Source organism: Miscanthus floridulus, chromosome 2 (assembly GCF_019320115.1).
Source record: "Miscanthus floridulus cultivar M001 chromosome 2, ASM1932011v1, whole genome shotgun sequence".
Taxonomy (NCBI): Eukaryota; Viridiplantae; Streptophyta; class Magnoliopsida; order Poales; family Poaceae; genus Miscanthus; species Miscanthus floridulus.
Window position 1 is genome coordinate 162,936,004 of NC_089581.1, and position 143,192 is coordinate 163,079,195.

Below are 143,192 nucleotides of genomic sequence, written 5' to 3' on the forward strand. Positions count from 1 at the left end.
TGCGATATCTGAACGTATAAAAAGTCCAGTGTATGTATGCTGGCAATTTCATTGTATGGACGCGATGTTTGCCGTTTAAGTAATTTGATTAAGTGCTGTTGTTTTAATGGAGATGCGATTGTTGTGCCTCTATTTTATTGTATGAATTTATTCTCTCCAGTAAATTCAGTACGGCATAATTTTTCCTTCACTCGCAATTATTACAGCTTCACTCAATCGTTACTTGTTGCTGAAATATGCAGATGACAAACACTCGTCGAACCACGTATGAGGCCGCTGAGCCCGGTGCTAACGGTGCGGGGACTGGTGGTGGTGGTGGTGGTGGAAGCCACGGCAACAACAATGAACCTCCCCATGAACCACATTTGCCACCTCCTCCCCCGTTTACCCCTGAGATGTTCCTCGCACAGCTGCTCGGGAGTCAGCGCAATGCGGAACAATCTCAGAAGAACATGGAAGATTTTCTGCGCACCATCGCCAACAACGTGCAACGTGGTAACAATCAAGGTGGTGGAATGGGAGTGAACCAATATAGCAGCTTCAAAGATTTCATGGACACCAGGTCGCCAGTATTCAAGGAAGCAACAGAGCCACTCGATGCTGAGGAATGGATCAACATGATGGAAGATAAATTCCGTGTGTTGAGGATGACTGAGGTGCTGAAAACGGAATATGCTGCACTTCAATTGCAAGGACCGGCGGGAATGTGGTGGAAGCACCATCGCACCACCTTCCCTCCAAATGCTCAGATTTCTTGGAGAGAGTTTGCTGAGGCCTTCCGCGGAGTCTATATTCCACCCGGGCTGACCGAAATGAAGTTGGGAGAGTTTCTGGCATTGAACCAGGGTACCAAAACCGTGACGCAATACCTACATGCCTTCAACAACTTGTGTCGCTATGCTCCCGACATGGTTGACACAGATGCCAAAAGGATAGCTAGTTTTAAGAGGGGTCTCAATCCAAAAATGATGAAGCATGTTGGTACCAACAACCGCGTCAGATTCAATGACTTCATCAGCGACTGTCTGAAGCAGGAGAAGAATAACAACTGCCAGCACCGCAGCCAAGACACGCAAGAGAGCCTTTGAAGGTGGGCCATCTCAAGCTAGAGCACCTATGGGAGGTCGTCCTCCATATCGCCCATCGACACCTGGTGCTAGGTTTAGGCCACCTCAGCCAAGAAGTCAGAATTTCCGTGGACCTCAGAAGCCGTACAAGATGGCAGTATAGCCCAACAAAGCAGCCACAACTGCGGTACAAGGCAGTTCCAAGGGAACTGTGGGATCTGTCAGGACAGTAAGAGGACCTTGCTATAACTATGATCAACTCGGCCATTTCTCGAGGTTTTGCCCTTATCCGCCCAAGAAGAAGCAACAGACCTATAATGCTCGAGTGCATAGCACAACTGTGGATGAGATTCCTGAGGGAGAGCCCGTCACTTGCTGGTAAGTTTCCTGTCAACGAAAACCCTGCAGTTGTTCTATTTGATTCTGGATCATCGCATTCTTTTATGAGTCAAGCATTTGCACAGAAACATGGACAACTATGCATAGAATTGGGTTATGGGTACCGTATAAGTTCAGCAGGGGCTGATGTTTTGACCAACCGGATGGTTCGAGGGGCAACCCTTGAATTAGGTAGCAGGAAGTTCCAAGTGAACTTGATAGTTATGCCTGGGTTAGTCTTGGATGTCATTATAGGGATGAATTGGATGAAGGATTGGGGAGCAGTCATAGATACGGGAAGTTGAGTACTTACCCTTAAGGATCCCCTGGGTGAGGGTACTTTTCAAGTACTATTGCCTCGAAGAACAGACCTTATAAGTGTTACATGTGCTATGGCAGTCATCCCTATTCATCAGATTCTGGTAGTGTGTGAATTCCCAGACGTATTCCCGGATGAGCTACCTGGTCTTCCGCCAGATAGGGAGATTGAGTTTGGAATTGAGCTAGTCCCCGGAACAGCTCCGATTTCAAGGAGACCCTATCGGATGCCTCCAGATGAGTTAGCTGAGCTGAAGAAGCAATTAGAAGATTTGTCAAAAAAGGGGTTTATTCGACCAAGCAAGTCTGAATGGGGATGTCCCACCTTATTTGTGAAAAAGAAGAAAGAGGGCACGTTGAGAATGTGCGTAGATTATAGGCCACTCAACGCTGTGACCATCAAGAATAAATATCCCTTGCCTTATATTAATGTTCTATTTGACCAATTATCCAAGGCCAAGGTGTTCTCAAAAATAGATTTGAGATCCGGTTATCATCAGATTAAGATTAGGCCACAGGATATACCAAAAACTGCATTTTCCACCAGATACGGGTTGTATGAGTATCTTGTCATGTCTTTTGGCTTGACAAATGCTCCTGCACACTTTATGTTTTTGATGAATACAGTTTTCATGCCAGAATTGGATAAGTTTGTGGTAGTGTTCATCGATGACATTCTGGTGTACTCCGAGAATGAGAAGGACCATGAAGAGTATCTGAGAACTATCTTGACCAGACTTAGAGATCATCAATTGTATGCTAAGTTTAGCAAATGCGAATTCTGGTTGAAGGAAGTTCCTTTCCTTGGTCACATTTTGTCAGAGAATGGAGTTTCAGTCGATCCAAGTAAGGTGCAAGAAGTTATGAATTGGAAAGCACCGACCACAGTTCCTGAGATTAGAAGTTTCTTAGGACTAGCGGGTTATTACCGTCGCTTTATACCAGATTTCTTGAAGATCGCCAAACCGATGACAAGCCTCCTTCAGAAGGATCATAAGTTTGTGTGGACAGAAGGGTGTGAAGCAGCTTTCCACACTTTGCGGAAACTGTTGACCACTGCTCCTGTTCTAGCACAACCAGATATTGAGAAACCATTTGATATGTTTTGCGACGCATCGAAGACTGGATTGGGTTGTGTTCTTATGCAAGAAAGGAGAGTCATAGCTTATGCATCACGTCAATTGAGAAAGCACGAGGTCAACTATCCAACACATGATCTTGAACTTGCTGCAGTTGTGCATGCCCTAAAAATTTGGAGACATTATCTACTTGGTAATGTGTGCAATATTTTCATGGATCACAAGAGTCTTAAGTATATCTTTACCCAACCAGAGCTAAACATGAGACAGCGCAGATAGTTGGAATTGATAAAGGATTACAACTTAAATGTGCAATATCATCCTGGTAAAGCCAATGTAGTGGCAGATGCTTTGAGCAGAAAGTCACATTACTTGAATGTGCAGGCATTACTTGAAGATGGGTTCGATCTAATGCATCCTGCTGTGTTACATAGTATTCAGATTAGTTGCTCTTTGGAGAATAAGGTAATAGAAGGTCAGAAAACCGACAAGGGGATATTCCACATCAAAGAGAAAATAAAAGAAAAGAAGTCTCAACACTTCAAAGTGGATGAACAGGGCATGTTGTGGTTTGACGACCGTCTTGTGGTTCCCAAGGATCAAGAGCTTAGGAATAAACTCATGGATGAAGCTCACCTTTCTAAGCTATCTATCCATCCCGAAAGTAGTAAGATGTATCAAGAACTAAGATCTCGTTATTGGTGGACCAAAATGAAGAAAGAAATTACAGCATATGTTGTCAGATGTGACACATGTTGTCGAGTGAAAGCAATTCACATGAAACCTGCCGGTATGTTGCAACCCTTATCAGTCCCTAGTTGGAAGTGGGATGATATCAGTATGGATTTTATCATGGGTTTGCCCACTACTCAAAAAGGACATGATTCGATTTGGGTAATTGTGGACCGTCTTACCAAGACCGCTCATTTTTTGCCTGTCAAAATAGATTATCGACCACCTCAATATGCCGAGAGATATATCGCAGAAATTGTGAAGTTGCATGGTATACCAAAGACCATAGTATCTGATAGAGGCTCACAGTTCACGGCTCACTTTTGGGAACATTTACACAAAGGCTTAGGAACTAGTTTGATTCGCAGTACCGCTTATCATCCTCAGACAGATGGTCAGACTGAACGAGTGAATGCTGTTTTGGAGGATATGTTAAGAGCCTGTGTATTATCTTCTAAGGGATCATGGGAGTCATGGTTACCATTAGCCGAGTTTTCTTATAATAATAGTTATCAAGAAAGCATCAAGATGGCCCCATTCGAAGCTTTATATGGCAGAAAATGTAGAACACCAATGAATTGGGTCGAGCCTGGTGATTGAAGGTATTATGGCATTGACTTTGTAGAAGAAGCCGAGAAGAAAGTTCATATTATTCAGCAGAATATGAAAGCTGCCCAATCACATCAGAAAAACTATGCAGACAGAAGAAGGAGACCCCTTGTGTTTGAAGTTGGTGACTATGTTTATCTGAAAGTCACGCCAATGAAGAAGAAAAGGTTTGGAATCCGAAGAAAGCTTGCCGCGAGATTCATAGGACCATACAAGATCTTGGAACAAAGAGGTCCGATAGCCTACAAGTTAGAGTTACCTGAAACAATGAGTACCGTTTTCCCTAGTTTTCCATGTATCCCATCTCAAGAAATGTTTGCGTGTTCTAGAGGAAAGAATAGAACCTCGAGGTATTCAACTCAAATCAGATTTGGTGTATCGTGAACAGCCAGTCCGGGTGTTAGGCACGAAGGAATGTGCTACTCAGAATAGTGTGGTGAAAACATACAAGATACAGTGGGATCATCATGATGAGGGAGATGCAACTTGGGAAACAGGAGAGTATCTACAAAAATCTTATGAATGAATTTTATAACAAATGGTTCGTAACCCAAATCTCGGGACGAGATTTTTATAAGGGGGGAGGGCTGTAACACCCCTGGTGTTAGTCTTGCCTAATTGCACTTGCATTTCCTGATCACAGCGCATCATTCATCCATTCATGAGCATATATCACTTGAAACATGGGAAACGTGACTTTGAAACAAAAGTATCATTTCAATTGTTTTTCATCGTTTCAGTACCTTTAGTGCTTGATTTTTGTATGACCAATGTGTGGTATGGCTAAATATATTTCCAAACATCTTAGCTATGCTTAGAAAGTCATTAGGAACAATGTTCATGTTGATCATTTTGCCTAATTAAGATTTCCAAATCATGGTTTGACTTGTTTTGACCCTAGGACTTTTTGGTTTGACTGTTCAAAAAGTACCACTTAGAATGTTTACATGTCTGAGCAACCTAAAACAAAGTTGTAGAAAAGTATATGAGGGACAAAAAGTATTTTATGACCAAGTCATGAAAATGTGCACAACATGCTCAAAATGGTCCCACAAGTCAGAAATTGTGTTGAGTTCAACACTTAGAATATTTCTAAGTCAAAAGTCAGATTCCAGTTTCATGTACTCAACTTTGGCTCGATATAACTTGTGATCCAGTGAGATTTAGGTCTTGGTCCTGTAACATGATTTGTAGCTGGTACTTAGAGCTATAACTTTCATTTCTACTATTTTCGCTAAGGACCAACGGATTAGGAGTTAGAGCCTCACCAAATGGCGCTGTCAGTCAGTTCATTGTTCGCTGAATCATAGCTACAGTACCCTGACCGTTTCAGAACCTCACCGCCGCGTGGAGGGACACTCGTCGCCAGGCCTTCTGCTCTGAGCTGGCCACTGTGCCACAGGCTTCCTGACGCTGCTGGCCGAGTCTTGAGCACCCCGCGCGCCTGCCAGACCAACTCGCCCGCCCATTTTCATTTCCTTCGCCGCAGCGCTCTCTCGCAGCAACAGCGCGCCGGCTCCTCCATCGATGCCGAGCAAGCGCCGTCGCCCAGCGCGCTCACCGCCGTGAAATCGCCACCTCCAGTTAGCGCTCAGCTCCGCCTTCACCTCCCCTAGCTATTCCATCTCGCCGTCGAGCCGGAGAACCCAAGGTAGTGGCCCCATTTGAGTTTCCGCCGCCGCCACAACTCGCCGGAGTTGGAGCTCACCGTGGCTAGCACAGCACAGCTCCTCTCTTCCTTCCCTAGCTCCCACCTTGTCTTCTCCGTCGCGCACTGTTACTCGGGTGATGATGCCACCGTCCCCGCCGGCCCAGTCTGGCCGGAACGCGGCCGCGCACCGCAGTGCGCCATGGCCGAGCCACCGAGCTCCGTGGCTGGGGTGCTTAGGGGTCAGTAGGGAGCGAGGTTAGAGTACCAATAGACGCGGTTCATCACGTAGGGCACGCCGGTGCCATCGGTTTCGTCGGGGAGATCACAGTCGGCGAGCTCGACCATCGCCGCGCTGTCGTGTGCCGTCTCCCCTATTCTGTGTCAATGACACGCGGGTCCCGCGCGTCAGTCGCCGAGCCAAAGGCGGGAGCCAGGCTTGGGCTGCGCTGTGTCGTGGGCCGTCGGATCCCTTCGGGCCGGCCCAGTATTGCTTAAATGATTTGTTTTCATTTATTCTTTATTATTTGAAATCTGAAATGGTTTGAAAAATGTTTGGGTGCTCAAATTTGCTCCAAATTTGTTAAAACAAATTTTGCTAGGTTCCTTATTATCAGATCTACTTGAGAAAATTATTGCATGTCATTTTTGGGATACTTTTCTGTAGGATTCTATTTAATCATGTATATTGCTGATAACTTGAAAAATATGTAGAAAAATCTATAGGCTTCAGAAAAATATGATTCCAAGTTTGTTAATTTTCTTGTGTCATGTACTTCTTAGGAAAAATATGTTTCATGCATGTGCTGTGAGAAAATTTTGAGGTGTAGTTCAAGTACCTTTAATGGCTGATTTTTATTATTTTTGCTAGAGAGCAAACTTTGTATAAAACATGCATGTGATAATTTTTGGACAGTCATTATATGCTATGAAGAACCTAGGAAAAATATTAATTCTATTGTTTGACACTTTTCATAGTACAAAGTAATTTCATGCTCATTTTTATGCTATAGCTTGTCATTTTTGTGTAGGATAGTTTACTTATCCAAATGCCATGAAATTTCTATGGTAGTCTGTTTAGGATAGTATTATGCTACTGTAATTTTCTCAGATTTTTAGTAGCATCAAAAATATATGTTGCTATTCAAGCCTATTATTAATTAGGGTTTAAGTAAGTGTTGCTTTAAGTGTGATTAAGAAATTAGTAAAACTTTGGTGTATCTTTGAAGCATTTAATAAAATATGTTGACTTAACATATTAGTAGTAGAAGAGAATGCAGTAGATGACATGTGCTTATAGTATAGTTTCTTGGATGATGTTGACTACCTTGCATTTCAACATATCCATTGCATTCATCTCCTTCGATGCACCGTTTGCATAATCACTTACACGCATTGCATCATACAGGATCGCAAACCAAGAACCCAGTCGTCATACCCGAGGAGCCAGAGGAGCAGCTCGAGGTGCAGCAGCAGGAAGTGCCAGAAGCCGACGAGGAGGACGTTGAGGAACTTTCGGAGTGCCCCGATCACCGTCCAAGCTCCTTCGAGAGAGGCAAGCCCCAGAGCATTTTTCTCCCAGTTTGCGATTATTTAATTAAATGCTTTACTTTAATTGATGCATTACGTTCAGGAGTTGTTTGCAACCGTTGCTGCATTATACCTTGTCTACCTTTGTTATACTATATCCTTGTTACCCTGGTATCCGCAGTCAAGTCAATGCTTAGCTGGCTTAGACCGGTAGAAGTCAGGTGATTTCCTGTCACCTGCGAGCTATAGGTGGTTACCTGGATCTGCTTGGATGACTATGAAGTCATGGTATAACTAAGTGTTAAATGAAGTTGAGACCGGACGGAGACTTACAGAGTTTTGGACTGTAGTGTTTCCGTCTGTGTCGATTAAGGACCGACCGTTGTTGGGCCTCGAGTCATGTTGAACGTATGCCTTACATTTAGCTGGCCGGATAAAGTACCTTCCGACCGTGAAGCTGGGAGATTTTTCGGGCCGAGTAGATTGCCCGCAACGCACTGTGCCGGAGCAGGTGTGGTAGGACACGGGGGCGGGATGATAAGACCAAAGTACAGTCGGTCGGCCCCCGGGTACATGTGGTTCCTGGCAAACTCGAGATTCCTAGAAAGTTGACTCGGTGATCAATATCTCACTTTAGCGGGTGAGTGAGGTTTGTGTAAGGAATAAATCACCAGCTGGTTAGGAATCGATTCGAATCGCCATCGCTCCTGGACAGTGAGCACTTGACTTGAGTTACTTCATCGTAGTAAATGTTATGGAACACTTGGACAGTTATAATGAATATGACAGTATGGAAGTTGTTTAATGATCATTGGTTATCATTATCTGCTTAATCACGTGTTTACTCTAGTATAGGTGCAAATCTAGTTGATAGGTTAATAATAATTAACTTGGCAATAATGCTTTTAGAAAGGTTCTTGAAATGCTAAAAATGCTTCTTTTTGCAAATGAGTCAGCTACCCTACTATAAAGCCCTTCATAATCCTTGGTGTCATTTATTTTCGGTTATGTCGGGTAAGTCTAGCTGAGTACCTTCTCGTACTCAGGGTTTTATTCCCACTTGTTGCAGATAGGTAGATGTATTACGGCTACTGTATCAACTGCCTTTATCCTGCGATGGGTGATGCTTAGGACCATGGGCATGGTCATTCCTTACGTCTCGTCTGATGCTTTTGTTTGGAGATGATCATTCGCTGCCACTCTATTTAAACTCCGTGTGTGTGTGTGTGTGGTTTGAACAAATGACTTCCGCTACTTTCATTCGAACTGGTTTGTAATAACTATGTTAAAACTCTGATGTATTTGAGATTGTGAACTTTTATGTAATATGTGATGGTGACCGATAAACTTATTATGATCATGGCTGGGACACGAGTTGGTTTGAAATCCTTCGTGATTTCACGGACTACCGGGTTATACGGGCTTAAGTTTGTTCAATCGTCTGCTCTGGTGGATGATTTGCTTACTTAATTTCATATAATTGGTCGGTTCTGTTACAAGTGGGACTGAGCGGATGGACACATGTGAGGAGTTTTTTTAGAGAGAACGTGCGTGTCCGGATGGGGCGGACATGCATGGCCAAGGATTATCAAAACACAAAAGATCAGTGCCAATCCCAGGGTCCCCCGTGCATGAGCGCATCCTCTATGTCCATTCCAACTGAAGTGGAGTGGAGAATGCTGTGTTGTCCATCTGAAGTGGAGAATACCCAGCAAACAGATACCTGAAGTTAAATTGCTTGCGTAATTTTACCTTAGCTTACAAACATTTCATTGCATCGGAGTTACAAGTTTATTCTTGTACAGTGAACAAAGATTTTTAATGATTAACATTTCATGGAACACAGGTTTTTCAACCAGAACCAGAAAACAAGCAAACATAGAACCACAAATAAAAGCATTGCTGAGTATTTTTTTTATAAATAGATAGTAACAATAGAAATAGGTGCTAGAAGGACAGAGGACATGAAATCAGAAGAAACTATATAGGGCCCACGAGGGCAGGTGGCATATATGATGTGTCACAGGGGTACGAACTTCGCTGACATTTCAGATAACACGAATTAAGCGAAGATCTCTCTGACAAGCCAATCCAAGCTGGGATAAGCAAAGTAGAGGATAAAAAATGAGGGCAGTGTAAACAAAAACAGTGATAAGGGCATATAGGACCAGAACAGCAGCACTTGCAGGGACAACATAAAGGACTATCAGCAGGAAGATTATCACAAGCGGAAACTTGGCTGTCAGCTGCATGAAGCACACCATAAGCTTTTGCAGAGAAGCATTAATGTTGTCAGTGTGGAAAATGTTATGGACGATGCTTGTATCTCTGGCAGAAGAGCTCTCTGATCATACAGTAGCATTTCTTTGGTGTTGATGACTAGAACTTGTGCCAGCACTTGAATGCCATGAGGAATGATGCCCGTCGTGATTAGTGGAATGGAATTTTGCTCTCTCACCAGTTCATGCTCTCGACCATCCAGAGTAGAAAGTAGTTCTTGCGTGGGAACCTGAGGTTGCCCTTGTAATCCAGACGGAAAGACAACAGGTTGCACCAGGGGCATGAGATGAACAAAGGTAGCTGGATAGGAAGGGACGGAAACTTGACAACTGCCTAGTGAAGACCAAGGATGCAGTTTTTGCACATTGTGTGGCCACACCACAAGACATAGGGAACATTCTCCACAAGGTTGAAGGATTCCCAGCATATTGGACAATCAAGGCCTTCCTCTCTAGCTTGTACATGAAGAAACTTCATCATCAGAACAATCTGGATTGGATATGCTGCATTTTGAGGGTTGTGCCTTTTTCTTTAAGCTTCCAACTATGGCATTTGATGCAAAGCTCCACATGATGTCCTCACCAAACAAATCTGAGAAAACAATCTTCAGTATTTGATAGAATGCAATCAATACTTGGGGTAAAGATATGACTGGCTCCTGTATGGTTGACCACAAAATCCACTATATATATGCATAAGACAAATATTAGACACAAAATCCAAGTTCTAAAGACAAAGAAAGCTTATACGCAGAAAACATTCTGAAACTTAATAGGTTGAAAATCGTAAACTATACATCAACCAGATGTCTACACAATGAATCACCACAATCAGAGAGTTACGTCTGGTTCTTAAAGGATTCAGAAAAAATTCTGATGAAAAATACAAAACTGGCCTAGGTCACGCAGAGAAACAGCAATACAACATCCTGATGCATTGATAATTATTCAAATCGCACATGAATCGGGAAAAACATTCGTCTGTGGTCGGTAGCCTTTTCTTCTTCAAAAGAAGGCAACGATATCCCATGCCCCAATGGCCAATTAAAAAAATCGAGCGGTGGGGGAAGAACCAACCCTAGGGCATTATAATTAAGAAGGGACCATATGACCTGGGATGAGACCCCCCTCCCCCCCCCCAACACACACACCCTGGCCCATGGCCATTTATAGGGCCAAACCAAACTTGGGGCGGCTAACACTGTTACCCAGGCCAGCGCAGTGTACCATTACCGGGGCCAGCGATGCACCACAGACATAAGCCAGCGAGCACAGAGAGGGGGGTTTTTTTGGGTGCAATACCGGGTTCGAACCCCGGTTGGTAGGCACGACCACGATGAACCACACCACTGAACTATCGCTCAATTTGCAACCCCAATGGCCAATAATATGAAAAGGAAAACAGCTTCTTCTGCTACTCTTGTTACTTTTTGAATTTAGAAGGGATACATAGATGGAGCATCAGATTCTAGTCCTACATGAGAATTTATGTTTAAAATCAACAGCAGTTGATTATATTCTGTAACACATAAACTAAAAGAAACTGATTAACAGCTCCAAAGTCACATTAAAGAACAGGGGACAGTCAGCATTGGGTTCTGTGAGAGCAAATGAGCTTAAGACATGTCAATACAAAATGTATTTACAAGTTACAAGAGCGCATTGGATACATAGGCGTATGAATTGGAAGAAGTAACAGATCCTAGAAGGCTACAACTGGAAGAGTGTACTGCGCCCAACTTTGAAATATAGAATAACAAAATTCAGGATTGTGAATTTACTTGTAGATGCACAGAAACCAAAATTGGGCTGTTTTTAATTCATCCAAGTCAGAACAAAAACAACAATCCTAAAAATAGGATGTGATTTGTCATTCAATGGACTTGCAAAAGTGCAACATTGCAACAGAAGAGATGTTCATCATCATATAGCATCCAGAGCATATCCTTTCAATAGGTTTGTTTAAGACAGCTTCAACAAAGAGATAGGCTAGCTAACAGGTAATGAGGATGCACCAATTCCCAGATAAAACCTCATAATCAACCTTGCAGCCTAGCTAGACGATTGGGACTATTCTATGCTCTATCCTCTTGCAACTTTCAGTTACCGTGGTGTATTTGTAAACGACCCCTGGCCTGTTTTGGTGCATAGTGCACCCCGTGAACATGAGATCCCAACATATGTATGTATCACACGAAATTACTGTGTCTACCGGTTGCCCCCAAAATGACAATTATCAGCAGTTCATATCAGTGTTAACGCTCCCACCAAAACATGAACCAACCCTAACCTAACCAATATTTTGATATTTTCACATCCATTCCCCTCCCTTTCGTATGCACAAGGCGCCCACTCCCTCGAGACGAACGTTTCAGGATACAAATACAGCCATCGGATATTCGAATGCCATTAATCCATGATTGACAATTCAACTTGAGCACGAGCCATGCGTCCCATCCCAGTAAGCAGAAATTGTCAACAAGTATGTAAGCGCAGGCAGGAATTGGGACGCGAATCAGGCAGGCCACAAGAGTATTAGGGGAAGGAGGCGGCGACGGCTTACCAAGGAAGGACTCGGATCTCTCTGTCTAGCAGAGCACAGGGTGGGGGGAGTGTCGCGGGAGATAGCCTACGGTGATCACGATGGTGGTCATCTCAGCGAAGGCCGCCGCCCCCTAATTGCCGCGTCGCGAGGTCGAACGATGGAGGTCAAGAGGCGAGAGAAAGGAGCAGTGGACGGGCGGAAGAGGGGGAAGAAGGCCCACGCGGCCACGCCCCTGCGGCAGAAGATACACAGTGCTACCGTGCGGCCCGTGCCGTGTGCAAGATCTGGGTCGCTCGCTCCCTCCTTTGGACGGCTTGGACGAAGCGCCTCCTGTTGTACTTGTAGATCGATGAAGGGAACAAAGTGGTGGGTGACGTGCTCACGTCACATCATATTCTGCCATTAGAAAATGCCGTCCCCGGAATCATGTGAAGGATCAAACGAGAAGAGCGCGTGGTAGCGACCTCAAACGAGATCTCTGCCCTGACAGGCGGCCCACAACTGCAAGAGGCAAGAGGGCCGTTGTGACGACGATACAACGAAACGGAGACGAGAGCAACGGCAAACGCTCCGCCTCTGTCGCGGCAAACGCTGCAATCCCGTGGTGCTTCCTGACTCAGGATCCATGCATGCTAGGATCAGGAGATTCCTATCAAAGAAACTACTCGCGGATCAAGCAGCGGTTACTTGCGCCGTCGCAGGCACGCATGGTTGATCCTTTCTCCTGTCAAGCACGAAACGTCGCCCATGCGCCATGACTGAAAAAATGCCGCAGGCAATGAGACAATTGGCCTCGTTCCCTTAGCTAAAAAACAAATCAAAACAATGTTCTATCTGATTTATTGTAAAAGAAAAATACTAGTTTGACTGAAAAACAACTGAAAAATATAGATTGACGAACATCGCATACAGAGATACCTCGGGTGCTACTACTATGATGTCTGAACACACCTCGGTCCGATCCCAGACAAACCGGACAGCAAATGACAATGATACTGAGGTTCCGATTCGTTTTTTATCTTCAGAAAAAGAAACTAGTAAACCTGACTTGTATTACATCGATGTAGCTGCACATCCGGAACACGAAAAACGATCCAACACTCTTCGCTCTTCTACTAAGAATGCAATTCGCTTTCTCGAATCCTAAGATTTACAGTCGCTGTCTTCGGATAACGAAAATACGAGGGCCAGAGAGAGCGGCACGACGACGAAGGCGCCCAGCTTGAGCAGCTCCTCGGTGTCCTTGGAGATGGCGCCGATGCGAGACCAGTCGCCGCTGTACCTGCGGAGCACCAGCAGCAGCTACCCACTGTAAGGTCCGAGCAGCAGGCATGGCAATGCCGGGATAGCGCGGCGCAACCACTGGAGGCGTGCGCGTGGAAGCTCACCCGGCGTCGACGAAGCCGAGGGCGAAGAGCGCGATGCCGGCCCGCAGCAGCACGGTCCGGGAGAGCACGCCGCCTCTCCGCCCGCCGGTCGTCCTCGTCCTCGTTCGCTGCCTTCTTCTTCGCGCTGCACGGCCAGAGGCGGCGGCCCCGCGCTGCCCGCCGGGGCGTGAGCTGGTGCGGCAGCGGCGGGACGGGAGCGCAAGCAACGGTGCTGGCGCCGGCGTGCAGACGCAGCATGCCGTTCAGCTGGTGCCGGGCGGCGTGCGCTGTTTGAGCGGCTGTGCCTGGCTTTTTTTATCGCTCGTTGGTTCTCGGCCACACGTGTGTTAGCAGCAAAGCCAGCAAGCTGCAAGGGGCTTGCACACACTTTTGTAGCTCTGCCGAAAGCGCCGTGCGGGCAAACTATGGCTGTCCAATGTCCTTCGACATTGTCGCTGACCACCGAAGACTTCGAGTAAATTTGTGGAATGGTAGAGTAGAGTAGTAGACACTACGGCTGCGTTGATTTCTCCTCGCACCGTGAGTTTGAAGCTCCACCGCAAGTCGCATTCTCCAATTCGACCGATTCGGGGTTTTTTCCCCAGAAATTTAACGAAGACTCGCGTCCAAAAATTCGGAGAACATGCTTGGTTTTAGGTGGTCGGTCACCGGAACAGACTACTAGCGTGCGTTTGGTTGTGGACTCCTGGGATGGGTTGGATGTATCATAGTTGACCTTTGTTTTGGTTAGGGCTAGCTTATCCCATGTTTTATGTTTGGTCGGCGATAAATCGAACAGGTAGATCCTGACATGTGAGTCCTGCACGTCATTCTCTTAGCCCTTCTTCTTCCCTAGGTCATCGTGCGGCTAGCCCATGCTCGTCCCCGTCTGGCCAGCCCAGACCCTACTCCCCTACGCCCCCACGGCCATGGCACATCTCCTCCGCTGCGCTCCCACGGTCATGGCTCTGTTGTGCATCTCCTCCTGTTGTGCGTCCCCACGGCCATGGCGCATCTCCTCCGCTACATGGTGAGCGCCGTTGCGCCCCCACGACCGTCGCCTGGGAGTCAGTTGGTCGTAGAGAGGAGCGAGCGGCGGCCGTGCTTGGCCTGCTGTCGTGCTCCCTTGCATCACTAGGGAGACGAACTCGAGGGAGATGCGTGCGTTCGACGTGGGTCAACCTCGTCCACCCGATTTTGCGGTACTGAGGAAACCCGCATGCTCTCCTGGGTTCGACCCTAACCCCATGAACTCCGATCCAAACACCCAAAAAACTAGGTCCAACCCAATTGATCCCCCATCCAAACACATGCTTAATTTCCTCGAGTTTGGAACACGATATGAAATCTATAACAACATCATGGAAACACGAGTTGATAGTGCTTGGTTTCGAATTGGACGGTTACAGATTCAACGACAGTACGTTTCAAGCCTGTTGGAACTGACAATAAAAGTTGTTTTAGCACCAACAACAAGTGTGGTTTAGTAGCAATCTACTTTGTAACATGGCTATATAACGTTAGTTCTTAAAACACGTGTGGGACAAATAAGACTTTGGTTTAGCTTCTCTTTGAAACACGTGATATGAAAATATACTGGAATAGGAAAAATACAAGAATCGATGTGCCATTTGTTTATCAAATATAGAAACTAAAAACACAAGAAAAGAGATGAGGGGGCCTTTGGTAGCATATGAGGGAAAACAAAGGTTTCTTATGCTCCCAATTTTGAATTTACCGCCAAACACACGAATCACACCTCGGATGGGATCGAGCGACGCGCGCGAGAAGTTTATTTTCATGCTAAGAATTTTTCCAAGAGGCCTCTTGTTTTCATGTGGAATCAAAGCCATAGGAGTGCAATCCCGTGAAATGCTTCCTATTCTTTCACGTGAACAAAAGGTGTGTAAAGAAAAAAATCAAAAAAGGAAGATGAATCATTCAAAAATCCTTTGTCATTTCTTTATTCCAAATGGCCCATTAGATTTAGAAGGTGATAGATAGATGGCATGTACATCCTTAAGATGTGGTTCTATACAAATGGCAAGCGGCTGTATAAAGTGTGTGTTCGTTGTCCTTGTCTAAAAATAATGTGCTTCTCATGGCAAAGTCTCGTGCATGACACTAGTCAATCTTGTCGTTTTGTGGTACGAAACCTATGATGGCATTGTGAAAACATGAGTTGATATAATAATACATGAATAATAGTGTCATGGTGTATACAAAATAGTGCTTGGTTTAGGTTCAGTTATAGATTCAATGATAATACGTTTCAAGCCTAACAAAACCAACAATAAGTGTCGTTTAATAGCAACCCATTTTATGACGTGGCTACGTAATACTAATACTTAAAACACACGTGAGACAAATAAATGCTTTGGTTTAGATTTAGAAGGTGATAGATAAATGGTGCATATATCATGAAGACGTGGCTACGTAGCACTAGGTTTTAGAACACATGTGAGACAAATAAATTTTTTTTGGTTTCGATTTAGAGGGTAACATATAGATGACGTATACATCCTCAAGATGAATGGCCGTTAAGGCAGGAACATGCTGTTTTAAGTTTGTCTCCACGTCTATGAGTGTTGTTTCCGTTGCCACTCGGTAACCTCCAACATCCAGTTAGGAATTTGGATTTAGGACTGTGATTCTGATTCTGATTTCAATTTCTACTAGGACGGACTATACTCATGACTCATGCACCTCAGTTTACAAATTACAATCTACACGCAAGTTTCCGAAAAATCCAATCCAAACCCCCCCATTCCACGCGCATCTAGCAAGTCCCTACAGCGTAGCACGGCGGATGCTCCCGCTCGAACCCAAAAAGGCCCCACGCGGCCACGCCGCATCGAAGTGTTTGAGACGTTTGCCCCCGGTGCATCCCCACGGCGGCACGGCCCAAACCAAACACCGACCCGAACCGCACGTCTCCTCGCCCTCCCCAACACAACCCTCCCCTTGTCTTCCCCTCCTCTCCTCACGCCGACCACTCCCTTCCTCATCGCCGCCGCCGCCGCCGCCGCTTACTCATCCCCACAACCGCATCGATCCATAGCTCGCGCTAGGTTTTCCGCCCGACCCCCTCCTGGGGATCCACCGGCCTGGCTCGATTCGTGCCGAGGGCGGCTGCTCCGAGCTCTTAGCCACCCGTCGCCGCTCTTCTACTAAGAATGCAATTCGCTTTCTCGAATCCTAAGATTTACGGTCGCTGTCTTCGGATAACGAAAATACGAGGGCCAGAGAGAGCGGCACGACGACGAAGGCGCCCAGCTTGAGCAGCTCCTCGGTGTCCTTGGAGATGGCGCCGATGCGAGACCAGTCGCCGCTGTACCTGCGGAGCACCAGCAGCAGCTACCCACTGTAAGGTCCGAGCAGCAGGCATGGCAATGCCGGGATAGCGCGGCGCAACCACTGGAGGCGTGCGCGTGGAAGCTCACCCGGCGTCGACGAAGCCGAGGGCGAAGAGCGCGACGCCGGCCCGCAGCAGCACGGTCCTGGAGAGCACGCCGCCTCCCGCCCGCCGGTCGTCCTCGTCCTCGTTCGCTGCCTTCTTCTTCGCGCTGCACGGCCAGAGGCGGCGGCCCCGCGCTGCCCGCCGGGGCGTGAGCTGGCGCGGCAGCGGCGGGACGGGAGCGCAAGCAACGGTGCTGGCGCCGGCGTGCAGACGCAGCATGCCGTTCAGCTGGCGCCGGGCGGCGTGCGCTGTTTGAGCGGCTGTGCCTGGCTTTTTTTATCGCTCGTTGGTTCTCGGCCACACGTGTGTTAGCAGCAAAGCCAGCAAGCTGCAAGGGGCTTGCACACACTTTTGTAGCTCTGCCGAAAGCGCCGTGCGGGCAAACTATGGCTGTCCAATGTCCTTCGACATTGTCGCTGACCACCGAAGACTTCGAGTAAATTTGTGGAATGGTAGAGTAGAGTAGTAGACACTATGGCTGCGTTGATTTCTCCTCGCACCGTGAGTTTGAAGCTCCACCGCAAGTCGCATTCTCCAATTCGACCGATTCGGGGTTTTTTTCCCAGAAATTTAACGAAGACTCGCGTCCAAAAATTCGGAGAACATGCTTGGTTTTAGGTGGTCGGTCACCGGAACAGACTACTAGCGTGCGTTTGGTTGTGGACTCCTGGGATGGGTTGGATGTATCATAGTACTTTGGTCTAGCTTATCCCATGTTTTATGTTTGGTCGGCGATAAATCGAACAGGTAGATCCTGACATGTGAGTCCTGCACGTCATTCTCTTAGCCCTTCTTCTTCCCTAGGTCATCGTGCGGCTAGCCCATGCTCGTCCCCGTCTGGCCAGCCCGACCCTACTCCCCTACGCCCCCACGGCCATGGCACATCTCCTCCGCTGCGCTCCCACGGTCATGGCTCTGTTGTGCATCTCCTCTGTTGTGCGTCCCCACGGCCATGGCGCATCTCCTCCGCTACATGGTGAGCGCCGTTGCGCCCCCACGACCGTCGCCTGGGAGTCAGTTGGTCGTAGAGAGGAGCGAGCGGCGGCCGTGCTTGGCCTGCTGTCGTGCTCCCTTGCATCACTAGGGAGACGAACTCGAGGGAGATGCGTGCGTTCGACGTGGGTCAACCTCGTCCACCCGATTTTGCGGTACTGAGGAAACCCGCATGCTCTCCTGGGTTCGACCCTAACCCCATGAACTCCGATCCAAACACCCAAAAAACTAGGTCCAACCCAATTGATCCCCCATCCAAACACATGCTTAATTTCCTCGAGTTTGGAACACGATATGAAATCTATAACAACATCATGGAAACACGAGTTGATAGTGCTTGGTTTCGAATTGGACGGTTACAGATTCAACGACAGTACGTTTCAAGCCTGTTGGAACTGACAATAAAAGTTGTTTTAGCACCAACAACAAGTGTGGTTTAGTAGCAATCTACTTTGTAACATGGCTATGTAACGTTAGTTCTTAAAACACGTGTGGGACAAATAAGACTTTGGTTTAGCTTCTCTTTGAAACACGTGATATGAAAATATACTGGAATAGGAAAAATACAAGAATCGATGTGCCATTTGTTTATCAAATATAGAAACTAAAAACACAAGAAAAGAGATGAGGGGGCCTTTGGTAGCATATGAGGGAAAACAAAGGTTTCTTATGCTCCCAATTTTGAATTTACCGCCAAACACACGAATCACACCTCGGATGGGATCGAGCGACGCGCGCGAGAAGTTTATTTTCATGCTAAGAATTTTTCCAAGAGGCCTCTTGTTTTCATGTGGAATCAAAGCCATAGGAGTGCAATCCCGTGAAATGCTTCCTATTCTTTCACGTGAACAAAAGGTGTGTAAAGAAAAAAATCAAAAAAGGAAGATGAATCATTCAAAAATCCTTTGTCATTTCTTTATTCCAAATGGCCCATTAGATTTAGAAGGTGATAGATAGATGGCATGTACATCCTTAAGATGTGGTTCTATATAAATGGCAAGCGGCTGTATAAAGTGTGTGTTCGTTGTCCTTGTCTAAAAATAATGTGCTTCTCATGGCAAAGTCTCGTGCATGACACTAGTCAATCTTGTCGTTTTGTGGTACGAAACCTATGATGGCATTGTGAAAACATTAGTTGATATAATAATACATGAATAATAGTGTCATGGTGTATACAAAATAGTGCTTGGTTTAGGTTCAGTTATAGATTCAATGATAATACGTTTCAAGCCTAACAAAACCAACAATAAGTGTCGTTTAATAGCAACCCATTTTATGACGTGGCTACGTAATACTAATACTTAAAACACACGTGAGACAAATAAATGCTTTGGTTTAGATTTAGAAGGTGATAGATAAATGGTGCATATATCATGAAGACGTGGCTACGTAGCACTAGGTTTTAGAACACATGTGAGACAAATAAATTTTTTTTGGTTTCGATTTAGAGGGTAACATATAGATGACGTATACATCCTCAAGATGAATGGCCGTTAAGGCAGGAACATGCTGTTTTAAGTTTGTCTCCACGTCTATGAGTGTTGTTTCCGTTGCCACTCGGTAACCTCCAACATCCAGCTAGGAATTTGGATTTAGGACTGTGATTCTGATTCTGATTTCAATTTCTACTAGGACGGACTATACTCATGACTCATGCACCTCAGTTTACAAATTACAATCTACACGCAAGTTTCCGAAAAATCCAATCCAAACCCCCCCATTCCACGCGCATCTAGCAAGTCCCTACAGCGTAGCACGGCGGATGCTCCCGCTCGAACCCAAAAAGGCCCCACGCGGCCACGCCGCATCGAAGTGTTTGAGACGTTTGCCCCCGGTGCATCCCCACGGCGGCACGGCCCAAACCAAACACCGACCCGAACCGCACGTCTCCTCGCCCTCCCCAACACAACCCTCCCCTTGTCTTCCCCTCCTCTCCTCACGCCGACCACTCCCTTCCTCATCGCCGCCGCCGCCGCCGCCGCTTACTCATCCCCACAACCGCATCGATCCATAGCTCGCGCTAGGTTTTCCGCCCGACCCCCTCCTGGGGATCCACCGGCCTGGCTCGATTCGTGCCGAGGGCGGCTGCTCCGAGCTCTTAGCCACCCGTCGCCGCTGTAGCCCGCTGCTGCGGGGGTGCTCTACCGTCGGCTGCCGCTGGTGTCGGGAACTAGGGTTTTGGGTCCGCCAGGCGGAGGAGGGTGCATTGGTTGGCGCGCGCATGGGGATGGTGCCCAACGGGCTCCTGCCCAGTGCGTCCGCTGGGGTGACGCGGCGGCTCGACCCCGAGCGCTGGGCGGTCGCGGAGGACCGCACGGCGGAGTTGATCGCGCGCATCCAGCCCAACGCGTACTCCGAGGGGCGGAGGCTGGCCGTGTACCACTACGTGCAGCGGCTCATCATGAACTGCCTCTCCTGCCAGGTAGGGTACCTGCTTACCAAGTGGTCCGATTGCCCACCACAGGTAGCAGTGGAGATTAGCATCTGTCTGAAGTAGAACGCTCTTAGATGGCAGCGAGGACTGCTGTGTGGATGCTTAGATGAGACTGCTACTTTAGAACTGGCTAGCGTAATAATCGATGTTTTACTTTCTGTTTGTTATTCAAATGTTTGTCTGAGCAACCGAAGCTTATTCTGGACAGAGTGCTCGCTGGAAATGGCGGCTTATGGTTCCAGAGGGCCTCTGGTCACTTGACACCAATGCTTCGGATCTGATGCTTGTTTAGAAGCATGAAGCTTTCATACAACGGGGATGACTGGGAAAAAGTAATCTGTGCATTGGGGAAGAGCATGAAGAAAGATCCGGGATATAGTGTATAGTTGAACTGTAATTCCCCTCTTTATACACATTCCTGTGACATGAGGTGTATGAAAAATCCTGTTTAATAGTTATAAATCAATAGCCATATGTGGCTGTATGAAAATCCTGGCTTGTCTGTTGGGATGAGCATTTGCTGTGCAGCCTAGGAGTAGGAGGTGCGTCGGGATACCACTTTTACCTTACTTCATGCTTCTTTGATGATTGAAATAGACCTGTTTGTTTGTCTTATGCATGTCAGGGGGGATTTTTTTCACTAGCATTTTGGACGTTCCTGCTCTTATCTTCAGCATCCAGTTATCCAGTTGACTTTATATGCTTCACAGAGAATTGGTCTCTTCCTCTCTGCAGGTTTTTACCTTTGGGTCGGTCCCTCTCAAGACTTACTTACCCGATGGTGACATTGATGTCACTGCTTTTAGTAATAGTGAAGAATTAAAGGAGATTTGGGCAAATCTTGTCCGGGATGCATTGGAACGTGAAGAGAAGAACGAAAATGCTGAATTTCATGTAAAAGAAGTGCAGTATATTCAGGCAGAGGTATTTTTCCCTGTGATATCTCTTTTAGTTGCTGTATAAGCTTCAGAGAAGCTCAATACGAGGTTACGCCTCTGCCAAATGTGTACCTATAATAGAGTTTAAATTAACATCATGGGCTCATGGCTTACGACTTTATGATCGTGTTGAAGTTATTACCAGAAGTTGCCTATTGCATGCTGTGCCATATGAATCTGTACAGAACCGAAAGTAACAAAATATCTAAGTTAAACTTCAGTTTAGTATGTGGCCATCGCTCCTTTAATACAGTTCTTTGCAGAATGTAGTGTGGGCAAAATCGCTATGCTAATATACTATTAAATTTTAGGAGGATTATGTTTTTGAAGACACTTCTAGCATCAGCCTTAGTTCTTAGTACAAAAAAAATGCATCTGATTCCTTTTTTCTTGCTCCCTTCCCTTGTCTTCCTTCGGGGAATATACCATGTTTAAGGATTTGCCACTTGTATACATATTTTTTCATACATTTGTGTCGTTCTCTCATGTTCCATGTATCATGTACAGGTCAAGATTATAAAGTGTCTTGTGGAAAACATTGTTGTTGACATCTCATTTAATCAAGTCGGTGGACTATGCACACTATGTTTTCTTGAAGAGGTGTGTTCTTACTCCAAATCCAGCTTAATTTGTATATACAGAGCATGTGCTTGAAACTTTACCATTTATATCTTATAATCCTGTAAAAAAATTATGTTGGCTTGGTTCGGCTGTTCAAATATGATTGATTTTCTGCCTATATTTGCTTCTAATGATTCTGCATTTTAATAGATTGACAACTTGATCAGCCGAAACCATTTATTCAAGAGGAGTATCATATTGATAAAGGCATGGTGTTTCTACGAGAGTCGTATTCTCGGAGCTCACCATGGCCTTATATCTACTTACGCATTGGAGACACTTGTTCTGTACATATTTCATATATTCAACAACTCTTTCACCGGACCTCTTGAGGTGACTTTACTTTCTCGTCTTTTATACGTATATCCTGACATTAAGCCAGTGCTTATTTTCTATTTGTGCATGTGCAGGTGTTGTACCGCTTCTTAGAATTTTTCAGCAACTTTGATTGGGAGAAATTTTGTTTGAGCTTGTGGGGCCCAGTTCCTATTAGTTCACTTCCAGATATGACTGGTAATCCATATGTATAGCTTTGTTTTGATAGAGCAATGCTTGATTGAGACATGGACGTTTTGATCATTCATGTTACATCATGCAGCGGAACCCCCACGGATGGACAGTGGTGAATTGTTGCTGAACAAGTCCTTCCTGGATACTTGTAGTTCTGCATATGGAGTTGTGCCTCGCACCCAGGAGAACCAGGGTCAACCATTTGTTTCAAAACATTTTAATGTTATTGATCCTTTACGTGCAAACAACAATCTTGGAAGAAGTGTCAGTAAAGGTAACTATGAAGTAGGAACATGCTTTAAGATTTATGTTACTGGTGAATTGAACGGAGTACATGTTCTTTGGTAGTTTGGCTTCAATTATTTCCATACAATTGATGGTGTGCTGCTTTTGATTTAATGATTTTTACTGTGATTCTGTGGTATTTGTAATGCTAGACGACTATGTCATGCACTGTATACATGATAATTGATTGCTAGTTTGCTATCTCAATGTTTGGCTGTTCCAGTTTTTTTTTTGCTTCTTTTGTATGGGGAATTTTCCAAAGGAAGTGGAGGCGAGGCTAAAGATACTTGGTGGTGGAACGAGGAAGTCCAAAGAGCTATTAAGGAGAAGAAAGAATGCTATAGACGCTTATACTATGACAAGAGTGTGGACAACATAGAGAAGTACAAGGTGGCAAAGAAGACTGCAAAGCAAGCTGTAAGTGTGGCAAAGGGTAGAGCGTACGAGGATCTTTACCAACATTTGAGTACGAAGGAAGGAGATAGGACATTTATAGGATGGCTAGGGTTCGTGAGAGAAAGACAAGGGACTTCAACCAAGTTAAGTGCATCAAGGATGAAAGGGAGCATCTCTTGGTGAAGGAGGATGAGAACCGACATCGATGGCAAGAGTATTTTGACAAATTGTTCAATGGTGAGAATACGGACACAACCTTTCCGTTGGATGACTCTTTTGATGACACCAATAGGCGCTTTGTGCGGAGAATCCAAGAATCTGAGGTCAGAGAGGCGTTGAAAAGGATGAAAGGAGGTAAGGCGATGGGACCAGATGGTATCCCAATCGAGGTGTAGAGGTGCCTCGGGGACATAGCTATAGTATGGCTAACCAAGCTGTTCAACCATATTTTTCGATCGAACAAGATGCCTGACGAGTGGTGAAGTATATTGGTACCGATCTACAAGAATAAAGGGATATTCAAAGTTGTACTAATTACTAGGGAATTAAGTTGATGAGCCATACTATGAAGCTATGTGAGAGAGTTATCAAGCATCGCTTGAGAGCAATAACGCGGGTTTCTATGAACTAATTTGGTTTCATGCCCGGAAGGTCAACCATGGAAGCCATTTTCTTAATAAGATAAGTTATGGAGCGGTATAGGGAGGAGAAGAAGGACCTACACATGGTTTTTTATTGACTTGGAGAAGGCTTATGATAAAATACTAAGGAATGTTATGTGGTGGGCTTTGGACAAACATAAAGTCCCAACGAAGTACGTCGGGCTCATTAAGGACATGTACAACAATGTTGTGACTAGTGTTCGAACAAGTGATGGAGACACGGATGACTTCCCGATTAGGATAGGATTACATCAAGGGTCAACTTTGAGCCCTTATCTGTTTGCCTTAGTAATGGATGAGGTCACAAGGGACATACAAGGGGACATCCCTTGGTGTATGCTTTTCGCGGACGATGTAGTGCTAGTTGATGAAAGCCGGACAGGAGTGAATCAGAAACTGGAGTTATGGCGGGAGACTTTGGAGTTCAAAGGTTTTAGACTCAGTAGAACTAAAACTGAGTATATGAGATGTGACTTCGGTACTACTACTCGGGAGGAGGAAGATATTAGTTTGAAAGATCAAGTAGTGCCTAGGAAGGATACCTTTTGATATTTAGGATCAATGCTACAGAGAGACGGGGATATTGATAAAGATGTTAGCCATAGAATCAAAGCAGGGTGGATGAAGTGGCGCCAAGCATCTGGTGTCCTATGTGACAAAAGGGTACCACATAACTTAAAAGGTAAGTTTTAAGGCAAGTTTTATAGGACGACGATTAGACCTGCTATGTTGTATGGCGCAGAATGTTGGCCTACGAAAAGACGACATGTTCAACAGAAAGTGTCGTGGAAATGCGTATGTTGCGTTGGATTTGCGGTCATACAAGAAGGGATTGAGTTCGGAACTGATGATATACGTGATAGATTAGCGGTAGCACCAATTGAAGAAAAGCTTGTCCAACACCAGTTGAGATGGTTTGGACATGTCCAACGGAGATCTCTAGAGGCACCGATGCGTAGTGGAATCCTAAGCCAGGATAGTAACGTGAAGAGAGGCAGAGGAAGACCGAAGCTGACTTGGGTAGAGGCAATAAAAGGAGACTTGAAAGGATGGAATATACCCAAAGACTTAGCCTTAGATAGAAGTGCTTAGGAAAACAACTATTCACGTGCTTGAACCTTGATTGCATCTGCTGGGTTTCAACTCTAGCCTACCTCAACTTGTTTGGGACTTAAAGGCTTTGCTGTTGTTGTTGTTGTTGTTGTTGTTGTTTTGTATGGGGAATTTTGTGGCAGACACCCGGGAGCTCTCTGCACTGGGTACGCCCTTTTTTTTTAATTCTTTTGCTGTCACAGTAGCTGTTTGATTGTTTGCATAAGTAAGAAACTATATTTTGAGATTTAATCAGTTTAACTCGTTATGGCGCATTTTCTAGTTTGTGTCCTGGTGGAATGTCACTGTTCTCCAGATATATGCATATAAATTTTCTAGCAAATCAACCTAATACTGGCAATAAGAATTTCATTATTTTCTTATGCTGTAACAGGTCCTCTGTAGCTATAGTTTACTTTTTTGTCTGGTCTATTCTGGTCTATCTAGCCATGCTAAGATGTCTGGTACTTCAACAAAATAGCAGCCTCATGTCGAAGCTATATGTTCTCACCAGTCCTCTGTTGCATGTTAATCATTATGTGAGTATAATTTGAATGTTGTGATTCAATCTTGTTAGGGCCAACTTGACAAATCTTTTGGCCTAAATAATCTCTGCTGAGCCAGCAATTTTAAGCTCCATGCATCCCTCCCTGGTAGATTTCATTAACTAGAAATTTCTTGTCTAATTGGTAAGAGATCCAAACGGGCCTTAAGCAGCAACTAGGTGCACTTACTTTATTTTGGGTTTGTTACAATTTATGTCAATACTGACAGCATTTTGTAAGAATGTGACCCGTAATAGATTCTCCTTGAGCAGTTTTGTGATGTCACACATATTCACTCTTACATGTATTGACCTTTCAAGTATGCTAAATAAGGGCAGCATACTTTGATTGTTTAATACTTAAATAAATATGACAATTTTTCCTTGTGCTCTTTACTCGGAAAAGAACTCTTGTCATTACTTTGTCTTCTTATCTCTTTGTTGCTAATTATGTCCAGTCTCGTAAGAAGATGTGTTCAGTGAAAAGTTTTGGTTTTGCAGGAAATTTCTTTAGAATACGCAGTGCTTTTGCGTACGGGGCGAAAAGGCTTGGAAAATTACTTGAATGTCCAAAAGAAGATTTAATTGCTGAGTTAAACCAGTTCTTCACAAATACATGGATAAGACATGGGAGTGGCAGTCGTCCTGATGTGCCTACCCCAAGTCTAGTTGATGTGCGGCCTCTGAAGGTTGTTCCTTCTGTAGTGTCAGGCAGCCAAAGAAGTGTAACAGCATTCAAGAAAAAGGTTGAAAATCCTAAGCTTCATGCTAATCAGGATAGTCTTCGTCCGAATCAAGATAATCTCACTGAAGTTGGTCACATTTATATTGACCCTTCTCAACCAATTCACAAAAGTGACATACATTATCGTAATCTGCCAAGAGCGGTTAATCCTTCAGTTACTCATGTTCAGCACCAAAAAAACTATACACCACAAGGCAATGCTAAGGTCTCTGAACAGCTTGAAAGAAATAACTCAGCTGGATTGATGCAAAGTGAAAGGGATAAGAGAGTGCCAAATGGTCTCTTTGTCAATGACAGAAATGGGCAGAACAGGTCTAGATTTGCAAGAACCCGATCAAGTCCTGAACTCACAGACTCTTCTGCTGAAGGGTTTCGTGGAAGGCGGACTAATGCAGTTGGTATGGAAAAATCTTTGGGTGTTGATTACAGCAGCAGAAGAAACATATTGGTTCCAGAAGTGTCTAACAACCACAGCACTAAGTCTTCACAGGATGAATCAGTATCTTCCTTGAACAGTTCATCTCACCCTAGTGCAATGGCAGCTTCTGACTCAAATAGTGTTTCAAGCAGCTATCGTGATGATAATGGTTTTGTGATGAATGAAGAACTCCCTTCTGTTTCTGAATCATCGGATATGCACCATGACGAACAAGTTCTGGTTAATTTAATGGAATCCGTGAAGTTGCATGGATTCAATGGACAGATTCAATTACCAATGCAAATACCTTCTCATATGTCCGTAGCACATCCCCCTTTATTGGCTCCAACAACTTTTTCACAAAAGCATTTGGCTGGGGTTCCACCAGCTAACTTAATTGGGACACCATGGTTGCCCAATATGCAGTTCCTGCATGGATTTGTTCCACCTCCTATGGCCCATTACATACACAATCCAAATTTTGCACCAAACATTGAGGATGGTACTGAGACTGAAAAGCCTAATACATCAGATGTGAATCATGATGCTGGCAAAACTTGGCAAGAGTATGGTGTTGGGTTTTCTAGACAGTTTGATCCTGAAGCAAGAGATCCTCACATCTATGGTATTGATGGCAAAGAACATTCCTCTTTGCCTAATGGTGTACCAGGTGCTCCCTTGGAAAGGCAGATGAAATTTACAGTTGAGAATAATGGTGTAGATGATGAAACTTATACTGGCATGTTCCAAAACCATACAAGTAGAGAAGCTGCTGTAGATTACTCTAAGAGGAGTGGTTATGTGAATGTTCTTTCTTCACATGCCAGTTCATCCAAAGGCAAAACTCTGGATTCGAATTCATGGGATGAAATGACTGTAAATACAACAAGACCATCAAGAGAAAAATGGGGAAAAAGATCTGCCTTTGCGGCACCTGCCACGACCACACATGGCAAGACTGGGTGGCAGATGGGAAATACCGCTGAGCATCTCCCAGCTGAAGTTAATGATGGCCCCAGAAATGGGACAGTTGTACCAATCATCACTGAAGCTTCTGAGATAGTAACAGGGTCTGATTCTTTTTCAGCACAATCAAGAACTAGTCAAGTACCAAATGATTTTGATCCATCACAAGTTGGCATGCCAAATCCAGTGTTTGCACCTTTTCTTATTGGATCACCACAGCATAGGCAAGGTGATAGCTCTGGACTTACTTTTGTTCAAACAGGTCCACCAGTTCCTTTTGTTGTGCTCCCGTTTGTTCCAGGGAATAGCGATGGTTCTGGTCCCCAGTTTGAGAGAAGTGAAGGAATTGATCAGCTTCCTGCCAATACTGTAGGTCAATTTTTTGGTTCACTTAATGATGTTCACCAACAAGATTCCAGTGCTACCTCAACAGTATCATCCAGTTCTATGATTGAGTCATCTGGTGAACACAAGCCTGACATCTTGAATAGTGATTTTGTCAGCCATTGGCATAATTTACAGTATGGGCGACTCTGCCAGAATCCTCGTCCCATGGGTCCTGTTCTATACCCTGTTCCGGTGCCGCCAATGTATTTACAGGGCCATGCTCCATGGGATGGGCCTGGAAGACCAGCTTCACCAAATGTTAACTGGCCACAAATGGTGGGCGGTCCAAGAGTATTTCCTGTGATGCCTGTACAACCGTCTACAGAAAGAACTGGTGTTCTTCAGCGCTATGGTGAAGATGCACCTAGATACCGTGGAGGCACAGGAACCTACTTGCCAAATCCTGTAAGAACCTAATATTTCTTTGAGTATCTTGTATCATGCATAGAGAGCCTGTTAGTAATAATATATCATGTAAAAAAACTGAACAAGCTTGATCCTTTATTGTATTATTACAGTATTGCAATTTTAATACGTGGTTAGCTGAGACCATCAACGCTATCAATGTACTTATATCGAACTTTTCTAAACTTCATACTCATTCCAGCTTGTTCCACAGCTGTTATGGGCTTGAGATTGCTGGCCATCCATGCCCTGTTGTTCTTTAACAATCTAGTTCAAAAAGGTTACACCATCAGAAATAAATTTGTCGTATATCTTATTACAGAGAACAAGAGGACTGTAAGGTCCATGTTTATCTAGAGTCTGGGAAATAATTGACTCATTGAATATGTGATTGGATGGGTCTTTATCATCCCATCCATTTCAAATTTGTTTCCACCCTTCTCTATTTTCTTTTCCTCTCTTTTTACTGAATTTTAGGATTTGTCCCATCAATCCAAACCTGCAAATGCCCCTTTAGATGATTCAATTGCTCAACCAGAGATTGTAACTATTCATAGTTCTGTTGGATTCTGTCAGTTTGGTAAAATTCAAAGTGTCAACTTGCTAATAACTAATAAGATTTATGAGTCTACCTGCCAAATTGATGTGAAGATTCCCTTTATCTCGGCATGAGTATCTTAGAGCTTGAGGCCCAGAGTCTAGACACAAGCAGTGGTTGTTTTGTATCAGCTTGCTAGCTTTGAGTTGCTTATTGGTGAAATTGGTCTTTGCTAGTGCTAGCTTGTTTTAATAACATTATCCAAAATCATCATGCTGAAGTTCGTGTGCTAGGAGCAGTTTTGTCGGAACCAGCTATGTCATTATCCTGTAACCATGCACTGGTAGTTTTGGTGCTTCTGATCACTAAAGAAGGATGCGCCCTGGATGAATTTTACTAGAATTACTCTAAGATCCACCAAAAACACCCTTTCTTTCCAACTAAGCCTTCTTTCTTTAAATGGTCTTTAATCAACTTGAAAGCCATATGTTACCCATCAACAGCATGAAATCATAGCATAGTAACTTTGCGGCATTTAGGTTGGAGCTTCTTTAAGGCCAACCTAGGTCTACATTCTGTTCATCTTGGGTCATGGCACTTTGATTTCCATGTTTTGCAAGAGATAGATTTATTAAGCAATGATTTTATGAAATTGATAGTCTGGACTGTGGAATACTAAGCTGTCAATTTTATGGCTTCTGTTCAGAAGGTTCCTTATAGGGACCGGCACTCAAATTCAAGAAACTACAGAGGAGGTTATAATGGTGACAGGGGTGACTATAGTGATAAGGAGGGAAGCTGGATAAACTCAAAACAACGAAATCCAAACCGCGGCTATGGACGTATCCAGTCAGAGAGGTCTGGCATGAGGTCTGATAGACAGGTCACTGATGAGAGCCAGTCTGATAGGCAACGGCGAACTTATAGAAATGACTCGTACCGGCATGAGGCAAGCTCTCAGTATCTTGTGCAGGGCCAACCTTTTGGATCCACAAGCTCTATGCGCAAACCAGGAAACACAGCGCATGGGGTTTATGCACAACCATCTACGTCTTCAAATGGTGCCGGTGCTTTATCTGGCCCTCCAGGACCACCATTTTTTATGGTATACTCCTATGAACAAGGCTCAAATCATGGTGCTTCCTCATCTGAACCAATTGAATTTGGATCTCTTGGGCCACTTCCTGCAGCAGATGGTGATGACATACCAAGGTCGACACGCCAAGTAATGCCTAATGGGCTTTATGGGCAAAGACGTGGTCCATATAGGGGTGGTTCCTCTCATTCATCTCCTGATCAACCATCCTCACCTCAGCATCGTCGGTAATACTTGTTATAATATTTTTTGTTTATCACTGTTTTTTTTCAATGTTTCCGTATGAGCAGTCTGAAAAAATTACATCATGAATATGTAACAAAAGTTTATGTTATCTGTAAAAAAACAACTCATCATGCTTTCATCTATATTAGCAGAATAAATGCATTACAGCAGTTGTCAATAGTAAGTTGACTTCTTTTTTTTATAAGAATAATAGTAAGTTAGTTGACCTATAGTTAAAATTGACAGACAATGATGGATTGCTGAAAATTCAAATTTGTTAAATTCTCACGCGTTGAAGAATCTGGCACATGAACATGCAGCCATGTGCAAATTAGGTACGGCAAGCAGGGATTGAAGAGATAAGCTGCTTCATATTTCATGTTGATATATAAAAAAAGGGATAAAATAGTATATTCAAGCCACAGAACAAAAGTTCCAACTCATTTTATTTTCATTCCTCAGTGGGTGTTTCAGAGTTTAATGAGAATAGTCATTCTCTCATGCCTCATGGTTACTTTGTCACGTTGGTGATAATGGCCAGTAACCTCATTTGCATACATTATCAATGTGTGCTCATTTTTGGTTGCCTGTGGCCTACATAGTCTAAAGTATGCACAAAACAAAGTGTGTTGAACCAACACCCATAGCTGTTTGCAGTAATTAGTAAATTGGCTCCTGGTATCTAGTTCCAAAGGTATAAATTAGTGCATAACCACATCGAACTAGTACCAGATCAGGGATTATGGTCGCCATCATTTATGCAGCTTGCTTCTGTGAATTGATTTATGTATTTACCTGCAAGTATTTAGCACCATTTGTAGCCTACCCCATTCGAGTCGCGGTCTCCTCGCATTGCACAAGCGAGGGTAAGACTTGCCACTGACACCCTTCCCCAGACCCCGCACAGAGCGGGAGCTCTCTGCACTGGGTACGCCCTTTTGTAGCCTACCCCAACTTGTTTGGGACTTAAAGGCTTTGTTGTTGTTGTTGTGCTGAAATCTGTGTTTCTGTTTGCTTTGAAGGTAGTTGAGTCTTCATATGATGGCTTGATCACTTGGTTTCTGGCATTGAAACCTTGCGATAGCAATATTTCGGTCCACCCCTTGTGATCATATCCTGCATGGATGCAGATGGTTGGGCCATCAGCAGCCACAAAAAAAAAAACAAGTATATGCCCTAGCTGGCTTCTTGGTGCTTTGTGATCTCAGAAGCACTGAATTGTGAATACCGTCAAAAGAGGCATCAATTACCGACAGGTTATTTTACCAGTCACAATGGTGCTTCCTGGAATTAAAACAACTATCTTCAGAACAAATCATGGAACCGTCAAAACCCAGAATATCTTCACACAGAAATCAGAATTGAACTGAAGATTATGAACAAGGATGAACTGGTTCCGGCCGTCTCATTATATGAATCGTGTCAAGGATAATAACAATATTAGTTTGGATGGAGCAGGAACAAGCATTGCTGCATCGGAAACAATCTGGAATGCTTTGGGTTTTAATGTGTCTGGGCGTGTGTAAGTGAAAGCTAATAATGAAATCCTCGTACCATTCTTAGGTAGGATTAAGCTCATGTAACACAGCAAACTATTCACTTAGATGCACACTGAGTTAAGTCAATCGTAGGAAACAAATTCACGTGCTGAAGCGAGGGATGACTCCAGAATACTCAAGGCACGAGTAAAAAGTTATCCATGTCAATCTTCCTCGGTTCCATTCCATGTGTACTGTGTGTTGGATGTCCGCATGTTTCTCTGCTTGGGCATTGTGATGCATGAAATGTTTTCAGGGCTGTTTCATCTATGATTGTTATTCCCAGAGCTGCAGTTTTACGTTACAGCATTACACTTCCAGTTCTTGAAGAACAGGGGGAATTTAGGGATCTTGAGAATTAGTGTAGATGGCAATTTACTGGTGCTATATGCATTTTACAGTGGGTACATATGCATTGCAAATTCTGAGCTCCCATTATTTTGGTGAACATTCTCGTACTCCTAGTGGCCTATGGACTGGTCTAGATCCCCTGGTAATCAGGGTATTTCGCCTGCTGAAACTGAATGATGTGCTCAGCTCGCTATTCTGCTCCGGTTCTCTTCTTGAGCTCCGAAATGAAGTCCTCCCTCTCCTGGTCGGTCATGCCCTCCGTGGAGCAGTCCCCGACGCCCCACTCGGCGCCGCGCAGGCAATACTTGTCCTGGATCATCCTCTCGTTCCTGCAAAAATCATAGCTTCAGCGTTGAACATGTATCACCAGAGAGAGCGTAAGCAAATATGTTTTTACTTCTCTTTGTTCTTCTTGGACTTCTCGAGCAGCTCCTGCAGCACCTTGGACTTCTTGAACCTGTTATCGAATTCGGTGTACTTCTGGTTCTCCGCTTGCGAGCGCAACAGGAAGGCAGGGTTTCCATCAGTCAAGAAGGCCTGAATTGTTTAAGTTTGCCGCAAGAACAAGTCCCTGGCCTTCACAAGAACTCAACAGGAAACTGAGGCAAGCAACTAACCATTCCATTTCTCCAGGAACTCGAGCCGGGGGACGTCGGGGCCTGGAGTCGACTCCAGTCCCGAGAAACCGGACAGGATGCCGGCGTTCACTGCAGTCAAAATGTGCCGGGCATTACACCGGCGAATCTGTGAATGCTTTATGTTCGGTCTGCATGCGACACCCAACTCATCCGCAACTCTAGCTACTGTTCACACGAGCAGTTTCTAGCGTGACTGCTGCTGTGTCGCACCGGTGTCACTAGGAGGGCGAAAGTGGCGGTGAGCAAGACTGCAAGAGTAGCCGTACCTGGACTGGACCAGAGGACGAACGAGAGCGAGACAGCCGCCGGGACAGCCAGCGACACCCGGGTTATCATCGCTGGTGGCGGGGTGGCGCTGCCGCTGCATTGCCCCTTCGGCGGTGCGGCCGCGGCCGGGGTCGCGGCGGTGAGGCCGCGGAGGCCGAGCATGGCTAGCTACTTCGCTTGCTGGTAGCCTGACAGTATGCTAAGGCCCAGCGATGCGAAGGAGGATGGATGGATTGCATGGAGTTGTAGGCGTGTAGCACTAGTGGATTGGTGGGGGCAATGTCGCCGGTGGGAAAGGATGGGGCCGACTTGTTCTCTTGTGAGCCACTAACTAAAAGCTAAAACACGATCTGGGGATTACACCCCTTGATCTTTTTTTGCGTGCACTTGTCTTGGTAGTTTGTCTACGCTGCTCAAGTTTATATGTATAGGTCTTACCATGTATGTATAGGTGGTGAATCTTAAATCTGAGGATTAGTTATGGTGCGTTTGGGAGGTATCTAGATTCTCGTAGACGTTCAGGATTCAAATTCTCTCTCAAAAAAATGTTTCAGATGATGAATCAACATCATTTTATGAAATCGTTTGGCTGATAGGCTAGATTTCGATTAAAAACAAAAAAAAACATATAAATGAAAACAATCTTAAAAAAATTCAGAATTTGTTGTGGGTGAAGAACAAATAGAACCCATTTTTAATTTGCTGCAATAAAAAAATTAAACTAAAAGGCACCATCACTGTTGTATTGAGGGCGTAAGGAATAGACCACGTTCGCTTGTCTTATGAACCGTACTATTTCAGCGAACGAACAGTGTTTTTCTCTCACACCAAGTCGGCGAACAGTACTTTCAGCCATGACTTTTCAGCAAAGCGAGCAGGGCCATAGAATCGGTAGAAACCATCCATTGATCGTTTCAAGAGTCTAGGCAAATAACTGAGAAACAGTTATGGTGCTTCTAGCCAGAAACGTTTCATCTCCTCCCCGTTTGACATGGATCTTAAAGATTCTGGCGAGAATCGAAACCGTTCCTACTTGCCAAACGGGGAGTAGAACAAGTCTTTTTCGAATTGGCGCGGAGAATTATGTACAGTTGTATGACTAGACTAGGATGCCATCCGCTAGTTCCCGGCCGTGTGGACTTAGGACCGCGGAGTACTTGTTGTATATAAAAAAGATTTTAGATAAACTTTCTTAAAAAAGAAAAATAAATATATAGTTAAGAAAGAACATCTAGAATATATAAAACTCAATATTAATATAAAATATAATCTTTTTTTAATCTCTTTTTTATTCTTATTGAATCAGGGTAATGTATCCTAATCCAATAATAATTTCGCGAGCGAATATTTACTCTTTCCTATCTTATTTGATAATTTAGAACCTTATCAAATAAAGTATTTTTTTGTTCGTTTGTTCTGTCATTTTTAATATGATTAAAGTTTTTTTAAATCCAACATTTATGTCTCCTATTATGTTTATTATAAAAATATATTTTATAATTAATGCAATTATATTTAGTCGGTGTCCTACATTTTTAATTTTATATAGATTTAATTAAACTTAAAATTATTTAATTTATTGGAAAATGGGGATTGTATTTTTGCTTAGACGGAGGGACGGGAGTAGTCTAAGACTATCTCCAACGAGATGACCCAAAATACACTATCTTTGGGTCATTGTCGATGTTTTATCACCGATAACCTGCCATGGGGGTACCCGGGGCAGTATGTTCGGGCTTCGGTGTATGCTGAACTCGATGGTTAACGCAAGAGACAATCGATTTATCCTGGTTCAGACTCTCGATCGCAGATCGAGTAACAACCCTACGTCCAGTCGATGTTAGCCTTTGCGTTGGATTGATTAAGAAGTGTTGTGTCGTACAATTGCTCTGTTGAACTCCCGATCCAAGGTGCCCTGCCCTCCTTTATATAGTCAGGAGGCTAGAATCCTAGTCAGTTTATAATGAGAGTTTCTAGTAGGATTACAGAGTAATACTACTACTAAGATTTATAGGAGAAGAGTCCTAATTGAACTAGGTCTTCTTCCTTCCTTGCGGGGTATCCTGTGGGTCCCGTACCGACAAGCCCCCGAGCACTTCATGGTTGAGTTTTAGAAGCCTCGTCTTGTTCCTTCAGGTCTTGTCGAGTAGGAACAAGCGTCGTCCGAGTGCTTTCTTGAGTGAAACCATGTAGCGCTTCTTGAGATCTTCGAGTGGTGTGTGCTTTTTGAAGAAAAAGTACATCCATCTAGGTGTAGCCCCCGAGCCTCTTGCTATTTGGCACAAGGAGCTGTAGGGTCTTGTGTTGAAGAAGTCTTCTTGGTGACGTGCGCTTTTTCGAAAAAAGTGCACTCATCGAGTGTAGCCTCCGAGCCTCTTGCTATTTAGAACAAAAAGTTGGAGGGTCTTGAGTCTGAGTTGTTTGATAGAAATGTATACCTCTCCTTTTGCAGCCCCCGAGCATATATCCGGATTGTTTTATTCAGGAAGAACTCGGAAGTAGGGTTTTGGCATATTCTCTGGTAGTCTGCTGTTGTCAGATGTAGTTGTATGGTGGTGGTTGAGTTTGAATGCCTTTTGTTCATGGGTTGTACTGTATCGGTATATTCTTCCGAATATGCTTGTCTTCGAGTATTGTTCTCTCTCGCCTAAGTCTTCCATTATTGAGTCCTGTCTTTTCACTGTGTCTTTTGTTAGTCTTATTTTGTTGGTACTCCTAGTCCATGTGCACCACTCCTTTGGTCTATAAATACCCTTCCGGAGTGCTTGCTTTCATCCATTGAACATTGTGTTGAAACCTTTGTGATTACTAACATGGTAGTTTATGAAGTAGAGCAGCCCCTAGGCAGGTTCTGTAGTTCCTGTGTGCCTTGTTGTAGTTGGAGGAGGTCTTGTGATAGGGATTAGAGGTAGGCTAATCCTGCGTTAGCAATGTACCAGGATGTACGTGGTAGTAGTTGGAGGAAGTCTTGTGGTGTGGACTTCGTTCCTTCATCTGGCAGTTCTAGGTTGATCTTCGTCGCCTGTCTTGAGACTGTCCGGTGCAGATCAACACTATATCCAGCATCACATCGGTCTTAGGTAGATAGATGCTTGCCGGCCTTCTCTGCTCCATGTTGTCCTGCCGTGCTGCTGATTTCTGCCTTAGATGTACTGCGTCCGTCCTTTGAAGAAAACAGTGTAGCCAATGGTGGTTTGTCCTTCCGAGTAGCAATTTGGGACACGTAGTCGTTCCAGAGCCCAGCCGTGTCCGTGTTCTTCTTTGCTACTTTGCTTTTCATGGTACCGAGTACGTTGGGTCTTGTAAGATTTGTAATCTTCTATTTTTAAAGTCGCTTGTAATGGAAAGAATCTTTGTCTTTTGAGTTGTTATTTACTTTTTTGCTGTAGTTCCGGTTGCTCATGATATTCCTGAGTTCTTCTCGTAAGAACCGGGTTCTTATGTTCCTTGTGAAGTTGCCCTTCTTTTCTTCTTTATTGTCGGGTTGTTCTTGCAGTTATCTGATAGCTCCACAGTAGTGCTGGATGGATAAGTCTAAAATCTGCCCGTTGAATTATACCGTTGTGTGGATTTGTGCCCTCCGTCATTTTAGCTGTGTCGGTAAATGGACCATTGCGTTCTCACATGGTGCTTTGACGGGCCTAGTGGGCCGTTTTTAACGCTGTAAAATCTATTTAAAGACCCTTTATCTTCTTTTTCTTTACTGCCTTTCTCTTGCCTTCAAACCCTAGCCTTCAGTCCTCCACCGTCGCCATTGCCGCCGCCGTCTTTAGCGCCGCCATCTAGGCTTTCTTTTCCCCTAATTGCTTTTCGCCTCTATTAGTACATGGGTAAGAAGAAAACTGCAAGCAAGTCCCAATCTTCCTTCGTGGACAAGGAATCTTCACTCCCCGTGATTGAAAATCAGGAGTTTGTTGCCATGAGGGCCGCTCAGAAGTCTTGGCCGACTCCGACGACCACCGAGGAGCAGCTCCGTGAGCTTGTCAGTGACGGTTTGATCTAGAGCAAGGCCATTGCTGAATGGAGAGTTCCAGGTGAGCATCGGGTCCCTACCTCATGTCCTGGTGAAATTGTCCTTTTTGTCTCTTTCATTCGTGCTGGACTCTGCCTTCCCGCCTCTGCTTTTCTTCATCAGTTTCTCAGCTATTTTGGGATTTGCTTGAACCATCTTGCTCCTAATGTAGTCCTTCACCTTTCTATCTTTGTTTATCTTTGCGAAGCTTTCCTTGGAATTCCCCCTTCTCTTTCTCTGTTTCGTTACTTCTTTCGTCTGAAACCCCAACCCCATCGTGAAGAAACCAACGTTCTTGGTGGTTGTGGGATTCAATTTCGCCAGGGTCTTAAGAGCAAGTTCTTTGACTATGACCTGGTTGATTCTGTAAGAGATTGGCGTGCCGACTGGTTTTATGTCACCAATCTGATCCCTTCTCTTGCTTTCCACTCTGGATCTGGTCCCGTGGTTAATGACCGCTGGGATAAGAATCCTGTTTCGTCTGCTGAGGTTTAGGCAATCCAGCCATTCCTTGATAGGATTAGTATGCTAAAACAGCAGGGTTTAATTGGCTTCGGTATTGTTTTGAGTTTTCTTCTTCGTCGAGTTCAGCCTTTGAAGGAGCGAGAGCACCTTGGCTTCGAGTACTCGGGGGCTGAGGATCCTTCACGCATGGTCCCAGCTCTTGAGCTGACCAATGAGGAGGTACTTGAGCGTCTCCAGAAGATGCTGAAAGGAGCAAGCGTTGTCCCGCCTACCGTCTCCTGAGTTCTCTGCCAACAACCCGCCTCCAGCTGTAAGTTATTTTCTCCTCGTTCGGGTACTTTATGTATTCTTACTGTATCTTTCTTTGTTTAACTTTTCCTTGTCTTGTTGTCTTATTCTTTTTCGTAGGAATTTGGGTGCAACTTTGTTGACCCGATCCCTTCTCTTGCTGTTCCCCCTATCGTGGTGAAAACTGGGAAGGAACTCATCGTAGCTTCTGCAACCAGTAAGTCTCCAATCTCCACAGCGTTTCCTGGAGTTTCTTCTGGATTTGTTGATGTATATGAAGAATATGTTCCTCATCTAGTCCCCCGCGATCCTCATAGTGTCTCGAAGAGGGGGCGAATGGATGGGTCTTCATCTGGCCTGCCTGCTTCCAAGAAGTCTCGCAAGCCAAGTACTCCTCTAGGTACTCCAGTTGTAGCTAGCATGCTCTTAGGTGAGCATATTTATACTCTTTGTCCCTTTGTTTTCTTGTTTTTGTCTTGAACTGAGTGCTTTTATTCTTTTTTTAGCGGGTGCCTTGGTGGCCTTGGTTGAGACCGAGGGGGAAGAGGATGATGAAGTACCCCTCATCATGCGGCGGTGAGTTGTTTTCATATTCCCCTTCCATTGAATTTCTCCTCTTTGTCTTGACTTTTAGTCTTGATCTTTTTGAAGTAACCGGACGTCGGGTATGAGTTCTTCTGAGGCTCCCACGCCGGCTTCTTCTGAAGCTCCGGTGTTGAGTTCCTTGGTACCGAGCTCTTCCACACCTCTGGTGCTGAGTTCTTCTATGGCTCCAGCCCCGACTTCTTCTGGGGGTTCGGATATCGGCTATACCGCTCGTGTCGCCAAGTGGCGGGGATGTTTTTGCCGCCGTGGTCCCCCCCTGCGAGGTCTTCTTTTGGCTTTGCGAGGAAGAAGGTGGTCGGGTGAGTAGATTCTGGCTTTATCCTTTTGCTTCTGTTCTCCTTTTTCCTGGTTCTCATCGGTGATTTCTATTATCAATTTTAGTCCTTCGTCTTCTCTCGCTTCTTCGTCGACTTCTTCTCAGCCCTCTGTCGTGCCACCGAGTATTGAGCCTTAGGACTCGCAATGTACTATTGGTGAAGTGGCTATGGGGGCTACAAAGCTCTCTAGCGATGGCGCTGCTGTAGACTTGGCCGCCCCGGAGGTGACTGTGGCCATTGCGTCGGGTCCTTCTAAGGGATTGGCCTCGGCTTCCTAGGAGGTCGCTCTAGTCGTTCCTTCTTCACCTTGGCCGGGCTCTCCTTCTCCTTCTCTTGCTTTCGGCGGTCCTCCTTTTGCCGATGATGTGGTGCAGCAGTTCGATGCCACTCATCGGCTTTCGGAATTAACTGCTGCCTGGGGAGACTTGTCATCCATTGCGACTTCTTTTGGAGAAAAGCTCCAGGTAAGCTTTTTCATCTTTCCTTCTTTGGATGTTTGCTTTTCTTTGGTCCTTATTCTTTGTTTTTCTTTGTATCTTTTTGCTTAGTCCTTCTCTCATGATCACACCGGCTTCTTTTTCTCGTCTAAAAACGAGAAAAAGTTGTCTTCAGAAGTGAGCACCCTGAAAGCTGATCTTGATCTCCTCTGGGCTGAGCTGGAGGCTGAGCATCGAACACATCAGGACAAAGAAAAATCTCTTCGTGCCCGGGCTATTGAAATCGAGAAGCAGAGGGATGCCGCTCTTTAGGAGGCCCGAAAGAACTTGGCGGCCATGAAGGACTTGGAGGCCATGAAGGAGTGCAACGGTATTGAGAGTTATTTTTGTTTCTTTTTGTAATGAAGCTTTCCTTTCCGCTGACTTGTTGTCTGCTGCTTCATCCAGCTCTCCGGGTTGAAAAGCAGAAACTCTCGGAGGGCGTTGAAGAAATGAAGACTCTTGTTCGTACAAGTCATAACAAGGCTGAGGAGGTAATTACTCATGCTGGAGAGGAACTTGTGCTTGCTAAGTTGATTAGGCGTGGAGCTGATAGAGATTTTGTGTAGGCCCAGAAAACCATTGAAGACTTGTCTGGCAGGTTGGCAACGGCTACTGAAAACTGGAAGGCTTTGTGGAGATCCTTTCGTTCAGTAGCCGACGTTCTTCGAACTCTAGCTGATGACGAGCAATCTTGGGCTCAGTTGATTCCTCGAATTCTGACTCGTTTCCAAGAGTTTGTGAAGAGGTGCGCTCAACTGTGTACCAAGAATGTTCTGGCCCAAGTCTGAGTTCTTGCTCCAGCGGTTCCTTTGTCTAAGATAGCAGAGGAATCTAATAGTCAAGAATACATCGATGCTGTTGAGAGGACAGAGCCCAAAGTTGAAGACTTAGCTAGTAGGATAGTAGATAATCTTAATATCGTCCTCCCTTCTCCTGATGATGAGGCTTGATGTATTTGACTTTTATGCCCGTGCCTTGTAATATGACATTATACTTCTTTTTTGAATGAAAGTCCTTTTTGTTGATGTCTTCTTTGCCTAGATGCCCTACTTATTCCTTGGACGATTTATCGAGTACTTTTCTATTTAAGTAAACAACTCGTGTTGATGACCTCTCTTGATCTGTCGAGTGCTTGTCTGGCCTTCTCTTGTGCCCTGTAAATAACTCATTCTATGTAGATCTTTTGTGTTGACGACCTTTCTTGACCCGTCGAGTTATAAACAACTTGTTATATGTAGATCTTTGCATTCTTGGTTATCTCTAGTGTAGCCCCGAGCCTCTTGGTATTTGGTACAAGTAGCTAGAGGGTCTTGCTTTTGATATTGCTCTGGTCTTATGCCCAGGCTTTTTGATTTTATTTCGGGTGTTAGCTTGTTAGCTACCCTTATCGGCGGGCTCAAGTGTCTTTTCAACTATTTTGCCTTTGGCCAGGATGCTTAGGCATCTTTTCAGCCATTTTGTATTTTATTTCGGGTGTTAGCTTGTTGGCTACCCTCATCGGTGGGCTCAAGTGTCTTTTCAACTATTTTGCTCTCGACTGGGATGCTCAGACGTCTTTTTAGCCATTTTGCATTTTATTTCGGATGTTAGCTTGTTAGCTACCCTCATCGGTGGGCTCAAGCATTTTTAGCTATTTTGCTCTCGGCCGGGATGCTCAGGCGTATTTTCAACCATTTTGCATTTAAGAGACAACTCGGATAGAGCCATGAGATATATGTTTGTCGAGAAATAATCAACTTTATTCATGAATATTGATGTGTTACAATGGTACACTGCGGTATCTTTGTTGATCATGCACGTTGGTCTCTTGTGTCTTGTATACATATTCTCCCTTGAGTTGTTTTTATGCGTAGAATCTTCGTAGCTGACTAATGTGCCATGTATTGTTGACTTCTTTTCCATCTTTAGTTATGAGCTTGTATGTACCTGGTTCGATGACTTTTGCGATAATAAAAGGACCTTCCCATGGACTGAGTAGTTTGTGGTGTCCGTCAGTTTTTTGTATTCTTCTTAGTGCTAGGTCTCCAATTTGTAATGATCGAGACTGTGTATTCTTGTTGTAATGGCATCTTAGTCCTTGGAGGTATTTCGCTGATTTCAGGGTAGTGTTTACTCTGACTTCTTCTGTGCTGTCGAGTTCTAATCTTTGGGTGTGTTCTGCTTCTCCTTCGTTGTATTGTTCTATCCTTGGTGACATCAAGATCAGGTCTGCGGGTAGTACGGCTTCTGATCCGTATACCAAGAAGAAAGGTGAGTATCCGGTGGCTCTGCTTATTTGAGTCCGTAGCCCTCATACAACTTTGGGTAATTCTTCGATCCATTTTGCCCCATAGTCTACTAGTTCTTCATATAATCTTGGTTTTAATCTGGCTAGTATGAGTCCATTGGCCCTTTCCACCTATCCGTTGGCTTCTGGATGTGCGACTGATGCGTAATCTATACTGAAGCCACAATCCTATGCCTAACTTTTGAATTCTGTAGCTATGAAGGGAGAACCCAAATCTATGATGATTCGATTGGGCATGCTGAAGCGGTGCATAATATCTTAGATGAACTCGACTGCTTTGGCTACGCTGTATTTTGTGAGTGGTTTGTATTCGATCCACTTGGTGAACTTGTCAATTGCTACAAAGATGTACTCGAAACTGCCCTTTGCTTTCTTGAGAGGTCCCACTTGATCCAGCCCCCAGCAGGAGAAAGGCCAAGCGGGTGGAATGCAGATGAGGTTGTGGGCTGGCACATGAGCTTGTCTTGCGAACATCTGACAACTTTTGCATCTTCTAACGAGTTCTTCTATGTCTTTTAAAGCAGGTTGGCCAGTAGAAACCAGTGCGGAATGCTTTGCCGACTAGTGTTCTTGAAACGACGTTATTTCCACAAGTAGCCTGAGTGTATTTCGTCTAGGATTTGTTTGCCTTCTTCGAATGAGACGCATTTTAGGAGTACTCCTGATGATGCGGCTCTTCTGTATAGCTTGTCTCCTACTAGGATGTAATTCTTGCTTCTGCGGATGACTTGTGTGGCTTACTGTTTTTCTGCTGGCAACTTATTCTCTTTGATGTAATCAATAAAAATCTGTGTCCATGATGTGTTGATTACAAGAATCTGGTTGCCTTTGGCTATGAGTTCTGTGGTTGTCTCACCGGGTTGTTTGATAGAAGGAGCTGATAACTCCTCTATGAATATGCCGGGTGGGACTTCTGCCCTGTCGGATCCAAGCTTGGCAAGAACATCTACAGCAATGTTGGAGTCCCATAGGACATGTAGAATTTCTAGTCCTTGGAAGTGTTTTTCGAGTTTTCAGATTTCAGCATAGTAGACACCCATGTTCTCTTTGGTGCAATCCCAATCTTTGTTGACTTGGTTGATGACTACTGCCGAATCACCGTATACGAGTAGTCGCTTGATTCCGAGTGTAATAGCCACTCTTAGCCCGTGTATGAGAGCTTCGTATTCTGCTTCATTGTTGGTGGCTTGCCATAATATCTGAAGGACATACTTTAGTTGTCTTCCGTCTGGTGAAATTAGGAGGACGCCTGCGCCCGCTCCGCCTAGCTTAAGTGATCCGTCAAAGTACATCTTCCAATGGTCAAGGATGACGCTTGATATGGGTTGTTGAATTTCTGTCCATTCAGCAACTAAAATCAGTAAGGGCTTGAGATTTAATTGCTTTCCACAGGGTGAAATCGATGTTGAGAGCACCGAGTTCAACCGCCCACTTGAATATGCGTCCTATTGCGTCTTTGTTGCGTAAGATGTCTCCTAGTGGGAAATCTGTCACCATGGTAATCTTGTGGCTCTCAAAGTAGTGATGAAGCTTGCGTGAAGTAATCAGTAGGGTGTAGAGTAGTTTTTGCACATGCGGATATCGGATTTTTGATTCTAATAGCACTTTGCTGATATAGTATACTGGGTATTGTACTTTATATAAGTGCCCTTCTTCTTCTCTTTCCACTACTATTGTCGTGCTGACTATAGTAGTAGTTGCTGTAATGTATAGCATCATGTCTTCATCTTTCTTTGGAGGTGTGAGGATTGGTGAGGAGGTGAGGTATGCCTTAAGTTTCTTGAAAGCTTCATTGGCTTTTTTTGTCCACTCGAACTTGTCTGTCTTCTTTAGTAGTTTGAAGAAAGGCAACCCTTTTTTGCCGAGTCTTGATATGAAATGGTTGAGTGCCGCTATGCAGCCTGTTAGTTTTCATACTTCTTTGATGTTTCGAGGAGGGCCCATCTCTATTATTGCTGGAATCTGCTTGGTGCTTGCTTTGATTCTGTGATGACTTGACCAAGAATCCGGGTAGTTGTCCTGAGGGAACTCTGAATACGCACTTGTTTGGGTTTAATTTCTACCTCCACCTCTTTAGGTTCTCGAAGGTTTGTTTTAAGTCTTCAATTAGTGTATCCGGGTTCTTTGTTTTTACAACCACGTCGTCCACGTATGCTTCTATGTTTTTGCCGATCTGATCACCGAGGCATGTTTGGATGGCTCTTTGGTAAGTGGCTCCAATATTCTTTAGCCCAAATGACATTGTCCTATAGCAGTAGGCACCGAACGGAGTGATGAAAGATGTCTTGCTTTGGTCTTTTTATTTTAATGCGATCTGGTGATACCCAGAATAGCAATCGAGGAAAGATAATAGGGCAGATCCTGCTGTTGAATTAACTATCTGATCAATGCATGGTAGCCCGAACGGATCTTTTGGGACAGTGTTTGTTGAGATCTGTCTAGTCAACACACATGCGCCACTCGTTTGTGTTCTTTTTCTGTACCAGAACTGGATTTGCTAGCCAATCCGGATGGAGAATTTCCCTGATGAATCCAGCTGCCATTAGTTTTGTAATTTCCTTTTTAATTGCTGCCTTCTTGTCTGGAGAGAATCGTCGTAGTCGTTGCTTTACAGGCTTGGAGCCTTCATTGATATCAATTCCGTGCTCAGCCAACTCTCTCGGGACTCCTGGCATATCGGCCGGCTTCCAAGCGAAAATGTCCTTGTTGTCCCGAAGAAAGTTGGTGAGCACGAGTTCCTATTTTGCCGATAGGTGGGCACTGATGGTTGCTAGTTTTTGTAGGATCACCGGTGCCTAGGTCGATTTGTTTCACGTTGGCTTCTTTTGGTGGTGCTACGATGCTTGGTCTCTTAGCTGGTATCTCTAGTTCCTCTTGACTTGTTTCTGCGGCGATAGTGGCTATTTCTTTTCTCCCATCGTTTGTCTATGCCTTTGCCGCAATTTGGATCGCCTGTACGTCGTAGTCAAATGCGCGCTTTAAATCGCTCCGAAGAGAAAGAACTCCGTTAGGCCCTGGCATTTTAAGCAACAGGTACGGATAATGCGGTATTGACATGAATTTTGCTAGTGCTGGGCGCCCAAGAATTGCATGATATGAGGAATCTAAATCTGTGACTTAAAATTTGATGAACTCTGTGCGGTAATTTGAGGTAGTCCCAAAGGTAATTGGTAGAGTGATTTGTCCAAGTGGCATTGCTGCTTTGCCAGGTACTATGCCATAAAAAAGTGTGCTTGTTGGTAGTGATTATCCCGGCGAGTTGTAGTCCCATCTTCCTTAGAGTTTCTGAAAAGATGATGTTGAGTTCTGCTCCTCCATCAATTAGTACTTTTGTGACAGTCATGCCGGCAATGGTCGGATCTAGAACCAATGGGTAATGGCCTGTGTTTCCTACGCTGGTTCACTGGTCTTCTCTTGAGAATTGGATTAAGTACTCTGACCAGATGAGATATCTTGGTGTAGCGGGATTCTGCGGCCATAATTGTTCATAGCGCTAACTTTTCTTGATATTTGCTTCTGGAGTCTGGAATCCTCGTAAAGATTACTGCTACTGTCCCTCTGGATTTTTGAAATCCCTTGTCATCATGGTTGTCTCCTTCTTTTTTCTGATTGTCTTCTTTATTGTTTCCCTTGCTATCTTTTCTAGTGTACCTTTCGTTGAAGGTGTAGCAATTTCCGATGGTGTGCCTCCCGTTGGGGTGCAAAGGGCAACGCGTGTTCTTAATGTCGTCATATCTTCTGGGCTTGGTGAATTTCTTTGATTTGTCAGCTATTGCTACCAGTGTTGTCTAGACCTCGCTGTCTCTCATGATGTCTGTTGTTTCAAGAATTTTGCCTATCCGGGTTGTCTCTATTGTTCCTTTCTGGGAATCTTTCTTTCGTTTTTTCTTCCGCCGTAATCATCTTTTCTACTGTTCTTCTGAATTCTTCATTATTTCTTGGGTTTTCTTTGCAGAAGTCTTGGAATTACCACCTAGCCATGATTCCGTGAGAGAAAGCTTCGATTACTTCTCGTTGTGTGATGTCATGTACTTGAGCTCGTAGTTCGCCAAATCATCGATAGTAATTTCTGAGACTTTCACCTTCTTTCTGCTTGAGTCCTTTTAACTCTGCGTGGGTGATTGGATATGTAATAATTCTCACAAAATTTTCACATAAAGCTCTTTGTAAGTCTTCCCGATTTCTGATTGATCCGGGATTTAATTTGTCAAACCATTGAAGCGGCATGATTTTTAGAGCCATGGGAAAGAATAAGGCTTTGATGTCATCGTCTCCTCCGGCTAGTTCGATCAATTGTGTGTAAATCCTGAGCCATTGCTTTGGTTTGGTCTTGCCGTCGTATTTGGTTTGGTTGGACGGACTTGAATTTGTGAGGTAGTCGAATCAATGCAAGTCTATTTACAAAACAGGGAAATCTATCGTGTGTTCTGGCTTCTATATATTCGGATTCTGCACTGCCTTCTTGACAGCTGTCGTCTTGGTAAGAGTAGTTTTGTGTGGCTGTCCGAGTAGGTGCTCTGCTCCTGTCCTTTCTTGGTTGCTCGACTCAGTTATTTTGACTGTGATTCCTACGGCTTCCTCCGTTGTGACTTCCACTTGGTCCTAGTCTTTCGAAAGCAGACTTCCTTTGATTTTGGTCTTCCTGTTCATGAGATGTTGCCTTTTCAGTCGTTCGTTTTAAAGATTGTTGATCAGAGGAAATCTCGAAGCTGTTCTTGTTTCTCATTGGGGTGTGCGGTTGCCCTGAGTTCTTCTAGTGCCTCCTAAATCTTATCGTAGGGAGTACTCACTGCTCGTCCTTCTTCGATTTCTCGTTCTGATTTTCTTCTATTGTACTCGGCTAGGTCTGATTCGTATTTGATCCAAATGTCTTTCCGCTGTTTCGCACGGCGTTGTCAGTCCTTGTTTCAATTTGTTCTTCCTTTCTCTTGCTTGCCTCTAGCTCTCAGTCTCACCATCGTATCCCTGGATAAATGGTGATATATTGGACTCGAATTCATCTGAAGACCTTACATCGGGTGCTTCTGGGGGGATCAATGGTGATTGAGGACGGCGAATTATGAGTACTTCTCTAGCGTGAGTTGTTCTGTCATCGTCATTGATTTCCGTACTGGCAGAGTTGTTGATGACTTCAGTAGAGGTCTCAAAGTTATAGATGGAATCTCCTTCTTGGTAGGGTAGAATTGTTGTTGTCGTGTCATCGACTAGTTGGGCGTCGCCATCCTCAGGAACAGTATCTGGTCAGTGAATGATGCAGTCTTGAGATGTTATGGTTAAAACGAGACCTTTCTGGGCTCCCTTCAGTGGCATTCTAAGCATGAGATAAGTGGATCCTTCGTGCCACGTCTGATAGGATGTCGCCATGTTGTGGAGTCCGAACGGAAAAAGACTTGACTTCTTTGAAGTATTCCGGGTGTGTTTCGAGTAGTATTCTCGACAAGTTGACGTCATGTCCCGAAGATTTGTCAGAAAAGAACTCAGTTTTTCGAAAGAACTCGGATAAGACTTCGTTTCGAAAGCGGAACTTGAGTTTGAATCAGATATGTGAACTTGCGAGAACTGAGTCGGATTGAGCTGTGCGAATCTTCCGGCAAGCTGATCTGTCGTTATTGTCGAAATAGGATAATCCTGATGATGATCTGATTCTTCAATGAGACGGCCTTGGAGCTTGCCATCGTCGTCTGCCTTGCAGATCCATAAACCGAAGATGAAGATCGATCCCTTTGAGAAGATCATGCTGTCGAGGTCTATCAAGCTCTCGGATGCAAAGTCGTCGAAAGCCCCTACCTGGCGCACCAGCTATCGATGTTTTATCACCGATAGCCTACCACGGGGGTACCCGAGGACAGTATGTTCGGGCTTCGGCGTATGCTGAACTCGATGGTTAATGCAAGAGACAGTCGATTTATCCTGGTTCAGGCCCTCGATCGCAGATCGAGTAACAACACTATGTCCAGTCGGTGTTAGCCTTTACGTTGGATTGATTATGAAGTGTTGTGTCGTACAATTGCTCTGTTGAACTCCCGATCCAAGGTGCCCTGCCCTCCTTTATATAGTCAGGAGGCCAGAATTCTAGTCGGTTTACAATGAGAGTTCCTAGTAGGATTACAGAGTAATACTACTACTAAGATTTACAGGAAGAGAGTCCTAATTGGACTAGGTCTTCTTCCTTCCTTGCGGGGTATCCTGTGGGTCCCATACCGATAGTCATGCACAGTGAAAGCATTCCCACCCAAAACCTACCTTTCTCCAATGGTGAGAACGCAAATCCCCTCCCCGTAGACCTCGGCGAACCGGTGCACGGCGCCATGCATGCGGAAGGAGCCCGCGTTGGCCATGGGAAGAGCTCGCACCGGGCAAGGGGAAGGAGCTCGCGCGCCGCCGGACATGGGGAAGGAGCTCGCGCCGCCGCTGGGAAGGACCTCGCGAGGAGCCGTACCTACGCGCGCCGCCGGGAAGAAGCAGCGGCTGGTGAGGGGCAGAGGCCCACACGTCGCCGGGGAGGGGAGGAGCCGGACCTTGCGCAGCCGGATCTGGGACCTCGCGCAGGCCAGTGAGGGAGCAGCGGCCGGTGATGGGGCGCGGAGCTCGGCCTCCCGCCTGCGAACCCGTGCGACCTCCACGCCGGCTGGAGATGCGTCGCGGAGAGAGAACGACCTTTTTTTTGGGTTCCCTCTCTTTTCGAAGGCAAAATAGGTAGCTGATTTGCGTACTCGATTGGAGGCATGTTTTCTAGTCTATCAGATTCAGGCCCCGTTTAGATCTAAAAAATTTTGGATTTTGACTCACTATAGCATTTCGTTTGTATTTGGTAATTAGTGTCTAATTATGGACTAATTAGGTTCAAAAATTTCGTCTCGCGATTTCTCGATCAACTGTGTAATTAGTTTTTTTTTCGTCTATATTTAGTACTCTATGCATGTATCGCAAGATTCGATGTGACAGGTACTGTGCAAAAATTTTTGGCAACTGAACGAGGCCTCCGGATTCCACACGTCTCCAGTCGCCGCCGTCGCTTTCCATTCATCGCAGTCGCCGCGTCGCCCGTCGGCCGTGCTTTGGGACGCGGCTTCCCATCCCATGCTTTGCCGAGACGGAAGCTCCGCGTGAAAGCCGTTAGCAGTAGTGCCCTCCCACGACGGCCGCCGACGGGCGGGGCAAGAACATATACCCGCCCCGACACGGCATCGCACGCACCACCCAAAGCAAAACCCCTTGTTCGCTTGTCTTTCTCTTCTCTAGATCCACCCCCAACCCGAAATGGCCTCCTACGACGGCGACGAGGATTCCGGCCGCCGCCGCCCTTCGCAGCACCGCCCGTCCGGCGGGGGCAGCGGCGACCTTGCCTCGAGCGCGAAGCTCGTGGCGGAGGCGGCCAAGCTGTCGCTCCAGGACCACAGCCTGGAGAAGGTGGACAAGGGCCGCGTCGCCGGCGCGGCGGCCGACCTGCTCCACGCCGCCTCCCAGTACGGCAAGCTCGAGGGCAAGCCCGTCGGCGGGTACCTCGAGAAGGCCGAGGAGTACCTCCACCAGTACGGCCGCAAGGACGGGGGTGGCGGTAAGCATCAGGGGGAGGGGGAAGGCAACTACGGTAAGAAGCCCGGCGGTGGCCATGGAGGGGGAAGGTATGAGAACGAAGAGGAGGAGGAGGAGGGGTACAAGAAGAAGCCTAGTGGCGGGAGGTATGAGGAGGATGAGTACAAGAAGAAGCCTGGTGGTGGTAGTGGCTATGGAGGTGGAGGGTATGAGGAAGAAGATGGCTATAAGAAGAATCCAGGCAGTGGTGGCTATGGAGGAGGAAAGTACGAGGATGAAGGTGACTACAGCAAGAAGCCAAGCAGTGGTGGCTATGGTGGGGGAAGGTACGAGGATGAAGACGATTACAAGAAGAAGCCCATAAGTGGTGGCTATGGTGGGGGGCGGTATGAGCAAGAAGATGATTACAAGAAGAAGCCTTCAAGTGGAGGCTTTGGTGGTGGGAGGTATGAGCAGGAAGATGAATATAAGAGGCCTCCGAGTGGTGGTGGCAGTAGCTATGGGGGAAGCAGGTATGAAGAAGATGATGAGTATAGGAAGAAGCCGAGTGGTGGTAGATATGGTGGAGGAAGGTATGAGGACGAAGATGATTATAGGAAGAAACCTAGTGCTGGTGGATATGGAGGTGGAGGAAGATATGAGGATGAGTACAGCAAGAAGCCGGTTGGTGGTCATGGCGGAGGGAGGTATGACAAAGATGATGAGTACAAGAAGCCCAGTGGTGGTGGATATGGTTATGAGGCTTCCAGTGGTGGAGGCCATGGAGGAAGGTACGAAGAAGAAGACTACAAGAAGAAGCCTAGTGGGCACTCAGGGGGACGCTATGAGGAGGAGGAGGGGTACAAGAAGACTAGTGGCCATAGTGGAGGGAAGTATGGCAAGGAGGAAGAGGACAAGAAGAAGAAGCATGGCGAGGATGAGTCAGAGGGTGGCGGTATTGGAGATTACCTGAAGTTGGCACAGGGTTTCATGAACAAACAGGATGGGGAAGGGGGGAGTGGGGGCGGCATGGGAGACTACTTAAAGCTTGCAGAAGGTTTCTTGAAGAAGCGCTGATTGATCTTCCATGTCATGTTTCAGGAAGGACTTGTTGTGTTTGGCTAGTCCCTTGTCCTGTTTATTGTCTCCAAGTAGTGAAATTTTCAAGGTTTCCATCATAGGATGTAATACAAGTGCATTGCTCATGTTGTCTGTGTGTAGTGACATGAATGCTTAATGTGCTGCTTAGGCTGCTGGGGTAATAAAAGCTTGGATGCTCTGCTATTCATGTTGTATATTAGTTCTGACTAAAATAATATGTATCCTATATTATTATGCTTACAATAAAGTGAAACTCTTGGAATACGTTTTCATTCATTATGTATTGTTGTTATGGTCCTACCGTTTGAAAATTATGTGATGTGTTGGTTCTTGATCTTATCATACTGAGTACTGATGCATGGATGTGCATCTTTTCCTGAACTTGATTTTAGTTTTGCTAAACCTGAGACAGAGAAACTAACCAGCCATGTTTATTTCAACTTTGTTGGTGGTTGTTCTAGGCGTATCCTTGCAAAATAGCCTCTGAATGGATAGTTTGAACTTATTATGGTGCTTGGCTACTAACCATCGAGGCATCTTGCCTAAACTAACAATAGCCTCTGAATGGATAGTTTGAACTTATTATGGTGCTTGGCTACTAACCATCGAGGCATCTTGCCTAAACTAACTTCTCCTTTGTTGGGCCAGTTCTTATCTCTAAGTAGTTGATGTCTCTTCTCACTTGGCCCTTGTGCAGTGCCTGCCAGTTTATGTCACATGATGATAGTTTTTCGTATCTGTGTACTGTTATTGGTGAAGAATTTGACACAAATAATTTAGTATCTAAATCAAACTAATGTCTTGGAAGTAAACAATAGGTCATAGAGAGGAGAGGCTAAGAGGATTGTTGAATTTGAACCACAGGCAGTTTTATGTCATCGGTTTCAAGCAGTGTCAGAATTATTAGTATTTCGCCTTTCCTGATTTAGGCCCCGTTTAGATCCAAAATTTTTTGGATTTTGGCCATTGTTGCACTTTCGTTTGTATTTAGCAATTAGTGTCTAATTATGGACTAATTAGGTTCAAAAGTTTCGTCTCGCGATTTCTCACCCAACTGTGTAATTAGTTTTTTTTTCGTCTACATTTAGTACTCTATACATGTGCCGCAAAATTCGATGTGACGAGTACTGCGCAAAATTTTTTGGAATCTAAACAGGCCCTTAGTAATCACATAAAGAACCTGTGCGCTCAAATTCTAAAATTCAAGCCTGATTTAGTAATCACAGAGAAAGGGCTCAGTGATCTCGCTATCCATTATTTGAGCAAGGCTGGTGTTAGTGCAATCCGTAGACTTAGGAAAACTGACAACAACAGGATTGCTAAAGCTTGTGGAGCAGTCATAGTGAACAGGCCTGAGGAGCTCCAAGAATCTGATGTGGGAACAGGAGCCGGCCTGTTTGAGGTCAAGAAGATAGGTGATGAATTCTTTGCCTTTATTGTTGACTGTAAAGATCCCAAGGCATGTACTGTTCTGTTGAGGGGAGCAAGCAAGGATGTATAGAATGAAGTTGAGAGAAACCTGCAGGTATTTCTTCCTCCCCATTTCCATGTATCTGTACTCCTTGCAAAAATAATTCTAGAAACCTTTCTTTTATTAGTTGGCAGGCACAGTATGATCTCAGCCAGCCATTCCTTGCAAATCCGTATTCGAGCATTTTGTTTCATTGATGGCCAGTAGAATCCTTTTGGCCATCTAAGCAACATGTATGTCAGATTAGCATTGGATCTTTGGCCCCCCTGTTTTAATTTCCCTTATTAACTCTTTAACTGTAACTGCATATACAAATATTCTAATTTTATTAGGAACCCGACTACCTGTAATGAACACTCATTTCCCTCAAAGCATGTCCAAGTTTAGGCTAATATAACGGTCCGTGTCATTTTCAATGCAGGATGCCATGTCCATTGCAAGAAAACATTTTGAAAAATCCAAAACTCCTTCCTGGAGGTGGTGCTACAGAGCTGACTGTGTCAGCAACACTGAAGCAAAAGAGTTCTTCAGTTGAAGGCGTGGAAAAGGTATTGTTCTGTTACTGTTGATTACCTGTATTGGATATTAACAGTCGTTTAAGCTATATTTATGTGGATGCTTAGTGCAACAGTGCTTAATTCTGTAAGCTTGTGACCACATATGCTTTGTAAATGTGATGTTATTGTGCTGAGTGGATTATTGCACCATTATTTGTTGTGCAATTCCTGATTGATTTTTTTTATGTCAGTGGCCCTATGAAGCTGCTGCTCTAGCATTTAGGCAATTCCAAGGACTTTGGCCCAAAATTGCGGTTTGAATGTTATTAGGATAATGACACAACTTCAGGGAAAGGTAATAATCCCAAAACTCTTTATGTTTCTGTGAACTTGTCCCTCTATAACTCCGCCTATGTTGTCTCAACATAGCAGGTACCAAGCCCTAGTAAAGGATGAGGGCTGTGATAGGCGTGACGAGCCAACGTTAAATCTAGCCATTCCAATGTTTTCTGATCGTCCGATTAATCACGATTAATTGCGATTAATCGTCCTGATCGGTACTTAGCACTTGATTAGGCCCTTCGATTCGATCAGAGCGATCAGAAAGCTGATCGTCCGATTAATCGTCGATTAATCGCGATTAATCGTCCGATTAGGCCTCTTTGCCGATCAGCTCTAAATAGCCAGATGGGCTACTTCAGTTTAGTGGGCTATATTTATTTGGGCCAGGCCCATTAGGGTTTCTCTTATATACCTCACCCCCACTCTTTCTCTCCTTAGTTCTCAGTCCTCACTCCCGTGTGTGTGCAGCTCAGTAGCTGAGCTCCATCTCTTCCGTGCTGCCTGCGTGCATCTCACTCCCTCCTTCCTCCCTTCCAGTTCCAATCCAAGCAGCCCATCCGTGGATCTTTCTTGCTACTTGCTGCTTCCTCCTCCCTTTTGCTGCAGGGTCGCCTATTCTCTTCCCCACCTGCAGGCTGTAGGTCCAGGGAGCTCGAAGATGAGCTCCTCCTCTGAAGGTGAGTCATTAAATTGGCTTTGTTCTGTCATTTCTATCATCTCCTTTCCTCTGCACTATGCTCAAATCTTGATGCTTTATTTCTTTGGCTCTTTGCTGAACTTGCATAGATGAAAATCGAAGGCGGCAGCTTGCAGTGGAAGCTATATGCTAGACGATTATATGGACGATTAGACCGATCAGAGGTCGATTAATCGTCCTGATCGTCCTAATCGGTACCAGACCGATTAGGAACGATAAGCCGATCAGAAAACATTGAGCCATTCTAATGGAGATGAAACCAAAGAAAACCGTTGGGGCGTTACCCTCTTAGCGACGCGCCATATCGGAACCCGGGTATAGGTGTTAAATGAGCAAGGATCGGGCCGTCACCCCCGTGACGCGCCGTGTCGCAATCTGGGCACGGTGTCAAGTGAGCAAGGATCGGGTCATCGCATCCTTAGTGGCGCGCTACATCGGTGCCCAGGTGTAGTAAAAAATGAGCAAGGGTCTTCACATCTGAGTCGACGGGTGTGAAGGGTAAGGAAGCTAGTCGAACCAACTAGGATCCGTTTAGGTAGTTGGAATGCAGGGTCGCTTACAGGTAAGTTAAGAGAATTAGTTGATACCGTGACTAGGAGACGTGTAAATATATTATACGTTTAAGAGACTAAATGGAAGGGTCAGAAGGCGAAGGAGGTGGACAATACAGGTTTCAAGCTTTGGTACACAGGGACAGTTGCGAATAGAAATGGAGTAGGAGTTTTGATTGATAAGAGCCTCAAAAATAGTGTGGTGGGAGTGAGAAGGCAAGGAGATAGGATTATCTTAGTCAAGCTTGTCATTGGTGATATGGTCTTGAACGTAATTAGTACGTATGCCCCTCAAGTAGGCCTCGACGAGATGCTAAGAGACAGTCCTGGGAAGACTTAGATGGCCTGATTAGAGCTATACCTAGTAGTGAGAAGCTTTTTATAGGAGGAGATCTTAATGGGCATGTAGGTACTATAAGCGCTGGTTTTGAGGTAGTTCATGGTGGTTTTGGGTATGGTAGTAGGAATCAAGAGGGGGAGAAAGTTCTGGACTTCACGGTAGCTTTTGACCTGCTGATAGCCAACACTTTCTTTAGAAAGAGATAATCTCATCTAGTGACCTTCAGTAGCGGATAACACTCTAGCCAGATTGACTTTGTCCTCACAAGAAGAAAGGACAAACGAGCATACTTGGGTTGTAAGGTGATACCTACGGAGTGTGTTGTTTCTCAACATAAGCTTTTGATGGCAGACTTTCATTTTCAGGTGCGTGCCCATAGGGATAAACAAGCTAAGATTGAAAGAACAAAGTGGTGGAAACTGAAAGGAGAGACATCAGAGGTATTCATAAAAAGGGTCATCAAAGAGGGCTCTTGGAATGAATAAGAGGACATAAACAACATGTGGGAGAAGATGACTACCAACATTCGGAAGGTGGCCTTAGAGGTGTGTGGAGTAACCAAAGGAAGTGGAGGCGAGGCTAAATATACTTGGTGGTGGAACGAGGAAATCCAAAGGGCTATTAAGGAGAAGAAAGAATGTTATAGACGCTTGTATCATGACAGCAGTGTGAACAACATAGAGAAGTACAGGTGGCAAAGAAGACTGCAAAGCGAGCTGTAAGTATGGCAAAGGGTAGAGCGTACGAGGATCTTTACCAATATTTGAGTACGAAGGAAGGAGAGAATGGCATTTATAGGATGGTTAGGATTCGTGAGAGAAAGACAAGGGACTTCAACCAAGTTAAGTGCATTAAGGATGAAAGGGAGCATCTCTTGGTGAAGGAGGATGAGTCCGACATCGATGGCAAGAGTATTTTGACAAATTGTTCAATGGTGAGAATACAGATACAATCTTTTAGTTGGATGACTCTTTTGATGACACCAATAGACGCTTTGTGTGGAGAATCCAAGAATCTGAGGTCAGAGAGGCATTGAAAAGGATGAAAGGAGGTAAAGCGATGGGACCGGATGGTATCCCAATCGAGGTGTGGAGATGCCTCGGGGACATAGCTATAGTATGGCTAACCAAGCTGTTCAACCATATTTTTCGATCGAACAAGATGCCTGATGAGTGGAGGAGAAATATATTGGTACCGATCTACAAGAATAAAGGGGATATTCAAAGTTGTACTAATTACCAGGGAATTAAGTTGATGAGCCACACTATGAAGCTATGGGAGAGAGTTATCGAGCATCGCTTGAGAGCAATAACGCGGGTCTCTATGAACCAATTTGGTTTCATACCTGAAAGGTCAACCATGGAAGCCATTTTCTTAATAAGACAAGTGATGGAGCGGTATAGGGAGAAGAAGAAGGACCTACACATGGTTTTTATTGACTTAGAGAAGGCTTATGATAGAATACCAATGAATGTTATGTGGTAGGCTTTGGACAAACATAAAGTCCCAACGAAGTACGTCGGACTCATTAAGGACATGTACAACAATGTTGTGACTAGAGTTCGAACAAGTGATGGAGACACGGATGAGTTCCCGATTAGGATAGGACTACATCAAGGGTCAGTTTTGAACCCTTATTTGTTTGCCTTAGTGATGGATGAGGTCACAAGGGACATATAAGGGGACATACCTTGGCGTATGCTTTTCGCGGATGATATAGTGCTAGTTGATAAAAGCCGGACATAAGTGAATCAGAAACTGAAGTTATGACGGGAGACTTTAGAGTCCAAAGGTTTTAGACTCAGTAGAACTAAAACCGAGTATGTGAGATGTGACTTCGGCACTACTACTTGGGAGGAGAAATATATTAGTTTGGAAGGTCAAATAGTGCCTAGAAAGGATATCTTTTGATATTTAGGATCAGTGCTATAGAGAGACGAGGATATTGATGAAGATGTTAGCCATAGAATCAAAGCAGGGTGGATAAAGTGGCACCAAGCATCTGGTGTCCTATATGACAAAAGGGTACCACAGAAGCTAAAAGGCAAGTTTTATAGGACGACGATTAGACCTGCTATGTTGTATGGTGCAGAATGTTGGCCTATGAAAAGACGACATGTTCAACAGATAAGTGTCGAGAAAATGCGTATGTTGCGTTGGATTTGCGGTCATACAAGAAGGGATCGAGTTCGGAACGATGATATACGTAATAGATTAGGGGTAACACCAATTGAAGAAAAGCTTGTCCAACACCGGTTGAGATGGTTTGGACATGTCCAACGGAGTCCTTCAGAGGCACCGGTGCGTAGTGGAATCCTAAGCCAGGATAGTAACGTGAAGAGTGGCAGAGGAAGACCGAAGTTGACTTGGGTAGATGCAATAAAAGGAGACTTGAAAGGATGGAATATACCCAAAGACTTAGTCTTAGATAGGAGTGCTTGGAAGACAACTAATCACATGCCTGAACCTTGATTGCTTCTGCTGGATTTCAACTCTAGCCTACCTCAACTTGTTTGAGACTTAAATGCTTTGTTGTTGTTGTTGAACTTGTCCCTCTGTGGAAATGGTCTTCTATCAGAAGCATCATAAACTTGCCATTTAGGGAAGGTTGGGAATTTGGATAAGAGGGTGTTGTGGATTCTCCTAGCGTAGAAATTCAATTAAAACTGCACCTTGAAAATGCTTGATAACTTATTGAAGCATCTACATGCGAATTTATCTTGAAATCTGCAGAGAGGCTGCTTCGAACCCACGACCTGATGACTCAGTGAGACAACTCTCACCGCTACACCAGGCCTGCCCTTCAATACCTTGATTCCAATGCGCTCATTTATTTATTTAATAAAACCCTAGGACTCTCCGTTCGCTTCGCTGAAAAAATAAGCCGAAACACTGTTCCTGCTGATTTGGTGTGAGAGAAAAACACTGTTTCGGCTAAAAAATAAGCTGAAAAGTACAGATTATAAGACAAGCGAACATAGCCTCGTGATAAAAAAGTTTCTCTTATTACTGATGATGAGAAGGTTCATGGGATTGAAATAGCCAAACAACCAAGATATTAGCACATACAACTGTGCATCAGTCAATCAAGTTTCTGAGAAAGATGATTGGCATAATTGTGTTTTTTTTTGGTAATTGATCTGGAAAGCAGTCGCACTTCAATGTGAAAGGAAAGCTGGAACAGCCGTTCTTGAAGCAAGGTCAACATGCTGGCAAAAGGGAACAATATGAATTCCGTGGACCTAGCCCAAGGATTGGCGAAAAAATGCTCAGCTTATTTCATCAATCGATGGGGTACCGAGATTTGATTCTTGTATATCTGCAAATACTGTATTCGTATTAACTCAGCTAAAGTGGTTGCTTGGTTATGTATCTTCTTTGGTTAATAAAAATATAAAATTGATGTGGCGGATGGAATTCAGTATATTGAGTATTACAATGTAACTCCCAGAAGATATTCTTCTTCTCTAATGTAAATCAGTAAGTGCTATAGAAGATGATCTTCTGATGTAATCTTTTTGTTTGAAGATGATTTTCCTCTATATTCTGTTTACTAGAAGGTGGTCTGCCAGAAGTATAATATATAATATCATTAATAATCCATATATTTTTCATTGGCATTCTGTACTGAATCTCATCATCAAGAAGTTTTATGCTTCGCTCAGATTTTGTTTGATTCTCTTCAAATTGGCCATGGTTCATTGATATCGTGTGTTGGGGGATGCAAGTGCTGTTTTTTAGGATCGATCCATCACTCAAACAGTTGAACTAGTACACGCATGCATGTAAGATGAGATGAATTACTAAATTTTTTGCTTAATGGAAAAATCATTGCTCTTGGCTATATGTATCTTGCCCAGTTCTCTTTGGCAGTAAAGGTGCCATTTTGGCCTACATTATTCTTTACAAATAACGTACTGATGCTTGGCTCCTGTTCGCTGATGCTTATGCTGAAATGTTGTGAGAGAAAAATATTGTTCCATGACTGAAAAGTAGTTCTGAATAAGCTCAAGCGAACAGGGCGTAATAGGTTACAATATCGACATAATCCATCCATATATTAGATTTTGAAAGAAGTCTATTTTTAGCCATCCAACTATTACACAAATTTGTTTTTAGCTGTGCAACTATAAAGTCAGAATTCTTTCACCACTGAACTATTAGTGCCGGACAGATTTGGCCTAGACAAGTTTCAAAGATGGGTTTTGTATTTCTGAAAATAATAACTAGTTTATTTTCTGAAAGAATCATAGCTAGTTATTTATTCAGAAAAAAATGAAATCAATACCATTTTTTCCAAAAAATAATATACATTAGTGCTATATTCTGATCTAATTGGATCTTATCTGTAATTATTTCTAGTTTTATTTTTTGTAGTCACACTCATTATTATTTAAATCATCAATTTATGCTACATTAAACCTAGAGTTCGACCACCAAATCCCATACTCTAAAAGTGTAAATAAAGCACCAAATATTTTGGACTCAAATTAACCCAATTACTTTTCGAGGACTAGCAAAGCCATACTAGGTACGACGCCTAAACATGGTGGAGCATCACACCTTCAATGCTAGCTCTGTCTTCCAAATATTCTACGATGGATTTTTCTGATTAAAAAAAGCTATGAATTTAAGAAATAAATTATTTTTACTATTTTTTTCTAATTTAGATAATCTATCCAGTATTGATATAGTCAAATATTTTCATTTTTATAGTTCCATGGCCGAAAACAAACTCAGAGAATAACTGGATAGCCAAAATTAAGCCCAATGCACATTATGTAGACGCAAATATGTTCGTGCGTTGTAACGGGAGAAAAAACTACACGTTCATACGAAATGACAATGTAAACAATATATATCTATGTATGTTTTATTCTTCTTAGAAAATTTCAAATCTACATTGAAAGCATCTAGGCCTCTAGTTGGGTTTCGGTAATTAATGACAATACGTAATTACTATGACTAACGTATGTTTTGCAGAGGCAATTTAATTAGGTCATGGTAATGGAGATCGATTGGGCAATCATGATGGTCATGCCCCTACGATGGAAATCATTTTGGTTTTCAAAGGATGGATGACAAGGTTAAGGATGGACTAGTTCTAAGTGTCGTTTGGAGTTGAAGAGACACTTAGAGTAGTTTAGGACTTTATTTTCCTTTGGCCGTACTATTAAGGGGGTATGGACGGGTAGCTTGACCTAGGTGAGTCTAGTGAGTTAGGTGTGGTGCATACTTGCTAAATCTAGCACTAGATAGCTCCAAAATAGCCCTTAGATCCAATGGAGCAAACTTCATTCACGTATGATCGAGAGTTGAAAATGAATGGAGGGTCAAATACTGACCTGGCTCCGGTTTGACCGACGCTGGCTCAGGGTCCGGTCAGTTCATTTGACCGAGGCGTTTTCATCTAGGTGCGACCGAACGCTTGAGAGATCAAGTGGCCGGATGCTGAGGGCCAGTGTCCGGTCGACTCCAGTAAGGTTCCAGAGAGGGAAAATCTCGATCGGACGCGTCCGGTCAGTGCTGACCGGACGCTGGCCAACGTCCGGTCACACTGTAAACACTGGAGTTCGGGGTGAACTGACCGACATGTCCGGTCAACATGACCGGAGCGTCCGGTCACCTTGCAGAGGCACATAACGGTTCGTTTTTCAGTCCATGTTATAAATACTTCCTCCACTCGTGTGTGGGGGTACTTTTGCTCATTCCAACAGCTGAGAAACATCTTTGAGAGTGCCAAGAAGAGCCAGGTCCTAGTGAGGTGATTGAGATTTGAGAATCCCAAAGAGAGCCCTCATTAGTGAGATCAAGAGTAGCAAAGCATGCATCCACCCTTCTCATTAGGCTTGTCGTGGTCAAGTGAGAGTTCGTGCTTGTTACTCTTGGTGATCGCCATCACCTAGACGACTTGGTGGTGATTGGAGAGCTTGGTGATCATCCGACGGAGCTTGTGGATGACCCAACTCAAGTTATGAGCGGTTGTGGGTGATTCACCGCGACGGAGTGTCGAAGAATGAACCCGTAGAGAGCACTTGATCGGGAGCTTGCGCGGATCAAGGGGGAGCTACACCCTTGCGCGGGTGCTCCAACGAGGGCTAGTGGGGAGTGGCGACTCTCCGATACCTCGGCAAAACATCGCCGTGTTCCTCCTTCCCCCTTTACTTTGAGCATTTACTTTGAGCAATTCAATTCTTGTCTTTTACATTTCTAGAATTGCCATGCTAGAGTAGGATTGGAACCTAGGGTGCTAAAATTTTGTTCGTTAGATCAATAGAAACACTTTCTAGGCACAAGGGGTTAATTGGGCTAACCGTAGAGTTTAATTATTGCAAAGAAATTTAGAATTAGCCCAATTCACCTCCCCTCTTGGGTATCTTAATCCTTTCAATTGGTATCGAAGCCTCGTGCTCACATATTTAGGCTTAATAGCCTAGAGAAAGATGTCTCACGGGGATGGATCTCCTCCTATCTTTGAGGGGGGTGATTTTCCATATTGGAAAATTTGCATGGAGGCGTACTTAGAAGCTCTAGATGTTGGAATACTTAGAGCCACCTCACAAGGCTTTCCAAGACCTCAGGATGCTACTAACCTACAAGGCGATGAGTTGAATTATGAAAAATAGAATGCAAAGGCTAAAAACACTATATTTAGAGGCCTTTGTAAAGATGTGTTCAATCGGGTAAGGGACCACAAAGACGTCCATGCACTATGGTCGGACGTTTGTGCGCTCCATGAGAGAGCCAAGAGTGAGCGTGAGAAACGCTATCATCTTGTCATGAAAAAGCTTAATTCTTTTGAGATGCTTCCTAAAGAATATGCTAATGAAATGTATTCACGTTTGAATGTTCTTGTAGAGGAAGTCAATGGGCTTGGACTAACTCAAATGCAATCATCCGATGTTGTAAGAAAGATCTTGAGTGTCCTCTCTATTGACAAATATGGGCATATTGTGACCATGCTTCATCAAGGTGATCTTTCCACCGCTACACCGACACAAATCTTGGGAAAGATCAATGCTCATGAGATGTATATACACATCATGCCACAAGATGGCTCATCCTCTACCAAGAAGAAAGATAAGGACTTAGCATTCAAAGCTAGCCAAGAGAAGGGTAAAGCATGACTTGAGTATGAGAGCTCAAGTGATGATGAATTTGATAATGCAAGCCTTGCTCTCATGGTGAAGAAAACCACCACGATGCTAAAGAAGCTCAACAAGAGTGGCATTAAGTTCGATGGCAAGAAGAAGAAGTTCTTCACAAGCTCTAGAAGGAAGCCAATCTTCAAAATGGATTGCTACAATTATGGAAAACTTGGTCATCTAGCTCACTAATGCACAAAGCCCAAGAAAGACAAGTTCAAGAACAAGAACAAGGTCAAGAAAGATGACTCAAGTGATAAAGATGAGAAGAAGAAAGATAAGCCATACAAGAAGAGAGATGGCAAGAAGGACTTCACAAAAAAGAAGAAGAGTGGAAAGGCATACATCGTCGGTGATTAGCTCACGGACATTGATTCGTCTAGTGGCTCATCCAATGATGATAGCGACAACGAGAAGGTGGCCGCCATTGTTATTGACTCATCATCTTCACCGCCACCACCGCCATTATCCTCTACACACCTATGCTTTATGGCCAAGGGTGAACGCAAGGTATCAAATGATGATGATAGTAGTGGTGATGAACATGCTAGTAATGATGATAGCGATAGTGATGATGATGAATATGAATCACCTTCCTATAATGATCTTACTAGATTGCTAAAATAATACACTAAGATAATTATAAAAACTAGAGCTAAGAATGAAAAGCTAGAGGCTAAAAATGATGCACTTTTAGCAAAATATGATATAGCCAAAAAGGCTAGTGTTGAGCTTAGAGAAGCAAATGATGCTATATCATCCAAACTCAAGGAGCTCAAATCTTCTAAGAAAGAGCTTAAAGATAAACATAATAAACTTGAGTGGGTGCACAAAGAGCTCATCACTAGCCACAACAAGCTAAAAGAAGAATACACCACTCTTAAGATTAATCATGATAATCTTGTTATTGCTCAAGAATTTTTATCCAATGAGCCATATGATGCTACTAACAATGTTGTTAAGATCGATATAGCTACATCATGTGATGATTTGATTATTGAGAGCATTGAGCAAAGTTCTAATAGCAAGGGCAAGCAAGTGGTTGAGGCCGATGATTATGATGAGTTTGTCAAGCTCAAGAATGACAATGAAAAGCTCAAGAAAGATCTTGAAGAACTCAAGACCACCAAGTCCGTTGTGCTAGAAACTCTTGATAATGATGATGGGTTGATACTTGAGAATGAGAAGCTCAAAGAAGAAAACAAGAAGCTCAAGGAAGAGAAAAACAATGATGCTCTTAAGAAAGAAAACTAGAAGCTCAAGTTAGAGAAAGAGCATCTCAAGATTGGATTGAGCAAGTTCACTAGAGGCAAGTATCTTCAAAGTAAGCTACTAATAAACACCATCATGAAGATGGATAGAAGTGGCATTAGATACATTGCAAACAAAGAGAAGAAGGCTCAAGCTCAACAACAATAAAAGCCAAAGCCAAAGAAGTATTTTGAGCGTGGAAAAGAAGGCCACTTTGCTCATGAGTGCCAAACTCCACCACCACAACCCTTGCCCAAGCATGCTAGACCTTTTGCCTTTAATGCTCACTACATGCTTAGAAAGGACTCTAGTGGAAAGATGAAAGTCATGTTCTTGGACCCCCAACAAGAATAGGCCTAAGAAAATTTGGGTTGCTAAGTCACTTGTTGAGAAGGTGAAGGGCCCTCAACAAGTTTGGGTTCCTAAAGTTTGATCTCTTGTGTGTAGGTAAACTATAAGACCAGTGGAAGTCATTGGGTTATTGAAAGTGGTTGCACACAACATATGACCGGTGATCCTCGTATGTTCACCTCACTAGATGAAGAAGTAGATGGATAAGAAAGAATCCTCAAAGGGCAAGGTCAAAGGATTGGACAAAGTGGCTATATTAAATGATCATTCCATCTCAAATGTGCTATATGTTGCTTCATTGAGTTTCAACTTGCTATCCATTGGACAATTGTGTGATCTTAGCTTCCAATGCTTGTTTATCAAGAAGAAGGTTGTTGTATCCAAAAAGGATGATGATCATGTGATATTCAAAGGATTTAGATACAACAACTTATATTTAGTGAACTTCACCTCTGAAGATGTAAACTTGAAGATATGCCTATTCACCAAAACAACTACTTGGGTGGCTATGGCATAGAAGACTTGCTTATGTTGGGATGAGCTCACTCAAGAAGCTACTTGAAGAATGATTTGGTGAGAGGGTTGAAGGATGTAAAGTTTGAAAAGGACAAGCTTTGTAGTGCATGTTAAGCCAACAAGCAAGTTGCAAATACCCATCCAACAAAAGCTTTCATGTCAATCGCAAGAGTGCTAGAACTCCTTCATATGGATCTATTTGGACCAACAACATACAAGAGTTTGGGAGGAAATCTTTATTGTCTTGTGATTGTTGATGACTATTCAAGGTATACATGGGTATTCTTCCTTCATGATAAATCCGAAGTTGCATCTTGCTTCAAGAAGTTTGCCAAGAGAGTACAAAATGAATTTGAAGTGAAGCTTAAGAAGATAAGAAGTGACAATAGGAAGGAATTTGACAACATAAACATAGAAGCCTATTGTGATGAAGTTAGGATCAAGCATGAGGTCTCCGTAATATATACTCCTCAACAAAATAGTGTAGTTGAAAGGAAGAACCAGACATTGATCACTCTTGCAAGAACAATACTTGATGAGTACAACACCCCCGAAGCTCTATGGGCGAAAGCCATCAACACCACATGCTATGCATCCAACCGCCTATTCCTTCAAAAGTTTCTTGGTAAGACACCTTATGAGTTGCTTAATAGGAAGAAGCCAGACGTCTCCTTCTTTAAGGTGTTTGATTGCAAATGCTACATCTACAAGAAGCGACAACACCTAGGGAAGTTTCAAAGACATTGTGATATTGGTTTTCTTGTTGGTTACTCATCAAAGTCCAAAGCATATAGAGTATTTAATCATGCCACCGGCTTGGTTGAAGAAATATATGATGTGGAATTTAATGAATCTAACGGCTTCCAAGGAGCACATAAGAATCTTGATGATGCAGGTGATGAACCATTGAGGGAGGCTATGAAGAACATTCCAGGTTGGAGACATCAAGCCTAAAGATGATAAAGATGTTGTATAAGTGATTGATCCACCTTCTTCATCAAGTGTGCCACAAGATGATGATAAAGATAGAAGAGTAGAAAATGAAGACACTCATGTCTCCCGTGATCAAATGGTGGCATAGGCACAAGATGTTGATGCTCCACAATCTCCTTCTCAAGTGGTCAATAGAAAAAATACACCTCTACTACAAGATCATCCACAATATCTCATCATAGGGAGTTCATCAAAGGGTGTAATGACTTGCTCATAAAAACTTGCTTTCATTTATTGCTCATCACTATTTTGTCTCTTGCTATGAGCCTACCAAGGTAGAAGAAGCTCTTCAAGATCCGGATTGTATAAATGCCATGCATAAAGAGTTGAACAACTTCACCCGCAATGAAGTTTGGACTCTTGAAGAGCGGCCAAAAGGAGCAAGAGTCATTAGAACAAAGTGGGTGTTCCGTAACAAGCAAGATGATCAAGGCGTAGTTATGAGGAACAAGGCAAGACTAGTTGCAAAGGGGTTCTCTCAAGTTGAAGGATTGGATTTTGGAGAGACCTTTGCACCGGTTGCAAGACTAGAAGCCATTCGTATCCTCCTTGCATATGCATCACATCATGAAATGAAACTATATCAAATGGATGTGAAAAGTGTATTTTTAAATGGCTTTATTGATAAACTAGTCTATGTTGATCAACCTCCCGGGTTTAAAGACCCTAGATATCCTAATCATGTTTATAGGTTGTCCAAGGCATTATATGTGCTTAAGCAAGCTCCAAGAGCTTGGTATGAGCGGCTTTGGGACTTCCTTATTGAGAAGGGCTTCACCATCGGGAAGGTCAACACCACACTATTCACCAAGAAACTTGATGGGCATATCTTCATTTATCAAGTGTATGTTGATGATATCATCTTTGGATCATTAAATGAAGATTCTTGCAAAGAGTTTGGTGAATTGATGTCGAAGAAGTTTGAGATGTCAATGATTGGAGAGCTTACATTCTTTCTTGGTTTTAAAATTAAACAAATGAGAGAAGGGATTTTCATCTCTCAAAAGAAATATACAAATGATCTTCTCAAAAGATTCAAGATGGATGAATGTAAGCCAATCAAGACACCAATGCCAACTAATGGACATCTCGACCTAGATGAGGGAGGTAACACAGTTGATCAAACTCTCTACCGCTTTATGATTGGTAGCTTGCTATATTTAACCGCATCTAGGCCCGACATCATAGTTTAGTGTGTGTATGTGTGCTAGATTTCAAGCTAATCCTAAGGAAACTCACTTAATTGCCGTAAAAAGAATCCTTAGGTATCTTAAGCTCACACTAAGCATTGGCCTTTGGTATCCCAAAGGAGCTATATTTGAGTTAGTTGGCTATTCCAATTCAGATTATGCCGGTTGCAAAGTTGATAGAAAAAACACATCCAGAGGGTGCCATTTGCTTGGTAGATCACTTGTGTCTTGGTCCTCCAAGAAGCAAAATAGTGTGGCCTTATCCACCGCCAAAGCGGAATACATTGCCGCAGGTGCTTGTTGTGCACAAATACTTTACATGAAACAAACTTTGCTAGACTATGGTGTAGTTCTAGATAAAGTACCTCTTTTGTGCGACAATGAAAGTGCGGTAAAACTTGCAAATAATCCGGTTCAACACTCTCGCACCAAGCACATAGATATCCATCATCACTTTCTTAGAGATTATGTTGCTAAAAATGATATATCATTAGAAGGTGTAAGGACCGAGGATCAATTAGCGGATATCTTCACTAAACCGCTAGATGAGGCAACATTTTGTAGATTGCGGAATGAGCTCAATGTTCTTGATTTTAGGAACTTTACAAAAAAATGAGCTTGTGTTGTCCCTTGTATTGCATTGTAATATACAACATATTTAGTTTTTGGTAATACATATAGGGCTTGTCTAACATGGTTAAGATAACCACTGTAAAGCGTGTGAAGAAGCTTAACCTTGGATCAAACTTGACAAGCAACTAGATTTACTTTCAAGTATTGCATTGCATATGCATGAATGTTGTTTTGTCGTTTATCTTCAATTACCCTCTTATTGCCTATTTTTTTTAAAAGAATTATAGCCTAAGGCAAAATATTTTAAAAAAATTAAGGGTTTGAGAGAGGTCACTCACATCAGTCCCAATTGGTGTTTATTTGGATCTTATTGGAGTTGGGACTTGATTGGGAACAGACAGCACGGAGGACTTTGAAGTTTTGCTAGAAAAGGAGTGACCGGACGCTGCACCGGACTCTGATGTCCAGCATCTGGTCAGTTCACAGGAGGTAAACTTGCTACGAAGGAGTGACCGGATGCTGGAACTAGTGTTCTCCCAGCATCCAATCAGATGGTGGCTCTACGTCCGATCGATCGAAGATGATGAAGACTGCTTGCACCGGACTCTGGCTGTGTCCGGTCGGTGTCCACCGGACGCGTCCGGTCATGATTCTAGGGGTTTTGGACCTTACTAGAATTGACCGGACGCTGGGTGGCAGTGTCCGATCGCTGCCACCAGAGCATTCGGTCAGTAGAAAATATGCGGGACCCAGATTCTTTCTCCGTTTCCTTTTCCACTCCATAGGGGACCCCCCATATAATCCAAGCACGCGTTGACCTAACTCATCCGCCGCGCACCTATCGTTCTCGAGCCGCCGACTTCTCCACATCTGCTCCCATGCGCCACCGCTCACCGTCGCATCTAGCGCAGCATGTCCATAGAGCAGCCGAGCCACGCACCGCTTGCATGCCCCTCGTGCCACCACATCCTGCGCCACCCTGCTCGCCCTGCTCCCACGCCAGCGCTGCCGCGCATCCACCACGTGCTCATGCCCTAGCTTTGCTGGTGCCACCTGCTGCACTACCGTCCATGCTTGTGCCTACAGCACTCTAGCACTGTCGTGTCCACCAAGTCCTTGCCCTAAGCTTGCCTATGCCCTGGCTCTAGCGCTTCGTGAACCCTAACCATTCGATTCATCACATTGCATTGCCGATCCACACCAAACAGTGCTTTGCGAACCCTTACCCTAGGATTCTCGGTGGTTTCCCCGCGTATCGTTCCTCTGCTTCTTAGGTCACCAGTTCGTCAGGTAGCATGCCCCCAATTCAATTTCATACATATTGCTTGCTTTCTTAGGGTTTCGCATCTCTAGATTTATTGTTATTATTTACAAATCCGATCTACTCTAACGTGCAGCGAGTCGATGCCGTTGAGGTCATATTTGCAGTTGTTAGTCAACTCGAGGCCAAGCTCACGAGTATGGATCGAGGCCAAGCCTCGGAAGTGACAATTGGCAGTTGTTTCTTTTTAGTGGCAGTTGTTCTTTTCAGATCCAACCGATGGTTCATGTCAAGAATGTTGGAGGCGGTCCAGGTGATGAGGATCCGAGGCATCCGCCTCGCTTGCCTACATATCCAAAAGGTAAGGCAACAAAGAAGCACAAGTATCCATATGCAGATATAGCTAGAGCAGCCGCAGTTGCAGAGGCTGCAGAGCGTGCCGAGAGAGGAGGTGCTCGCAGTGGAGTCTGGATCGCAGATCAGCTTTCACCTGAAGTGAGGGCTACACTTGAGTAGGTTAAGCGCCTTCATGGTGGTCCACCTGGGACTCTCATGACTGGAGGATGGTGTGTTGCCATTGATGAGGGTCAGCCTCAGGGGGAGTCATAGCAGCAGGAGTCACAGGCAGCAGAGTAGACTCTAGAGGGACAGCAGGCACAAGAGACAGATCAGGCACCTCAGCCATAGCTTCGCTGCTCTAGTCATACCCATGTTCTAGTCACACCGAGGGCAGATACACAGCAGAGGGGTTCTCGTCCACCGCCTAGACCATAGGGTCCATCTCCAGTGACTCATCTAGATTTGAGGGCTACCACAGCCAAGCAGGTGCAGCAGCTTAGATTTGTGGAGTTTGAGCAGTGGTTTCTGCTGAGGCGAGATGAGCATGCATCAGAGGGCTTCTACACACCATCGCAGGAGGATTTCTACAATGCATATCTTAATAGTGGAGCTGTTTTCAGATCTCAGAGGGTGTGCAACATAGAGTCTATTGTTGCAGCAGCTGGAGAGCACATTCACCCCTACCTTACTTATCTACCAAGGTTGACAGACTTACTTGGATAGACAGGATTGTATGTTCCATCTTGGGTCCATCAGTTCTATGCTTCTCTCTGGATTGACCCGCAGCACAGATTCATACACTTTGCATTCAGTGGCAGAGATTATAGGCTGATAAGCACCAGGGTCAGAGAGATACTCTGGCTTTAGGAGCAGTCCATCTGGCTACATGAGGTTTGCTATGGACAGAAAATGCCCCCTAGACGTCCTCATGGTGGGATGGTGCCCCCTATAGATCTAGTCCGCTACTACTTCACAGAGCCATTCGGCAAGGGGTCTAGCAGGACATCTAGTGATCTTACTCCTACTGCTAGAGTGCTTGATGCCATTATGAGGAGGACACTGCTTCCAAGGATGGGCTATCATGAGGGCTTGACTCGCATCTAGTTGTGGCTACTAAACTATCTGATGCAGCAGACAATATTTGATATTTGAGATCTCCTTCTATCAGAGATGGAGGACACTATTACTGAGGGGTTCAGAGGTCACCGACAGTTGCCCTATGCCCACTAGATCATGTTTCTTATTCACAGGGTAGTTACTGTGAGGTCGCATAAGATGCTAGCTGAGTACAGTGGTGCTACGATAGAGTTCCCTACATATAACCTAACTTAGATGATCTGCCATAGTACACCGACTGCACCTAGCTAGCCGCGCCGTCGTCTAGAGGTGCCAGAGACTATAGCCTAGTAGGATGATACTATTAGGGGCATAGCAGCTATAGAGGAGGAGTTGTTGGATGCTCAGTAGGAGGGGATGGTCGAGAGCAACCCCTAGTGATAGCTCAGATGAGGACTACCGCGAGATACCTTAGATGCCTCCTCGATGACATGATCATAAGGCCGGTAGCTCCAGTTCAGCTCCATCCGCATCGTAGACTGACCCCGCTCTACTTACCATACTTGAGCGGATGAGGTAGGATCAGGCTCGCTAGGCTCAGGAGACCACCACCATGTTTGCACAATTTTAGGCTCGATAGGATGAGTTTTAGCGGTAGCAGCATGCCATGCATCAGCAGCAGGCTCCTCATGCAATAGCAGCTCCTTGGATTTATGCAGCATATAGTGATAGCTATTGGGGTTCCACCGCCACAGCCTTCACCCCAGCTTGGTCAGCCTACCACCACTTCTATGACTCTAGTGTTACAGCCTAGTGGGCTTTAGAGTCAGGGACAACCACCAGCACAGTTTGCTTCACCTACAGAGCAGGTGTCCCTAGTGGTTTGCTTCACCCATGATAGCCCTATAGTTTACACCTCTCCAGATGGGCTTTACACCGGCTCAGACTTCTTCACAACTAATGCCAGAGACTACAGTGTTCAGGAGCCTTGGTGCATCCTTCAGTGAGTTGATAGGGTAGCCTACTCCTCTATATCTACATGTCCCAAGTCCTTCTATAGTTGCACCTATTACCGAGACTACAGAGACGCTCCTTTTGTCAGTGGCATCATCAGAGCTAGCTGCTTTCAGTCATACCTGCACAGTCTACAGCAGCTCCAATTGTTGATCCGACCCAGACTAGCTTCAGCATCACTTCCAGCTACAGAGGGTCAGATAGCTCAGAGCTCAGGTTCAGATGATGATGGCACTTAGTTCTAGCTTGCTCCTCATACCTCAAGCACCTGACTCGTTCGCTACAGCCCCACCTGACTGACCCTTAGGTTTTAGTGTTTGACGCCTAAAGGGGGAGAGGGTTCGAGTATGCTAGACTTAGGGGGAGCGACTTAGGGGGAACTTAGTTTACTTAGACTATAGACTATCTATTATATTTGGTTTTTATGTGTGATACACTGTTATGCATTCGTCGTGTGTTTACTTTTATGCATTAAACTTCTTATGTGATAGTGATATCTATGTGATTATGATATATGACATGTGTGCTCTCTACTTTGTATTATTTACATGTCATATCAGTTGTGCTAAGCTCATTTGCTCTTGCTTCCGCATTTTACTCCGATGCGAATGGGCTTTGTTACTTGTACTCATGCTTATTTCATATTCTTTGAGTACATCATGTTGGCTTAGGTCATATAAGCATGCCTAACACTTTTGTTCTTATTGCCAAAAGCTTATATGAACCAAGCTTGTTAAAAACCTCATCTCTTTCACATACTTGAGGTAGTATTGTCATCAATCACGAAAAATGGGGAGATTGAAAGCATCTAGGCCCCTAGTTGGGTTTTGATGATTAATGACAATACGTGATTACTGTGACTAACGTATATTTTACAGAGGCAATTAAGTTAGGTCACGGTAATGGAGATCGATTGGGCAATCATAGTGGTCATGCCCCTATGATGGAAATCATTTCGGTTTTCAAAGGATGGATGACAAGGTTAAGGATGGACTAGTTCTAAGTGTCATTTGGAGTTAAAGAGACACTTAGAGTAGTTTAGGACTTTGTTTTTCCTTTGGTCATACTATTAAGGGGGTATGGATGGGTAGCTTGACCTAGGTGAGTCTAGTGAGTTAGGTGTGGTGCACACTTACTAAATCTAGCACTAGGTAGCTCTAAAATAGCCCTTAGATCCAATGGAGCAAACTTCATTCACGTATGATCGAGAGTTGGAAGTGAATAGGAGGGTCATATACTGACCGGACACTGGCTCCGGTTTGACCGGACGTTGGCTCAGGGTCCGGTCAGTTCATTTGATCGAGGTGTTTTCGTCTGGTGTGACCGGATACTGAGAGATCAAGTGACCGGACGCTGAGGGACAGCGTCTGGTCAACTCTAGTAAGGTTCCAGAGAGGGAAAATCTCGACTGGACAGTGTCCGGTCACACTGTAAACACTAGAGTTCAGGGTGAACTGACAGGCGCGTCTGGTCACCATGTTCGGAGCGTCCGGTAACCCCGCAGAGGCACATAATGGTTTGTTTTTTAGCCCATGTTATAAATACTTCCTCCACTCGTGTATGGGGGTACTTTTGCTCATTCCAATAGCTGAGAAACACCTTTGAGAGTGCCAAGAAGAGCAATGTCCTAGTGAGGTGATTGAGATTTAAGAATCCCAAAGAGAGCCCTTATTAGTGAGATCAAGAGGAGCAAAGTGTGTATCCACCATTCTCATTAGGCTTGTCGTGGTGAAGTGAGAGTTCATGCTTGTTACTCTTGGTGATCGCTGTAACACCTCGGGTGTTAGCCTTGCATAACTTGACTTGCATAACATGAGCATGAGCATCAAGCATTCATAAACAAGCATTTACAATTGAAACATTGGATTGAAACATCTGCAACATTTGCTTGTTATCGCATGTTTCCTTGAACGTATGCAACTTTTCTCATTATTTCATGTCTCCATGTGTATATGCATATGATCATAAGAGTATACATGTAGATGGTTGGTATAAGTCACAAAAATATATTGGCAATACTTAGGTTAGCCAATGGAACATGGTTCATGAATGTTACTTCCCATGATCAAGCCTTAAGTCATGTTTCCTGTGATTACACTAAATAGCTCTATGAGTGCCTCATACATGAAATGATTGTATGACCTTGCAATTAGCCTAAACATGTTTAGAGTATCATTATGAATAACTATGGTATTCATGGCTAGGGCTAAATAGATCACTAAGTCATAATTCATGAACAAGTCTTCATTTAAATGTAACATGTTTGACCAAGTTTGAATCATATGCTAGAGACTATGCATGTATGTGATCACTAAAACAAAGTTGTAGTATTTGTAATAGGGAACAACTGTTATGTTTGGGTCATGAGGTAATAAGGTGCATAGGTTAGTCTTTTGGAGCTCACGAAAATCACCAAATAACTGCTTTCAACACTTAGCCATTTTTTTGTTCTAAGTCATGCCCTGACAGTGCTGTCAGCTCGACTTTGGATTGATTTTTCTCAGTAATGGTTGCGAATTATCACATGATTCTTTAATAAGAAACGAAGATGGTACATAGGTCTACAAGTTCCATTTAGATTGTCGGTACGATAGAGTAACCGTTTAGCAGTTTGATTGTGTTGAAATCGCGTCGTCAGTCGGTCTGTTACTGCGCCGAACGAACTGAACTGGCTGGTTCAGTGGCCGACATCGGTAGAACCCGTGCCTAGCCACTCGGTCGCCACCGGAACCTCTCCACCCTCGTCTCCACGACTCACCACGCTCGCACTAGCTCGCTAAGAGCGCTTGGTAAGCCACAGCAACGCACACGCTCTCGTCGGAGCATCGCCGCCGTGTTCCATCGTCGTGGCCATGCCGTTATAGTCTACCATTCCACGTGATAGCTGATGTGCTAGGTTAACCATAGGACACTGGTGCTTGTTCGAGCTTTAGGTCGAGCCGCCGAGGTCATCACTGGCGTACCACCGTCGTCTCGCCTCGCCGAGCCACCATGGCCGCCGCCGTCGTCACTAGCATCGACGATAAGGCCGGCCAAGTGGTGCAATAGATGCACTAAGTCACGTAGGTCACGCCGTGAAGATGTCACCGCCGGTGGACTCGCCGTCGACGAGCTAGGGCCACGCGAGCTTGCTCAGCGCCGCCGGCTCTATTTTGGTTTCACTGACAGGCGGGCCCTGCTGACCAGCGGGTCCCACCGGTCAGCGACTCCATGTATTAAAGCTAGTTCATTTTGAATGCAGATTCCATATGTTTTGTAATTTTTGTATCTTTAGTTTGGTAGCATCAAAAATTGTGAAATAAATTTGTTAGTGTTCCTTAGGAAGTGTAGTATTTAGGAAAAATATGTTCTTGACATTTATAGTAGAAATTTTTGGAGATTTAAATAGAGATTTAAAATGTGCTTTTGAATACATTCAAATTTGTTTATTTTATATCTAGAGTTCCTTTGCTCCAAAAATTATAAAATTTTTGTGGTAAGCTAGTCTTAGCATATATGAGCTCTGGTAAAAATTTGAAGATGAGTGCATGTGTAGATTTGTAGTTATAGATTTTTATTTTATAATTAGGAGATCCTTGTGTAAATATTTATAAATTATTTAGGAATCCAATACTCATGAAATTTGTTGGAGGGTATCCTAGTAGTATATGGATGCTAAGAAAAATAGGAAATTTGTTGCTTGACACTTTTCAATAGGGTTTTCTAATTATGCTATTTCAAGCATTGCTGCCTTGTCATTTTTGTATAGGATGTTCTACTTGGCAAAATAATATGAAATCTTTATAGTAGTCCTTTGATAGCATTAGTAAGGCACTATAAATTTTTGAGAAATTATGAAGTACATCTGGTATATGTTTATTATTTAACCTAAATATCTCAGTAAAATAATAAAGGCATTTAAATAAATAGTTTGGGCTTCACCATTATATTATCTTAAATGTATTTGGTATGCTTAAACTATTGGTAGATTTTATGTTGTCAAATTTTGACTGATTACATAAAGTAGAAGTATTGTTACTTTGTATTGCATATTGAATAGTTTCCAGACAGATTCGGGAGTTTGATGAGTTGCATGTTGAAAATGATGTGTACTGTAAAAATGGTTAATAATAAAGTTGTAGAGAATTTGATAAGCTTTCCAGAAAGTCCAGGATCACTGGATTTGGATTAGTAGAACTCCAGTTATGAGTGAAACAAGTAGCTGCTATTTTGTGGTATAATCGATGCATTATGGAAGTAGATAATTAAATAATCGAGAAGAGATATGCACCTACTCAATAAACATGATGCACTTGTTAACATATATGCATTCGTAATACTTATGCCATATTCATGCATCTAGGATTGGAGGAAGAGATAACGTTGCTGGAATTCGAAGAAGCAGAGGAAGGGGACCAGCAGGAGAATCCACAAGCCACAGCTCCCGAAGGCGTGGAGCAGAATCCTGAAGAGCTTCCGGAGTGTCCTGACCATCGCCCTACTTCCTTTCTGCGAGGCAAGCCTCGGAGCATTCTAAGTCTCCCAGTAATTTACAAATGTTTACTTAAGTACTTATGATTGATGCATTAGGTTATATGAGTTGAATGGAACCACTTGATGCATATAAATTCCTTGTCCAGATATTAAACCTTTAACCGGTATAGGTCCAGGATCGAATAAATACTTAGCCATGCTTAGACCGGCAGAAGTCGGGTGATGTCCTGTCACCTGCGAGATATAGGTGGATACCGGAGCACGGTTGGCTATATTTGCTATCGTGGAACAGAACCATGGGTAAAAGAAAATCGAGACCGGACGGGAAGTCGATAGAGAAGCAACAAGACATGGAGGTCTTGGGTGTGGATCTATCCCCGTCTGTGTCGATTAAGGACCATACCGTTGTTGGCGCTTCTGACAAGATTGAACGCATGCCTCTCACTTAGCTGGCCGGATAACTTGTTCCGACCGCGAAACCGAGTAATTCAACTTAGGCTAGGACCTGTTCTGTTGTGCGCTCCTTTCGGAGAACGATCAGACTGAGCCCACGGGCAGGCTTAGCCTGAGCATCCTGGCATCTGGTGTTCCTGATTATGCGGCGCGGTACGGACCCGCGAAATGTGTACCTGAGTTGTACCAAAGGTGACCTAAGGCTATCGTGGCTGGTAGACCTAAGTTTGTGTTAGGAATAAATTCCCAGCTGGTTGAAATCGATTCGAATCGCCGTCTCTCCCGGATAGTGAGAAACTTGGCTAGTCCCAACATCGTAGTAACTGTGTTATGAAATATGATGGTTCGAATGAATATGGAATTACAATACCTGCTATGGTTATTATTGTATGCTTCTAAATGATATACCACATGTTTGGCACAGGATAGTTGCTAATCTAGAAATGGATAGTTATAATTAACTTGATAAAGGAATCGTAATTATAACAATGAGTCATTTGCCTTTATGCAAAATGTTATCGAGTTACGTCCACTTATACAGCCTTGCATAATCCTTGGAGTCATTTATTTCTGGTTCATGACGGGTAAGTCTAGCTGAGTACCTTCTCGTACTCAGGGTTTATTTTCCCATTGTTGCAGATGGCACTGTGTATCATGGTTATTGCAAGAGTTGCTTCTATCCCGCTGTGGATGAGGAGTAAGCCTTGGGCAGGCTTCTTTATTAATTCCTATCCTTGCTTTTGTGGACCGTGATCCTACCTGGCACTGTATTAAACTATGTTGGAAATTTTATTTTCGAACTGTTTTGCTTCCGCTTTATCTATCAAACTCGGTTTATAATAACTTTTATTCGTACTCTGATGATAAAATGTATCTGTGAACTTTATGTAATATGTGGCATGTATGTTGAATCCTGTACGATCTTGGTTGTTGTAAATCGTTTATCGAGACCCGTCGTGGTACTCGACGGACTACCGGGTTTATAGGGGTTCAAGTATGATAGTGCGACCGCTTGCGGGCTGCCATTATACTTGTACTCTTATAAATTGGTTGGTTCTACGACAATCGTCCATCACCTAGACGGATTGGTGGTGATTGGAGAGCTTAATGATCATCCGGCGGAGCTTGTGGATGACCCAACTCAAGTTGTGAGCGGTTGTGGGTGATTCACCGTGACGGAGTGTCGAAGAATCAACCCGTAGAGAGCACTTGATCCTTGCGCGGGTGCTCCAACGAGGACTAGTGGGGAGTGACGACTCTCCGATACCTCGGTAAAACATCGCCGCGTTTCTCCTTCTCCCTTTACTTTGAGCATTTACTTTGAGCAATTTAATTCTTGTCTTTTATATTCCTAGAATTGCCATACTAGAGTAGTATTGGAACCTAGGGTGCTAAACTTTTGTGCGTTAGATCAATAGAAACACTTTTCTAGGCACAAAGGGTTAATTGGGCTAACCGTAGAGTTTAATTATTGCAAAAAAATTTAGAATTAGCCCAACTCACCCTCCTGTTGGGCATCTTGATCCTTTCATACATGATAACCATGACATTCATAATATAAGCTCGAGACATAATGACTCCGTTCGTTTCACTGAAAAAACAAACCGAAATACTATTCCAGCTGATTTGTTGTGAGAGAAAAACTACTATTCCAGCTGAAAAAAGAAGCTGAAAAGTACGGATTGTAAGAGAAACGAACAGGGCCAATAGTCAACTTAGATATAATAAGTAAAACTCATATAAGAAGCGAAACTCATAATATAACCCGTGCGTTGCAACGAGACGTATTATTGCGTGATCAGTTGATTGAAGTTAGCTATATTACCTCTTTTTTTAAAAAAAAAAGAAGTTAGCTACATTTATTTGGTTTAATTGGGCAACCTTATCTCAATTAAATGATTGTTTATCATAAATGCAGGTGCAATAAATCTTTGCATGGAAAATTGACATGAGATTCTAAAATTGATGACTATTGTGTGTATGTGTTGTAAGGTTAAGAAAGCTGAAAAGTGAGCCACGTATCCTTGGGCGCGATGTTGATGGCAAAAATTAGCATATTAAATATATATGGTTAGGAACGTAAAAGGTATAATTAAGGTCAAACATGTTTGGGATGAGCATCCCTGAGTTCCTTTGTCTGGGTCTCATCGGGTATGTCTGCCGACGTGAGTTTTGTGTGGGCTTTCTAAGATTTGTTTGTGCTTTTGGAGATTTTGTATGCGCTGTCCAGCAAGTTCCAGGATTGTTGTCTACGCTCTCAGCAAGTATCGTGGGTAACGAGAGTTGGCCGCGCACCATGCATGTTACGTGATTAAGTGGGAAAGAGTCCGATACGGAGCTGTATTGAGTCCGATACGGAGCTGTATTCCAGCGCATCTTGTTTGTTGGAACTTGATTACGAAGAAAAGGCAGGACTCTAAATAGGAAGCAGAGGAGAAATCTGAAGAATGAAACAACAAATAATTGTTTAGTCATCGATTTCGTGGAATTTGGTGGCATGCACGTATATGGTTCTGACACGGTGATCTTTGCATCCATCCAATCAACGAAGGCTTAGGATCAAATTCGTATACTTGCACCATCAGATGATCGGACTTATTCCTATCTGATCTCGTCCTATGAACGGACTCATTTCGTAGCAAAGACGGACACCATATTTGGATCGGAATATATTACAGGAACACAAGTGGTTAGCTAGAGAGAAGTGGACTAAAAAGAATGAGCTAAAATTTTGGCCCTTTGATATTAGGCAGTATAGATTAAGTTAGGTATAGAAAAAAGTTTATAGGAAACAAAAAAACGAAAAATCTAGAAGAAATAAGAACCGAAACCGGACACCTATATGGACACGCAAAAAATATGCAGCAAATGTTCACACAAAAAAGAAATGGAAAACAACAATGCCCCTATCTTAGTGGTTTAGACACGTGAAAAACATAGGAACCGTTTCGGGGGAAAAAAAAAAAGGCTCCAGCAAGCTTGATTAAAAAAGGTCCCACCAGTCAACACAGAAAAAAAATGATCTTTAATAGATAACAAAGTAGTAGAGGATACGGACACTCTAGATTTATGTGAGCAGGAAAGACGGACAACGTATTGGGATGGAAAAAGAGCAGGCTTATGTTTTGGAATTGGACTTCCTATCATGCTAGATAAGAGCTAATCTAATTTATATGAGCATCAGTTATTTTATACCTTCGTTGTCCGGTAGTTAGAGGTAGACGGGCCAAAAAAATAGATGAACAAAAAAAAATGAGCTAAAATTTTATCTCTTTATTATTAGATATAGATATAGAATTGCCTATCGGAACAAACTGTGCAACTCTACCAACCAACCACATGCAATGCGATACCATATATCAAAATAAAACAGGAAGACATGGACTCTAGGACATAGGAGCAACCAATGCAGAACCAGAACATATGCTAAATGTTCACATTACTGAAACATCACACATGTGAAGGACTCGTCAGAAAACATGCACGGGTTGTCTTCTGCCAGGCAGAACAGATCCATATGCTTCCAATATACAAATCTACCAAATCACAGGTCACAGCACATCAATTGATGATCACATGAGACCCAAAAAATGCTATGAATGATACTACGGAACACGGATAAGGCAAACCAATCGAGCTCAGAACTCCTCAACAGAGACGGCTTCGCGAGGTACCTCATAAGCATCCTTCTGCCTCAGCTTCTTCACGCCGGCGATGAAGCATATCTTGTCAGACTTGTAGCTCTCGATGCTCACGCTGGCCACCTTCACCTGTACCACCACCTTGGTCTTCATGCCTTCAACCCCGGAAAGCTTGCCTCGGGACAGAGTCGCCTTGACACGAGGAGCATACCGTATCGTGGAGGAATCCTTGAAGCTCACCTCGCAGGGCTTGGACAGGTGCACCACCAGCTTCGAGGTTGATTCGTCATACTCATAGCAGATGATGTTACGAGGGAAGAGACCTGGAGGGAGGTTGTGCTCGCGCAGTAGATCAGAGAGTGACTTCTTGTGTCCTGGACAAAAGAAACTGATGTCAGTGCATATTTTTCAAATATCAATTATACAACTGTGCAAAGGTATTACTGATAAAATCGAAGCCATGTTCTTAATAAGACAAGTTACGGAGCGGTATAGGGAGAAGAGGAAGGACCTACACATGGTTTTTATTGACTTGGAGAAGGCTTATGATAAAATACCAAGGAATGTTATGTGGTGGGTTTTGGACAAACATAAAGTCCCAACAAAGTACGTCGGGCTCATTAAGGACATGTATAACAATGCTGTGACTAGTGTTCGAACAAGTGATGGAGACACGGATGACTTTCCGATTAGGATAGGACTACATCAAGGATCAGCTTTGAGCCCTTATCTGTTTGCCTTAGTGATGGATGAGGTCACAAAGGACATACAAGGGGACATCCCTTGGTGTATGCTTTTTGCGGACGATGTAGTGCTAGTTGATGAAAGCCGGACATGAGTCAATCAGAAACTGGAGTTATAGCGAGAGACTTTGGAGTCCAAAGGTTTTAGACTCAGTAGCACTAAAACTGAGTATATGAGTTGTGACTTCGGCACTACTACTCGGGAGGAGGAAGATATTAGTTTAGAAGGTCAAATAGTGCCTAGAAATGATACCTTTCGATATTTAGGATCAATGCTACAGAGAGACAGGGATATTGTTGAAGATGTTAGCCATAGAATCAAAGCAGGGTAGCTGAAGTGGCGTCAAGCATCTGGTGTCCTATGTGACAAAAGGGTACCACATAAGCTAAAAGGCAAGTTTTATAGGACGGCGATTAGACCTGCTATGTTATATGATGCAGAATGTTGGCCTACGAAAAAACGACATGTTCAACAGATAAGTGTTGCGGAAATACGTATGTTACGTTGAATTTGCAATCATACAAGAAGGGATCGAGTTCGGAACGATGATATACGTGATAAATTAGGGGTAGCACCAAGTAAAGAAAAGCTTGTCTAACACCGGTTGAGATGATTTGGACATGTCCAACGGAGACCTTCAGAGGCACCGGTGCGTAGTGGAATCCTAAGCCAGGATAGTAACGTGAAGAGAGGCAGATAAAGACCGAAGTTGACTTAGGTAGAGGCAATAAAAGGAGACTTGAAAGGATGGAATATACCCAAAGACTTAGCCTTAGATAAGAGTGCTTGGAAAACAGTTATTCACTGTGCCTGAACCTTGATTACTTCTGCTGGATTTTAACTCTAGCCTACCTCAATTTGTTTGGGACTTAAAGGCTTTGTTGTTGTTGTTGTTGTTGTATATAACTGTGCAAAGGTGTTACGGGATGAGGTTAACGAAGAGATAAACGAACATAATTCAGAATCAGAAAGTGTCGAGTTTGGAGGGAAAGTCTAAGTTCATGGAGCAATTTTGACTTAGAATGTCAAACGAAATATAGCAACTGAAATTTATGACACTACAGAGACTAAATGATTTCTACAATATTTCAATTATTCATCATATAGACCAGCCCAACTTGCTTTGGGACTAAAATGCTTTATTGTTGTTGTTCAATTGTTCATCACAGAAATTGCAATCAGACAAATAAGATAAGATAACTGTGATCCACCAACAAATCAGGAGAAAGAGATCAAACAGTAATTAGACATAGTGTCCACTAACAATTGAAATGGATATATATAGATTATGAACACATTATTGACAAGACCTGTATTTGGCAAAAGGAAAAGTACACGAAAAGAGAGAGGAACCCAGTTTGCAAGCAGTCTATTCAGAACAAAGGTATCCTGTACTGAAGCTTTGACAGGAGTTAAGTTGTCCAGCTACATGATCGATTGCTTTTGTTCTTCTGGCCACAACAAACTAGACGCTGCTTAGAAGCAAGTGCTATGACAAACAATGGGCATTAGAGTACAGGCTGGCAAATCAATCGGCTATGGATTTGGTGCTTCCTACGACCAGGACATACACTGCAGTCTTGCTAATACCGCCAAAGACATGAGAGGACCAATGCCAAGATTGCACGTAAAACAAGCTGTTAGGTGAGCAAGTCCCCTATCCATCGCTCCTCTATGTACTTCTGAGTAATGGCATCAACGAAAAATTGGGTCTTTATCTAAAAAAAACATGGGCCAGATGCCAACCAATGCAGAGCAGCAGGTTGTCATAAAAGTCATTTCAGTTTGGCCCCCCATGTGCACTCTACTTTGCAGATCAGCGCCTTGTTTAGATGCCACCAAAATTCCAAGTTTTTTCACTCTCTCTCCATCTCATCAATTTTTAGCCGCTTGCATGGAGTATTAAATGTAGGTAAAAAAAATAACTAATTACACAGTTTAGTTGGAAATTACGAGATGAATCTTTTGAGCCTAGTTGGTCCACGATTGGACAATATTTGTCAAATAAGACAAAAATGGTACTATTCATCGGGTTGAAATTTTTTCAGCATCTAAACGAGGCCCAAAAGGGTAGAGGAAATCCAAGAAAAGCTAGATCCAATCAGAGGAAAGCCTAGGAATCAGGCAGCCGGTACACATAATCATATTAAGGTTCTGTTTGGTTCCTGCACCTCATAAAGTTCTTGTCACGTCGAATGCTTCGACACATGCATGGAATATTAAATATAAACTAATTACGAAACTAATTGCACAATTTACGACTAATTTACGAGACGAATTTTTAAGCCTAATTAGTGCATGATTTGACAACGTGCTACAGTAAACACGTGTTAATGACAGATTAATTAGGCTTAAAAAATCGTCTCGCAGATTAACCTCCATCCATATAATTGGTTTTATAATTAATCTATATTTAATGCACCTTATTAGTATCTAAATATTTAATGTGACATAAATTTTAGGAACGACTAAAGAACCCAACACCCCTGTAAATAAAGCTCTCTTTCCTGCATTGCTGTGGTTTTACGCATGAGGCAAAGAAAAGCTAACCGCAATGGATAGTTGCGCTGATGATGTTGCCAGAACAACTTAACATGCAACCAGAAGGTTCTAATTCATCATCTACATCTCTTCAGAGTCACTCTCATTTTCACAGCCCATCATGTACATCTCTTCAGAGTCGCTCTGATTTTCACAGCCACAAAACCAACCATGGAATGGAACAGAACAACTGTACCTTTGAGCTTCTCGAAAACCCATTTTGCCTTCTCCTCCACCGTGCTCGAAAAACGCTGCAGGTAAGATCAAAGGCTGTCAGTTTGGTAATGTCGATGCTGCTGAACTTAACGGCTTTCATCCAAAGTTGAAACTGATCTACTATTTCGTCGCCCCAGTTCAATCAAAGAGGGATTTTTTCCTTCACCATTCCACTAGTACTTGCTATGAGTAAAACACAATCCTCTTAATGAAAAACGGGTGTACACCCGGTCGCGAAAAAAAGCTAGCCCCGTTCGGTTTACCTCTATATTCAGCTCTATATTCAGCTTGTTTCTCTCGCAACCATTCAGTTAGAACGGTGTTTTTCGGCCAGCAGCAAGCCGAACGAGGATATAGAGTAAAACACGATGGGGATGAATTTAGTGCAGCCTCATCAATCAAAGAGGGAAAAGGTGCAAACGAGAATAATCCGCTAAAATAGATGCTCCAAGAAGTTGAGTCATCAGAGGTTCAGAGCTGACAAGAACCAGAAGAAAAAGAACGGACTTCACATTAGCACAGCCATGAGCCATGCAATGCAACAGGTAGTATTTCTAATCTCAACTTCCCCAGGACGACAGGACAGGATAGTAAAGATTGAAAGCAGCGGATCCAACGCAATGGCCAGGAGGCCGGAGTAACCGATTGCGCGGAAAGGCGAGACGGAAAAGGAGAGAATGAGGGATGGCGGCGACGGGCAAGCACTCACGGAGATGTCGTCGCCGATGGCGGAGAGCTCCTGCTTGGCCTTGCGGGAGATGGTGAAGCTGCCGAGCTTGGTGAGAGCCTTCTCCATCCTCCCTCCGGAAGCGCGGCCGCTCCGCTCGGCTGGCTGGTTCTCTGCGCCGCTCGGCCGCTCTTCCGGTGGTGGTGGGGTGCCGCAAGATGGGCGACAGAAGAACCAGGTTCAAAGCTGCGGCGCTCGGCCCGGGCGGACCCCGATAAATAAGCAACGGCTCGCGGATCGAGAGGGTCGTGGGCCTGCGGCGCCGGATCCTTTGCGACAGTGAGGCCTGCTTCCATATTTGCTGCCGTAGATTGGTCCTCTTTCTTTCACTTTTTCTTTATTTTTTGGGGGGGCTGGCTGGGTAATATTGCTAGTTTCCATTTGACAGCAAGCGTGTGATAGTGTTGTCGTTGCCATAATTCGAGCAGGTTTTCCGTCTGTGCGAAATTCTCAGAAGGAATCATCCACATCTCTTGATCTATCTACTTGGTCAAATTCGAGAGCGTTCGTTATTCAAAAGTCGAATTTGACAAAAATATAAGTATAGGCGTGGTGGATGCGTGGACAAGTATTTTCACAGGGAGAGCCGGAGAGTGGACGTTGGTGGCTTTGGTGCAGTGCGTGCGACCCGCGCGCTGGGCAGCGGCAGGAGCGGAGCGGGGCCGTTGGTGCCAGCGCGCATGACCGTCACGACTCACGACGCACCGCGCGGCGCTGAGCCGAACGCGTTCCTTGGTTTGAAGCGGCCGCGGGGAACGGAGCATACAAACGGCCCGCCCGCGCCGCGCGATCCATCAAGCTGGAGCGGCAAATTCGTAATTTCGTATGGCCGGGACCTTCCGTTGTTCCACGGAGTCGGGGACCGACACGTTATTATCCAATCAGTTTTTGGCTGGCTGGTGGCTGAGCGAGTAGATAGGCTCCAAGCCAGCTGGCGCAAATGTCATAGGGCTCCTCCGGCTTACTTTTCAGCACAACCGGTTTCGAGCCAGGCATTTGTCTCGTCCGGAGTCATGCACTCATGCACGGCTCATGGATGTCCTCCACTGTGCTACGTACACTGCTACTCAGGCCAAACAATTCCCCTCCAAAACCGTCAAATTTTCAAGATTCCTCGTCACAACGAATCTTTAGACACATGCATGAAGCATTAAATATAAATAAAAAATAAAACTAATTACACAGTTTAGACGAAATCCACGAGACGAATTTTTTAAGCCTAATTAGACTATGATTGGACATTAATTGTCAAATAACAACGAAAATGCTACAGTGCCATTTTACCAAAATTTTTGCCATCTAAACTGGGCCTCAGCATTATCTCCTCGTTTGTATCAGTAGATTGTAACTCGTGAAACAGGCCGTGTGGCTCTGAGCGTTGCCCTTCGCCTTGTCTACTCGCACCGCGCCACCGTGCAGCGTCGCACCCCACGACGCACGTCGCGCCTTGAGAATCTATGTGAGAACAGAAATGAAGGCATGTTTATCAATTGATCGTGAAGCTAAATAGAAAAATTACTTGAGTTTGCCGGTGTCGGTAGGGAAATCACTTAAGAAGAAGATTTGGGGAAGAATACAGGGCTGACAGAAAAAACTCCTCTCCAAGGCTGGTAAGGAAATCTTGATTAAGGCTCTTGCTCAATCCATTCCAACATAAGCTATGATCTTACAAAGAGCCTATGTGATGAGTTGAGCATGATGATTGCTAAGTACTGGTGGAGTCAGCAAGATAAAAATAATAAAATCCATTGGTTAAGTTGGCAGAAGCTGACTAGACCAAAGAAAGAAGAAGGCATAGGATTTAGGGATTTGCATTTTTTCAATATGGCCATGTTGTGTAGACAAACATGGCGACTACTCACAAATCCTTATACATTATGTGGTCAAGTCTTAAAAGCCAAATACTTCCCTCAGTCAGATATTCTCAGTTGTCGACCATATGCTAGGGTATCGTATACTTGGAAAAGTATACTGAAAGGGGCAGAATTACTAAAGGAATGCTTGATTTAGAGAATTGGCAATGGAGAAAAGGTTAAAATCTGGGAGGATTCATGGCTACCTAAAGGTACTACCGGAAGGCTGATTACACTAAGGCGTGCTTATTTGCTAAGGAGAGTGGATGAGTTAATTAATCCAGTAACTGGAGGATGGGATGTGCAACTAGTATATGATACCTTTTGGCCAGAAGATGCAAATGAGATTCTTAGGATTTCTATTGATGATTGAATGGAAGATTGGCCAACTTAGCACTTTGTGTCGGTGTTTCGAGTAAACATCAACGAGTAAATTTGTATATTGCGCGTCTGGCTCGGATGGTGTGCTAAGAAGACACAAGGATTATACTGGTTCGGGCTGAATGTCCCTACGTCCAGTTTCGGGCTGCTCGTGTTACCAGCACTGAGTTTGTAGTAGGGGGTTACAAACTGGCGAGAGAGGGACAGGTCCCAAGTCCCTGGTGGAAAAAATGAATGGGTACCGAGAGCTTGGTTGTTGCTCAGCTATGTGCTTGAGGTTTGACGTTAGTGCTCTTGATCTGATGCGGTGCGGTGAACCGATGCGATCTCGTGTGATCCGATGTCCCTTAGTGGGACGCCCTGCTTTTCCTTTTATAGGCCAAGGAAAAGCAGGGGTTACAGTCAAAGGGGAAGAGGGAAAAAAGAAAGAGAAATAAGACTCCTGGGTGTGCCGTACTCCTCTTCGCGTGGGTCCCGCAGACCCTGTAGATCATGGTGGCAGCGGCGTCGCATCGGGGTCCTATTGGTCGCTGCAGCATACGTGCGGGAGTAGTGCGCCGTTCTTATCTTCCATCCCATCTGAGCGGACGGAATGGTCAAAGGGTCCCCTGACAGAGGCCATACGGGGGGCTGGCGGTACAGTGCCAGTCAACTGACGCCGGTTGACTGACATTAGACGGTGGTCAGGCAAGGAGTTGGCAGCACAGTGCTGGCCTATTAACGCGATGGGCGACGTTAGTCTCCTAGCATGGCCCGATGCGACCGCTAGTCGCATCAGGACGCGTCCAAGACGTGTTCTCGGGCGTGCGTCTCTATGCCATAGTGGTTGAAGCGGTTCGGGTCCCACCCTAGGGCCACTGCTTTTGTTCGGTAGCAAATCCGACCCCCAGGGAACGGGTGAGGCGAAAATCTCACCCTGGGGGCCGGGCAAGATAGAATCCGACCCTCAGGGGTCTAACGAGGCGGAGCCCTCCCCGTGGGACCAGACGAGTCGGAGCCCACGCCTTGGGGTCAGACAAGGCGGAAACCTCATCCTCAGAGTCAGAGCCCACGCCTTGGGGTCGGACAAGGCGGGTCCTCAGAGTCGGACGAGGCGTGGCCTGGCCTGCCCCCTAGGGTCGGACGAGACGGAAACCTTGTTCTCGAAGTCGGACAAGGCGTGGCCCGTCCCCTGGGGTCAGACGAGGCGGAAACTTTGTCCTCAGAGTTGGACGAGGCATGGCCTAGCCCCTGGGGTCAGACGAGGCCGTAGTTGCGTCCTTAACCATCGGATGAGGCGACATGACGCTCATTAATCCTTTGGCTCGGATACCCAGATATAGATATCTGACACTTTGATTCAAAGAAACTTTTCTTAGATAAATCAGGTTATAAGTTGGCTATGGTCAGAAGAGATGCACTTGCCCACATGGATGCTTCTACATCTGGGAGTCTAAGTAACAGGGAAGGCAAATTTCAATGGCATAAGATTTGGCAACTAAAAGTCCCCAACAAGATCCAGATGTTTATTTGGCGTTTAGCTCACAACAGTCTTCTTGTAAGAAGAATTTTGGCCCATCGAGGAATTAAAATAGACACCCTATGTCCGGTTTGCAATTGACTGGATGAGGATTGTGGACATATTTTTTTCAAATGTAAATATGTGAAACACTGTTGGCGACTATTGAATATGGAAAAACATAGGGTAATGTTACTGGGATGTCAATCAGGGAGGGAAACTGTCCACATGATCTTGTCTCTGGAAAAATCTATACAAGTAAAGGTGATAGTGTGGTTGTGGAGATGGTGGTCAGCAAGGAATAAGGTAAATGAAGGTCATAGTGTGGAATCTAGCATGCAATACATCTCGTCATGATCATATCATTCTGGAAACAGATGCTACAGCCTTAGCATTGGCTCTATCTTCAATAGAGAAGGATAGAAGCACGATTGGTTCATTAATCCATCAGATTAGAGACCATATGGTGGATGACTTCAATTCTTGTAAAGTCTCTATACGTAACAGAACATGTAACAAGGTTGCATATGGTTTAGCCTCCCATGGAGCTTGTGTTTTGGCCCCTGATTGTTCTATGTTTTCTAGTCAAGTTCCTGAGTTTGTAACTAACTTTGTCACTGGTGATTTGCCTAGACATGCTTGTTAATGTAGCACCCAGTTTTAAAAACAAAACTAGATACACACCATATGTGAGCCTAGGAAGTCAAATCTCACATATAGCTACAAATAGAGGTAATATCAATAGATAATGCTTAATATATAACATACTTAGTATAAATGATATAACCTTAACTAGCAAACAGCGGAAAGACAACTCCGATCTTCGAGTGAAGACTCTAATTCCACAGAGACAACTGACTGGTTGATCACAAGCGTAACTTCTTCAAACTCTAGCAATCTGGTACCCATCTGGGATTTTTATCCAAATAATTGAAAAGTAAAACAAGCGTAAGTACATGTCGTACTCAACAAATATAACATGGGGTTCATGAGGCTCAAAAGACTAACACTGGTTTAACTATGATTAGCTTTTAGTGAGTCATGATTTTAGCAATTGAGTAGCAACAAGTTTATTCACAAACCCATGTAAACACATGATCAGATAAACATGACTAATGAATAGCATAAACAATAATCATTATTGAGCATCTTTATCATTAGTATTATTAGTGTTCATCATCATTAACCATTAATGATCATCTATTTCGTAAGGGTTCCAAGGATGCTCGTGATCGTGAGCACAGCTGTTATAACAGTTTTACACTCTGCAGAGGTTGTACGCTTTCACTGTAAGTCATGATTTATCCTTTCGCCCGAGGTGATCAGCCTCTTGACCCACTACCAAGGAAGGTTGGCATGGTTCACTATAAAGCCTTTCAAAGGTTCATCTAACAAGTTAGGGCCATTAGATTCACTCGGCAAATAGATATAGGAACCTCCTTGTCGAATGGCACAACTCCATCACTGTAACACCCTCGGTGTTACACCGTAAATCATTTACTAAAATATATCATGAGCATCATGTTTATGTGTTATTGCATGTAATAAAGTGTGTAGATCAATTTCCGTAACTCAAAATGATCAACAAAAATGCGAAATGAAAGTTGATTCAATAGTCATGTTATATCACTTAAGGTTGAAAATAAATTTCTATTAAGTAAAAATGCTATAAAACACATATGTGTCACCTTAATAAAGTTGAAGGTACAAACTCTGTAGATGACAGTGAAATACTTGTGGTCGAAAAATGATATTACTAGCTAATATTTTCGCTAGCTTAGAAATCATAAATGGAAATCAAATTCAGCTCAAAAACTTAGAAATTTTCAAGTCTGTCAACAGCTAGACATTGTTATGTTTAGCAATTTATTGTGAGAGATTGGATTAAGGAGTGGTGTAGTGTTATAGCTCGATTTGGTAGTCTCATGTGCCATCTTGAGCATGGTGAAGATAGTTTAGGTCCTAAAGCAACCGTTTGGTCGTGTTGAGCGCTTTAAAATTCGTGCGTGTCACTGTCTCGGGTTGGTTGGCGCCAGGGTGCACAGTCACCGCACGGCCTCCTCATGCCACGCACATGGTCGTGCCTTGTGTAGTCACTCTATGCCGCCACGCTGGGTCAGGTCGGGCCGCCCGGGCTTGACCGAGGCCAGTCGCAGCGAGCCATGGGCCCCATGCCCTGCTGCTCTACCTCGAGCTGCCGTCTTGGGTGCTGTCACGGCCGTGCTGCGCTGCTATCGCATCCGCACTATCGACTCTTCTCGCATCGTGCCACTGCCGCTACCGACGCCACTGCAACGCTGTGCTGTGCTGCCGCTCGCCTTGTCCTAGCACGCATGTGGTCTGTCTCGGCTTGATGAGGACATCACTACTTCATCGCATACAAGCCAAGTAGAGGAGGTCTAGCATGGACATCCAATTCATCTTTTTCATGGTGGAAGCCCAGTCCAACTCAAGTTCGAGTCTGGTTCAGGCTCCAAGACCAGTCTACCTTAAACTGGTCACCTATAACGCATCCGGACTCTGTTTTCGATGATCCATATATGGTTGGAAAGCTAATTTGATAACTAAGCCAATCCAAGTGGTTTCACGTCAAAATACCTTCGGAATCAATGAAAATCGTCAAAACAAGTCAGCGTCCAGAATCTGTCAGGGTGCTGCGACATCATCTTTTGGTCTGTTGGACCGTGTATCGTGTTTGGGCCCATTAGGGGGCACGTCCAGGGGGGTGACACCCAAGACTCTATAAATAGTAGCCATCTCTCTCCTTAGGGTTTGGGTTTTATTTAGTTCTTGATTTCCTCGTAAAACAAACATCGTTTTGCCGCAACTAGTCGCCGCCAAGGCCGCTTGCTGTGAACTAGGGCCCCGGTTCTTGATCTTATTCGCCTGTGGTGATTAGTCCTTTTGAATAAAGACTTAAACTCCTTAATTTCATAAGTCTCATATTTATTTGCAATTTTAGATTGCGTTCATCCTGTTCTTGCTTGTGTTCTCGATTCGCTTGCAGGAAAGCCTTCTCGGACGAGGTCAATCGCGTTCGCGTGGTTGATAACCAACGGAGCAGTGGTGTAACGGTTGCGGAGGTTCAAATCAATCTTGGTTCAAAGCCTAGATCGTGAACGTCGAGTCTCCACCAATCAACGCTATCATACCTTTCAGAAGATCGGGCCTACTCTACATCAAGTGGTATCAGAGACCTTGTTGCCTGTTAGGTATAATTTTGTTTCCCCCTTTAGATTGTTACTGTTTTTGCGTTACCTACAGTCCACAAAAGGCCAAAAAAATATACATCGTCACATATTCCCTGTCCTATAGCCTCATTGTGCCGTGCAAGTTCAGTCTCTGATTTGCGTTGTTGAGTTTGTGCCCTAGGTCAAGTTCTTGTTGCAGGATTTTAGATCGTTTTTAGTCCAGTTTGTGTTTTCCTCTTTGTTTTTCATCATAATCCATGAACACCTTCAAGTATTATTGTGATTCCTTTGTATTCATCAAACCCTAGTCCACGCCATCTTATTTGTTACACTTGTCTTCACTATTTTCATCAAATCCTTGCTGTCGTGACTAATTTTGCGCACATTGTTCCCGTTTTGTCCTCTAATTCGGAGTCCGTTCTAAAAACTGGTCTAGTTTTCGCATACGAACTCGGATTTCGACGTTCCATATATCAAAATCGATCAGAAAAAAATTTGGATCCATCCATCCTTGGCTTTGCCAGGGTTGGAGATTTTTATTTTAGGTCAAAAAGTGGTCACAAGATTCTCTTTTCGTGGTCACAAGGTCTTTGTCGATTTCAAGCACGTCTTCTAGAAATTCCACAGGCCACGTCTTTCACTTGTTTAAGCTCATATTTTCTGTGGTTACTTCTTTTGTGCTCCTAAGTGAAGAAAAAATATCAAAAAAATAAAAAGAAAAAGTCAAATAATCCCAAAAAAACAACGACAGCCCAAAAATAGAGAAAAAAGAGAGGGGCAAAAGTGGAACAATATCTAGAGGAGCACATAGATAGCGCCATTTGAGCTTGTGTTTGCGTGTGCTAATTTCTACCTTGTTTCTAATCATATTCTTGCTGTTCACATTACTTGATACATCTGGTACTTGGAACATGAGTAGGCCAGCAACTAAGACAAGTACTTGGGATACTTATTCAGCTTTGCTATTTAGTTATGAATTTTGTTATTCCTTGCTACTATATTGTGCCTGTCCAAGCTCTACTTTCTTCTAACCAATGTACAGGTTTGCCTTGCAACTGTTACACTCAAGCTACAACGGTATCACAGTCACCGACCGATTGCACCGCCTGTTGCTTTGGTAAGAACACTTGTAAGACCATGGTAAGACGCTTAAGAGTTGAGTGCCTTATTTTTCCTTGTGCACAACCTAAGTAGTTGGTAGGGATAATAATATTTGTGTTGTCTTTTTCTTTCTACTAACCATGTCAGGAAAAGCCGGAGGCAGCGGCCAAGGAAACGAGGACGCACCTATAGATTTCAATGACTGTGTTTCTAAGAATGAGCTTCGTGCCATTCTTGATGACAAGTTCAATGAGATCCTTCAACAAATCACCAATTTGGCCAAGAGGATTGAAGATGTTGAACAACGACATCCTAAACCACGTCCTGAAGATGATGATGATGATCTCTCTGAGGAGGACAATGGCGACGTGGAGGCTGAAGCCGAAGCTCAACGACGTGCTAAGGATGCACGTAACAGTAATCGGTTGAACTTTAACCGACGTGGTATGGGAGGTAACAACCAAGGATAATAATGATCCTTTCTCTAAAATCAAGTTTAAGATACCTCCTTTTTCTGGTTCTACTGATCCTGAAGCATATTTAGATTGGGAGATAGATGTAGATAAAAAATTTATCTCCCATCAAGTACCTGAAGAATATAGAGTTAGACTTGCTACTAGTGAGTTTACTAGTTTTGCTCTTTTCTGGTGGAATGATATTTACAATAATGCTGATGCTAATGCTCAAATACCTCAAACCTAGACTGTACTTAAACGACGAATGAAATCAAGATTTGTTCCTCCATACTATCAGCGTGATCTACGATTAAAACTACAACGTTTAAATCAAGGTAGTAAAACTGTTGAGGAATATTATCAGAAGCTTTTAATTGGTCTAGCACGTAGTAACATACAAGAGGATCATATAAAAGTGTTCTAGATTTTTTGGAGGTTTACGTCATGAAATACAAGATGTTCTTGACTATAAAGAATGGACTAGATTTTCCCAATTATATCATTATGCTATTAAAGCTGAAAGGGAAGTACAGGGACGACAACCTAGGCGATCCATGACTCCATCCGTGACTACCATCCATTCCTTCATGTCCAACCGAGGTGAGTAAATTTTCTAATGTGCAGACACCACCAGCACCTGTAAAGAAGAATTCTCCTATCACACCTTCTTCCAGTGGATCTGCTACACCTTCCTCTAGCAGCTCTTCTAAAGTTATGTGCCACCGCTATAAGGGCATGGGACATATTGCTAAAGAATGCCCCAGCAAACGCGTATATATTGCTACTGATGATGGTGGGTATGCTAGTGCTAGTGATGAAGAGAATGAATTTGCACTTGCAACCGATCTTTATGCAGATAAATTTGTGGATAGTGCTGAAGATCCTGATGAGGTAATTGATAGTGTGGCATACATTGTAGACTATAAATCAATCCTTATTCAGCGTGTTTTGAGTACATAAGTTGAGCCAGTAAACAAGCTACAATGCCATAATTTGTTTCAAATGTTCCTCATTGTCAATAATTTCCATGTTCGTGCTATAATTGATGGAGGGAGCAACAATAACTTGGTAAGTTCTGAGCTTGTCAAGACTCTTGGTTTATCTACACGTGCTCTTCCACATTCATATCATGTTCAGTGGTTCAACAATAGTAGGTAAGGCAAAGGTAACACAATCTGCTCGTGTGCAATTTTCTATCGGATCATACCATAATTATGCTGATTTTGATGTCATGCCTATGCAAGCTTGTTAACTTTTGTGAGGCCGCCCTTGGCAATATGATAATAATATTGTACATCATGGTAGGCAAAATAGATATACTTTTATGTTTAAAGGAAAGACCATTGCTTTACTTCCTTTATCACCTGCTAAAATTGTGCAATATGAAAAGGAACTTGCTGAAAAGAAAAAGAAAGGCCATGATAAAGACTTTAGCAAACCAACAAATGAACCATCAAGTAACATGAAAGAAGTTTTATTTGCTCTTAAATCTATTCTTGTTGATCATGATGAACCATGTTATGCTCTAACTTGTACATCGCCTATATGTCCACTTGGTCCTACTCCTAGTGCTATGCCTCTTGTTGGTACTAACCTTTTGCAGGAGAAGGAGGATGAATTCCCAATAGGGAAGCCACCATGGTAGCCGCCTTTGCGAAGGATGGGGCACCAAGATCAATGTCTTCTTCTGGAATCATTGTTGCTGTCATCTAATGGAGGAGACGATCTACTTCCATTGAGGACGACTTCAATTCAAGAAAGGGAGGATGATGAGGACATCACTACTTCATCGCATACAAGCCAAGTAGAGGAGGAGGTCCAGCATGGGCGTCCAATTCATCTTTTTCATGGTGGAAGCCCAGTCCAACTCAAGTTCGAGTCTGGTTTGGGCTCCAGGACCAGTCTTCCTTAAACTGGTCACCCAGGATCATCTGGACTTTGTTTTCGATGATCCATATATGGTTGGAAAGCTAATTTGACAAGGAAGCCAATCCAAGTGGTTTCACATCAAAAGACCTTTGGAATCAATGGGAATCATCAAAACAAGTTAGCATCCAGAATCTACCAGGGTACTGCGACACCGTCTTTTGGTCCGTTGGACCATGTATCATGTTTGGGCCCATTAGGGGGTGCATCCAGGGGGGATGACACCCTAGACTCTATAAATAGTAGTCGTCGCTCTCCTTAGGGTTTGGGTTTTGTTTAGTTCTTGATTTCCTCATGAAATAGACATCGTTTTGCTGCAATTATCGCCGCCAAGGCTGCTTGCTGTGAACCAGGGCCCTAGTTCTTGATCTTGTTCGCCTATGGCGATTAGTGCTTTCGAATAAAGACTTGAACTCCTTCTTGATTTCATAAGCCTCATATTTATTTGCAATTTCAGATTGCGTTCGTCCTGTTCTTGCTTATGTTCTCGATTCGCTTGTAGGAAAGCCTTCTCGGCGAGATCAATCACGTTCGCGTGGTTGATAACCAACAGAGCAGTGGTGTAATAGTTGCAGGGGGTCCGAATCAATCTTGGTTTGAAGCCTAGATTGTGAACGTCAAGTCTCCACCAATCGACGCTATCATACCTTTTGGAAGATCAGGCCTAGTCTACATCACGGCTACCACGCGTCGTCGCCTCGCCTTAATGATGCTGCGGCCACACATGCCATGCCCCCACCTGCCTCCGCGCACACATGGTTGGCCACATTGTTGTGTAGCGGGTGCATAGACGCCACCTTAGGTCCATTTGGCCACATCTTACCAAGTCGTGGATGAGCCGAGCCCACCTGGGAGAGTGAGCTCGAGTTGTGTCACGATGAGCTAGAGAGTGAGCACCTCTCATCAATTCCTCAGTGCTCGCGTCTCCACCTTCATGTCCCCTCTCTAGCCAACCCCACCCCGCCTTGATTACGGCCTGGCCGAGCCCCAATTTTTGGAGCTTTGCCACCACTGTGCCGTTATGAACCAGTCACCGCCCATGTTGTGACTAGCTATGGCAGAACCGCTCGAAATAACATGCTTATGGAGGTGCTCGTCTTCCACCAGACACTAAGCACCCCGAAAGCAGGCTACAGCGAACGGTATCCGTCGGGCACACCCTAAGGGAGAACCTGAAAGATCCACATTTTTCTCAAGGATCCAATAATGAGAATGAGTTACAATACTAGTCCATTTCATACATCAGAGTTCCTTAAAAAGTACATTATTACATTACCAAATGTCAGAGTACGGAATAATAAACAACGGAATTTAAAATAAACATCTAGCGATAAGAACGATGATCCATCTGAGCCCACCAGAAAAATCCTCCACACAAAGGTACTTCTCATGTATCACCTGCAACAGGGGTAAATAAACACTGAGTATACAATGTACTCGCAAGACTTATCCAACTAGTGGGAATAATTTCCTAACTCCAAGGAATATGATAAGCTTTATGGTTAGCTAGTCTTCTTTTGGTAGAAAGCAATACTAATAGTGAGTCCTTATTTATGTTATTATTATCAGTCGTATTAAGGTATTATCAATCCAGTCTATATAAGCACCTATTCTACTTTCAAGCAAGGGTTGAGCAATCAGTTCTATTTCATCCTCTTCCATCTTTCAGTTCTTACTACGGTGCTAGACCCAAAAACAAGTCGTACCGGACTGCTCGGCGATTCACGAATCAATGCCCCTAGCTGGTTACCCCAAGAACACATGCCCCGCTTGTACCCCAGGCACAAGCAGGACTAACCTATCACCCTCCTGTCCTAGGGTGTCTAGGTCCCCGTCTAAACTTGGACTCTAAGCCCCCACTCCTGAGTCCCTAGACTCAGTGCGGTGCAAGGACCTCCACCATCCCTGCCTCTAATCAGTAGGTCCAAAAAGAGCCAGGATCCATGATAAGACAGCAATGAGTCTTCCCTGTGCCCATACCCAAGTATGTGCTGGGGATAATAGATCTGTGACTTGCCTCGAGGCTTAGGCAATGATCGGTCCTGAATTAACATAGACAGGGAAAAAGCGTAACCGAGCTATGCACTATTGGCCACAGGACACAACCCCTTACACCCACCAGTACCCAAACCATATCCCTGCCCGGTCACCATTTTTCTTTTCCACCATTTTATCATGAGTGATCACATTTATCACCTATTTGTGAGTAACGGTAGGTTACTCATGCTACCTGATATGCTAAGCATGGCAACTACTCAACCTATACTAGTAGGACTCATGGGTAGATATATTTATGCATGTAGTTTCCATAAAATGCCTATAACTTATATATATATATATTCAGTGATCATAAAATAGGGGTTATGCACCAGGAGCTTGCCTTGGGCAGGCGACTGGGTCAGCAAAGTCAGCACCAAAAGGCTTCGAGGCTCCCTCCTGCATGAGGATCTCCTCCTCATCCTCCTCGATGACTTTCTCATACTCTTGTTCGTCAACGGGTCATGAACTCTACCAACTCATGATCTACATGCATGAAATGATGATGCAATACTTAGCAATATAGCAACAACAACTCTTAAAAATAAAAGTATATCTGTCTAACTACTAAGCTAGTGGTACCGACCATGGTACTAAGTTATCTATTGTTACCAATAACAAGTATGAAGTATGGCATATATTATTATAGCAACTACAAGTATTCTTACTCCTAATGCTGATTTACGCTATATATGATAAAGCAAGGATAATAGCTACTCTATTTATCAACTTACTCTAGGGCTACAAAATTCATAGCAAGTACATAATAATCTGGCAAGCCTACTGTAAAATTTTTATAGCTATAGCTATTACCAATTTACCACAAATATTTCTACAATTATTAATCTACATAATACTAAGCTCTTTAGTTTGAATTTATGAACCTACCATTATCACAGCTAACTGTAATCTAACTACACTAACAAGTAGGTGATATTTTTGTGAACCTAACAAACTTGGTTTCACTATTTTTGGACAACTACACAATTTACTATAATTTATCCAAGTTCAACTAGAAATTATATTGAATAAACATTGGTAATTCACTGGAGAATTGAAAAAGGAATTCTACCGCACGGCCCAACTCTTCGGCTCGGCCCAAACCAGCGCGATGCACGTGCATACGCGCAGCGCACGGTGCGGCCCACACGATGTGGCCCAACCCAGAGCGCTGACAGCCCACGGCGGGAAGGACCCATGCGCACCAGCGAATATGCAAAAGAAACCCTGGATTTTCGCTAAATGACTCTATCGTCCCTCCTACTATTCTACTCTCTCACTAACGCTTGCATTTATCCCCCGTCTCATTTTGAATTTATGTTCTGACACCCCTGGCTAGATTTAACAGAGGCCGCAGCATTTTCGGCCAACATCGGTGAGCACCGACCCTCTTGACAGTAATACTTTCCATCGAGACACTCCTCGACACAATCGTAGTTGAACGAGGTATCTAGCATCGCTGATTGGTGGCGTACAGAGGCACTGGCTGTGCACCACGGCAGGGTTTGGCCATGGTGACGCTGACATTGGCTAAACATCCAGCCTAGCTCTACCACTACTTCTAGCCTCCATCCCTAGAGTACCGATAACCCCCTAGAGGTTCTAGATACAGCCATCCTTCTCCCAATCCAACTGGCCACTGGACACAGTGTCGACACGGCGTCCGCCGGTGGTGGCCACGCACTCCGGTGAGCCTCGGCCCCAATTGACTCACCTAGCTATCCTAGGAGTAGGAGGGCCTTACCAGCGATGCGTAGGATGGCTTGGACAAGGTCATGGGGCATGGCAAAGCGACTGGCCATGTTCGCGGGGTCGCTCTAGTTCCCGGCGAGGGCGGCGAAGATGTTCTCGGTGACCCGCGGCTCCACCGATGAAACCACTACATGAGCGAGGTCACCAAGTCAATCACTACATAATGCACAGCCTAATTGAAACGGCGAAGCACCACACAATGCCCTGGCTGTGTGCTCGCTCTGGCGTCCATGGTAGACCACCGTGAGGGGAACGTCGCACATTACCTCACTATAGGCCGAATGAACGTCGGGACAACTCCAATCGAAAGCCAACTATCCAAGCTCATAGTGTGTATGGTTAATTGGAAAGCTATGAAGTATGCAAGGCCAATTGCAGGGGCGACGCCTATGGACTTATGGTGGCCGGCGATGGCAAAACTTAAATTGATGCCCCTCCCTTGTACCACCGCAGCAGTGGCCAGTTAGGCACGACCCTATCCTCCCACTCGACCACCAAACGTGCTCGGTAACATAGATGGGGCAAGCTCATTGGTTTGGCTTTGGCACAGGCTCAGCCGGCCAGGTGACCTTCTAGGCGACACGACGGGAACCTTTGGCGTGGCCTCGCGGGTAAGCGTGAGAACAAGGCAAGCAAGGCAAGCCCACATGCGCGCACAGCCAAACATTAATGGGAGCAGTAGCTGTGCGGCAGCGTGGGACGGCACACAATGCGAGCGACATGACACGACAATGAGCAGCAGCCTTAGGCGGACGTGATGGGAAGGGGCAGAGCAGGCAGGCCTGCCTAGGCCAGCACGCGCGTGCACCATGTGCCAGAGCACTGACAGTAGGAGGCCTGTGGATGGCCACAGCAGAGCCAAACATGCAGTGTGCGCGTAGGCGCAATGGGCGGCCGGTGCAACAACACCGAGAGTCAGGCGGTGACCGCCTCCAGACGCTGGCAGTGCTCAACACGTGACTTGCACACTTTTTAAAGCTGCTACAACAACCAATTCGATGATCCGAAAGCCAAACCAGTAGTTCTATCCTCAAGTGGTTACATAGGGCTATCAAACTAATCCAAGACACCTCGCCACTTCTTAACCCGATCGTTCTACAAAAATTGCCTGAACATGGCTTCGTCGACCCATTTTTAAACTTACAGTGAAATGACTTAGCTTTAAACGGTTTCGCGTCAAATTACTTTTCCAATCTACTTGATACACTAGCTAGCGAACCCCGTCCTCGATCCGCACGTATTTTATCGTCACCTATGAAGTTCGTACTACAAACTTTATCAAGGTTTCGCATAAGCGTTCTATAGCATTTTTGTTCGATAAAAATTCACTTAGACTACTAAACGATATAAAGAGACATAAAATATAACATTTGTTTCTTGTTTCAGATGAACGTTTTAAGTGTCGTACGTTGATTTATACCCTATATTACACCCATGTACAAACAAGTATGATGCTCATACAGTATTTTAGCAAAACTATACAATGTAACACCGAGGGTGTTATAAATCTACCCCTCTAAAACAAAATCTCGACCCAAGATTTCATGTGCCTAGTGTGAGAAGAAGATAAGAGTACATTTCACCATAACAACTAACTATCAGGGCCAGAGAGAAGATGGGGGTAATGCTTCAATATGTATCTCTCATTTTCCCATGTGGCCTCGTCCTCGGAGTGGTTTTGCCACTACACCTTGTAGAACTTTACCACACTATTCCTGGTCACTCTTTCTTTTTCATCTAGGACTTTGATAGGGTGCTCAACATAAGTCAAATTAGGCTAGAGAGGAAGCCCTTCAATTTCCACAGCTTCATCAGGCACCCACAGACATTTCTTCCACTGGGAGACGTGAAACACATCATGTACCACAGACAAGATATCGGGGAGTTGGAGACGATACGCCACTAGGCCACACTACGCCAAAACCTTGTAGGGACCCACATATCAGGGAGCTAGCTTGCCATGGATACCAAACCAATGCACCCCTCTCATAGGAGACACCTTGAGATACACATAATCTCCCACTCCAAACTACAAAAGCATTCTTCGCTTGAACACATAAGACTTCTATTGACTCTGAGCTACCTTCAAGTGACTCCAAATAATGGTGACTTGTTCTCGAGCCTCTTTGATGAATTCTAGACCAAAGTAACCACGGTCGCCCACTTCAACCTAGTTAAGCGATGTTCTACATTCCTTGCCATACCGAGCTTCAAACGCTGCCATGCGGATGCTCTCTTGGTAGCTATTATTGTAAGAAAATTCAGCTAGTTTCAGGCATTCATCCCACTTCTGAGGAAAAGAAATGACACAAGGCTCTCAACATATCCTCGAGCACCTAGTTCACCCTTTCAGTTTGACCATCAGTCTAAGGATGATATGCGGAGCTTCTGAGGAGACGAGTACCAAGGCATTATTGTAGTTGCTCGCAGAAACGGGAGACAAAAACTGACCCTCTATTGGATATGATAGTAAGGGGAACTCTATGTAAGGTTAGTGAGACAGTCCATAATGACCCAACTAGAATCATAGCCCTTGGATGTGCAAGGCAAACCAACCACAAAATCCATGGAAATATCTTCCCACTTCCAAACAGGAATGGACAAGGGCTGCAAATATCCTGGAGTACGCATATGATCTGCTTTAACCCTACCACAAGTGTCGCACTCCGTGACGTGCTGGGTGATGTCCTGCTTCATGTTGGACCACCAGTACAAATGGCGTAGGTCATAATACATCTTGTTGCTGCCCGGATGAATAGATATCTTTGAATGGTGAGCTTCATTCAAAATCTTTCTTCTCAGCTCCTCATTGGATGGAACCACCAGTCTATCCTTGTATCTCACTACTCCATACTAATCAACACTAAAGTGGGGCCCACACCCTTCAGCAATCAATTTTCTGATGTGGGGAATTTCTTCGAGGGTCTTCCTTTTGCTCCCGAATAATCTGCACCAACAATTCTGAGGTCAATGCAATGTGAGCCAACACCTCTATGTGGTTGAGAGACAAGGGTGTTTCCCCAACTTGATGTGACTTTTGGCTCAAAGCATTAGCTACTACATTAGCCTATCCTAGATGATAATGGACTTCCAAGTTGTAATCCTTTATCAATTCTAACCATCTCCTTTGCCTCATATTTAGCTCAGACTGAGTGAAAATATACTCGAGGCTCTTGTGATCCGTAAAGATATGCACTTTGTTGCCCAACAGATAGTGCCTCCAAATCTTTAGAGCGTGGACCACAACAGCCAGCTCTAAGTCATGGGTGGGGTAATTCACCTCATGCTTTTTCAGTTGGCGCAAAGCATAAGCTATCACACACCCATCTTGCATAAGCACACACCCCAACCCCATCTTTGAGGCATCACAATATACATCAAAGGGTCGGTCAATATCTAGTTGGGCCAACATAGGTGCAGTGGTCAGAAATGTCTTCAGAGCTTGGAAGGTTCATAGGCTGGACTCTAGTCAAACTTAGCTTCTTTTTGGAGCAGCTTGGTCATTGGCTGGGCTATCTTGGAGAAATCTAGGATGAAACGCCGATAGTACCTAGTGAGACCAAGGAACTAATGAATCTGATGCACAGACTTGGGAGACTTCCAATCCAACACATCTTACACCTTGCTGGGATCTACCAAAATGCCGTCAGGTATCAACACATGCCCCAAAAACTACACTCAATCTAACCAAAATTCGCACTTGCTAAATTTAGCATACAACTTGTGCTCCCTTAGTCAAGCCAGTACTATCCAAAGGTGTTAGGCATGCTCTTCATCATTCTTGGAATATATCAGGATATCATCAATGAATACTACCATAAACTTATCTAGCTCTGGCATAAAGACTAAATTCATCAGGTATATAAAGAAGGCAGGAGCATTGGTGAGACCAAAAGACATCATTAGGTACTCATACAACCCATACCTAGTAGAAAAAGTTGTCTTTGGTATATCATGTGGTCTAATCTTGATCTGATGATAGCCTGATCGGAGGTCAATCTTCGAGAACACCTTGGCACCAGCTAGCTGATCGAATAAAAGTATCTATGTAGGGCAAATGATACTTGTTCTTAACTATTACCGCATTAAGAGAGCGGTAATCCACACACATCCATAGAGTGTCATCCTTCTTCTTCACAAAAATGGCTAGGCAACCCCATGGTGAAGAACTAGGACGGATGAAACCCTTTTCCATCAACTCTTCTAGTTGCTTCTTCATCTCAGTCAATTCCCTTGGAGCCATATGGTATGGACGTCTAGAATAGGGACAGTACCAATCTCTAGCTCAATGGAGAATTCTACCTCTCTGTCCGGTGGTAACCCATGAAGATCTTTAGGAAAAACATTCGGGAACTCACATACCATAGGGATGGGGGTAAGATCAGGAGAGGCTTCAGCATGGGCAGCAACAGGTAAGACTGGGTCTGAGGGTACAAGTAGAGACATCCTATCCTTAGAAGAAGGAAGCTGTAACTCGACACTTCTCCACTTCAAATCCAAGACTACCCCATACACCTGCAATCAGTTCATTCCAAGAATAGCATCAATACCTTGCCTAGGCATTACCATGAACTAAAGGCGATAAGTGTGGGTGGCTAATACCAAGCTTACTGTGTCCATTTGGATATTGATGAATATTTGTGAACCCGCAGTATGGATTCTATAGGCATACAGTATAGCCATAAGTGGTAAGTTATGCCGGTCTACAAATCCCATGCTCATAAAGAAATGTGATGCACCAGAATCGAACAACACATAAGCTGGATGGGAATCAATGGTAAACATACCAGCCATCACCAGTTCCTGCTGCAATATTTGCCCAGCATCTATGAAATGTACCTGTCCGGATCTGCTGGGCACTTTCTTCTTGACCATGGTCCTCCTTACTAGTGTGGAGTTCGCCGATGGTTGAGCAGACTGAGCTGGCTGGTTCTGGGGACATGCTTGGGCATAGTGGCCATCTTTGCCACATTTGAAGCAAGTGACTGGCTTGTTTCCAAACCCTTGGTGAGGTGGGACCTGCTGTCCCTGAGGCTACTAGGGCTATGAAAGCATCTAGGCCCCCAGTTGGGTTTTGGTGATTAATAATAATATAAGATTACTATAACTAATGTGTGTTTTGTAGAGGCATTTAAGTTAGGTCATGGTAATGGAGATTGATTGGGCAATCATAGTGGTCATGCCCCTACGATGGAAATCGTTTTGGTTTTCAAAGGATGGATGGCAAGGTTAAGGATGGACTAGTTCTAAGTGTCGATTGGAGTTAAAGAGACACTTAGAGTAGTTTAGGACTTTGTTTTTCCTTTGGTCGTACTATTAAGGGGGGTATGGATGGGTAGCTTGACCTAGGTGAGTCTAGTGAGTTAGGTGTGGTGTACACTTGTTAAAACTAGTGCTAGGTAGCTCCTACATATGCCTAAGATCTAATGGAGCAAACTTCATTCACATATGTTCGAGAGTTGGAAGTGAATGGAGGGTCAAATACTGGTCGGACGCTGGCTTTGGTGTGACTGGACACTGGCTCAGGGTTTGGTCAGTTCATTTGACCAAGGTGATTGCATCTGGTTTGACCGAACGCTGAGAGGTAGCGTCTGGTTGACTCCAGTAAGGTTCCAGAGAGGAAAAATCATGACCAGACGCGTCCGGTCACACTATAAACACTGGAGTTTGGGGTATACTGACCGGAGCATCCGGTCAACATGACCAGAGCGTCTGGTCACCCCGTAGAGGCACATAACGGTTCGTTTTTCAGTCGGTGTTATAAATACCACCTCCACTCGTGTGTGGGGGTACTTTTGCTCATTCCAATAGCTGAGAAACACCTTAGAGAGTGCCAAGAAGAGCAAGGTCCTAGTGAGGTGATTAAGATTTGAGAATCCCAAAGAGAGCCCTCATTAGTGAAGACCAAGAGTAGCAAAGTGTGTATCCACCTTCTCATTAGGCTTGTCGTGGTCAAGTGAGAGTTCGTGCTTGTTACTCTTAGTGATCGCCATCACCTAGACGGCTTGGTGGTGATTGGGAGTTCAGTGATCACCCGGTGGAGCTTGTGGGTGACCCAACTCAAGTTGTGAGCGGTTGTGGGTGATTCACCGCAATGGAGTGTCGAAGAATCAACCCATAGAGAGCACTTGATCCTTACACGGATCAAGGGGGAGCTACACCCTTATGCAGGTGCTCCAACGAGGGCTAGTGGGGAGTGGTGACTCTCCGATACCTCAGCAAAACATCACCACGTTCTTTCATCTCTATTTACTTTGAGCATTTACTTTGAGCATTTACTTTGTGCAATTCAATTCATGTCTTTACATTCTTAGAATTGCCATGCTAGAGTAGGATTGGAACTTAGGTTGCAAGTCTTTTGTGTGGTAAAACAATTAGAAACACTCTTTAGGCACAAGGGGTTAATTGGCCTAACCATAGGACTTAATTATTGCAAAGAAATTTAGAATTAGCCCAATTCACCCCCCCCCCTCTTGGACATCTTGATCCTTTCAATTGGTATTAGAGCCTCATGCTCACATATTTAGGTTTAACCACCTAGAGCAAGATGTCTCACGGGGATGGACCTCCTCCTATCTTTGAGGGACATGACTTTCCTTATTGGAAAATTCACATGGAGGCGTATCTTGAGGCTCTAGATGTTGGTATACTTAGAGCCGCCTCACAAGGCTTCCCAAAACCTCAGGATGCTACTAACTTATAAGGCGATGAGGTAAATTATGAGAAGTGGAATGCAAAGGCTCAAAACACTATCTTTAGAGGCCTTTGCAAAGATACGTTTAATCGGGTGAGGAACCACAAAGACGCCCATGCACTATGGTCAGGACATTTGTGCGCTCCATGAGGGAACTAAGAGTGAGCGTGAGGAACGCTATCATCTTGTCATGAAAAAGCTCAACTCTTTTGAAATGCTTCCTAAAGAAAGTGCTAATAAAATATATTCACGTTTGAATGTTCGTGTAGAGGAAGTCAATAGGCCTAGACTTACTCAAATGCAACCATCCAATGTTGTAAGAAAGATCTTAAGTGTCCTCCCCATTGACAAATATGGGCATATTGTGACCGTGCTACATCAAGGTGGTCTTTTCGCCGCTACACCAACACAAATCTTGGGAAAGATCAATGCTCATGAGATGTATATGCACATCACACCTCAAGATGGCTCATCCTCTATAAAGAAGAAAGAAAAAGACTTAGCATTCAAAGCTAACCAAGAGAAGGGCAAAGCAAGGCTTGGGTATGAGAGCTCAAGTGATGATGAACTTGATGATGAAAGCCTTGCTCTCATGGTGAAGAAAACTGCCAAGATGCTAAAGAAGCTCAACAAGAGTGGCATCAAGTTCGATGGCAAGAAGAAGAAGTTCTTCACAAGCTTAAGAAGAAAGCCAATCTCCAAGATGGATTGCTACAATTGTGGTGAACTTGGTCATCTAGCTCACCAATATACAAAGCCCAAGAAAGACAAGTTCAAGAACAAGAACAAGGGCAAGAAAGATGACTCAAGCAATGAAGATGAAGATGAGAAGAAAAAGAACAAGCCATACAAGAAGAGAGATGGTAAGAAAGACTTCCACAAGAAGAAGAAGAGTGGAAAAGCTTACATTGTTGGTGATTGGCTCATGGACATTGATTCATCTAGTGGATCATCCGATGATGATAGTGACGAAAAGAAGGTGGCCGCTATTGCTATTGACTCATCATCTTCACCGCCACCACCGCCATCATCCTCTACTCACCTATGCCTTATGGCCAAGGGTGAACACAAGGTATCACATAATGATGATAGTAGTGATGATGATCATGCTCATAATGATGATAGTGATAGTGATAGTAATGATGAATATGAGTCACCTACTTATGATGATCTTGCTAAATTGCTAAAGAAATACACTAAGATCATTATAAAGACTAGAGCTAAAAATGAAAAGCTTGAGATTAAGAATGATTCTCTTTTAGCTAAATGTGACAGCCAAAAAGACTAGTGTTGAGCTTAGATAAGCAAATGATGCTATGTCATCCAAACTCAAGGAGCTCAAATCTTCTAAGAAAGAGCTTAAAGATAAACATGATAAACTTGAGTGGGTGCACAAAGAGCTCATCACTAGCCATAACAAGCTAAAAGATGAATTTACTACTCTCAAGATTAATCATGACAATCTTGTTATTGCTCAAGAATTTTTACCCAATGAGCCACATGATGCTACTAACAATATTGTTAAGATTGATATAGCTACATCGTATGATGATTTAATTGATGAGAGCATTGAGCAAGGATTTAGTGGCAAAGGCAAGCAAGTGGTTGAGTGCAATGACTATGATGAGTATATCAAGCTCAAGCATGACAATGAGAAGCTTAAGAAAGAATTTGAAGAGTTCAAAATCTACAACACCATTGTGCTAGAAACTCTTGATCATGATGGTGACTTGGTCCTTGAGAATGATAAGCTAAAAGAAGAAAAGAAGAAGCTCAAGGAAGAGAGGAACAAGGTTGCACTTAAGGAAGATAAAAGTAGTGATGCACTCAAGGAAGAAAACAAAAAGCTCAAGTTGGAAAAAGAGCATCTCAAGATTAGATTGAGCAAGTTCACAAGAGGCAAGCACCTTCAAAGTGAGCTCTTAATGAACATTGTCATAAGATGGATAGAAGTGGCATTAGATATGTGGCAAATGTAGAGAAAAAGAAGGCTCAAGTTCAACAACAACAATCAAAGCCAAAGCCAAAGCCAAGGAGATGCTTTGAGTGTGGACAAGAAGGCCACTTTGCTCATGAGTGCCAAACTCCACCGCCACAACCCTTGCCCAAGCATGCTAGACCCTTTGCCTTCAATGCTCACTACATGCTTAGAAAGGATTCTAGTGGAAAGATGAAAGTGATGTTCTTAGGACCTCCCAATAAGAATATGCCTAAGAAAATTTGGGTTGCAAAGTCACTTGTTGAGAAGGTGAAGGGCCCTCAACAAGTTTAGGTTCCTAAAGCTTGATCTCTTATGTGTAGGTGAACTATAAGACCGGTGGAAGTCATTGGGTTATTGATAGTGGTTGCACACAACATATGACCGATGATCCTTGTATGTTCACCTCACTAGATGAAGAAGTACACGGACAAGAAAGAATTACATTTGGGGATAATTCAAAGGGCAAGGTTAAAGGATTGGGCAAAGTGGCAATATCAAATGACCATTCAATCTCAAATATGCTATATGTTGCTTCATTGAGCTTCAACTTGCTATCCCGTTGGGTAATTATGTGATCTTGGCTTCCAATGCTTGTTTACCGAGAAGGAAGTTGTTGTATCTAAGAAGGAAGATGAACAAGTGATATTCAAAGAATTTAGATACAACAACCTATATCTAGTGGATTTCACCTCCAAAGATGCAAACTTGAAGACTATGCCTATTCACCAAAACAACACTTGGGTGTTTATGGCATAGAAGACTTGCTCATGTTGGGATGAGCTCACTCAAGAAGCTTATGAAGAATGACTTGGTGAGAGGGTTGAAGGATGTGAAGTTTGAGAAGGACAAGCTTTGTAGTGCATGTCAAGCCGGCAAGCAAGTTGCAAATACCCATCCAACAAAAGCTTTCATGTCAACCACAAGAGTGCTAGAACTCCTTCACATGGATTTATTTGGACCAACAACATACAAGAGTTTGGGAGGAAATCTTTATTGTCTTGTGATTGTTGATGATTATTCAAGGTATACATGGGTATTCTTCCTTCATGACAAATCCAAAGTTGCATCTTGCTTCAAGAAGTTTGTCAAGAGAGCACAAAATGAATTTGAAGTGAAGCTCAAGAAGATAAGGAGTGACAATGGGAAAGAGTTTGACAACATAAACATAGAAGCTTATTATGATGAAGTTGGAATCAAACATGAAGTCTCTGCAACATATACTCCTCAATAAAATGGTATAGTTGAGAGAAAGAACCGGGCATTGATCACTCTTGCAAGAACAATGCTTGATGAGTACAACACTCCCGAAGCTCTATGGGTGGAAGCAATCAACATCGCATGCTATGCATCCAATCACCTATTCCTTCAAAAGTTTCTTGGCAAGACACCTTATGAGTTGCTCAATAGGAAGAAGCCGAACGTCTCCTTCATTAGGGTGTTTGGTTGCAAATGCTATATCTACAAGAAGCGGCAACACCTAGGGAAGTTTCAAAGATGTTGTGATATTGGTTTTCTTGTTGGTTACTCATCAAAGTCCAAAGCATATAGAGTATTTAATCATGCCACTGGCTTAGTTGAAGAAACATATGATATGGAATTTGATGAATCTAACGGCTCCCAAGGAGCACATGAGAATCTTGATGATGTAGGTGATGAACTATTGAGGGAGGCTATAAAGAACATTTCAGTTGGGGACATCAAGCCTAAAGATGATGAAGATGATGTACAAGTGATTGATCTACCTTCTTCATCAAGTGTGCCACAAGATGGTGAAAAGAATGGGAGAGTAGAAAATGAAGACACTCATGTCTTCCATGAACAAATGGTGGTACAAGCACAAGATGTTGATGCTCCACAACCTCCCCCTCAAGTGGTCCATAGAAGAAATACACCTCTACTTCAATATCATCCACAATATCTCATCATAGGGAGTTCATCAAAGGGTGTAATGACTTGATCTTAAAAACTTGCTTCATTTATTGCTCATCACTCTTTTGTCTCTTACTTTGAGCCTACTAAGGTAGAAGAAGCTCTTCAACATTCGGATTGGATAAATGCCATGCATAAAGAGTTGAACAACTTCACCCGCAATGAAGTGTAGACTCTTGAAGAGCGGCCAAAAGGTGCAAGAGTCATTAGAACAAAGTGGATGTTTTGAAACAAGCAAGATGATCAAGGATGTTGTTGTGAGGAACAAGGTGAGACTAGTTGCAAAGGGATTCTCTCAAGTTGAAGGTTTGGATTTTGGAGAGACCTTTGCCCTGGTTGCAAGATTAGAAGCCATCCATATACTCCTTGCATATGCATCACATCAGGAAATAAAACTTTATCAAATGGATGTGAAAAGTGCATTTTTAAATGGCTTTATTAATGAACTAGTCTATGTTGATCAACCTCCTGGGTTTGAAGACCCTAGATATCCTAATCATGTTTATAGGTTGTCCAAGGCACTATATGGGCTTAAGCAAGCCCCAAGAGCTTAGTATGAGCGCCTTTGGGACTTCCTCATTGAGAAGGGCTTCACAATTGGGAAGGTCGACACCTACACTATTCACCAAGAAGCTTGATGGGCATATCTTCATTTGTCAAGTGTATGCTGATGATAACATCTTTGGATCATCAAATGAAGACTCTTGCAAAGAATTTAATGAATTGATGTCGAAGGAGTTCAAGATGTCCATGATTGGTGAGCTTACATTCTTTCTTGGTTTTCAAGTCAAGCAAATGAGAGAAGGGATCTTCATCTCTCAAGAGAAATATACAAAAGATCTCCTCAAGAGATTCAAGATGGATGAATGTAAGCCAATCAAGACACCAATGCCAACCAATGGACATCTCGACCTAGATGAGGGAGGTAACAAGGTTGATCAAACTCTCTACCATTCTACAATTGATAGCTTGTTATATTTAACCGCATCTAGGCCTGACATCATGTTTAGTGTGTGTATGTGTGCTAGGTTTCAAGCTAAACCTAAGAAAACTCATTTAATTGTCGTAAAAGAATCCTTAGGTATCTTAAGCACACGCCAAGCATTGGCCTTTGGTATCCCAAAGGAGCTAGATTTGAATTAATTGGCTATTCCGATTCGGATTATGCCGGATGCAAAGTTGATAGAAAAAACACATCCGGATGGTGCCATTTGCTTGGTAGATCACTTATGTCTTGGTCCCCCAAGAAACAAAATAGTGTGGCTTTGTCCACCACCGAAGCGGAATACATTGCCGTGGGTGCTTGTTGTGCACAAATACTTTACATAAAACAAACTTTGCTACACTGTGGTGTAGTTCTAGATAAAGTATCTCTTTTGTGCGACAATGAAAGTGCGGTAAAACTTGTAAATAATCCAGTTCAACACTCTCACACTAAGCACATAGATATCCGTCATCACTTTCTTAGAGATCATGTTGCTAAAAATGATATATCACTAGAAGATATAAGGACCGAGGATCAATTGGCGGATATCTTCACTAAACCGCTAGATGAGGCAACATTTTATAGATTGTGAAATGAACTAAATGTGCTTGATTTTAGCAACTTCACTAAAAATTGAGCTTGTGTTGTCCCTTGCATTGCATTGTAATATACAACATGTTTAATGCTTTATAATGCATATAGGGCTTGTCTAACATGGTTAAGATAACCGCCGAAAAGCATGTGAAGAAGCTTAACCTTGGATCAAACTTGACAAGCAACTAGATTTACTTTCAAGTATTGCATTGCATATGCATGAATGTTGTTTTGACGTTTGTCTTCAAATCGCCCTCTTTTCGTCTATTTTCTTAAAAAGAATTATAGCCTAAGGCAAAATATTTTGAAAAACTTGAGGGTTTGAGAGAGGTCACTCACATCAGTCCCAATTGGTGTTTATTTGGATCTTATTAGAGTTGGGACTTGATTGGGAACAGGCAGCGCAAAGGAATTTGAAGATTTACTGAAGAAGGAGTGACCGGACGCTGCACCGGACTATGATGTCCAGCGTCCGGTCAATTCACAGGAGGTGAACCTGTTGCTGAAGGAGTGACCGGACGCTAAAATAGTGTTTTTCCAATGTCCAGTCAGGAGGTGCTTCAGCGTTCGGATCGATGATGAAGACATCAAGGCTAGGTGACTGGACTCTAGCTACGTCCGGTCACAATTCCAGAGGAATTGGACCTCTCTAGAATCGACCAGACGCTGGGTGGTAGCGTCCGGTTGCTACCACCGAAGCGTCCGGTCCGTAGAAAACATGCAGCATCAGATCTCTTTTCTCGTTTCCTTCTTTGACTCAGGGGGCACATTATTTAATCATCACCGGTGTGTTGACCTAACCTAATCTAGCCCTTAGCTGCCGTCATCATTGCCTCCCATGCCCGTGCGTTGAGCCGCCGCCTCTAGAGCTCGCCGCCATCATCCCCGCACGCTGCCCGCATCGCCAGCAGACCTCCAAGCGCCACCACAGTTGGGCCCACGCGCCACCGCACATCACCACTGCCTAGCGTTGCCGTGCCCGCATGCCACTGCAGCAGTGTCGCCGCACGCCACTGCCCCATGTCACTAGTGCCGCATCGTTGTGCTAGGTCCACTGCCCAAGCGCCAGCATAGCCCACCGCCATCGTAGCTCCCTGTGCCACAGCTACGCCCATGTCAAGATGAGCTTGCCAAGGTCTAGTCTAGCGCCATCGTGCTTCCACGCCATCAAGCTCATCCACTACGCCAGCACTGCCGATTCAGTGCCGGTAAGGCCCTGCCATCGTGCCCTAGCAATCCATATCGCAACCTTGCCATGACCTAGATTAGTTTCACAGCACTAACTTGAATTGCATCCAAGTGTCGTCGATTCATCACCGCAACCCTAACCCTCGATTCGGTGTCCCCCGATCCATTCCTCCTCTCATTGTTTCGCCATTTCGACAAGTAGCTTGCCAACATTTCAATTTCATACCTAATTGCTTGCTTCCTAGGGTTTTGCATCTATTAGATATATATCATATTTATCTATATATCCTTCTAATCCATTGTGCAGAGAGTCGGTGCCATTGAGATTGTGTGGCAGTTGACAGTTTAACTCGGGGCCAAGCTCGCGAGTAAGGATCGAGGCCAAGCCTCGAAAGTGTCAGAGGCGGTTATTTCCTATCAACGGTAGTTGATTCTCTTCATATTCATCAGATGGCTCGCACAAAGAATGTTGATGGTGATCCAGGAGATGAGGATTGAAGGCCCCCACCTAGCCAGCCTACAGATCCCAAAGGCAAGGCGACCAAGAAACTGGCAGTCATAAAGTGCAAGTATCTAGATGCAGATATAGTGAGGGCCACCAGTAGTTGTAGAGGCCGCAGAGCGTGCCGAGAGAGGAGGCGCTCACAGTGGAGTTATTATTGCAGATCATCTGTCACCAGAGGCGCAGGGTAGACTTGAGCGTATTGAGAGTCTTCATGGTAGTCCACCTAGGACTGTCATGATGATAGGATGATGTCTTCCCATTGTGGAGCCTTAGCCTCAGGGGGAGTCACAGTAGGAGCCACAGCAGTAGCCCCCACCAACAGAGCCGATAGAGCAGACTCAGGAGGGCCAGCAGGCCAAGGAGGTAGAGTAGGCACCTCAGCCTTCAGCTTCGCCGCTTTGGTCGTACTCGTGTCCTAGTCACGCCAAGGGCTAACACATAGCGGAGGGGTTCTCGTCCATCGCCCAGACCATAGGGTCCTGCCTCTAGTGACCCATCTTGACTTGAGGGCCACCATGGCCAAGCAGGTTTAGCAGCTAAGATTTGTTGATTTTGAGATATGGTTTTCGCTGAGGAGGGATGAGAGAGCTTCAGAGGGCTTCTACACTCTACTACAGGAGGATTTCTACAATACCTATCTCAACAGTGGGGCAGTTTTCATATCTCAGAGGGTGTGCCACATTAACTCTATAGTTGCAATAGTTGGAGAGCACATTCACCCCTACCTTACATATCTCCTAAGGGCTATTAGGTTTAATTGGACAGACTAGACTATATGTTCCATCTTGGGTTCGGTAGTTCTATGCTTCTCTCTTTATTGACCCGCACCATCACTTTATTCACTTTGCATTTGGTGTGAGAGACTATCGATTGACTGAGCACCAGGGCCAGGGAGATTCTTAGACTTCAGGAGCAGCCAGTCAGACTTCACAAGGTGTGCTATGGCCAGATAGCACCCCTCAAATGCCCTCATGGTGGCAACGTGCCTCCTACTGACTTGGTCCATCACTGTTTCAAGGAGCCTTTTGGCGAAGGGTCGAGGAGAAACCCTAGTGACCTTAACCCCACTGCTCGTGTGCTTGAGGCTATTATGAGGAGGACGCTGCTTCCCTAGGATGGGATATAGAGAGGGCTTGACTCGTATACAGCTTTGGCTTATCAACTCTCTGATGTAGCAGACAGTTTTTAATATTTGGGATCTTATTGTGTCAGAGATGGAGGACACGACAGCTGAGGGTTTCAGAGGACACATGCAGCTACCTTATGCTCACTAGATCACATGGCTTATCCACAGGGCAGTCATAGTGAGGTCGCCAGAGATGCTTGCTGAGTATAGTGGTGCCACCATAGAGTTTCATGCCTATAACATGACACAGATGATCAGGTATAGTACACCTACAGCACCTAGTCAGCCGCGTCGATGTCCTAAGGTGCCAGAGTCTGTAGCCCAATAGGATGAGATCATCAGGGGTATTGTAGCTACTGAGGAGCAGCTTGAGGCTCAGTAGGAGAGGAGCGATCCTAGTGACAGCTCAGATGATGATTACCAGCCTATTCCTCAGATGCCTGCGTGTTAGCATGATCATGAGGCCTGGTAGCTCTAGTTCAGCACCACCTGCCTCACAGACAAACCTTGCTCTCCTTGCTATACTTGAGCGGATGAGGTAGGACCAGGCACGCTAGGCTCAGGAGATAGCTGCTACATTTGCATAGTTTCAAACTCGGTAGGATGAGTTCCAAGCAGCAGCAACACGTGATCTAGTAGTAGCAGCTAGCTATTTAGCAGCAGACGTAGGCTCTACAGCAACAGCAGCATGCCATGCATCAGCAGTAGATCCTCATGCAAGCAGCAGCTCCTTAGATTTATGTAGCATGTTGTGACTGCTATTAGGGCTCCACCGCCACAGCCTTCGCCCTAGCTTGGTCAGGCAGCCACTACTTTGATGACTCTAGCATTATAGCCTAGTGGGCTTCAGAGTCAGGGATAGCCGCCAGCACAGTATGCTTCTCCCATAGAGCAGGTGTCCCTAGTGGTTCGCTTCGCCAGTAGTAGCCCCGCAATTCACTCTATTTTAGACGGGCTTCACACCAGCACAGACATCGTCGCTGTTTGAGCCAGATACTTCAGCCTCTAGGAGTCTTGGAGCCTCCTTTAGTGAGTTGATAGGGTAGCCTACACCGCCATATTTGTATGCCCTAGGTCCTTCTACTAGTAGCTCCCATCACCGTGACTACACAGAGGCTTCCTTCCTCAGTTGCATCTTCAGATCCTACTATAGGCATACCAGCAGAGTCACAGGCAGCACATGTCCCAACTTAGACCCAGACCGCTTCAGTGACACTGCCAGCTATAGAGGGTCAGATAGCCTAGAGTTCTAGATCAGACGATGATGGCACCCAGTTCCACCTTGCCCCTCGTACCTTAGCGCCCGACTCATCCACTGTAGTTCCTGCCTACCAACCCCTAGGTTTTGGTGTTTGATGCCAAAGGGGGAGAGGGTTCGAGTATGTTAGGCTTAGGGGGAGCTACTTATCTAGGGGGAGCTTAGTTTTTATATTAGCTTATATATTACATTTGGAGTTTTTATGTGTGATACACTATTATGCATTCATCGTGTGTTTACTTTCATGCATTGAACTATATATATACGTGATAGTGATATCTACAGTGACCATGATATATGACATGTGTGCTCTTGACTTTGAATTTTTTATGTCATATCACTTGTGTGATGCTCATTTGCCTTTGCTTCCGCGCTTTACTCCGATGCAAATGAGCTTTATTACTTGTACTCATGCTTATTTCATATCTTTTGAGTACATCATGTTGGCTTGGTTCATATAAGCTTGACAAACACCCTTATTCTTATTGACAAAAGCTTATATGATCCAAGCATATTAAAAAATTCAACTCCTTCACATACTCGAGGTGGTATTGTCATCAATCACCAAAAAGGGGGAAGATTGAAAGCATCTAGTCCCCTAGTTGGGTTTCGGTGATTAATGACAATACAAGATTACTATGACTAACATGTGTTTTGTAGAGGCATTTAAGTTAGGTCATGGTAATGGAAATCGATTGAGCAATCACAGTGGTCATGCCCCTATGATGGAAATCATTTTAGTTTTCAAAGGATGGACGACAAGGTTAAGGATGGACTAGTTCTAAGTATCGATTGGAGTTGAAGAGACACTTAGAGTAGTTTAGGACTTTGTTTTTCCTTTGGCCATACTATTAAGGGGGATATGGACTGGGTAGCTTGACCTAGGTGAGTCTAGTGAGTTAGGTGTGGTGCACACTTGTTAAAACTAGCGCTAGGTAGCTCCTACATATGCCTAAGATCCAATGGAGCAAACTTCATTCACATATGTTCGAGAGTTGGAAGTAAATGGAGGTTCAAATACTGACCGGACGCTGGCTCCGGTGTGACTAGACGCTGGCTCAGGATTCGGTCAGTTCATTTGACCAAGGTGATTGCATCCGGTTTGACCGAACACTGAGAGGTCAAGTGATCGGACGCTGAGAGGCAGCATCCGGTCGATTCTAGTAAGGTTCCACAGAGGGAAAATCATGACTAAACAGCGTCTAGTCAGTGCTGACCAGACGCTGGTAGCATCCGGTCACACTATAAACACTAGAGTTCGAGGGTATACTGACCGAAGTGTTCGGTCACCCCGCAGAGGTACATAACGGTTCGTTTTCCAGCCAGTGTTATAAATACCACCTCCACTCGTGTGTGGGGGTACTTTTGCTTATTCCAACAGCTGAGAAACACCTTAGAGACTATCAAGAAGAGCAAGGTCCTAGTGAGGTAATTGAGATTTGAGAATCCCAAAGATAGCCCTCATTAGTGAAGATCAAGAGTAGCAAAGTGTGCATCCACCTTCTCATTAGGCTTGTTGTGGTCAAATGAGAGTTCGTGCTTGTTACTGTTGGTGATCGCCATCACCTAGACAGCTTGGTGGTGATTGAGAGTTCGATGATCACCCAACGGAGCTTGTGGGTGACCCAACTCAAGTTGTGAGTGGTTATGGGTGATTCACCGTGATGGAGTGTCAAAGAATCAACTCGTAGAGAGCACTTGATCCTTGCACTGGATCAAGGGGGAGCTACACCCTTGCACGGGTGCTCCAACAAAGACTAGTGGGGAGTGGCGACTCTCCGATACCTCGACAAAACATCGCCAGCGTTCTTTCCTCTCTATTTACTTTGAGCATTTACTTTGTGCAATTCAATTCATGTCTTTACATTCTTAGAATTACCATGCTAGAGTAGGATTAGGAACTTAGATTGCAAGTCTTTTTTGTGGTAGAACAATTAGAAACACTCTTTAGGCACAATGGGTTAATTAGGCTAACCATAGGACTTAATTATTGTGAAGAAATTTAGAATTAGCCCAATTCACCCTCCCTCTTGGGCATCTTGATCCTTTCAGGCTACACCTGCTACGTGAGAGCACAATACTATGTGGAAGAAGTCTAAGAAGTTTGCTGGGGCTGCCGAAACGAAGGCCTGCCTTATGATTGATAGGGCCCCCGCCGGACAACCTATACCTTCTGAGTATGATGGTGGCTAGAAGACCCCATAGCCACCCACTTCCTCTTCCACTCTACCTAGGAATCCCACTGCAAGCCCTCTATGGCGATGGCAGTATTCATCATTGCCCCAAAAGTCTGATAGTTCGCAGTGTATAGCTTCTCCTGAAGGATATAAGAGAGGCCACAAAAGAAGCAGTCCTTCTTCTTCTTGTCAGTGTCCACATGGATGCCAGCATACTGGGACAAGTGATTGAACTTATTCACATAGCCCATCACTATCATACTCCCCTGTCATAGCTCTAGGAACTCAGCCAGCTTCCGGTTGATGACACCAGCAGGAATATAGAACTCTCTGAATGTTGTGGTGAACTCCTGCTAGGTTGTCGGATGATCTGGCTGTTGCATGGCATGGAAGGTATCCCACCATGCACTTGTGGACCCTAATAGTTGTTATGCTGCAAAGCGCACTTTCTACTCGTCGACCACATTGAGCAATAGAAACTTCTACTCTAGAATGCGAAGCCAGTGCTCCGCATCTAGGGGCTCATCTGTCGGTGTGAAAGTGGGCGGGTGGGTCTTGAGGAAATCCTAGTAAGAGGAGGGTCCCTCAGGACAGCAGGCACCACCTCCGTTCCCACCATTTCCCCCATGGCCACCGTAGGCGAAGCCAGCGACAGCTTGTGCCATTAACTCCATGGCACGGGCTGACTCACGGTGAGCAGCCATCAGTTTCACCATCATCTCAGCATGAGTCATAGGAGGCAGCGGTGGCGGAGGAGGAGGAGCCAGAAGTGGAGCCCCATGGCTCTCTCCATTGTGCTCATTGGCCTAGCCACTCTCGCCTTGGCCTTCACCAAGATCATCTGTAAGAGATAGGAACCATCCATTTAGAACAACCTTCCTGATCCGAAGCAAGGGATTAGAGAAATGACAGCACATTTAATTAAAGCATTCTTTTAATTAATCCTAACACTTTACTAATCAATTTATACGTGTAGGGGGATTTTAGTTTAAGTAAAATGCTATTATCATGATGCATATATCATCCTACACGTTCACTCAAGCCAGAATATAGCGGTATTCGCAAAAATTTTGGCACATCAGCACACTCACTTTCCATATGCTAGACGATTTCTTATGCAACGTAAGTCAGTGTACCTACAGAAAACTAATTAGATAAAACCAATGCCGCTATCCTAGATAGACCATATTAGCTAGGGCTTATACTTATTTAACTAACTTAATTACATCCTACTTTTCACAAAACTCTTGTTGCTCAAATTTTTAAGTTTTGAAAAAGAATGATGAAACTCGTAACCATTATTGGCTCTGGAACCAACTGTGGCAGAACCGCTCGAAATAACACGCTTACGAAGGTGCTCGTCTTCCACCAGACAATAAGCACCCCAAAAGCAGGCTACAGCGGGCGATATCCGTCGGGCACACCCCAAGGGAGAACCTAAAAGATCCACATTTTTCCCAAGGATCCAATAATGAAAACGAGTTACAATACTGGTCCATTTCATACATCAAAGTTTCTTAAAAAGTACATTATTATATTACCAAATGTTAGAGTATGGAATAATAAACAGCGGAATTTAAAATAAGCATCTAGCGATAAGAACGAGGATCCGTCTGAGCCCACTCGAAGAATCCTCCACACAAAGGTACTTCTCATGCATCACCTGCAACAGGGGTAAATAAACCCTGAGTACACAATATACTCGCAAGACTTATTTGACTAGTGGGAATAATTTCCTGACTCCAAGGAATATGATAAGCTTTATGGTTAGATGGTCTTCTTTTGGCAGAAAGCAATACTAATAGTGAATCCTTATTTATGTTATTATTATCAGCCGTATTAAGTTATTATCTATCCAATCTATATAAGCACCTGTTCTACTTTCAAGCAAGGGTTGAGCAATCAGTTCCATTTCATCCTCTTCTATCTTTCAGTTCTTACTATGGTGCTAGACCCAAAAACAAGCTGTACCGGATTGCCCGGCGATTCGTGAATCAATACCCCTAGCTGGGTACCCCAAAAACACACACCCCGCTTGTACCCTAGGCACAAGCAGGACTAACCCATCATCCTCCTATCTTGGGTGTCTAGGTCCCTGTCTAAACTTGGACTCCAAGCCCCCACTCCTAAGTTCCAGACTCAGTGCGGTGCAAGGACCTCCACCATCCCCGCCTCTAATTAGTCGGTCCAGAAAGAGCTAGATCCATGACAAGACAGCAACGAGTCTTCCCTGTGCCCATACCCAAGTATGTGCTAGGGATAATAGATCTATGACTTGCCTCGAGACTTAGGCAATGACCGGTCCTTAATTAACGTAGACAGGGAAAAAGTGTAACCGAGCTATGCCCTGTTGGCCGCAGGACACAACCCCTTACACCCACCAGTACCTAAACCATATCCCTGTCCGATCACCATTTTTTCTTTCCACCATTTTATCATGAGTGATCACATTTATCACCTATTTACGAGTAACGGCAGGTTACTCATGCTACCGATATGCTTAGCATAGCAACTACTCGACCTATACTAGTAGGACTCATGGGTAGATATATTTATGCATGTAGTTTCCATAAAATGCCTATAACTTAAATGCACATCATATATATATATATATATATATATATATATATATATACACTGGGGCTTACCTTGGGCAGGTGACGGGTCAGCAAAGTCAGCACCAAAAGGCTCCGAGGCTCCCTCCTGCACGGGGATCTCCTCCTCGTACTCCTTGATGACTTCCTCGTACTCCTGTTCATCAATGGGCATGAACTCTACCAACTCGTGATCTACATGTATGAAATGATAATGCAATACTTAGCAATATAGCAACATCAACTCTTAAAAATAAAAGTACATCTGTCTAACTACTAAGCTAGTACTACCGACCATGGTACTAAGTTATCTATTGTTACCAATAACAAGTATAAAGCATGGCATACTTTATTATAGCAACTACAAGTATTCTTACTCCTAATGCTGATTTACGCTATATATGATAAAGCAAGGATAATAGCTACTCTATTTATCAACTTACTCTAGGGCTACAAAATTTACAACAAGTACATAATAATCCAGTGAGCCTACTATAATTTTTTCATAGCTATAGCTATCATCAATTTACCACAAAAATTCCGACAATTATTAATCTACATAATACTAAGCTCTTTAGTTTGAATTTATGAACCTACCATTGTCATAGCTAACTATAATCTAACTAGACTAACAAGTAGATAGTATTTTTAGTGAACCTAACAAACTTAGTTTCACTATTTTTGGACAACTACATAATTTACTACAATTTATCAAAGTTCAGCTAGAAATTATATTGAATAAACGTTTGAAATTCACTGGAGAATTGGAAAAGGAACTCTACCGCGTGGCCCAACTCTTCGGCTCAGCCCAAACCTGTGCGACGCGTGCATGTACGCACAGCGCACTGGTGCAGCCCACATGGCGTGGCCTAGCCCAGAGCGCTGACGGCCCACGGCGGGGAGGACCCGCGCGCACCGGCGAATATGCAAAAGAATCCGTAGATTTCTGCTAAATGATTCCGTCATCCCTCCTACTATTCTACTCTCTCACTGATGCTCGCATTTATCCCCCCATCTCATCTCAAATTTATGTTTTGACACCCTTGGCCAGATTTAACAGAGGCCACGGTGTTTTCAGCCAACGTCGGCGGGCATCGACCCTCTCGGCAGCAATACTTGCCATCGAGACACTCCTCAACACAACCGTAGTTGAACGAGGTATCTAGCATCATGATTGGTGGCATATAGAGGCACGGCCATGCACCACAGTGGGGTTTGGCCATAGTGACACCGGCTAAACGTCCAGCCTAGCTCTACCACTACTTCTAGCCTCCATCCCTAGAGTACCGATAACCCCCTAGAGGTTCTAGATACGACCATCCTTCTCCCAATCCAACTAGGCCATGGACACAATGCCAACACGGTGTCTACCGGCGGTGGCCACACACTCGGTGAGCTGGGCGGTGACCGTGCCTAGGCGTTGGTAGTGCTCAACACGTGACTTGCACGCTTTATAAAGCTGCTACAACAACCAATTCGACGATCCGAAAGCCAAACCAGTCGTTCTATCCTCAAGCTGGGTACATAGGGCTATCGAAACTAAGCCAAGACACATCACCACTTTTTTACCCGATCATTCCACAAAAATTGCCGAACATGGCTTCATCGACCCATTTTCAAACTTACGCGAAACGACTAAGCTTCAAACGGTTTCGCGTCGAATTCCTTTTCCAAGCTACTTGATACACTAGCTAGCGAACCCCATCCTTGACCGCACGTATTTTATCAGTCACTTACGAAGTTTGTACTATGAACTTTATCAAGGTTTCGCATAAGCGTTCTATAGCATTTTTGTTTAATAAAAATTCACTTAGACTACTAAACGATATAAAGCGACATGCAATGTAACATTTGTTTCTTGTTTCATATGAACGTTTCAAGTGTCGTACATTGATTTATACCCTATATTACACCCATGTACAAACAAGTATGATGCTCATGTAGTGTTTTAGCAAAACTATACAATGTAACACTGAGGGTGTTACGGTAGCCTCCACCACTTCACCCCGCATAGATTCCTCTGCACCACTAGCTTGCCTTGGCTTTGATGTAGACTAGGCCCGATCTTCCGAAAGGTATGATAGCGTCGATTGGTGGAGACTCGACGTTCACGATCTAGGCTTTGAACCAAGATTGATTCGGACCCCCACAACCGTTACACCACTGCTCCGTTGGTTATCAACCACGCGAACGTGATTGACCTCGCCGAGAAGGCTTTCCTACAAGCAAATCAAGAACACAAGCAAGAACGGGATGAACGCAATCTGAAATTACAAATAAATATGAGGCTTATGATAATGAGAAGGGGTTCAAGTCTTTATTCAAAAGGACTAATCGCCATAGGCGAACAAGATCAAGAACTGGGGCCCTGGTTCAAAGTAAGCGGCCTTGGCGGCGACAGTTGTAGCAAAACGACGTCTGTTTCACGAGGAAATCAATAACTAAACAAAACCCAAACCCTAAGGAGAGCGACGACTGGTATTTATAGAGTCTTGGGTGTCACCTCCCCTAGACGCGGCCCCTAATGGGCCCAAACACGATACACGGTCCAACGGACCAAAATACGGTGTCGCAGCACCCTGATAGATTCTGGACACTGACTTGTTTTGATGATTTCTGTTGATTCCGAAGGCCTTTTGATGTGAAACTAATTGGGTTGGTTTCCTTATCCAATTAGCTTTCCATCCATATGTGGATCGTCAAAAACAGGAGTCCGTATGCGTCCTGGGTGACCAGTTTAAGGACAGACTGGTCCTGGAGCTCGAACCGAACTCGAACTTGAGTTGGACTCGGCTTCCACCATGAAAAAGATGAATTGGATGCCCATGCTGGACCTCCTCCTCTACTTGGCTTATATGCGATGAAGTAGTGATGTCCTCATCAGGCTCCCTCTCGACCGTGTGCACGCCAGTGGGAGCGCTATCGCCTCCCCGCTGCCGCTGATGTGGCCATGTTTATTGTGGCTTGTCGCTGTGCTCAGTCGCGCGCGCGTGGCCTGCACCGCTCAAGTAGTTGCCGACCGAACCACCACTTTGGCTGGATTCACGGTGTGCCCCTGGTGCTTATCCCCTATCTCTAACGTCCTATTAGTGCTGTGGCTCACCGGAACATGGTTACCGCCATTGCAGGTCACCACCGCTGGGGAGAGCTCGCTCTGCTTCACCCCCATTCGTGCAACCACCGCCTATCATCGCGCATCAGCCCATAGGTGAGCATTGATCCCCTAGCTAGGTCTGCAAGGGTCTTGGGTGGCCAATGTACCACCTAGTGCCACCGCCCGCCACGCCGACGAGCACGGGGCGTCGTGGGGACCTCTTCGGTGTGAAGGTAAAAATATATGAGGGTTCCATTACAAAGTCGTTGTCTATAGAAATAGTACGTGAAGTGTTCGTGCTATTATCTGATAATACGAGGGCATTTTTGCAAGAGTGCTAGTGTCGTGGGCTTCCTCGCCACGGGCCACCTCACGTGCGTGGGCTGATGCTACGTGGGTCGCACCACGGGTCACCGCGCGCTCGCGTGCGAGCTACATCACGTGGGCCGCGCATGTGGGCCGCATGAGAGAATACGTTTTTCTTTTTCATAAGGAATTAGGAATAGTTTTCTAATATAATTTTTGAGCTGATCTTTGGTAAATCATATAAAATCATGTAGGTATCCAAAAATTGTGAAACTAATTTTATTAAGTTTTTAAAATTATGCTCTATCTGTTAGTGTATTTAGTTCATATATATACTTATTAATACCAGGAGCTATTAATTCATTTAAGAGTGCTCAATATTATTGAGTTAATTATTGTAGGATTTTTATGGTAGATTGGTGATAGCAAAAACCCTAAAATTTTTATAGTAGCTTTATTGTTTTATTATGTACTCACTGTAATTTTTGTAGCCCTAAAATAGACTATTTAATATGGTAGCTAAATACCCATTAAGGCTAAATGGATAATGGCATGATATTGGTTTATAAAAATTAATCACTTGTAGGGTAAGCTTGGAATCTATTTGGTAAAGATGATAGTTAGCTTAGTGCCTTAGTCATTAGAGTTAGCTTAGCATGTGTATTCTTATTTTTAGAGCTGCTATTGTATAAATACTAAGTGTTACATCACCATTACATGCATGTAGAGAACGAGTTGGTGGAGATTGTGACCACCGGCGATCACGAGTATGAGGAGGTGATCGAGGAGTATGAGGAGGAGATCCCGAAGCTATCACTGACTAACTTAGCTAACAATCCACCTACCCAAGACAAGCCCTAGTGCATTACCCTTATTTTGAATGATCACTGGATATATATATATATATATATATATATATATATATATATGTGTGTGTGTGTGTGTGTGTGTGTGTGTGTGTGTGTGATGTGCATTTACGTTACATGATTTATATTGAAACTACATGCATAGATAAACCTACCTATGAGCCCACTAGCATAGGTCGATTAGCTGTTATGCTTAGGCTATCGATAGCAGTGAGTAACCTGCCGTTACTCACAATAGGTGATTATTATTACTCTCATGACAAAATAGAAAAAGGAAATGGAGACCAGGCAGAGATATGGTACGGGTATTGGAGGGTGTAATAGGTTGTGTTCCATAGCCAACGGGGCATCGCTTGGTTACACTATTTTCCTTGTTCGTGTCGGTTAAGGACCATCCGTTGCAGTGGATTCTAGTTAGGTCACAGACTTATTATCCTGAGCACATACTTGCTTATGGGAGCGGGAAGGCTCAGTTGCTCTCTTGTCGTGGGTTTCGGCTCTTTCTAGACCTGACTGATTGGAGATGAGGATGGTGGAGGTCTAAGCACCACACTGAGTCTAGGACTTAGGAGTGGGGGCTTAGAGTCCAAGTTTGGACGGGGACCTGTACCCCTTGACAGGAGAGTGGTGGGTTGGTCTTGCTTGTGCCTGGGGTACAAGCAGACACTGTGTGTTTCAGGGTACCCAGCTAGGATACATTGGTTCATGAATTAGTCGTGTGATATGGTACGACTTGTTTATGATCTAGCACCGTAGTAAGAACTAGAAGATGAAAGATGGTGAAATGGATCTAATTGCTCAACTCTTGCTTGAAAGTAGAATAGGTGCTTACATAGAATGGTTAGATAATGAACTAATCATGACTGCTAATAAGAAACATATATAAGGATTCACTACTAGTAATGCTTTTCGTAAAAAGGAAACCCAGCAAGCCATAAAGCTTATCATATCCTTTAGAGTCGAGAAATTATTTCCACTAGTCGGGTAAGTCTTGCGAGTATATTGTGTACTCAGGGTTTATTCTACCCCTGTTGCAGGTGTAGCTTAAGGAATGGCTGTTGTGTGGAGGATTCTTCTGGTGGGCACAGATGAATCCTTGTATCTTATCATTAGATGTTTATTTCAATTCCGCTTGTTTAAATTTCACACTCTCAACTTGGTATTGTAATAAGGTATTTTCGAGAACTATTGTTGTATGAAATGGACTAAGTGATGTAAACTCGTTCTCATTATTGGATCCTAGGTGAAAAACGTGGATTGTTCAAGTTTCCCTTGGGGTGTGCTCGATGAAATGGTCTGACGTAGCCAACTTTCGGGGTGCTTAGTGTTTGGTGGAAGACAAACGCCTTCGGAAGCATGCCATTTCGGGCGATTCTAGTGGCACTTTGTTCACACTCCATCGGTGAAGTTTCGAACCCTTGCTCCCAAGTGCTAAACACAATGTGTATCTCCTTTGTGCATGTGTGTTAGCATATTTTCACAAATATTTTCAAGGGTGTTAGCACTCCACTAGATCCTAAATGCATATGCAATGAGTTAGAGCATCTAGTGGTACTTTGATAATCGTATTTTGACACGAGTTTCACCCTTCTTAATAGTACGACTATCGAACCTAAATGTAATCACACTCGCTAAGTGTCTTGATCACTGAAATAAAATGGCTTCCGACCACTTATACCTTTGCCTTGAGCATTTTATTTTTCTCTATCTTCTTTTCAAGTCTAAGCACTTGATCATCACCATGGCATCACCATCATCATGCCGTGATCTTCATTTGCTCCACCACTTGGAATGTGCTACCTATCTCATAATCACTTTGATAAACTAGGTTAGCACTTAGGGTTTCATCAATTCACCAAAACCAAACTAGAGCTTTCAACACTTCATGTACTATTTCTATAGACAGTGACTTTGTAACGAAACCCTCGGATATTTTCACCTTTGCATCAAAGAGACCCCCAAGATGCCCCGCGTTCACCGACATGGCGGGCGGTGGCACAAGATGGTACGTCAGCCACCCGAGACCCTTACAAACCTAGCTAGGGGACCGATGCTCACCTATGGATAGACTGCACGATGATGGGCGATGGTTGCATGAACAGGGGTGAAGCAGAGTAGGCTCTCCCCAGCGGCAACAACCTACAACGGCGGCAACCGGGTTCCGGTGAGCCACAACGCTAATAGGACGATACAGATAGGGGATAAGAACTAGGGGCACATCGTGAATCTAGCTAAAGTGGTGGTTCGGTCGATGACTACCTGAGCGGTGTAGGCCATGTGTGTGCGACGAGCCACGGCGGACACGGCCGTGTCAGCGGAAGTGGGGAGGCGGTAGCGCTCCCATTGGTGTGCACATGGTGGAGAGGGAGCCAAGACAAGCTAGTGGTGCAGAGGAATCTACGCAAGGTGAAGTGGTGGAGGCTGGCCATGACGCGGGCGGTGATGGTTCATAATGGCATGGTGGCGGTCAAAGCTCCAAAAATTGGAGCTCGGCCTAGACGTAATCAAGGCGAGGTGGGGTCGACTGGAGAAGGGACATGAAGGTAGAGACGTGAGCATGAGGAATTGATGAGAGGTGCTCGCTTTCTGGCTCACCGTGACGCGACTCGATGATAGAAAACACAGGGAGAAAGAGGGAAAGAGAGAGATGGCATGGTAGGTGTACACAGCTCATCTACGCCTTGGCAGGACGCGACCGACTGGACCTAAGGCGGCGTCTACGCACCCGCTACACAACAATGCGGCCAACCACAAGCACTCGGAGGTAGGTGGGGGCATGGAATGTGCGGCCACAACGTCATTAAGGCGAGACAACGGTGCGGTGCAGCCGAGACAGCCCACGTGTGTGCTAGGACAAGGCGAGCGGCAACGCAACACAACGTCGTAGTGGCATCGGTAGCGGCAGCATCGTGACACGAGAAGGGTTGGTAGTGCGAACACGAGGGCAGCGCAACACGACCGTGGCAGCACCCAAGACGGTAGCACGAGGCAAAGCAGCAGGGTGCGGGGCCCACAACTCGCTGTGGCCGGCCTCGGCCAAGCCCGGGCGACCCGACCAACCCAACGCGGTGGCGCAGAGGCGCAGAGCGACCACACGAGGTGCGACCATGTACGCGGTGTGAGGAGGCCACGCGGTGACCGCGCACCTAGGGCCAACCAACCCGAGATAGTGACGCGCACTGAATTTTAAAGCGCTCAACACGATCAAACGATTGCTTTAGGACCTAAACTATCTTTGCCATGCTCAAGATGGCAAATGAGACTACCAAATCGAGCTATAATACTACACCACTCCTTAACCATAATCTCTCATAATAAATTGCTAAACATAGCAATGTCTAGATGTTGACAGACTTGAAAATTTCTAAGTCTTTGAGCTGAATTTGATTTCCATTTACGATTTCTAAGCTAACAGAAATATTAGCTAGTAATATTATTTTTCGACCGCAAGTATTTCAGTCATCTACAAAGTTTGTACCTCCAACTTTATTAAGGTGACACATATGTGTTCTATAGCATTTTTACTTAATAAAAAATGGTTTTCAACCTTAAGTAATATAACATGACTATTGAATCAACTTTCGTTTCGTATTTTTGTTGATCGTTTTGAGTTATGGAAACTAATCTACACACTTTATTACATGCATTAACACATAAACATGATGCTCATGACATATTTTAGTAAGTGATTTATGGTGTAACACCGAGGGTGTTACACAATCATACACGAAGCAAACAATAATACTAAATTAGAACAGTATACCAATTATAAAATTAAGATGAAAAGTTTGTAAAATAAATCTACGTCTCACTATGAACACATAGACATGAAAAATACTCTAATCGGAGCTATAACGAATAAGTTATGAATTAAACAAGATTTCCTTTAATAAAATAATAGATTAAATCTAATCTCAAATGTCAAAAGTTGAAAACATGTTCAACAATAGGATGAACATGTAGATTACGTAATTATGAATCTAACGCAACTTGAACGGGTCAAATCGGAGTTAAAACGGAGAAGTTATGGCCTAAAGAAAATAGTGGCAAAACTGTAAATAGATGAAAACGTATTTTTGATCTAATAGAGAAATTCTACGCTTTTTGAAAGAGAACGTATTTCGGAAACATGGTATGGACGGCGAGTTCTATTGCGCGAAATTGTAGGGGCTCTTTAGCAAAATTACCGGCTGAAAGGGTACCTTCTAATCTAGGCCGTTGATCTGGATTTGGACGGCTGAGATAGAAGGGAGGGATGGGGGTCGCCGGAGCGACACTCCCGCGGTGGCGCCATGGCCGGGCACGGCATGACCTTGCCGGCGTTCTTAGAGAAGGGCCTACGGTCCACGATTCGACGAACTGAGAGCACACGGAGAAAGAGGGGGTCAAGACGAACTCACCAAGATGGATCTCGGTGAACTTGGAGCGGACGGAGATGGCAGGGGGCTCGGCGACGGCAGCGACTAGGGTTTCGCGGCGGCGCAGACGACTCAGCGAGGTAGCGGCTTCGGCGAGACTTGATGGAGAGACAGCGCGGTGCGGGGAGTCAGTATTTAAGGTCGGGGAGACGTGGGGCACATGCCAAGGCGAAGTCGTGGCGGCGGTGGAGTCCGCGCTGGGTACGTCTGAAGGTAGGGGACGCCCCTGGCTGGTGGGTTCAGGCTGTCAGCGAGTCAAGCAAAGGAGGAGGCGTGCTGCTGGGCCGGCCTGCTCTTGCGCGCGAGAAGAGAGGGAGTACGTGGGCCGCGCGCACTGGGCCGCGGAGACGAGCTGGGCCTCGCCTCAGGGTGAGTGGGCTGCTTGGGCCAGAAGCCGAAAAAGGAGGGAGAGTGAGGAAAAAATCCTTTTTTTCTTAAACACATTTCAAATCAAAGTTAAATTCTTTTAAAATTTTGATCAAACCCAATCATCACAAATAAATATGCAGCAGCATGTATGCAAGAACAATGTTTCTAGACTCTATAATAAATTTTAACTTCAACAAAGTTTTTATTTTTCTAAGTTTAAATGCTCACAAAAGGCATAAATAAATTATATTCACCTATTTTAAAATCTTGCAAATTTTAGGATGTTACAGTTAGCTAGTGATAGGTGCGCACAGGGGCGCGCATGTTGGCACCACAGAGCTTTTCTAACAATGTTTGATTATTAGATACCTAAAGATAGAGAAGAGGAAACGCGATAAATATGGAGCATCAGTTTAACAGCAAACATGAAGAGGATGAAGTCATTTATACGTCTAGCAAGGGCGTAGCCAAATTAGGATAACCAGCACAAAGGTCGAACGTAACAGACCAATAATTGAGAAGGTTAGCTGTACTGGCTAAGCTGCATAGTGCTAAGAACTTGGATCCTAACATAGCTCACACAAAGGCATAGGTCCCGTTCGCTGGTCTGAAACTTGGCTGAAACTGACTGAAAAACACTGTTCCGACTGAATTGTTGTGTGGAAAAAACACTGTTCAGGCTGAAAAAAAAAGCCGAACAAGCCAAATATAAGGGTCAGCCAAACAAGGGCCATAGTCATGAAAAGTCTGTAGATTATAAGTAGAACATATTATATTACACATGCATAGTCTCATTTACTATCATTAAGCCGAGGCTGACGAGCCTCGGCCGTCGCTCGGGCTGTCCACGTCAGTCAAAAAAATTTACAGCGTCCGATCTTCTTTCTACGGTCAGCGTTAGCCCCGCCATTTGTTACTGTGTGCGCTAGCGTGTCATCGTTTAATTGGCGTGTGAACAAATATCTCGCCGCCTCCCTTTCCCGACCCTTCTGCTTCTGGATTACTCTAGCAACAAAATAAACCCGGCCTCTCCTCTCCTCTCCTGTCCTCCCCTCCTCGCCGCGACGCGTCGGACGGGACCCGCTGCAACCTCCTCCCCGCGACGTCGCGCCGCCCCTCTCAATCGCCAGCGCCGCCTCTTCCCGTCGCCGGCGGCGCTGCTGCGCCTTCTCCACGGTCTCCATCTAGTCGGCAGCCTCAGGGCCCCTCGGCGGTGGCGCAAAGCACCTGGGCCGCCGGTGCCACTCGCCAGCAAGAGGTGGACTATCGACGCCGAGGAGATGAGCTCATCTGTAGATCGATCGCTCTCCTCATCCCACTGCTAACAGCTCCAACTCCAGGCACGTCTCTACCTCTCCTCTTCCTCTTCCTGTTCCTCAATCCTCTAACTCCAGGCATGTCTTTACCGATTTTTACATGTCCTCTAAATTTTGGTTCAGCAATATATAGTTGGTCGGATACTAATAGAATGATGCACTAATTTTTAGTCGGCCATTGTTTCTGTTAGATTACCGACTTAATCTAATGAGCATGCATTTTCTAAAACCGTGTACAGAATCTTTGCAGGATTTTAGAGGACATTCAAATTGCAGACATAAAGTACATAATGACGAGTACAGAAATTGATGCTCTTGTTATAGCCCCGATAGATTTCAGGTTTCTTACGTGTACGCCTTTCCATTGTTTACCTCTTTGGTACGTAGTTTAATTGTTGAATTGGTGCTCTTGTCGTTTGCTGAATATGTTTCAGGTTTTTACATGTTCTCTGAACTTTGGTTCGCCAATATATATTTGCGCCTGACTCATGGACACAACAGAAAGGATAAACGATATGTCATATTGGGACTGCCAAAGTGTTCAGTGAGTAAACTTTTCTTTCACCTACAGATTATCAGAGTGGTCTCAATTTCCTATTGCAGACTTCAGCTTCATTTTATAAATGAAAAGAACATGCAGTTTTGACTATCAAATATAGAGGTAAAATGGTCATATCATTTCCTTTATTTCAGCAGTAGTTTTTTATATTTCGCTTACAACGCAAGTACAGATTTCTGTGTATGTCATAGTGGCACTGCCAAAGTGTTCAGTGAGTAAACTTTTCTTGCACCTATAGATTATCAGAGTGGTCTTAACTTCCTACTTGCAGATTTTAGCTTCATTTTATAAATGAAAAGAACATGCATTTTTTACTGTCAAATATAAAGGTAAAATGGTCATATCATTTCCTTTCTTTCAGCATAGTTTTTTGATATTTCGCTTACAACGCAGGTACACATTTCTGTGTATGTCATATTGGGACTGCCAAAATGTTCAGTGAGTAAACTTTTCTTTCACCTACAGATTAGCAGAGTGGTCTTAACTTCCTATTGTAGATTTCAGCTTCATTTTATAAATGAAAAGAACATGCATTTTTTACTCTCAAATATAAAGCTAAAATAGTCATATCATTTCCTTTCTTTCAGCATAGTTTTTTGATATTTCGTTTACAACGCAAGTACAAATTTCTGTGAAAAGTTGGTGCGCGCATAGGGATTTACAATACAGATGCATTTTAGGCCTATGGTCACATACCTCCTACTCCAAGTAGAGCTCAAGTGTAGGAACAGATCTACACTGCTACTTTCTACTCTATTTTCCAAGATGACCTCAAATTCCACATGGACATGGTGATGTTCACAATGAATGCATTGAGGAGGTATTATATTCTTAGTGGTCATTCAAACTCATGATTTCTTTTATTGCCCTGTCCTGCCCTAGTCATATTTCCTTAAATCTTAATGGCTTCCAACCTTTTGTTGAATCACATTGGTCATATCTTTCCCCTTGATTGTGATCTGTATTCCTTGCGCCTTACATCTCCACCCAAGAATATTTTTTGGTGGTGTTCTGACCACATGGATACATTATTTATTTACATAGTTATGAACTGTCAAATACTAGCTGATGCCATGTCAGCACATCATATCTACTCAAAACTACTACTGACATATAGCTCTATGGTATATCTCCCTTTTTTCATGAGAATGAAAAACAAACTGAATCTAATAGTTTTGCTTTCGATGCCAAATATGCCCCCATCCCACCAGCCTACAAGGTTGTGCACTAATTTTATATTTCACAAACGTACAGATGGCTGCTACCTAATATCATCTAAGTTTTGCTAATTTAAGGTTTATTTATGTCCTCCAAACATAGTCAGCTACCGTCTGAGTGGATTCTGTATTTTATACATATTCTACCTTCTTCAAAGGAAAGGTGTGTTTTCATAGTGCTATGGTACCCTTCCTATTATTATGTTATCCAGGGCCTTAGATTTACCACATAGATTATGCAGGGTCATGCAATTAACCTTTTGTCGGTCCGTCATGCCAAGAAATATAAAATTCTATACTTGAATTGGTGCCAGTTTTTCGGCCTTTGCCTCCTTGAGTCATAGAGTCAGAATGATGATAAGGATATTCAAAATTGCCTACCGGAGTCTAGGCTGTGTAGCAACATGGAAAAAGTTAATTAGTTAGCCTACAAATTACTTAGCTAGATGCTCCACGCATGCATACACATGTAAAAGGAACTTGGTGCACCCATTTTACAATATGTACAGATGCTCCTAGCTTATCCAAAAATATAAACTGTTGCACGTAACATGTTCTATTATCAATGTTATCCATGGATCCTGTTTAATACATGCTACATGCATGGCCTCTCTGCCGTATGATGCTAATTTTCTTCTAAGTGTACTCATGGTTTCAAGTTGCATTATTTTTTCTCCTTCAAGAATTCTAGCTATAACCCCTGCTCCCAGCCTACTTAATGCTAAATAAGTATTGGAACGTGTGGAGCCCCATCGTTTATGTTTCGACCATCACAATTCTTCTGAAATATTACAGCGAGGTCCACCATTAAAGTTACGTATGTTATTGTTACTAAACATCGCCTTTCCTGTCAAAATTATGAAATCCTAAAAATTTATCGTTCCACGCAGCCCCACAATCTGTAGCCAATTTCGTTTTAAAATAGCTTTTGTGGTGGTTTGTTACAACTGTATCTTTTTTACAGGTTTGACTCTGCTGCAGCTCTGTTAGGTCTACTTGCTGTCAAAGCACTAATCAGCGTGCTAGGTTTCATAATAGTTCTGTTAACTGTCAGGATTCCATGCTACTGCTTTAAAATACTTTTGGCATTTCCTTTTTCTTACTTTCCAATCAGGAAAACAATAAATAAACCATGTACATTGATGTCCTTTTGTGTTTTTATTCTCCTTGCATATTTGGTTTCGCTGACAGCCCTAGTCACCCAGTCTTTTTTTGTTTGATTTTTTTCCCTTTGTGTTCTGTTATCTCCTTCAGGTTATGTCAACTCAAGATAAAAGATCTTTACATGATCGCTACGGACAAGAAGGGATTACCAATGATTACAGACAGAGATATCTCCTATATGTTTGTCAATGAAACAACCTCAGAGGTAGATCTTCAGGTGCTCTCTTGTGGTCTAATTACTACATCTTGGTCAGCATTGATGGATCTTAACTGCTGCTTAATGAGGACAGAGGTTCACTGATCTTTTTCAATCTATTGTTACAATTGCTGTGTTGTTTGAACCAGTGGGATATATATTGATTTAATATGCATTTGGAGTAGGCTATGCTGCCGCATCTTTATTGAGCATACAAGAAATTAATTTTGGTATGTTATGGGGATACCTGCACGTCGTTCATCTTTGGTACAAAACTCGCGGGTTCATGTGAAGGCAGAGATGAAGCCTGCTTCATGGAGAAGCAGCAGAGGCCGGCCAACCCAGTCACAGTCAACATCCACAGACCCTCACCTACAAGGTGCTGTTCGCTCCCCTTCCCCTCCTACTATTGATGTATATATATCTCAAATGTTATGTTTGACAACTCTATCATATCACCACCGTCCTTTTTATGTGATCTGTTATGTTATCTCTAGATTCTACGAAATTAAAGATAAAAAATCTTTACATGGTCACTACAAGGGAGGGACCAATCATCAGTGATGATTACAGACATGGGCATATCTCCTATATGTTTGTCGACGAAACAACCTCAGGTACATCTTCGTATTGTTCTGTTGTGGTCCAATTGCTTCAACTTGGTTAAATTAATTTTTATGCAAGGACTTTGGGTGACATTGTTGAACCTTACCTGCTGTTTAGTGAGGAAAGAAGTTCATTGATCGTTTTTCCCATCTATTCTTAGAATTTAAGTGCTGTTTGAACCAGTAATGTATATATTGATTTAGTATGTCATTTCGAACATGCTATTGCAGTGCCGCATCTTCCTTGAGCACACAGGAAATGATGACCATTTGAGATTACTTAACCCGCTTCATGGGTTATGCCACATTTCTCGTGCTACTTGTTTCGTCAACGATCATGTAAAATTGGACTATCTAAATATTTTAGTCACCTTGCATGAAGAAAACTATATTGACGTGTTTTGTCGCCACCTTTCCTGTGAAATCTCTGTTACATTGTCACATTTCAATCATGCCCTAGATTCCTTAAAGATTTCACAGTTCTCAGTAATGATAAACTATCCAAGTGTTATACAGATTAAGGGGGGCATATTTTAGAAACTCTAAAGACTGCTAGATGGCTGTCCTCCTAGTTTAGATGATGATCATTTGAGATTCCTTAACCACTGAAACAGGATATAGTGGATAGTGAAAAACTATAGATTCTAAAACACAACAATTGATACTTTGAGATGTTTAGAATGGTGGGAAGAAGCCACAGGAATCTGAACAAGCATAGTAAGAGAGTGAGAGCGAAGATTCTTTCCCTTAGGTTGGAGTGGAGTTTTTATTTTCTATGTTTTGTGCTGCTATGATTTGTTTTCCTTTGAAACGGAACTCAAATTTGCTTAAATGTAGAGCATTGTTACTCTCCTTCATAATAGGCTCCATTCAAGTACGAAATTCAGATATGTGTATGCACTGGAAATATCGTGTCTATGATTATCACGCATAGAAGATGTCATGATTTTAAAAGTATGCAGAGTAGATATGTCTTGCACCATATAAAAAAAACTTTCAATCTTTCAGTTTCTGTGCATGAAATATCTACATTAAACTCCTAATATTGTTTCCATGTAAAGATTGAACATATTTTTTACCTGCGCTTTAACCAGGTGATTTGCCGGCGCGCGCGAGGGCGCGCGTAATGGACTAGTTAACTATCACATGAAGAAACGGTCATCGCCCTGTTCGCTTGGGCTTGTTTGGCTGATAAGCCATAACTGAAAGTACTGTTGGCTGATTTGATGTGAGAGAAAAATATTGTTCATTGGCTAAAAAAGTACGGCTTATAAGCCAAACAAGCCCAAGCAAATAGGGCGCATGTTTCTCTACGCTTTTCGAGTGGTGGTGCTCCTTGCTCGGTAATCAGGCCAGCATAGCATCATCAGATTCACAGCAGCAAGTTTGTCAAAAGCCTGCCAGGTCAACATAGTAGATGTTATTTTTGGATATACCACAGTCCAGTTATAATATAGCAATCAAGGGAAAAAGTAAGTATTGTTATCTCACGTACAATGATATATGCATGTGTTGTAACAACAATAAAGATCGTAGCATTGGGACTGATATAAATATTTCTAGGAAAAAGTCTACTTAACCCCCCACCTTTCATATTTGATCTACTTCACCCCCCAACTATGAAACCGTCTGTTTTACTCCCTGAACTTTCTAAAACTGTCTATTTTACCCCTGGGCGTTTTTCAGCGGCGGTTTGATACAGTAACAGCGGGTCTGCTACAATAACGGTGGTTTGCTACAGTGCCTAGTGGTTTTGAATTTTCTTTTTTTATTTATTTCCAGTGAATTTTTGAAAAATCATAAAATGAAAATTCTAATTTTATTAGACTCCACATGAGTAGATCTACACAGTGAATATATAATACGGCTATGCTTAAATTTTTTTTTAGCTTTAGATTAATTAGAAAATCCAATTTTGTCTGTAATTAATTAGAATTTATCTATAACTAAGTTATACATAGTCCAATGAGTACAAAATTTATACTATAGTTCAAGCATATAATAATTAGCGTACCATAAAAATTTCACCACAATTGGACCATAAAAGCTGCAGCTATGAATTATTCTAATTAATTACAGATAAAATTAGATTTTCCAAATAATTTAAGGCTACAGTAAAAATTTTGTACTAAAGCATACCGTATTATATATTCACTATGTAGATCTACTCATGTGGAGTTTAACAAAATTAGATTTTTTTTATTTTATGATTTACTATGATTTTTCAAAAATTCACCGAAAATAAATAAAAAAAGGAAATTCAAAACCACCGACACTGTAGCGAACCCACTGTTACTGTAGTAGACATACTGTTACTTGTAGCAAACCGCCGTTGAAAACCGCCCAGAGGGTAAAATAGGCGGTTTTAGAAAGTTCAGGGGGTAAAACAGGAGGTTTCATAGTGGGGGGTGAAATAGACCAAGTATGAAAGGTGGAGGGGTGAAGTAGACTTTTTCCAATATTTCTAGCACTTAGCTACGGAGTGGGAATTTACCTGGTGGCTAAAGAGGGAGAGCCCCAACTTGTAACTTCGTCGTCAGAGTCTGAAGGCTGGTTGGTGAAGCCGCCGCCATAGCATCTTGGCAAGTTGAATCCTTGCTCGACTGTGTATTAGAGAGAATAGTTTTTGCGAGACGTTAGAAATGACTTGATGCTATAACCTAATAGTGTATAACATAAGGATGGTGAATCTGTAGCAGCCAAATCCCCTCTGCGCTTGATCTACGTGCGCAGGGGCGGCTGACGGGCCTTTCGGCGGTAGCGGCTCGACGGCGGTCCTTGCCCCGCAAGGTCTCGCGGTGACTGTGGCGGTGGCCTGTACGGCATACGATGGCGATGGGTGGTAGAGAAGACGGTGGTTGGGCACTGGATCTGGCGCCACGGCCACATCCGGTGCCCCCGGGGCAGGGGGCGGCACCCGTGGTGGGGCATGCGCCTAACGGTGGCTGGCGGAGGTTGGCAACGTCGACGGCGGGTGCTTGGGCCGGCGACGGTAGCTGGCGACGGCTTCGGCGTGCGGCAGGATGACGCGCGTGGCAGGGTAAGTCCAGTTCTGCATGTTGCCCGATCGGAGGGGGTGGCGGCCGACGTAGCTGTGCGGCTGCTGTGAGCAGCCGGCGCGTCGATGCCCCTCTGGAGAAGCTTCTGCGGGATGGCAGTGATGACGACGGTGGCGACAGGCTACGGTCCAGCATCTTGGCTCGACGTATGTGCTAGGGGCACCTCGGGCGAAAGCCTTGGTGACGGCAACGCCTGTGGGCGTCGTTTTCCTTGTTGGGGGCGTCGTGTTCTTGTGCCCTCAACCATGTCTTCCACGGGTGAAAACTCAGTCCTTTTCTGGACAAGCGACGGCGATGCATCCGGCGTCGTACCCTTCCTGAAGGCGTCGCTGTGGAAATTTGTCTCGGCCGTGATGTCTCCTTCGACGGATGCCCTCCGTCTCTCGGCGCCCGGTTGATGCGAGACGGCGAGTTCTGCATTGCGAAGTCGGAGCTGCTGCATCAGGGGATGTAGCTCGGCAATGATGACGCGTGTCCAACCCTCCTCCGACGGCTGGGTTTTCAGCTTTAGAGGCTCGGCAATCGCCGCGGGCAGGGCGTGGGATCATGGCAGGAAGTCGGAGCTGCTCTTCGCGGGCCCGTTGAGCTCGGCAACGATGACCTGCTGCAGCCTACTGCTTCGGGCCTGTTGGTCTGACATCTTATGATGGGTTGTCGATGTGTACTCTGTCGCGTTGCGTAGGTGGATAACCTTTCGTGGTGTTTGACGCCACGCTTGGCTACCTTTTGCTTGTATATAAACTTCATTCGTCTTAATTGAAAGGCAGAGCTCCTGCCATTGTTTCAAAAAAAAATCAACGCGTAGAAAATAAAACTATCTAACGGAGGGACAGAAAATAAAATAAAGCTAATCCATGAGCCCACTTGAGTAGTATCAGAGGCTAAAGAAGAGGCAATAAGGTTTCAGTGCTCTGCAAAATCTAACTTTTTCAGAACAGAACTGATTACATCCTGTTTACATTTCCAGCCTGATTATATTTATTGGCAAGATTAAACTATGTTTAGTAAGTTCCCCGAATATTTTAAGGATCAATTATATTGGTACTTTTATGCTCTCAAGTTTATTAGCAGCCAAGCACTTTTTATAATAGATGACCACTATGCAAATATATGTTGTCTCCGCCTATGTTGTCTCAACATAGCAGGTCCGAAGCCCTGGTAAAGGAGGAGGGTTGTGATAGGCGTGGCGAGCCAACGTTAAATCTAGCCATTCTAATGGTAACTTGTTTGGGACTTAAAGGCTTTGTTGTTGTTGTTGTTGTTGTATGCAAATATATGGTCTCATGAATTACTTTGGTAGAAGCCCTTTTATTCTCTCATGAATTTTGAAACACCAGAAAAAGAATACTCATAGGAAAAAACGTACAATAAATGCAATGCGTAACCTCAATATATCTAGCATGAACTCAACCTAAGATCATAATGCATTAAGATCTAAGAACTATAGTTAGGCTTAGGCCAATGAGCCAAGAGGATGACATTATTCACAATGTAAAATATATGCAAAGCTCAGTTCCAACACAGTTCCCTTGACAGTCTAATTAAAACGGGGGCACATATACATATTAGAAGTTGTTCCATAATTGGTATTTGGCCATGCTCTACACTAAATTAGCTAGCTTATAACAAACAATAAAGAGGTGCGTGGAGTAACCAAAGAAAGTGGAGGCGAGGCTAAAGATACTTGGTGGTGGAACGAGGAAGTCCTACCATAACAGGAGTGTGGACAACATAGAGAAGTATAAGGTGGCAAAGAAGACTGCAAAGCGAGCTGTAAGTGTGGCAAAGGGTAGAGCGTACGAGGATCTTTACCAACATTTGAGTACGAAGAAAGGAGAGAAGGACATTTATAGGATGGCTAGGGTTCGTGAGAGAAAAATAAGGGACTTCAACCAAGTTAAGTGCATTAAGGATGAAAGGGAGCATCTCTTAGTGAAGGAGGATGAGATCCGACATCGATGGCAAGAGTATTTTGATAAATTGTTCAATGGTGAGAATATGAACACAACCTTTCAGTTGGATGACTCTTTTAATGACACCAATAGGTGCTTTGTGCGGAGAATCCAAGAATATGAGGTCAGAGAGGCGTTGAAAAGGATGAAAGAAGGTAAGGCGATGGGACCGGATGGTATCCCAATCGAGGTGTGGAGATGCCTCAGGGACATAACTATAGTATGGCTAACCAAGCTGTTCAACCATATTTTTCGATCGAACAAGATGTCTGATGAGTGAAGGAAAAGTATATTAGTACCGATCTACAAGAATAAAGAGGATATTCAAAGTTGTACTAATTACCGGGGAATTAAGTTGATGAGCCATACTATGAAGCTATGGGAGAGAGTTATCGAGCATCACTTGAGAGCAATAACGCGGGTCTCTATGAACCAATTTGGTTTTATACCCGGAAGGTCAACCATGAAAGCCATTTTCTTAATAAGACAAGTTATGGAGCGGTATAGGGAGAAGAAGAAGGACACACATGATTTTTATTGACTTAGAGAAGGCTTATGATAAAATACCAAGGAATGTTATATGGTGGGCTTTGGACAAACATAAAGTCCCAACGAAGTACGTCGGGCTCATTAAGGACATGTACAACAATGTTGTGACTAGAGTTCGAACAAGTGATGGAGACACGGATGACTTTCCGATTAGGATAGGACTACATCAAGGGTCAGCTTTGAGCCCTTATTTGTTTGCCTTAGTGATGGATGAGGTCACAAGGGACATATAAGGAGACATCCCTTGGTGTATGCTTTTCGTGGACGATGTAGTGCTAGTTGATGAAAGCCGGACAGAAGTGAATCAGAAACTAGAATTATGGAGGGAGACTTTAGAGTCTAAAGGTTTTAGACTCAGTAGAACTAAAACTGAGTATATGAGATGTGACTTCGGCACTACTATTCGGGAGGAGGAAGATATTAGTTTGGAAGGTCAAGTAGTACCTAGGAATGATACCTTTCGATATTTAGGATCAATGCTACAGAGAGACGGGAATATTGATGAAGATGTTAGCCATAGAATCAAAGCAGGGTGGATGAAGTGGCGGCAAGCATCTGGTGTCCTATGTGACAAAAGGGTTCCATAGAAGCTAAAAAGACAAGTTTTATAGGACGGCGATTAAACATACTATGTTGTATGGTGCAGAATGTTGACCTACGAAAAGACGACATGTTCAACAGATAAGTGTCGCGGAAATACATATGTTGCGTTGGATTTGCGTTCATACAAGAAGAGATCAAGTTCGGAATGATGATATACGTGATAGATTAGGGGTAGCACCAATTGAAGAAAAGCTTACCCAGCACCGGTTGAGATGGTTTGGACATGTTCAAGGGAGACCTCCAGAGGCACCGGTGCGTAGTGGAATACTAAGCCAGAATAGTAACGTGAAGAGAGGCAGAGGAAGACCGAAGTTGACTTGGGTAAAGACAATAAAATGAGACTTGAAAGGATGGAATATACCCAAATACTTAGGCCTTAAATAGGAGTGCTTGGAAGATAGCTATTCACGTGCCTGAACCTTGATTGCTTCTGCTGGGTTTCAACTCTAGCCTACCCCAATTTATTTAGGAGGCTTTGTTGTTGTTGTATAATAACAAACAATAACCTCTAACTGCTTGCAATGTAGTAAAAGGATGAGGGACCGTACATTTTTACTAACTGATATTGTCTTTGGAACCAATAGATTATATGTATTCAGAGAAAAAATAGCAGCACCAGTAGAGAAATATAAGATACCTATTGAGAAATATTTACCATGCAAAGAGAACTTTACAATTGTTGTTTCCACTGAAATAATGTTCTTTTTAAATCCGAAGCAATCCAACAATTTGAAGTGACCATTTAGTAGTAAACAATATCTATAGGACACCAAGATTGATAGATCGGAAGTTTTTTATGAGAGTGGCATAGGCAGTACCTGTTATAAAAAGTTTCGTCCTCTAGAATAGAAAGATTAAATAGCAGCAACAAGCATTGTTTGCACTGATATATTCGTAGATTGATATGACACATCAGTATCATTAGTTTGGTAAAGCATTTTTATAAGCTGTGAAATAAAACAGGAAAGGGATACAAAATAGGGAAACTATGGCACTGAAGGTAGGAGGTGCTAAAAAAGTGAAACTATGTATTCCTAAATCAATGTAGCTGGTGATGACAAGAAGGAAAACCAAGAAGAAAAAGGAGGAAGAAAGAAGGGGAAAAGAAGGGGGTAAGACAATGATAAACCTGTCACCTATTTTGCAAGAGCATTAATTATCATTAGTATAGCACGAGATACACATTTGAGCTGAGCAAAATATCTAGTCATGCAAACTCATTTATATCCAGGATTAAAAACAACACTACTGCTTTGACATAACACACAAGGCAGCAATGCTTAAGTAGGAAATGGATGAAGGAGCTTACCAAGTTAATACACCATAATCCAGTTAGTTTGATACCATATGTCTATTGAAATATGGTTCAGAAGTTCCTTGGCAGGGGCGATGCCATCATCAAAATTCTGGTGGTGCACCACTCAAGCAACATATGAATTTTTTCTCATGTTACATAGTGAGCATTAGTCAATTTACTAACAATTTTTTGGTGCAACCGCTGTACTGTTAGTGCTGAAAGTCCACAGATGCAGAATGAAAAACTTGTGAGAGACAGTCCCTACCTACCTGTCATCAAAGACATTGGAAATATTGCAAAACAATTAGACTGTGAGCACTATTACCAAATTATAAACGCATAATAAAACAAGGGTTATAGGAATTTGGTTATTTCTTATGGTAAAAATTAACAAAGGAGAAGTGGGACCACTGTAGATGCAGGTGAGGTCCTCCACGCTCCAACCCTTTTGTTTTAACATTAACAACAGCTATCATCATATATCAAATTTACAAAAATGTGAGTCATATATAGGAAATGTGGTGAGAACAAAATTCAATTGAAGAGAATAAAAGAAAAAAAGGTAAAAACACACAGAAATATCTCGCAACTGAAATGCTTCTATATTTTTCATCCATCTAAAGACAAAAAACATTACAAAACTAATGTCATAGTTCACACTCTGTGGCAGATCAAGAACCTAAAAAAGATATAAAAAAGACCATGTGACAGAAGCAGCAAGGCTTTTGCTTCCAAGAAAGAATAATTCAGGTGGCAATCTTAAGAACATAGTATACACCGTGAATTTTTTTCAAGGACACACTAATATATGGAATCCTTCTTTCTCTTCTACTCGAGACACACTAACATCTTAGGACCAAACTTTTGATTATGTAGAAAAATAAATTAGCCACTCATATATGATTAATAGTCCTCTGTGTGAGACGCACAAAGACTCCGTCTGGTAAACAGAGCAGAACTGTTGAACCATCATTGGTAACTGTAAATATGGTTGCCTACTAAGATGTCTGAGAAAATGATCTAGGCGACCTTTAGATGAAATGCACTTTGTAAAGCTATGATAGCCACAGACCTCGATACTACCGGTAGCCACAGAACCCCGCATTACACAAACTAAAATGGCTTCTCTCACAGTCATAGATGAGATGCCAGGAAACTTCTATAACCATAAAAAATCTGGAATGCATTACTTTGATTCAAAAGATACATATCAGTAGCATGGTTCTACACACATCAGCCTATCCACCTTGTAACCTACTCTCTCCATTCCAAATTGTAGGGCATTTTGGCCTTTTTTTTAGATACATAGCTTCGTGCTATCTAACATCCTTTCAATTGAATAAGATTATTAGCTATCTCTGAAGCTAATTTCACATGTCACGAAACATTAAATGGCAATATTTGAAATAGTTAATTAGTTCCTATGACATGTGAATTTTCAGGCAATGCCTTTTGTTCAATAATATTATTTGCCAAAGATGAAAGGACAATCTTAACGACAGATAATGTAGAGAATGATTGCTTTTAGTCTACCTCCCATTGCTTAACGACAACCAGTTTGAGCTTTGCAGCCATTTCCCACCATCATGAGTCCCGTATCGGTCCATTGTCCTGAGCATTCTGGATCAAGTCACGGACAAATAAAGGAGAGCATGTGCCATTTCTCTGCAAGAAAAAAAAATAAATTAGACCATTGGACTATTTATTACTAAAATTTACCAATCCAAAGTCAAGTTCAGGAAGGAATAGTAATCACCATATCTTTCAAGTTCACAGGAATTTCTATAGCATATAGCTAAAACAAACTATGAAATCAGGTATAGGAAATATAAAAAGGTTGGCCAAGGAATTACTTCCTCTGTCTAGGAAAACATGCAACTATGGGTTGTGTGCCAGATAAAGTTGTTCACGTTTGACCAAGTTTTTAGTGAATATTGTTTATATTTATGACTCTAAATTAATTTATTATGAAAATATATTTCATAATTAATCTAATGATATTTATTTGATGTTATAAATGTTTATAGTTTTTTATCTATAATTGATCAAACATGATATACTAAAACATGGTCCTGTACTAGAATTGCTTGTTTTCTTGGACGGAGGAAGTACACATGTAGTAGTGAAGCTCTAGAGACGTTCTTCCTTTCCAGATGCACATTAATTAAGAAGATACAAAGTAATTTCATCACCATAGACCATACAGTTCATGAACTCTGCCATTTGTTCTGCAAAGCAATGCCAAAATTCAGGAAATAAAAACAACCACACCAGATATAATTACTATATACATGTGCAGAGGAAAAAATGGAACAATAGAGTGACGGCCCTACTCACCTCTCATGGAAGATGCGCCGTGTGACTGAGCCACGGCAGATCCGACATTAGCGTGGCTATCCCAGCGGTCCGAGGAGGGGCGGCGTGCACCTAAGCAGCTAAGCCGCAGCCTCCCTGGCAACAAGCAGAGCTGCTATGGAGGCAACGCAGCAGAGTGTAGGTAGGGGAAGCAGCAGATGTAGCGCGGGATGGGGACGAAGCGCGGGACTGCGCTAAGCCTGCCGCCGGGCCTGCACGAGCCGGCACTCAGGCCGCCGTCGGGGCCGCGCGAGCCGGTGCTCCGGTCGCTGTCGGGGCCACGCGTGCCGTCGCTCGGACCGCCGCTCGGGCCACCGCGGCAAGGAGCGGAGGGAGACAGCACTCAGGCAGCCGTCGGGGCCGCGCGTGCCGTCGCACGGGCCGCTGCCGCAGCAGGAGCGGAGGGAGCTGCCACTCAGGCCGCCGTCGGGACCGCGCGAGCCGGCGCTCCGGCTGTCGTCGCCCGTCGGGGCCGCGCGTGCCGTCGCTCAGGCCGCCGCCGTAGCAGGGAGCGAAGGGAGAGGCCGGCCGGATCCTCGTCAGTCCTGCCACTGCCGTGGGGTTGTGGCCCCTCTGCCGCCGCCGCTGGTGAGGCGCCTCCACGGATCTGGAGCTGCTGCCTGGGGGAGAGAAGAGAGGGAGGGATCGAGCGGAGAGAGAGGAGAGGGAGCAGGGGTGAGAGACCGGTGAAATTTTCGTATTTTGATCTCTTTTGAAAACAATTTCTAGAAAAATACCAACGTCAAAACAATTTCTGAAAATAGACCATATTTAGGCGTCTTAGCACATGACGCCGAGATATGAGGCTCGGCGTCGTGTCACGCCACGCCGAGGTACTGCCACGTCACGGACGACCGGGGTCGTCGTCGCCACGGTGGCGCGTGGGTCCGAGACGTCGGCGTCGTGTCAGCCGACGCCAAGTACCCAACATCGGCGCGGTCGGACAGAGCGCCGAGCTCTGGCCCCATCCGGAGCGCGGCCCAGGCGGCCCAACAGAGAACGGTGGCCCAGAAGCTCGGCGTTGGGTCACTTAACGCCGAGCCTCCAGACCTCGGCGTGACCCGACTCAACGCCGAGGTCTGGACCCTTTAGGCCGCGCCGAGGCCCCTTCTTCTTCTTCCCTCCCTTCCTTCATTCCCCCACGGCTCCCAAATCCCCCACGGCCCCCACGAAACTCTAACCTCCAAAATCGACCCCCGGTGCCCGGATCTCGTCTCCCGAAGCTTCCTCGAGGTAATGGTCCCTGCCCTCCTCCATTCTATCCGCGTAGATGTGCTTACATTGTCCCTAATCATTTGGAATCATGGTTGTTTGGTGATTTGGTATATTTGTGTTTGCATTTGCAAAATGTATGGCTTAGGATGATTGAGTGCATTGTTGTTTAACTGTTATATGTGATGAACATGTTAGGTTAGTTTGGTTTCTAGTTATTTTGGTCATTAGGGTTATTTGTTTATTGTAGGTGTCATTAGGGTTAGTTATTTGTTGGTCATTAGGGTTACTATGTATTTTATTAATTTGTTGGTCAT

General features: G+C 43.9%; 6 protein-coding genes, 2 long non-coding RNA genes and 2 pseudogenes across 31 annotated transcripts; 4 read left to right on the forward strand and 6 right to left on the reverse strand.

The window, feature by feature from the left end:
• Window positions 1-9,423: 9,423 nt before the first annotated feature.
• LOC136540405 (uncharacterized) lies at window positions 9,424-10,212 on the reverse strand (annotated as a pseudogene).
• A 3,116-nt stretch (window positions 10,213-13,328) lies between these two features.
• On the reverse strand, window positions 13,329-13,813 carry LOC136540407 (uncharacterized; annotated as a pseudogene).
• A 1,714-nt stretch (window positions 13,814-15,527) lies between these two features.
• Window positions 15,528-17,462, reverse strand: LOC136540406 (uncharacterized). Its single transcript, XM_066532419.1, has 2 exons — window positions 16,996-17,462; window positions 15,528-16,889 (listed from the first exon to the last, which is right to left on the reverse strand). Exons 1-2 carry the CDS (start codon window positions 17,229-17,231, stop codon window positions 16,751-16,753), a joined length of 375 nt encoding a protein of 124 aa, XP_066388516.1. The 5' UTR covers window positions 17,232-17,462; the 3' UTR covers window positions 15,528-16,750.
• A 2,157-nt stretch (window positions 17,463-19,619) lies between these two features.
• Window positions 19,620-31,993, forward strand: LOC136535528 (uncharacterized). 3 transcript variants are annotated; one of them, XR_010779002.1, is made up of 10 exons: window positions 19,620-20,427; window positions 21,175-21,363; window positions 21,885-21,977; window positions 22,149-22,331; window positions 22,409-22,511; window positions 22,597-22,782; window positions 25,989-28,408; window positions 29,653-30,051; window positions 30,137-30,269; window positions 31,290-31,993. XR_010779002.1 is itself a non-coding variant. In XM_066527805.1 (9 exons), exons 1-9 carry the CDS (start codon window positions 20,227-20,229, stop codon window positions 31,291-31,293), a joined length of 3,993 nt encoding a protein of 1,330 aa, XP_066383902.1. In that variant the 5' UTR covers window positions 19,620-20,226; the 3' UTR covers window positions 31,294-31,993. The 3 variants fall into 3 exon arrangements, 2 of the variants coding, with proteins under 2 accessions (XP_066383902.1, XP_066383901.1); XM_066527805.1 differs by having other exon boundaries at window positions 29,656-30,269; XM_066527804.1 differs by having other exon boundaries at window positions 19,621-20,427; window positions 29,653-30,269.
• A 44-nt stretch (window positions 31,994-32,037) lies between these two features.
• On the reverse strand, window positions 32,038-33,467 carry LOC136535530 (uncharacterized). Its single transcript, XM_066527806.1, has 4 exons — window positions 33,061-33,467; window positions 32,774-32,863; window positions 32,554-32,647; window positions 32,038-32,485 (listed from the first exon to the last, which is right to left on the reverse strand). The coding sequence occupies exons 1-4, from the start codon at window positions 33,221-33,223 to the stop codon at window positions 32,347-32,349; spliced, it is 486 nt and encodes a 161-aa protein (XP_066383903.1). The 5' UTR covers window positions 33,224-33,467; the 3' UTR covers window positions 32,038-32,346.
• Window positions 33,468-48,652: 15,185 nt separating this feature from the next.
• Window positions 48,653-50,407, forward strand: LOC136540408 (uncharacterized protein At5g39570-like). Its single transcript, XM_066532421.1, has one exon. The coding sequence runs from the start codon at window positions 48,776-48,778 to the stop codon at window positions 50,105-50,107; it is 1,332 nt and encodes a 443-aa protein (XP_066388518.1). The 5' UTR covers window positions 48,653-48,775; the 3' UTR covers window positions 50,108-50,407.
• Window positions 50,408-50,831: 424 nt separating this feature from the next.
• Window positions 50,832-57,595, forward strand: LOC136540409 (uncharacterized). 2 transcript variants are annotated; one of them, XR_010779949.1, is made up of 5 exons: window positions 50,832-51,060; window positions 51,296-51,656; window positions 52,024-52,150; window positions 52,351-52,454; window positions 57,181-57,595. It is a non-coding gene; the product is annotated as an uncharacterized lncRNA (long non-coding RNA). The 2 variants fall into 2 exon arrangements; XR_010779948.1 differs by lacking the exon at window positions 57,181-57,595 and adding an exon at window positions 56,763-57,084.
• Window positions 57,596-78,023: 20,428 nt separating this feature from the next.
• LOC136540410 (uncharacterized protein At5g01610-like) lies at window positions 78,024-82,709 on the reverse strand. The gene is made up of 3 exons (XM_066532422.1): window positions 82,496-82,709; window positions 81,767-81,821; window positions 78,024-78,659 (listed from the first exon to the last, which is right to left on the reverse strand). The coding sequence occupies exons 1-3, from the start codon at window positions 82,580-82,582 to the stop codon at window positions 78,283-78,285; spliced, it is 519 nt and encodes a 172-aa protein (XP_066388519.1). The 5' UTR covers window positions 82,583-82,709; the 3' UTR covers window positions 78,024-78,282.
• Window positions 82,710-127,632: 44,923 nt separating this feature from the next.
• Window positions 127,633-134,409, forward strand: LOC136535531 (uncharacterized). Of its 21 annotated transcripts, none has more exons than XM_066527814.1 (9): window positions 127,633-128,131; window positions 128,347-128,447; window positions 128,542-128,768; window positions 129,060-129,104; window positions 129,254-129,486; window positions 131,138-131,264; window positions 131,538-131,622; window positions 131,741-131,860; window positions 132,943-134,409. In XM_066527814.1, exons 5-9 carry the CDS (start codon window positions 129,449-129,451, stop codon window positions 132,981-132,983), a joined length of 411 nt encoding a protein of 136 aa, XP_066383911.1. In that variant the 5' UTR covers window positions 127,633-128,131; window positions 128,347-128,447; window positions 128,542-128,768; window positions 129,060-129,104; window positions 129,254-129,448; the 3' UTR covers window positions 132,984-134,409. The 21 variants fall into 21 exon arrangements, 14 of the variants coding, with proteins under 14 accessions (XP_066383911.1, XP_066383913.1, XP_066383912.1 ...); XM_066527816.1 differs by having other exon boundaries at window positions 129,347-129,486; XM_066527815.1 differs by having other exon boundaries at window positions 128,542-128,651.
• Window positions 134,410-138,854: 4,445 nt separating this feature from the next.
• LOC136535532 (uncharacterized) lies at window positions 138,855-142,333 on the reverse strand. Its single transcript, XR_010779010.1, has 3 exons — window positions 141,646-142,333; window positions 140,842-140,973; window positions 138,855-139,577 (listed from the first exon to the last, which is right to left on the reverse strand). It is a non-coding gene; the product is annotated as an uncharacterized lncRNA (long non-coding RNA).
• Between the last annotated feature and the right edge of the window lie 859 nt (window positions 142,334-143,192).

Excerpts from the sequence above, each read along its gene's own strand:
- LOC136540406 (XM_066532419.1), bottom strand. The coding sequence starts at position 17,231 with ATGCTGCGTCTGCACGCCGGCGCCAGCACCGTTGCTTGCGCTCCCGTC. Across the intron at positions 16,890-16,995 it reads CTCGGCTTCGTCGACGCCGG|GTACAGCGGCGACTGGTCTC; the intron begins GTGAGCTTCCAC and ends GGTGCTCCGCAG.
- LOC136535528 (XM_066527804.1), top strand. The coding sequence starts at position 20,227 with ATGGGGATGGTGCCCAACGGGCTCCTGCCCAGTGCGTCCGCTGGGGTG. Across the intron at positions 21,364-21,884 it reads TGCAGTATATTCAGGCAGAG|GTCAAGATTATAAAGTGTCT; the intron begins GTATTTTTCCCT and ends TATCATGTACAG. Across the intron at positions 21,978-22,148 it reads CACTATGTTTTCTTGAAGAG|ATTGACAACTTGATCAGCCG; the intron begins GTGTGTTCTTAC and ends GCATTTTAATAG.
- LOC136535530 (XM_066527806.1), bottom strand. The coding sequence starts at position 33,223 with ATGCTCGGCCTCCGCGGCCTCACCGCCGCGACCCCGGCCGCGGCCGCA. Across the intron at positions 32,864-33,060 it reads CGTCCTCTGGTCCAGTCCAG|TGAACGCCGGCATCCTGTCC; the intron begins GTACGGCTACTC and ends TTTTGACTGCAG. Across the intron at positions 32,648-32,773 it reads GTTCCTGGAGAAATGGAATG|CGGAGAACCAGAAGTACACC; the intron begins GTTAGTTGCTTG and ends TGCGCTCGCAAG.
- LOC136540408 (XM_066532421.1), top strand. The coding sequence starts at position 48,776 with ATGGCCTCCTACGACGGCGACGAGGATTCCGGCCGCCGCCGCCCTTCG.
- LOC136540410 (XM_066532422.1), bottom strand. The coding sequence starts at position 82,582 with ATGGAGAAGGCTCTCACCAAGCTCGGCAGCTTCACCATCTCCCGCAAG. Across the intron at positions 81,822-82,495 it reads CCATCGGCGACGACATCTCC|CGTTTTTCGAGCACGGTGGA; the intron begins GTGAGTGCTTGC and ends TCTTACCTGCAG. Across the intron at positions 78,660-81,766 it reads GGTTTTCGAGAAGCTCAAAG|GACACAAGAAGTCACTCTCT; the intron begins GTACAGTTGTTC and ends TCTTTTGTCCAG.
- LOC136535531 (XM_066527807.1), top strand. The coding sequence starts at position 129,001 with ATGGTCATATCATTTCCTTTCTTTCAGCATAGTTTTTTGATATTTCGC. Across the intron at positions 129,105-131,137 it reads TGGGACTGCCAAAATGTTCA|GTTATGTCAACTCAAGATAA; the intron begins GTGAGTAAACTT and ends TATCTCCTTCAG. Across the intron at positions 131,623-131,740 it reads CACAGACCCTCACCTACAAG|ATTCTACGAAATTAAAGATA; the intron begins GTGCTGTTCGCT and ends TGTTATCTCTAG.